At 40.8% G+C, this 121,896-nt stretch overlaps 7 protein-coding genes and 1 long non-coding RNA gene across 12 annotated transcripts; 3 read left to right on the top strand and 5 right to left on the bottom strand.

Moving 5' to 3' along the window:
• Nucleotides 1-375: 375 nt before the first annotated feature.
• LOC143164840 (CDC42 small effector protein 2-B-like) lies at nucleotides 376-8,053 on the bottom strand. Its single transcript, XM_076347832.1, has 4 exons — nucleotides 5,837-8,053; nucleotides 4,079-4,292; nucleotides 3,529-3,630; nucleotides 376-2,977 (listed from the first exon to the last, which is right to left on the bottom strand). Exons 2-4 carry the CDS (start codon nucleotides 4,130-4,132, stop codon nucleotides 2,903-2,905), a joined length of 231 nt encoding a protein of 76 aa, XP_076203947.1. The 5' UTR covers nucleotides 4,133-4,292; nucleotides 5,837-8,053; the 3' UTR covers nucleotides 376-2,902.
• Nucleotides 8,054-9,396: 1,343 nt separating this feature from the next.
• Nucleotides 9,397-12,578, top strand: LOC143164839 (nicotinamide riboside kinase 2-like). Its single transcript, XM_076347831.1, has 8 exons — nucleotides 9,397-9,681; nucleotides 9,959-10,049; nucleotides 10,527-10,572; nucleotides 10,712-10,898; nucleotides 11,141-11,212; nucleotides 11,864-11,970; nucleotides 12,193-12,284; nucleotides 12,391-12,578. The coding sequence occupies exons 1-8, from the start codon at nucleotides 9,656-9,658 to the stop codon at nucleotides 12,394-12,396; spliced, it is 627 nt and encodes a 208-aa protein (XP_076203946.1). The 5' UTR covers nucleotides 9,397-9,655; the 3' UTR covers nucleotides 12,397-12,578.
• A 301-nt stretch (nucleotides 12,579-12,879) lies between these two features.
• On the bottom strand, nucleotides 12,880-25,671 carry SQOR (sulfide quinone oxidoreductase). Of its 2 annotated transcripts, none has more exons than XM_076347829.1 (10): nucleotides 25,561-25,671; nucleotides 20,577-20,828; nucleotides 20,063-20,233; nucleotides 19,479-19,532; nucleotides 17,667-17,861; nucleotides 16,530-16,739; nucleotides 15,855-16,038; nucleotides 14,875-14,942; nucleotides 13,758-13,936; nucleotides 12,880-13,366 (listed from the first exon to the last, which is right to left on the bottom strand). In XM_076347829.1, the coding sequence occupies exons 2-10, from the start codon at nucleotides 20,808-20,810 to the stop codon at nucleotides 13,309-13,311; spliced, it is 1,353 nt and encodes a 450-aa protein (XP_076203944.1). In that variant the 5' UTR covers nucleotides 20,811-20,828; nucleotides 25,561-25,671; the 3' UTR covers nucleotides 12,880-13,308. The 2 variants fall into 2 exon arrangements, with proteins under 2 accessions (XP_076203944.1, XP_076203945.1); XM_076347830.1 differs by lacking the exon at nucleotides 25,561-25,671 and adding an exon at nucleotides 22,500-23,545.
• Nucleotides 25,672-31,400: 5,729 nt separating this feature from the next.
• BLOC1S6 (biogenesis of lysosomal organelles complex 1 subunit 6) lies at nucleotides 31,401-37,535 on the bottom strand. 2 transcript variants are annotated; one of them, XM_076347827.1, is made up of 5 exons: nucleotides 37,293-37,535; nucleotides 36,317-36,461; nucleotides 35,142-35,229; nucleotides 34,441-34,527; nucleotides 31,401-33,660 (listed from the first exon to the last, which is right to left on the bottom strand). In XM_076347827.1, exons 1-5 carry the CDS (start codon nucleotides 37,366-37,368, stop codon nucleotides 33,541-33,543), a joined length of 516 nt encoding a protein of 171 aa, XP_076203942.1. In that variant the 5' UTR covers nucleotides 37,369-37,535; the 3' UTR covers nucleotides 31,401-33,540. The 2 variants fall into 2 exon arrangements, with proteins under 2 accessions (XP_076203942.1, XP_076203943.1); XM_076347828.1 differs by lacking the exon at nucleotides 31,401-33,660 and adding an exon at nucleotides 34,916-35,039.
• Nucleotides 37,536-37,713: 178 nt separating this feature from the next.
• Nucleotides 37,714-38,976, top strand: LOC143164836 (uncharacterized). Its single transcript, XR_012996154.1, has 3 exons — nucleotides 37,714-37,787; nucleotides 38,438-38,547; nucleotides 38,658-38,976. It is a non-coding gene; the product is annotated as an uncharacterized LOC143164836 (long non-coding RNA).
• Nucleotides 38,977-42,784: 3,808 nt separating this feature from the next.
• On the top strand, nucleotides 42,785-60,475 carry SLC30A4 (solute carrier family 30 member 4). Of its 3 annotated transcripts, XM_076347824.1 has the most exons (7): nucleotides 42,790-43,464; nucleotides 48,442-48,588; nucleotides 53,949-54,102; nucleotides 54,367-54,580; nucleotides 54,883-54,988; nucleotides 57,288-57,422; nucleotides 58,126-60,475. In XM_076347824.1, exons 1-7 carry the CDS (start codon nucleotides 43,074-43,076, stop codon nucleotides 58,278-58,280), a joined length of 1,302 nt encoding a protein of 433 aa, XP_076203939.1. In that variant the 5' UTR covers nucleotides 42,790-43,073; the 3' UTR covers nucleotides 58,281-60,475. The 3 variants fall into 3 exon arrangements, 2 of the variants coding, with proteins under 2 accessions (XP_076203940.1, XP_076203939.1); XR_012996153.1 differs by lacking the exons at nucleotides 54,367-54,580; nucleotides 54,883-54,988; nucleotides 57,288-57,422; nucleotides 58,126-60,475 and adding an exon at nucleotides 52,035-52,223 and having other exon boundaries at nucleotides 42,785-43,464; nucleotides 53,949-54,019; XM_076347825.1 differs by lacking the exons at nucleotides 53,949-54,102; nucleotides 54,367-54,580; nucleotides 54,883-54,988; nucleotides 57,288-57,422; nucleotides 58,126-60,475 and adding an exon at nucleotides 50,981-51,331 and having other exon boundaries at nucleotides 42,785-43,464.
• A 13,299-nt stretch (nucleotides 60,476-73,774) lies between these two features.
• COXFA4L3 (cytochrome c oxidase associated subunit FA4L3) lies at nucleotides 73,775-77,794 on the bottom strand. Its single transcript, XM_076347823.1, has 5 exons — nucleotides 77,684-77,794; nucleotides 77,503-77,563; nucleotides 77,106-77,194; nucleotides 76,230-76,290; nucleotides 73,775-75,553 (listed from the first exon to the last, which is right to left on the bottom strand). Exons 2-5 carry the CDS (start codon nucleotides 77,542-77,544, stop codon nucleotides 75,485-75,487), a joined length of 261 nt encoding a protein of 86 aa, XP_076203938.1. The 5' UTR covers nucleotides 77,545-77,563; nucleotides 77,684-77,794; the 3' UTR covers nucleotides 73,775-75,484.
• A 1,910-nt stretch (nucleotides 77,795-79,704) lies between these two features.
• Nucleotides 79,705-88,439, bottom strand: AFG2B (AAA ATPase AFG2B). The gene is made up of 8 exons (XM_076347822.1): nucleotides 87,215-88,439; nucleotides 85,945-86,130; nucleotides 84,457-84,615; nucleotides 83,725-83,934; nucleotides 83,084-83,311; nucleotides 81,529-81,663; nucleotides 80,723-80,848; nucleotides 79,705-80,039 (listed from the first exon to the last, which is right to left on the bottom strand). The coding sequence occupies exons 1-8, from the start codon at nucleotides 88,289-88,291 to the stop codon at nucleotides 79,887-79,889; spliced, it is 2,274 nt and encodes a 757-aa protein (XP_076203937.1). The 5' UTR covers nucleotides 88,292-88,439; the 3' UTR covers nucleotides 79,705-79,886.
• Nucleotides 88,440-121,896: the final 33,457 nt, after the last annotated feature.

Raw genomic sequence — 121,896 nt, 5'->3', positions numbered from 1 at the left:
AGTCATTTTACTTCTGACTACAGAAAGAAACCATAAAATGCCATCAAGGTAGAGCAGTAATGTTTCATTGCCACATTGTATTGATACGAGGTCTTCACAGCCTACAGTGTAGATTAAAGAGTTTGATCCTTTGGTCTTATTTGCTGTATCTTATTCCAGTCAAGCTCAAAAGCCACCAAACAAACAAAAAAACCCCCACAATGGAGTGCTTGCATAAAGCAGACAGAAAAGACGATGTAAAATTGTGCTCTCTAGTGGAGAAATTTGATTTTGTGCAATAAAAGTTCAAGCCATTGTGACCCATCCACTTGACCAACAGGTTTTCAGTGGAGAGAAAGCATGAAGATTTTCCACAATATGAAAAGAGCGCAAATGCCTAGTTCAACAGATTTATTATAACCAAGATAGATTTATACTGCGTTACATGACAGATTACAGCTAGATAAAGTTTCTAAATATACAACAAAAAAATACCTAAGTCCTAAAGCATGCTTTTACATTTATTTAGATTTTAAAAGTAATGGCACCTATAACACAATAGCAAAACATTTCTTTTTAATGGTGTGACACTTTAATATGGTCCTATATAATACTATATAGTCTGATGAAAATAGGTTAGTTTTACACCAGACAGTGCTACTTCGCTTACATAATGAAAACTAGGATTTTTCTATAAATAAGGGTTTAATAAGATAATTCTCTGTTGATTTATTTTTAGAGAGAAGAACTGACATGATCACCAACTCCTTTATTTCTAGTTACACATACACCACTAATCTTAAACATACTGAATGGGTCTTCAGGAAATACTAACTCCTATTCAATTTGTTTTCTTACAGCGTTAACAAAATACAACCCATTTTCTTCATGACAGCTACCCTACCACTAATTTTTCTGGGCAGGTATGGACCAATGAATGCATGAACTCAATTTAATAGCAGACGAATTAGAATCTATTCTTTAAAACAACTTGGCCACTTTACGCTTCCTCAACAGTATACAGGATTTAGCTTCTTTGAACTCTGTATCTTAAGTAGGCTGTTGGAATAAATCTGAAGTTAGAAGACAGAAATATGAAAGACTTTAAAAAGCTAAATGTACAGCTAACTCATGCTAATTTTAAAATATATTAAAATTTGGCGTGTATTCTAATTCAAGAGTAAGGATCTAGCAAGTCATGGATATTACATTTCTCTTATGTCGTTGCAGAATGTTATGATCAGCTGTTGACTGTTACAGAAAGTAACATTCTCTCTTCCTCTTTGGCCCTTAAAGATGAAATATAGGAAGGGGGGGGAGGTTTTTTTTGAATGCATACAGAAACACAGGGCTACCTTTCATGTTTTAAGTTCCCTAGTATATTCAGAAAAGGCAGCCTAACAATTCAGCAAAGCCAGCAACCTAGATTTAAGAAGTATCACAATCCACAAACAGAATCATACAAGTTAAAAGATTTGCCAGCTAGATGGTTTTTTAAATAGAAAAAAGTTCATAACTGATCTTACGCCTAGAGCAAGAAGGAGGGAGTTCCACTGACTTCCAGCATAACTGGTGCTGATACGGCAGCAATTTTAACACTTGTATTTAGTTAATCCCATGACAGCAAGCAGATTTCCTAAGTTTCTGCACCGGTAGTCATTCAGAATTTTAGGCTGGGGAACAGTTGTCAGTGATTGGGTAAAAGAAAAACCTAGCTCTACTTCAGCAGTTTTGTCATGTCGCTTAATAGAAAGATGAATAACAACTGAGTGATAAACTGTAGTTTGGGTATGGCTAAACATCCGTATTTATGAAGTGCTGGAACTCTGCAAGACACTGTTTCCATTTAATATTCTCCTGCAAGTTTTCACAATATTCTTTAAGTTTCTGTCCTTCACATGGCTGTATCACTTAAACCATACTTCCTATTTAAACCACATGCAAGAAAAAATTTAGTTTATCTAAAAAACAAAACAAAAACCACCTCTCGAAATTAAGGAGCCAGAAAGACAAGTGAGATACCCCTTGAAGTCCTGTGTAGTTACTGTAACAGATAGGTAACAGAGAGAGTGACCTTAGATCTGTTTAGTTTAAAATTCAATAGTAGTCATGCAAAATTAACACACAGTTGTGAGCATACTGTAGCACCGCTCGAGGTTATCCGGTACATATTATTAGCTCTGTTGTAGTAATGCCTGTCAGTCACACTACTGCATGTATGGAAGGGAGGCAGCCCAGTAATTGAGAGAAATGTCTTGTTTTTCTAAGCCTCGTTCGAGAGCGGGTATGTTTGCAAAACCTCCATTTTTAGCTACAAAAGCATTATCACAGCAAGGCAGAAGTTTCACTGGGTTTTGCACACTCAGCTAACTATATTACGTTAGAGTTTGTTCACCACCAAAAGACATTAAAAAAAATACCAAAGTACAGCTCAGTAGATTTATGCATTAGGTTGCAAGCCATCTAAAAACCAGGTCTAAAGTTACATTACAGGCTACGAGATCCTACTTAGCAATTCAGTTTGGCCCACGTAAGAAGTGCAAACATGTGATATCTTCCAATTAAATCAACCTCTGCATTTCTTGACAGGAGAAAGAGACAGAGACCAAAACCCCAGAAAATTCATACCGACTTCCAATCCCATCCTACAAGACAACTTCGTGAGGTTTTTGGGACACAGCTAGGAAGTCATCCACAGTGACAAATTACAGTTGCTACTACAACACTATCATGACAGACCATTTTAAGGATAATTTGCAGTAACTCCTTCAGAAGCTATTGTGCAAAGAACACCAAAGCTTGCACTGACCTATTTATAATTCAAGTACTCTCCCTACTCCACGATAAAGAGGTTTTTGAGAATATGGAAGCTCAGTCCAGGGGGTCCTCATAAGACAGAGCAGATTTCAGCCTTCTCGGTTTCCTATATCTCGACAGTTGCAGAAGTGCCATTTGTATAGCCACCTTTAGACTTCATGTGGTCCTGAATTGATACAGCCTAGAAGAAAAGTTTATTAGAACACGCATCTTATAAAGTCTGGTTGCCAGAGCAATTATTAAAAGCATCAATTTGAAGAGGCAAGTGAGCCGTATGTTTACAGGGCTGGGTCCCAATGGTAGTAGGGAGAAATAACGACTAAACCCAGAATTGTTAAATACTACTTTAAGTCAGTGCACGAGATGGGTCTTGCTATCCAAAATCCACTTATTCTTACATCCCTCACCCTGGCACAGCTTTGACTTCAGGGTGATGTGTTATCTGGACCTAGTATCAAGTGCATCCACAGAATCCTTATCCAAAAGGTTCTCATCATACGTAAAGATACTGGGGAAATAAGCACTTCTTGCGGAATATATCTTCCACAGTATCTTATGTTTACAAACCAAAGGACAGTTCTGTTCTGATGCTATTCTATTGATAAAAAAAAAAAAAAAAAAAAAAGAGAGTCAGATTTCTCTCTCTCTCACAATCATCTAGTATTTTATTAGCTACCTGCCCTCCAGGTTACTGAGTGCAGATTTCTGCTTACGAAAGAGGTGCACACTTACTGAGGAATAGTCACTACTCATCTCTCTTGCCCCAACATGTGCAGTGTGTACAAAGTTCATTGGTTCTCCTATCATATTCCGGTCCAGTCTCCGACGCCTCTTCTGTAAGAAAGAAGATATCTTAGGTCTCTATTCAGAAAATGTGAGCAGCTTTCAGACAGAAACAAGCAGCTGAGTTTAAAAAAAAAAAAAAAAAAGACAGTCAGTACTGACCCCTAATGACTCCTCATGGCAACCGGGCTGGAGTTTCAGACTGTTTGCAGTAAGACAGGGTTAAAGTCACTTTTATTACTGTATTACTGCTAATTGAATTTTAGCAAAAACTTCCTTTAACATTGGAAAGTCATGGCCTGAGAACTGCAAACAGTCGTATGGGCAAAGTTTCTGGCAAAACACACATAGTTTAAACATAGTTTAACAGGTCTGTTTTTAGCTGTTGCGTTACTCAGCCCAAACTAATCAAAACAACATGACAATGAAAGTGTTTTCCACATAACTGAAAGACAAAATTTCAGATCTGATAAAGGGTGGCGGTTGTGCATCTACCTACCGGCTGGGGCTGTTCACCATTGCACCAATTAAAACAAACCAGGAATTCAGTCATTATATTTTTCAGTAGGTAATAAGTTCTTGTTAAGTGTAATTATTTCTCTGGGAGTTAAAGCAGTTCGAGGACCAAGATGCAGTTCCTAAAGCGTGTTTAGGAAGAAATTGCTTGTGCAGATTTGCTGGTAAAGATCACAGAAAGCATCTGATGAGTACACCTGCAAGGAGATTATTATTTAAGCTTATACTAAAATATATCAAAGTCTTGTAACAGTTATTGAGCAATAGACATTTCAGAAAACTAAAACAAGACTGTAAAATTCTTAAACGTACCTGGACAGAAGAGTAGCATCAATTTAAAATCAGTATGTTCATGTCAGAAAATCAGGGTTAAGAGCTCTGCACATTTACTCCCAGGCAGACAGTAGTATAAGTTCTGGTTTCTTTACAGAAGTGTAATAAAAGCAATGCTAGAATTAAGTCAGGTCTCGTTTAACAGTCTGTGATCCGATTGTAAGCAGAGCTAGCCAATGCTTACGAACTATTTAGTATTTCAAAAGAAAACAGCTTTGAAACACAACAGATTGGATGCTTAACATTTACAAACAGGTGCAAAAGAAAGTTTCCTTCTTATGTCTGATATAGTTACGCTTCTTAGACACAGAAAAGCTCAGAGTAAAGAGTATTCTACAACTCCAAAAAGCCCTTAAAAGAGAAAAAAAGAGCTTTGTATATCAGCAACAGAAAGCATTCATCAGACAGAGCCTAGAGCTTCCCAGAATGTATGAAACTATTAACACAGCACTCCTGAACTGGGGACACGACCAGGAAACTCACTGACTTTAAGTGCCCTGAAGCTATGATAATAAAACCAACTTTTTATGGTTACTTTTTTTTTCTTTAAATATCTTCCTTCAAATCGAACCCAAGACTATAGAGTAGCCTTTCATATCAACTTTTTCATACCCCAGATCATTAAAACAGTATTATAACATGTTAATTTATAGAGAAGGTGTTGGGGTTTTTTTAAAGCTTACAGGTCAACAGAAGTTACAACTTCATCAATTCGGCCTTTCTGAACCCCCACTGAAGTCTTCACAACCAAACAGCACAAGCTTCCCCCTTCACAGGCATTTCTTATGTTGTCCCACAATGATGTAATTAGCACATCCATTTCTTTCACCTTTGTGATTTTCTTACACTTCATCCCTTCTCACACTTCAAGCAGATCTTTTAAATTTCTGCCATTTATCTTTCAAAGCATTTGTTACGTTTGCCTCAGCTTTAGGTGGCCTATATGATACATTATTGCAGAATGTGTCATATATTATTCCATTTTATCCTGGGTGGTTTTAATACAACTCATTATCTGGCTCAATTATCATTTTTCACCTCACTTCATCCTCTCACAACGGTCTTTATCACCACTGATGCCTTGTTTGGCTGCAGCAAAGAGGGGACAGTGGCCCACACAACCATAAGAACACGCAGAAGCCGAAGCTTTTGCCTACGCTTCACATTAGCTGGAGATTTTTTGGGTTTATTTCATGTTAAGGAGACTGTATCAAAGCTAAGATTGCCTTAAAAATCATAAAGTGTGTCACTGTACACTAATAACCTATTTTGAAAGCAGATTGACTGAGGCGAGCATCAAATTAGATAGAGAAACATCCCCAGCCCAAAATAACAGTTGAACGCCCACTCTCCCCCCGCTGTACCCCCCAGCATTTGGCCATCTACCTCCGCGGGGCTCCGTGCGTACCTGGGTGTTACCTGCTGCTCCCAGGGAGTCCTGACGGGACGGTACGTCCTCATTCAAGCTCTGGCACACAGCCAGCTCCCGTCTTGGCAACTCCAGCGCGTTTACAGTTCATATTCCTGGGTTATAATTAATCCCGATTGCTAAGCAAGAAAGCTTCACTGTGATCCCATACCCTGCGACGGTTCTTTCGCTCTGTAAGGTGCTGCAGAAGTCTGTTGTGCGCTTCACGCTTACCTACAGGTGTCAGAAAAGCAGAACGGCAACCAAAAATAGCGCCCTAGTTTGGCGTCGGATTTGTGCAGCCGTGCAGTTTTCTCAGCACTATCCATACAGCCTGTGGCTCACTTCCACCCCTGCGGCAGCTCTGCAGGTGTCCTCCTGGCACACAGGAGCCCTGGACGCCTTCCTGTTGTGTGTTATACAACAGAACTCTTCTTTTCCTCTGCAGGAGTCAGAGTATCATCCTCCAGGACAGGAATGTCTGCACCAGGGCGTGGGACACCACCTTCCTCCCAGAGACTCAAGGTTTCCACACTAACTGGAAGAATTTAAAAAACATCTTCATGTGTTCAGGCTCGCCCAGGGCTAATAAAAGTCAACAAGAATCCCCAAATGGAGGAGAAAACAACATTTTGTCACTGTTGGCACACAGACCAGAACTGGACAATATCCTGTTGTTCTTTCTCTCTATTTTTCACCATAGCAGCAGTATCATCGAGGAGACAGAGACAAAGGGCCAGGGAAACGGCTAGCACACGCAGACACAGATGTTGAATGCGATGGGCAGGATGCACAGCCATTCTGGAGTCCGTAGCCTTAAAGCGCCTGAGAGCTTTATGAATGTTTAGATATACTTTACTGAGCATAACACTCAATTTGTTCTATCATTGCTGTGTATGAAAAAATGTCCAAAATATTCTTGTATTTTACTTACAAAATATCCATCCTAGATGAAGTGGAAAATGTTTGCCTGAATCTAAACAAAAGAATCCTCCCTTTCCATAGACAAGGGAGACGCACGGTAATCTTGATAAATAACACCCACTAAACATATCTGTTCTTCTCAATTGGCCTTTAGACTCAAGGTCTGATCATGACAAATCCTTGACTCTGAGCTGTTAGTGAAAGACAATGAGCGTAAAGCTAGCATATATTATCACATCAGACGCAGGCTACCATCACCCTGCCCCGACTGAGTTGTTAAATTGTGGTAACAGAATCCGAGTCCAGTAGTTGCCATTTTCATCCCAGCTCTGCCAGTACTGAATTTATGGGAGAGAAGCATATTTCAGCCTAACTGCCTTTCTAAAAACCGCTGTGCTTCTAATTTGTTCATTATCCTTACTTTGCTCATTTGATATTTACATCACGTTAAAATCCTGAAACGGTTGCACGTTTACATACTGGAATGGCAAGGTATGGTAAAAAACAGTGCAACTTGTACTTCTAGGTCAAAAAGTAGTTTTGAACACGAGACTTGAAGAGTGCATCTTGCTTGGTGAAAGGTGAAAAATAAAAAACCAATGAATTACCGAGACTTTGGAAGAACCTTGGAGCCAAACAGCTGAAATCCTGCTGTAGAGTGAGCCTGACTGCTTGGAAATAGCATCCTGATTTTACTAATATATGTACAGACTCCAAAATTTAGTTTGATGTAGTCCTCAAACTAAATAACACTATTATGTAGTATGATTGTATATTGGCCTTCTGCCGTCCTGAAGCTTCATAGAAAGCTGAGAATAGGGTTTTATCCGAGACCTCCATTAATCTAGGTGTGTTGGTATTGATAATCTAAGGAATTTGGGTGTAGTCTCTGAGAAGATTTGAAGCTTCTCCTTTTAAAAGCTAAGCAGACACACACATTAAATCAAACAGCAAGGCAGCTCCTCTATTTCTAAGTGGAAACGAGCTTAGTCACAAAATGAAAAAAAGGCATTTTTAACTAACTGTCCGTTCCCCCTCAAAAAAGAAGAAAAGCCAAGAGACCAAATTATGTGTTCTGTTTGGAAGTTAAAAATAACCGCGAGAAAAATCAACTGAGATTTGCCTGGAGTCTTACCAGAGGAAAATTAGTAAAACTCACAAAAAGATGGGAAGCAAGCTGAATGATTGGCAACACACCAACCACTGGTACTGTAAACATGTTGAACTGAGTTACTAGCTTGTAAATTATGGAATTTAATGTTACTAGGAATAAACTCAGATTAGATGGGGGGGGGGGGGGGGAGGAAAGGCTGTGACCGTAAGTTTTATTTCTTCATAGAAGGGAAGAAGTCTTAACAAGAAGAGGTGAAGTCCCTCAGGTGCAGCAGCTTCCAGTCCCGCGGTTTTGGGGGTTTGCAGGAGCCCAAGCAGCGGCAGCCCGCAGCCGAGGGACAAACGCAACTGCCAAGGCAACGTGCCCTCCTCCGGTCACGGGAGTAGGGAACCGCCCTTCTGCCGAGACCTGCGGATTACAGGAGGTGAAGTCTCCACACTAACCTTCCCAGTCAAATTTCTACACGCCCATTAGAAGTCCCCAATTTTATGGCCCGAGGACGGATTTTGACCTTGAACGCGGAAGATGCTTACACAACTGCTGGCGCATTTTACTCCGGAAAACTGCAGGGGTCACCCTGCCACCGAGCAGGGTTCCCTCCCAGCCCTCCCCCCCCCGAGCAGCCCTGCCTTACTGAGTCACGCCGCGGGGGAGGCGATGCCCGGATGGCCCGTCCCGGCGCCTTTCCCCGCTCTGCCGCGGCCCTTCGGGCAGCTGCAGGCCGCAGCACGGCGGCGGCGTTTGGCGGGCCGTCCCCCGCCAGCGGGGCGAGGCGCGGGGTGCGAGCGCAGCCCCTCACTACTGAAAACCGGGCCGGTATCTGGAGCGGGGCGCAAAGAGCCGCCTCAGGCCTTTCGGGTGGGGGCGTTAACGGCTCCCTAAGGCGAACAACCGCCTCGGCGTTACTGCTAACAAAGCTAAGCGCGCAGCCCGGCCGGGGCCGCCCGCCGCCAGGGGCCGCAGCCCGCCCCGCGTGGTTACTGCCGCCGCAGCCACTGTGACAGTCCGCGGGCGGGGCCGCGGAAGACAGCGCGGCCGGAGGAGGAGGCAGCGGAGCCGACGCCTGCTCCGCCCTCCTCAGGGCGCGGGGGTTCGGCCTCGCCCTCCTCAGGGCGCGCCCCCTCGCTACCACCGCGAAGGAGCCCAGCGCCACCGAGCCGCCCGCCGGGCCCCCAGCCGGGGCCGTCACTGGCGGCGGGGCCGAGCGCCCGCAGGCTCCCGCGGCGCCCACTCTCGCAGGGCCTGAGGAGAGCGCGCGGGCCCCGGCGCGACGCCCCCACACAGCGCTGCCGTCGCCCCCGAGGGCGCGACGCTCCTGCCCTTAGCGCAACTGCCCTCCCCCAGCGCGGCGGCCAATGAGCGCCGCCGAGCGGCCGCGCCGGAAACCCTACCGGGCGTGAGTGAACGCGCCCTACCCAATAGCCGCAAGGCGTCCGCGTCGCGCGCTCTCCATTGGCGGCGGCCGCCCAATGGGCGCGCAGCAGCGTGAGGGGAAGCCCCACGCAGCGGGTGCCGACCTCCCTTTGCGGAGCGCTCTGGTGCGGCGCGGACCAGCTCTGCTGCTGCTCCCTCCTCCTCCTCCGACCATGGCGTTGCCCGGCAGTTGACGTTGGGTTTCTCCCCCTTCTACCTTCTCCTCTTTCTCCAGCCCCTTTCTTCCCCGGGTCCCGGCTCAGGCACGTAGGCGGCCGGTACCGGAGACGCCGGGTCCCCCCCCCACCCCCCCCCCGCCCCTCAGGAACAGGCTGTAGGAGTCGGGCCGGGCGGCTGCCGGAGGCACCATGAACATCATCATCGGCATCGGCGGGTGAGAGCCGCGGGGCGGGCCGGGGGGAGGCGGCTCGGGGCGGGGGGGGGGGGGGCCGCCGGCGTGTTGGGCCCGGCCGAGGCGCGGCGCGGGCACGCTCTCCACACCCTCCCCCCCCCCCCCCCTCCCCGGCCCGGTCCCTCCTGGTGCCGCTGCCGCAGTGGCGCGAACGCGGCGGACGGGCCCGGGGAGGCGAGGGGGGGGGGGGAGAAGAGGAGGCGGTAGCGCGCGCACGTGGCCCGCGGCGCTTGCTGAGGGCCGGGCGCTCTCGCCGCAGGGTCACCAACGGAGGCAAGACCACCCTCACCCGCAAGCTGATGCAGGCCCTGCCCAGCTGCAGCGTGGTGCACCAGGATGACTTCTTCAAGGTGAGGCGGGCGCCCGCCAGCCCGGCCGCCCTCCGTAGGCCGGGGGAAGGCGAGGGGTGACCCCTGCGTGCTTCTGCCCTCTCTCCTTGGCGCCCGGCCTGCCTGCTGCGCTGCCCTGCCCGCGCTTTCCAGCTCCCGCAGGTTCCCCGTACCGTCCGCGGCGACTCCTCCGCAGTGCTTAGCTGGGTTGGCTGCGCGGCTGGTGGATGAGCCTGCGCTGCAATACATCCCGATGACTTTCCATTTTCTTGGGAGTGCTGTACGGTGTGCTTGTGTTGGTGGGAAGATAGAGGAGCAGGCTCCTTTATCGTAGCCTCGTTACTACTGCTTTTTATCTGCATGTAAAGAAAGCTGGTGGAGGGTTAAGATTCCTCTTTGTAGCTTCAGGGTTCGGATCTTGAATCTTGCTTTGAAATGGGTATCAAGCTTCCCAGTAGCTGTGCTGACCAAGCAGTTTTTTTCTTATCACTGTTTCAGCCCCAAGATGAAATAGAAGTTGAAGATGGGTTTAAACAGTATGATGGTAAGGCTTTGCTACAGTGTTATCAAAGCGTAACTCAAACTTTTGAGTATTTTGATCCTTCATGTACACTATATTTGTACTGACTATTACTTGATGATACTTAATTACTGCTTAATGATAGTTGCCTGTTTTGTCTTAGTGATTAGTGCATTAGATATGGAAGCTATGATGAGTACCATAAACGCTTGGATAAAAAACCCAGTCAAGTTCGAACGTTCTCATGGGATCAACAACACACTGGATGCCCAGATCTTACAGGATAAGGAGGGAAGAGATGAAACAATCCACATTCTTATTGTTGAAGGCTTCCTACTTTACACCTACAGGTAATCAAATGTGACTTCACACATTCTGATTTTCACATGATTTTACATGACAGACGAACCTCCAAGGGAATAAAAAGACCTGTTCTAAACCAAGAGTTAGCAGCTGGTATTGACTACTGCTGAGTTTAGGTGTCACAAGTCTGAAGATACCTCTAGATACAGGAAATGGATGTAGTTTTACCTTTCCATTTCTTGCTACTAATCAAACAGTCTAGCTGTAACCAAACATGTATCTCTTTCAGGCCGCTGATTGACGTATTCCACCATCGGTACTTTCTTTCCATTCCGTATGAAGAGTGTAAAAGGAGAAGAAGGTAAGTTTATCTTCCCAAGTTCCCTTGCTAGCCCAATAACATCTTACTCGGTTCAAGACTTTGTTTCTCTTAGATAAGAAAGGATAAACACTAATGTAGCTGCTGTGTTAGAAGACTAGCTTCCTTCACCAAACCAACCCAGAAGGTTTCTACCAAACTACTGTGTGAGGCAAATGCTCAATTTAAGCACAGATCTTTCAATAGTCTCCCTTTCTGGTTTTCCAATGAAATGGTTCCCAGGCCTTGAACTATCCTGGGGTTTTATATTTGGCTGTATTGTTGTACAGGTACACAGTTCCTAATGCAAATGAAACGAGTTAAACTTGAAAAAGTTACGTTTCAGAGGAGTAAGCAGACAGCTGTTTTACCCAAAGTTCTGCTAAAGCTTTAAGAGAAGGCTGTTCATCAATGTTAGGATGTCTTAGGAATCCTTTTTGCATCTTGAACACTTTGGACCCACATATCCAATTCCAACTTTTTGGGGGTATCTTTATGCTTGCAGCTCATGCTAAATACCGACTTTTGATAAGCTCAGAAACTACATTGGAGGCAACAGGCTCAGGCTAGTGTATAGAGAAACTGAATGAACCATCTGTCACTTCCCTAAACTGTCATTAGACTACTCTTGCATAACAATGTCTTAATTTATAGTTCAAGGAACTACACTGTACCAGATCCACCTGGACTGTTTGATGGCCATGTTTGGCCTATGTATGTAAAGCACAGGAAGATAATGGAAGATCTTGGAGTTGATGTGGGTAAGTCTTTAATGACAAAAGCACTTTTGAAAGATTGCTTTATGAGAGAGTGCTTTTCAAACCTGGGATATACATCCTGGTTAGATGCATGAGAGGCGTTGAAGCAGGTGGATGGAGTATATTTCTGTGATACCAGTCAAGTGCATGCTCTTGAAATTGGGATCTGGCAGGTTTACAGAAACATTCAATTATAGCACTCTCCTTTTACTTTCTTACTTTAAGTGCACTTAAATGGAACAAAATCAAAGGAGGAGCTGTTTAATGATGTGTATGGACAGATCCAGAATAAGATTGAAGAATTACTTAACATGCAGGTACATGTTCGTGCTTGTAATTACAACTCAGAGGCAACCCTTTTAAAGGCTATGTTGAAAAAGCATGAAGCTGTAACTTGAAGTATGTTCATGTATGTCTGTTTAGAAATAAGCTGCTGATTCTTGAGTGAAGATGATTCCTGTTTGCTCTGCGCTGTCTACCTGACTGCCAGTAAAGTTCCAGCTTCTGTGAAGACTCTCAACTCTTAAATTCAACTTTGTTCAATCTTCCCTTGAAACTGAGTTATATATGGTCATAATTAAAAAGCACTTCCCGCGTGTCTGTCATCTTAATTTGTGCACCAGCCTAGTATGTGGCCTCAGATGATCTCAGTCTTCTCCTAATCTCCAGTCTACTGGGAATTCTTTTCACTATGTATGTTCTTAACCTGTGGTAGTAAAACATTATAGTGGAACTGATGTGAAGTGGCACAACTATCCTACGAGAGTGGGTGTGTATATACATACACTGCTTTGAGGTCTTTCTGTTCAATAACCTGCATGCGTTTCTATAAGCCATCTAATTAGGCAGCAAGTATGCTTCTTGATGAAGAAATTAGGATTGATTTTGCTCTTCAAAAATGAGAGACCAATAGGAGGTTTTCAGGCCATTTTACTAGCATTGAATTATTCTCTTAAATCCAGTGCATGCATTGATCTTGGCTGCAGACAATTCAGTTTAGAGTCAGGGAAAAAATTTTACATATACAACAGCTTTAAAATTGATTGCTCTAGAAGATTGCAGTAGTGTACTGTAGCTTAAGGCAAGTCCACACTTAAGTTCAAACTCCTGTGTGTCTACAGAAGTAGTTTAAGGCCTTGGTTTACATAGAAGAGCAGTGAAAGAACATACGAAGGCTTAACCCCTAGTAGGGGGAAAAGTGAATTTAGGACAAAAGCTTGATTTAAAGAAAAAAAAAAACAGTCTACTAGGGGGTTGTCCAAGAGCAAAGATCTGTATTGATCCACTGTGAGACCAATCCTTTTTCTTCAAAAGAGTTTGACCAACACTGAGAACCAGCAGTTACTTCAAGCCCAGATGCATTAGCTTCCTGATAGGAGCCGGTCCTCCCCAGTATCCCCTGGAAATGGAGAAAGTTGTTTATCAAATTTTATGTATGTACTATCAAAGTAGGGTTTGAGGGGAGTGTTTTTGTTTTACTCCCATAAGATACCATACTTGCTGAGAGATGAGTGTTGGGGGTTTGTTTTGGAGAATCGTCTTTGCTTCAGTCAGGTTTTCACTTGGGCAAGGGGTGCCCTTCTGTGCAATTCAACCCTACTCTGCTTGAACAAACCCCTGTTAGGAGCAAAGCGCCCAGAATCCTCAGAAAGCTGAGGTCTTAGTCACGACTAAGGATGCACTTCACTTGCTTCTGTGCTACTAAGGAACTAAGCCGGAACAGGTATCTGTACCCGGCTTTTTTCTGAATGATCACAGCAGCTCTGCCTGCTCAGAATTGAAATACTTACTTAAGTAGTGCGTTCCAATAGAGAAAAGGCATCATATCGGCTTTCATATGGTACATGGTTACTCTCTCCTTACTCTGGTCAATGGGAAAGGTCTCCAAAGGCTGACCGTCGTAGTCAAATTCTGCTAGAATCACCTTGTTGTAGCCTGTTACTAGCGGGCAGGAAGTGTATCCATCATACTGCAATGAAGAATACCCCTTCTCATTAATCTGAGCAAAGTCTAAATGCTGAGGTATTACTGTCAACATTCATATTTCAAAATGAGTTACTAGGAGGTTTCCACATTTATAGCGTTAATACCAGTGAGTTTGGAAGGCTGCTAAGCCAATTATGGTTTAATAACCATAACACTAAGCCATTTTATCTCAAATGTAGATTGTTGGTTTGCTTAACAACATTGCTTAAATTAGAACTAACCTAGAACAATAGGGCTTTGTGTCATTAATTGCTGGTTATTACTGTAACCAGCAGAATAGGTGACCAGTAGATCAGGATGAGAGCTGGTGCTAGCTTTAATAAGACAGTATATAAACAGGATCTTGACTATAGCTGTAAGAATTTCCAGAGGATTGCAGGAGTATGGATGATGATACTCGGGTTAGTACCCCAAGGAATATTAATTTAGAAGCCGTATGTAAAATGAAAGCCAAGTCTCAAAGAGAAATTTCAACATCGTTATAGGCTTAACATCTTCTGTAGTACAAAACCTTCAATTCAACTCCTTAAAAGATCATGTTCTGTACAGAGGAGGCAAGTTTAACATAGTACAGATGTGTAAAGTTTGCAAGGGTTTTCTTGGAGTAGGGATTAGATTACGCTAGTCAACAGTTTTTTACTCTAAATAAATCGCCTGCATTGGTGAAGAACCCAGACTAATCAGCTTTTCAACTCAGAAGTCAAGGAATTAAATAGATAACGTTTTTAACGGCAGTATCAAGAATATGAATTGCGCAACTAAATTATGACATACAGTATTTAGCCATTTAGCACCCCAACTGCTGATGCAAAGCCCTTCCTGTCTTCTGGTTCACATGGTTTAGCTGTGTGCAAGACTTCCTGCATAAGAATGGAGAAAACATTCAAGATAACTTCTCCCGAAGACAAGATCTGTAGGTACCTTTTTAGTTGGCAACTGGTTCTTCATTACCAGGGAAATAGTTTTATCAAGCACTCCAGACTGGGCAGCTACATAAGAAGGAAGGAAAAAAGGGTATTAAGGCTTTGTTTCAGGCAGCAATTACTGTCATTACTAGAGCAAACACTACTAGCCAGGCATTTTGTTGGGACAATTCAGCTGTAATTGAACTTACATGTCAAGTCCGTTTGGGAAGTTTACGGTCCCAGATAAGGGGAAAAAAAAAAATTTGGACTAATGCTTTGGCCTCACTGTTTCCAACATGCTAAAGCTTTATGAAACTTGAGCTGCGTGTTTTTAACCTACGCCCATTCTCCTATGCTACATTATACTTGTTCAGTCTTCCCAAACACGAAGATTCTGACACACTGAAGTTTTGTTTCATTTTGAGTGCTGTAAGGGAAGTATTCTAGACCCATTTGCTGGAATAGTTGGCTAGACCATTCCTCACATTACACCAAACGTACTACGTAGCCTTTCTTTTTTTTGCACACCAATAACATACTGTATTGCCTTTCTTTTTTTCCACCTTCTTATCTGCATTTTTGTTAGTTGTGAGAGCATACGCCTGAAGTGTTTGTATATTGGACCCTGTGGCTGTATGGACAGAACACGTGATTCTTCAATAGTGACTTATCAGTTAGCTGACACATACGCATGAGCTGCTGAGATAAGAGCAGAAAGTTTTGTTACTGAATGATGACGGAATGCAAGAGTAGTACACTCATTTTATGCCATTCCGTGAACACAGAATATAGAATTGGTTCCTCCGTGAGGCATTTGGAACAAGAGAACTGTGGCTTAATGGCATCAGCATGGTCTGTAAGTAATTAGTTAGCCCAGGAGACTTCAGTCTTTTTGAAAGCTGGAAATAATTGAAGCCAAGACCTGAGGAGTAACAAACTAAACAAAAAGCTTACTGTGACTCCCACACTTTTCATTACACACACATGCAACTTTACCTACAGCTGCAGCAGTTTTTGATGTTGGAAGGTTGGTGCAGTCTCCAATACCAAATACATTAGGATACTTTTTATGTTGCAGAGTTTCCTTATCTACATCCACCCAGCCAATTTCATCCGAGACAGAACTGTTGATGAGTACATCGGGTGGCCCCATTGGGGGTGTGACATGAAGCATTTCATACTAGGCGGAAAGAAAAGGCACTCAATGGCTAGTTTATCAGAGCAAATCATATCTGTGTTGATACAAGGCAACAAGAGCAGTGTGGAGATGGTTTTCTTGGTTTGTTGTGTTGTTTGTTTTTTTTAAAAACACAAGTACATAGCATGAAAATTTGCTCTCAAATTTGAAGTGCATCCTTTTATTAACATGAACCTTATCGGGCAACTCCATTTAGACTGGCATAACAGCAATTTGCCTTCCTCCATATACATCTGAGACATTCCCAAGTTACACTAACCAGGCATACAAGACTCCAGGCATAGTTTATGAAATATTTTTTTCTTCTCTCCACCTTAGTTTCAAACTTTTTAATCTCCTAAAGTTAGAGATGGTACTCTTGGGAGGTAACAGCAGTATACAACGAAGCAGACATTATGTTATAGTGTGGCAGTTATGTTACGGTATACAAGGAGAAGAAATGGGACCAAACTAGAGGTCTGAAAGCTCCTGACCTGATGAACTTCAGTCACTCCGGGTTTGTCCAGGTTTTCAAACACAGCTTCCTGCTTGTCTGCTCGAACTTCTACAAGGTTGCGCTTATAGTTAACAGCAATATTCCTCTCCTTTATTATTTCGAGCAATGCATCAGCATACTTCTTAACACCAAAAATGACACCAAGTGAAGTGTTGAACATGATGTTTGCTTTGGAACGTTTTCCTGTCTGCACAGAGAGATCTAATTAGCCTTTTCTATTAAGAAACTGTGACAAGCTAGCAGAGACAAAAGAACTATGCTGCACTACTGAAAAGCTGATAGATCTATTAATGCAGTTCAATTATTAATGAAGTATTAACGTTAGAACTCTCGAGATACAGTTATTTCACACCATGTTAGAAGCTAGACAAGATAATCTTTGCCCTTTCTGAGTGAGGTACTGAAGACACCCCCCCCCCCAAATCGCTAGTGAGAAGAGGTGGATGCAATTCACTGAGGAACTGCTGCATGCAGGTGAAGCACTTGTAACAGCTTAGCATTATATAGCTTTCTGAAACCGTCAGTTCTATGCATTATTCAGATACTTGCCCAGTAGATAGCTCATGAAACTTAAACACATATGAAGCCTGACACTTCCACTTGAAGATGTCTTTTGTTTCCATTGTGCTTGCTTTAACAGCCTAGCTAAGACTCCTCCTGCTGCCGAGACAGTGCGCCACAAGGAGCAAGCATAGCCACTTTTCAGACTAGCAGAAAGACAAATGGCAACAGGTATTAGGTACTTAAAGCAACAAGAATTACTTATTCCAGCCAGCATTATTTTAGTGCACCACCTGAAGTTATAAGTCAGGCTGAGCACAGTTGTATATGTACCTCGCCAGAAGCAGGGTAAGCAGTTCTTTCCTTATGGATTCTGAATTCTACAAGTTTCTCCAGTATTAAATATATGCTAAGTATTTACGTACAATTCAGTTAGCTTCATTTATTATACATTAATAATAGAAAAAGCAACTCAGTCACTTTAATTTAATAATCCTGAGTCACACTCCTCTTGTGTGGTTTTTATTTGTTTTAAAGATCATATGAAACCCTTCGAACAAGCCTTCTTTCCAGCTGTGGGAACAAGCACTGGCAGAGAGAGCAAAATACTTACTTTCCTCCAGTAGGCCTCTGATAAATACATGATCTTCTGAGGAGCCCCTGCACACTTCACTGGAGTATTTGGAAAAGTGAAGATAGCATTTCCTTCCTTGAAATCTTGCAAAGCTTTCCACGTTTTCTCTACCGTATGAACTGAATAATTGGAACCTATTTTAGGGTGATGAAAACCCTCAGGCAAGCCTTTGATCTAAGAAAATGAAATTAAGGTTTAAAGTACAGATGGCAAAAATTTTGTCATCATTGTCAATTATTAAATGCAGACTTGAGAAATAGCTATTTAAGAAGCCTCCAGCAAAAAGAAAGCCCATACATACTTGCTAGTTGGAATTTTTGAAAATAAGCCTAGCGATCAGATATTTCCATTAGATGATTGATTTAGTAGATGTAACATTTACTGAAATGACTCTGGTCTGCAACATTTGTAGTGTAAGTGTTCAGTGCAGACCCAGACCCGAGTTTTTGTAGACTAGCGCGTGAAATTCAGAGTAAGAATATATAAAGTCACTGCCACATCATCATAAGTAAAAATGTTAAAAAAAAAAAAAAAGAGGCATTATGAAAATTTGTAAGGTGAGTGAACCTTTTCAGTAGTCAGCTGCAGATACCTGTATTTCCTAGGGTTGTTTTAACTCGACTGTCTCCAATAATTATTTCCCTACTACTCCTACTATGCCTGAGCATCCGCTTATGAGAAAGGGAGTTGTCCCCATTTCAAAATAACGGATTGCAGAAATTCTGTGAGAAAACTGAGTCATGTTACATGCACTGCAACGTGTTTGGGACATCACAGCTTACACCAGGAAGTATGCTGTTGGGAAGACAAATAAGAGAAACCATCCTTCTTTTTAAACTGGCCACTTTCGCTTTAAAGCCATATAAATCTGTTACTATGAATTTTATTCACTACAGAGCAATGGCGATTAACTGTATTACATGGCTTCTGCTACTGAATACTGAATTTAGTTTTCTCAGGTTGTACTGCAGACATACGAAGACTGAGAGGGTCGCTGAACACAGTGCAATTCCTCATTCCGCTGACCTAATCACCAGAATTTATCTGGTGTGACCGTAGTTAACTAAGACTAGCTCTTGGGTTATGTATGCCTTGAGTATCTCTTTGAATAGCTCCCAAGTATATACTATCGGGTACTACATCATGTTCAGGTCAAGTTAAAACCGCTGGAGCCAAATCGCTCAAACATCTTGCCTTTGTGTTTTCCTCCTCCTCCATATCGCTATGGTCATTCTTGTGCCATACGGCGGCATTAACATTTTCCTCTGAGTGCCACTGTATAAAGTGTACAGGAAACATAACAGATGGGAAGGGCCCCAGGGCCTATTTAACCACAAGCGTGGTAACTCAGCTGGTTCCTGAAGTGCATCCTTTAAGAAAGGTGAGGGTGGGTCAAATTAATTCTGCAGGACAGATTTTACTGACTGCTCTGTGTTCCCCACTTCTGTTTACATTAGAGATGCTTCAGACTACAGCCAGCATACCTCATTATCTCATTATTACAGGCTGCCTTTAAGTTCTGCATTTAACTTGCTGCCCCATCTGCTGATATTACCATAGAGATGCAACAAAGCTGTCTTAAAAGACCTTCCCAAGGGTAATTTGGGTTATTACACAGAGATCTGTGGAAGCAGTAAAGTCATTAGGCTGTCTTCTGGCTCTTTCATTTGTATTAGCGTTCAATACCGTGCAGTAAAAAAAGCGTACTGAAAAGCCATTTACTTTAGTGAATCATAAGGGTACGTGATGCCATTAAAACTAGTAAAAACATGATTACTGTAAAACAAATACCTTTTCGTAATGGAGACTAATCCCAAGGGCAATTATCAGATACTTGTAAGATATCTGTTGTGTAAGGGCAAAAAAAAAAAAAAAAAAAAAAGTATTTTAGACAAAAACCAAAACATTACCTCAAAGCAAATTTAAGTTATCTGACAGCAACAGAGTCATAAGGGAAGGAGATATAGGGAACATTAGTAAAGTAAATGTTAAGCTCTAAGAACAATTTATTGTTAAAATGTAACTGCATTACACATTATACACACAGCCTTTGCTGCACACAAAAGCGAGTGTTTGGAGCAAAATACTCTCTTTTGTGTTCAGTTTACTATAAACAGGGAAAAGACTTATGATAATGATATTTTAAGTTCATGTTATTCTAACCTAGTTATCTACAACAATTTTTACTAGAAACAGATTTTAGGATCAAGTACTTCTCATACGACTAAGTGGAATTTCCTGGCCTTCTAGATGCTGGAGGAAGGTCTTGCCCAATAGGCAGTTCCAAGGGGTTCTGCAGGAGGTGGACAGACAACTCATGACATTGAATAAGAGACTAAGAATAACGTGGGGTTTTTTTTTTTCCACATTATTACCTTGACATCGTTCTCCAGCCAGACGCAGTTCTTATCTGGATCCAATGCTGTAACTCGAGATTTGATCCACTCAACACCTTTAGGCATTACGCTTCCTGTTGGACGCGCAGAAGTTGCCAGCTGCTTTGCACCACCACCAACCAGGGTCCACAGTGGCTGATAGTAATGAGTCTGAAAGAAATGTTCAAATGGACATTTAAGAACTGTTTAAAGGGACTTTAAGATGAAGGCACATCACCTCAAATAGGAAGCAATGTGCTCTTAACATTGTATTATTCTTAACAAAAGAAGCTGTAAAAATAACCAAGAGTTTTGCATGACAAAGCTGGAGGGATGCGTGCATCTCTATCACGGAGCAACAAATTTAGAAGGCTTTGCATGAAAAGATGGCTAGTTGGCTTCTTCTCCACAGTTAAAAACATGTGAGGTTGAAGAAGGATGAGAATCAGACCAATCTGGCCAGATACGTAAAACGCTTATTCTTTTTGATGCTTTACGTCCGAGGAAGACTTACCTTACTTGGCTCAACAACAGCCACGTTTCCTGCCCCCACCTTCCTCTTCATCCGAGCACTCATGGCGATTCCACCAGTGCCTCCACCCAACACAAGTACTTCATAATAATCCTTGGCAGCGCACCTGGCTGCTGTATGTAAGCCGAAGGAGCTCATCTTCTGCATTCCTGGTTTCAGCAGCCATACGCCAGGACGGAGACAGGAACAGGAGGACACTACTCCAATTGCTGACATCCTTCAGTTAGCGGGAAGCTACAAGATAAGGAAAGGCACCAGTAACAATTACAGAAGGTAGAATTTATATTTATTTATATGCCTGGATGAGTCTTCAAGGCAAGAATTATACTACTAAACTTTTGTTGCAGCTAAACCACTAATTTGCAAATGGATTGTAATCACTTTGGGGAAGAAAAAAAGAAAAAAAAAAGTCAATCACGGCCTCTGCCAGGAAATTGAAGTTTCATACAAGCAAATGAATTCTAACAAAGCATAAGAACATTTTGTGGTTATCGTGGCAGGAAGGGGTATCTGATCCTATAGCACAGGCAGTGCACATGCTGTAACTCCAGCTGTAATATTACAATCCTGAAGAGATGAGTGCCGCAAAAAGGAACAAGAATTTGCTAGGTGTTGTAGATCACTGAAATATTGAACGAGGTAGTTGTGTGAACACACTGAGTGCCATTCCACTAACTGTCATATGTCAGCCAAACGCATCATTACGTTTGTATTTTAACGTTAGGATGTACCAGCATACGCACACATCAGACACACCCCTTCTCGCTGCCTCTCGGGGGTGCAAGCATGCCAAGTTCTATGGTGCTTTGAGCAAGGACATGTGTATTAGTGTATTCTCGCAGGAGAAGCAGCGAGCCCTAAGCTCGATAGGAAAATCAAGTTCAATGAAACAAGAGTTTACATCTTCCTAGATCTGGGATCTTTGAGTATACCCAAAATACTTAGTTCTCTACCCATGGTCACCTCTTAACTTTTATATCACCAAAGTAGCTGGAAACGAAGGTCAGAAACACGTACTTATCCTTGCTACAGCTGCACCCTGTCACCTGACAAATGGGAGCCAGAACCCTAAAGCACGATATATCTTGACAATTGCAGCACCAGATATGCAGTTGCGTTATCTAGAAGACAGTCAAGGTTATCGCACGTTCCCCTCCCTCTGCTAGAATGAACAAGAGCTTTTCCTGTTCTAAATCCATTGTTTGCACACGCTGAATATCAGTTTTTCGCTTTTCAGTGATAAAACAAGTATAAACTCATTTTAATTCAGTTCCTTATTGCCACATTGCCAATAAAGAATGAGTAAGCATTATAACCTGAAAAGCAACTTACGACAACACTTTCCTGTGTTCTATACCTGCTCCCCTTTGTTTAATTCCTTGAGTCATCAGGCAAGAGTTCCAGCTTTTTCACTTAAAAAGGGTAGAACTCATTTATGGTACTTACAGGCAGGTGTTTGAAAACTAAACTAGAAACCTCAAATATTTTAAAGAAAATCTTCCAAGGTCAGCTTCAAAAATTCTCCACCATGCTCGATGTAGTTGAGCAATTCATTCTGCACCTTCATGTGCTATCGTAACATCCCTCATCCCCGCGTACCCCGAATTCTTTATGAAGTCCCATTATTAACCCCTACAGTACAATTAATTTGGGACAGAGAGGGAAAATCTCAGAAGTGTCCACTGTAAAAACTATTTTAATAATTTTGTTTTACAGGAAGTTTCCAAGATGCAGACATTCTTCCCATCCCCCCCCTTCAAAAAGAAAAAAAACAACTGTAGAATAAGTTAGTTTCACTTTAGAAGGCTGTTTATCGTGTATCTAGTGCAGGCAGTGATTTAAAGATGCAGACAGACTGCTCGAGCAAGGGGAGGAAGTTGTTCTAACCCTAGAAATAAAAATTACCTGATGGAGATGTGTGCTGCTTTCTCCTAGTCGGAGAGAGATGAATAGTGAAGAGTAAGTTTTGCAACTTCCGTTGGCGAGATGGTTTTCAGAGGGACATCCTGTTTCTGCAAGCTCACGAACGCAGAGTTTTGCTTTGGGTTTTATTAAGCACGCAGAACAGGCACAGTGGCCAGCTGGTTGACAATACCAAGAGAACAAGACTTCATTTTTGTAGTGCGAACTAAGGAATAATTATCCTCTCTGACCAAACAGATTTTGAAGCGAGCATGCTTATAAGCACACACAACATACACCTTAACTAACAGCAGTCTAATTGATGAGAGTGCGGTACTGTGTTGCTGTTCAGCTGTTCCAGAGTATACAGAAACAAACAATCTGAAGTGTCATTTGTAGACAGCTGTTTTGAAAAGAACAGCAAAATCCTTCCTATTAAGCTCCCAAGTTAGACAGCAGCTGTACAACTGAGCCGGTCAACAACACATCAACCCTCTACTTTGGACACTGGAGATAAAGGAACGGGGGAATTATAGAACAAAAATGAAGGTAAAGGGGAAAATTCGTAGTTAGCCTCGTGAACTGAGCTGAAATTTTAAGCTTTTACGAGACCATTTTAACACACAGCACACTTATCAACTGTCATGTTTTATTGTGCATAGTTTAAAGGATGACGGATATTAGCCTTACATAGCATGAAGTCACATTTCTAGTGAAGATCCGTATACAAGTCCTGGAGCGCTGCCTAGAAGGATGAAGCCTGCAAATACTTCTCCACCTTAGTGAGGGCTCTGCTTGGCCTGAGACAGTTCTGCTGTTTAAAATTAGTTCTGTCACCAGGAGAGGTAAGTCTGTTCTACGAATGCTTTCAAGACACGATGGTTTGTTACAGCCTGGGCAGCTTGTGTAGCGCTACTGCAGCACAACTCACCTAGCACCACATAAAAATCAGGGCCACGTGACCCACAGTAAGTCCACAAAAAATATCATTTCTACCAGGAGAGCTAGCATTTCAAAACTTCCCCCCCCTCCATTTTTAAACACAGATTTTTTTTTTTTAAACAGACTTAGCTTGAAGATAGTCAGTGACTGTCACACCTCCATTCATAAATCTTTTCCCTTTTACTGTAAGGCTATTAGTTTGCATGCTTTTAGAGTAAGTCTGATTAATTAATACTGAAGAAAACGCACTTTAAAAAAAAAAAAATCACAGTTAAGACTGACCAGGAGAGCTCAGTATTATTTAGTGTTTGAATGCCGTTAAGCAGCTTAAGGTAGTACAAGCATAAAAATAGTGACTTTTCAGTTAAAGAAAAAAAAAATAGAAAACACTGTTTTCCAGAGTTAGTGGCTTATATCCCTTTAGGAGATTGAGAAAACAAACCATAAGGAACTACCTTCATCAAGCTGTTCTTAAAAAACAAGTGAATGACATTTCTACAAGCATCGTGGAGGAAATGTATTGGTTACCAACTTATTTAAACTTTTCTTTAAAGAAGAACTTTGCTGAAAATAGGCTTATTTTAATAATAAGTATTTATTAATAGGTAATGCATTACAATTTAATATTTTTGTGTATTTTAACCAATTCCAATCTCTATTCAAGAAAATAGCAGTTTCAAGAGAACAGGATAAGTGTTCCTCAGCCAGTTCTGTGCAGAACCCAAACCAGAGCAGCTAAAATCCACCTAACTGCACTCGTTACACCTTTTGCTATAACCTACCATCCAGCCCATAAACAAGCTCAAAGTGTAGAAGTTATCTGTGGCTACAGTTCTCCATGGCCACAAGTAAATAAAATCAACCTCTACGCAATAAAGACATGGACAACAAGTCAGAAATACAATGCTGGCAAAATCACAAGAGAAGTGGTTAATTACAAGCACTGAAATTCAATCTCTTCTCGCATGCGCTTCCTGGGTCCACGAGCTGATCTGACACGGAAGGCGCCTGGTCACTATTAATTCTGCAGTATTACCTACATAGAGGAGGTATCACAGAACAGGTACAACCTCAGGGCCGGGGGACACACGCAGAGTACCGAGTGCTACAAGCCATTCTCTTGTCAGGTCTATAGAGTCACAGCCAGTAAATAAGCCTTGAGAGACCAAACATTTAACTGAAGCATGACACCTCACACAGAGACACTCGGGACAACTACACTTTTTTCCTCTCTGGAGTATCTGTTGTATGCTTGGCTCCCAGATCGACAACTTCACTGGGCCAGTTTCTGAACCACCCACCGCAGGCAGTTAGAACAAACGAACTTAGAAAAGTCTTGCTAGCAAGAGTAAAGATCGTTGCAACCATCCTCTGAACAGTTGGCCACAGGTTAACGGTTTAAATACTCCACCCACGCACAAACACTCAGCAGCTCTTCACCCCGTCGCAGAGCCCGCGGGCCCCCGCATTTCCAGCTCTCAAGAGGGAAACCCTCGCCGGCCCCCGAGGCAGCCGCCCAGCGGGTCACGGCGCACAGGTCCTCCCGCCGCTGCGGCCGGCGCCCCAGTCGGACATCCCGAGGTACCGGGGCAAGCGCAGGCAGCCCTGGCAGGTGCCACCTTTCGGTAAAGCCAGCTCCACACCCAAGGCGACGTACGGCACGACGCGGCGCCGGCCGCTGCCGGGCACCCGGCAGTTCGGAAGAGCCACGGCTGTGGGCGCCGCAAAGGACGCGCGAGGCCGCTGCTGCACCCCGCTTCTCCTCACCCATCCCCCAGACACCCGCTCCCGCAGGGAGCCCCGCGCAAGCCCCAGAGCGGGGGTGCTTCCCCGGCCGCGCTCAGCGCGGCCCTCCCGCCCCCGGGCCGAGGGCCGCCTCCCCCCTCGGCCCCGCTCGCCAGGGCGAACCCGGGACCTCCGCTCCCTCCGGCAAAGCCGACCCCCTCGGCCCCGCTCGCCAGGGCGAACCCGGGACCTCCGCTCCCTCCGGCAAAGCCGACCCCCTCGGCCCCGCTCGCCAGGCCGGGTCCCCGTTCCCCCCCCCCCCCGCCGCCCCTCACGCCAGGGCGGGCCGCTCGGCCCCGAGCTGCGGGCCCCCGCGGTGGCGGTGCCCCGCACTTGCCTGCCTGTTGCGCCGACAGCCGAGCTCTGAGGAGGAGGAGGAGGAGGGCGGGGGGAAGGACCGCGCCGCCGCCCCGCGGGCGATAAGCGCCGGGTCCTGTCAGCGGGAGCGGCGGGGCGGAGCTCGGCGGCGCCAGCTGCTGCCGGGCAAAGGCCGGTGTCCGGCGGGCCCGGGCCGGTGTCCGGCGGGCCCGGGCCGGGCGGTGCGTGCGCAGCAGCCGGTGGTCGCGAAGCCGGTTGGGCGCGGCGCCTCCGCGAGGTGCCGGGGCGGCCGGGCAGCCCGTGCTGCTAGCTTTCAGTCAGACACCTGGTCTCGCTTAAAGGTCCAAAACCCGTCACCGTCGCTGCCAGCACTCAAAGGAAAGCTGAACGGATTTCAGCATCGCAGCAGCTGGGCCTGCGGGTTTGCGTCAATCTTTTTTCCCCTACATGTCCTTCCATCTTCAAACCTATCGCTCTTCCAGCTTGCCGTCTCAAAAATCAGACTTAAGCCTGGAATCCCGCCACGTTAAAAAAAAATACATGAAATATTAAGAAACAAAAATAAGTCGAACTGTTAGAGTCCTAACCTGAAATCAGGGTGTGGCTCACCTGGATGCATGGAGAAAGAGGATCCTTTCAGCTGAAGTACAAGCAGAGAGCAGGGCTGCCAGTCTCCTGTTTCTATGCAGCCAACTGCAGCCCACTGCTGAGCCAAGCCTTAAAACGTTTTCCCCTAAGACTTTATAGGGCCTTTGATTTATGGCATGGTGACAGCGTGAAGTAATAACAGCTATTAATCCACTAAGTCACGTTTGTCAAGCCAAAAAAAGTCACACGAAGATTAGCGCTGAAAGTAACGTACAAAGACAAAATTACTTATGCCAACTCATATGCATCAAGCAACCAATAGATCCAAACCACGTGTCAGGCCGTTTCCTTCTCAGGCTCAACCTTCCCCTCTCGGCACAAAGTTTCTGCACAGGTAAAACTGCTCAGCTGATACAGAGCCAATTGCGGAACGCTATAAAGAACGGGGGAAAGGAGTTAAATGGGAAGATACCGCAAGGCTGTTCCACTGTCAGCGTGCAACTGAGAAGCAGAAGGGAACGAGGCATTCTGCAGGGTGCCCATTTGCAGAGCAGTACGTGTGTCAGTCCCCTGGCGCATCCAGGCACACACCTTGCAATCGTATCCTGCGCTTCCGAACAAGAACGGTTTCTCTCCCAGCTCCACAGTTGTCATTCGTTCAGCACAAGTGCATCGCCACTCCTCACAGCCAGCCAGCGGCAAACGGGCTAATGCTCTCAGCGTGCTTGTGCCGCTCGCCTTGTGCTTTGTGTTACTTTGGACGTCTATGTGTAGAAAAGAAACTTTTCTCAACTTACGACTGAAGGCCAATAATCATAAAGTCAAGCCTGACAATTTACCTCTGTTCTCACAGACGTTCCCTGCCAGGTACAGAGGTTGTTGGAGATGGGGCCACAGCACTTAACATCTGAATTAGGATGACTCATTTTGCCTGCTTGGAAAAACCCACACTATCATTCCCAGTCAGCGGCTGTTCTCACAAAAATACACAAAATAAGTCCAAGGAGCAGGTTTAGCCAAAAGATATCATTAATTTTGACAGGGTACAAGTTAGCCTTTCAAAGGAACTTCTCGGTATGTAGTAGTTCCATACACGTATGCGAGGTTTCTGTAACGCTTTCCACAGCTACGTAGAACCAGCTACACCAGACTGAAATGTGTAAACATAATAAAAGAAAGCCCAAAGTTAAAAGGCCTCTGAAACAAACAGTTTTTTTTCCTGTTGCTTGCATAAGACTTGGCACATCTAACACTAGTTTCACAGAAGATCTGCACAACATTATTCTACACGAAAGCGCTGTCACATAAACAAACCCTCCCTCCCAATTTTAGTCTAATGCCTTCCCTTTTCTCACCTCTGAGCGCATCTGAAAACAAAACCCTAATACATGTACTTCTGTAAGTTTTGAAAGAAACTTTAACTCCAATCCTAAATCTGGACCCCGCCAAACCCTGATCTAAACCCAGCTGCATATTCGGCTGGCACCAGCCTAGAAGTCCCACCTAGATCCACTTAGCGTAGGTCCCTCACTTCAGGCTGACCTAAACCAAAGCCACGACCACGACAGTAGCTGTAAGCTAGTGACCACTGATACTCTGGTACCTGAACTTTATCAGGTTACCTGTAAGCAGCAGCCCTAATCCTTAATCTAGTGGTCCTTTTCTACAGACAGAAAAAATAGCAAAACAATTAAATATGAATTAATTTAGTTACCAATTTAAAAACCCAAAACACTTACTAGATCAATAATTATTAATAAATAAATGACCTCTGATGGCAGCGCGTTCCCATGTAGAGGCAAAGGCTCATTTTTCAAAGCTGCTGAACACCTACACTTTCATGGATTTTACTGGACAGAAAATGTACTGGGAGAAGACACAGTCAGTATCTTTAAAAACATGACATGGAGATTAGATGTCTTTGTTAATCCATCAATACAAGCGACTTCTCTGAAGAGAAAAAACCCCATGGTTTACAGTCACATCTTTTAAAACACCCAAACTTCCCATTTTTCTAATTTCTAAGAGCTTCCCGACTTCCTGCCGCCAGCTGCCCTGGTATAGTCAGAGTACGGCCTTTTTCCTCATCTCTGCCCATGAGAAAAGAAAGTTGTTTTGGTTTTGGGGTTTTTTTTAACATATATTTTATCGGATTGTCTTTAAATATTTTAATATCTTCTTTATGCTCCCACGCATATTTCCCCCACAGACTAATTACAGAGATGGTCTGCAATTTTAATAAAGAAATTACTTAAATGAATACCTTAACTTAGGAACAGAACGCCTAAACCAAACGTGAAGAAACTACTCACCTGTCGCACAGAGCCCTCCTGCAGCTGCAGGGAGTGCTGCCTAACCCTCCCACAGCAGCAAAGTCCAGGCAGGATGAGGGGGTGGAAGCTGCTGCGCGAGGGCTGGGCACGCACTGCCCGGCTGCGCCCTTCCTCAGGGCCACTGGCACCCCAGGGTGGCCGCGGGCTGGCCAGGCGGCTGGGCTTTCCTGGGAAGCCCTGTTCATCGTACTGACCCCTCCACACAACATCTACACCTCTGCCTGGGCTTAGACTGCGAGTTCTCCAGGACGGGGATTATTCTTCCGTGGAAAGTGCCTACCTGATAGCGAGCACAATCTCCAACCAATTCTAGTAACACTGGCTGATGGAGAAGAAAAGCAGTAATTCCCTCACATCACCTTTGATATTTTTTTTTTGGCGATATTCTTCTGCTGGCATACCTCTAAATCAGCATCTGTAAGGCTAACAAAAAAGCAGCAGTAGTAAAAGCAAAAAAAAAAAAAAAAGGTAGCAGCAGCAAAACAGAGTAAGAAATCCGTCCTCGTGCATAGTTTACCGACATGACTTCTACCCAATTGTAAAGACTGGAAAACCAGCAACTTCAGTGGAGCGCTGAGGGGCTGAAACACCGGCTTCAGGTAGCGGGGTGGCAGAGAGTTCACATTGACTGTTCTATTACTACTCTTGCAGGCTGTATTTACACAGGGGGATATTACTCCTCACAGGAGTCCCAAGTGACAGAAGAAAAGCGTTGCTCATCAGGGCAATAAAATATATTGCTAATTTACAGGTATAGTGTCTTGCTGACCAGTACGTGTACAGAGGATCTTGCTTTCACAGCAGTGCTGGGATGTATTTTCATTGCAAGACACGAAACAAACAGATCGGCCGTAACTTTTGTCTTACAACCCAGTGTGAATGACAGTGCAAAACTGATTACTTCTGTAAATTACTGCTTTAGAGACTATCGCCTTTGCATGCGTACAAATTTTGAAGTTATTCTTTATCAAGCTTTAAATTATTTGCTTCATTGAGTTGCAAGTTTGTAAAAGCTGAATACATTTGTTGCAACTTTTCCGTTTGCCAAGCAGGGCGTTTTATTTCCTTTCTTAAACCCCGTGGCTTGACATCGTGGAGATAAACGGATAGACAGGAGCAAAACCAAGAAGGAAATAAAAACCAAGAAGGAAATACTGAGTTATCAGGTATGGCCAGCATCTGTGCTTTAAAGCTACACGACACTTCATGAAGAACACATATTACGGACTTGAGCTAGTCATACCTCCCAGATCGTGGCCGCCAACAGTTACTGCCTGGAGGAAAACAGTTAAAATCCTCCACGCCAGCACTGTTGTGACACCGTCAGGTACCAATGGTAGAGAAGTTCTTCCCATCAGTTTTACTTTGATCATCTACATAGAGAGTATTTGAGAAAACTAAATTTGTCACATCGTAAGAGTTCTTGGCTGCGCTGGTATCACAAAGGACTGGTTCGAAGACATACAACGGCGGCGGAGGGGATGTGAACTGTCCAGTTTTGGTCCCTGTTTTCCTGCAAATCACTTTGCCAAGGACTGAGAAAAGTAAAGTACAAGTGTACTTCAAATTACTGGAAAGCAGTGATATTTGTGCCAAACCCAACTGTTTACTTCAACTTAAGCTTACACGTTGATTTAAAAATAAATCAAATCATCTTTGCTACTTTCACGTACTGCCTTACTAAGAAACTTAGGGCATACTGCCTATTTTGCCTAGCATGAATAGCCATATTAATATTTATGCTGCAGTAATTTGTATTCTTACAGATTTACATCACAAAGTCCAAGTCCTGCCGAATTTTTCACAGTAATTTAGTTATATTCACACAACTAGTCCAACAAAGAACCAGTCAGATTTAATGAGGTTAAAAAAAAAAAATTGACTCCTGCAAGGTGAGGCATTAAGGCGTCAAGCTCAGAATTAAAATAAAGAACAGCCAGCAGTGTTGCAAAGCAAGCAGCAGGTGGCAGAAAGCGTCTACTGAAGCATAATTCGGAATAAATCGGCCAGAGAACTCTCTCAGATGCTAGAATCCCAGCAGAACAGCTACAGAAACAAGCTTTACGTTACTATTTATGCTATTATCACTTAGGTCACAGCGCACAGAATAAAACCAGATAAAATATTCTGTAGCCATTTTCCAAGAAGAAACAAATATTTGTCTTATGAACATGGCAACGCTACCTCTATCAGTGAAAAAGCCAGATTTCACCAAATTAAAAATTGGCTCACTGTACAGCTATAGATGGGGGAACCCAAATTAAGCATCCAGGCTAACAATAGCAAAGCTAAAAGCATGGGAAACCAAGATTCCCCAGTTCGCAACGGTAATGCCTAAATTTGTAGAACCTTACAAAAGAAAAAATTCAAAGTTACTGCACAGTTAAGTGTCTTACTTCTGCTGCTATGACTTGATAGTTTAAAAACAAGTAAGTACACCGAGTATGAAACAAACAGTACAAGAGACTGTTTTAAAGCTGTCATTTTATCTGTTTCTAAGAAAGATGCAGCTAGCTGCGCCTCCCCATGTGGATGGAATAGAAAGTCAGTAAGAAAATGTCCAACGCTACCACATTTATCTCCTCGGTAAGTCACTTTTTATAAAAATCAAGCAAGACTAAACGTACACAGTAATAGAATGACTCACTCTAGCTGTGCATATCGATGCAAGCATACAAGTTTAGATGCCAGTATCGCTAAATTAATCCAATGTGGCATTTACTTTTTACGCGTTAAGACACAAGAGAAGCATTCAGAAGAACAATATCCTATGGAGGTAATGAATCGTAGTTTTGACTGAAATAATTTAAGAGCTCATTGATTAAAAAAAAAAAGTTATGTAAACTGACCAAACTTCCCCCTATATATGTTAATTCATTTTTTCCCCTTTATTACTGAAAGGTCATTTATTAAAATTAGTTCCTTATTCATACAAAACTCAGATTTTGCTACAGTTTTATGGGGAAAGTTATCAATTACATTTTTACGTATGCATACGATTCCTCAGGCAAGCACTGCAGGCTTTTATTCCTTTGATCAGAAATTATTCCAAAGAAACACTGAAATATGCAATCGCAAAAGCATCAATTTCTATGCTTAGAATTCTGTATTTTCAGCAAAAGTAGCCATGATTTTTGAAACAAAACAAAAAAACCCTTGCAGTTCTTTGGAAAAAACCCCACAGTTCTTCACAGAAAGAGACCACAGCTTGAAACACTAAACTGGATTCTACACGAGGGAACACAAATCAAGAAATACCACGGGAATTTAATCCCAATTTGGATACTGAGGCATCTGGTTTCATGTTACACTTTAATAAGAACTGTTTAAATTCCCAGAATCTAATGTTGAAATTACATTACAAAATAAAGTATTTAAACAATATTTAGTTATGTACATTCTGCTCCAAAAAAGGACTGTGGAAATTCTTTACATTTCTCTTAGAAATACATACAAACCACAGCACAGGGCAAGAATCCACTGGCAATTGATAGACACAAGTCACTTAAAGGAAAAATACCCGTGGAAAGTTTTAATCTATTACTGCTTCAGTAACAGCATTTCAGTGTCTCTTCAGACTACGTTAAGTAGTTTGTTCTCCCGGCCTCAAAAGATCACCCAGTTTACCTTGCATGTCGGATGACTACTCATTAGAGTACATCTTTCACAGAAAAAGATGACAAATATTAAGAACAGGAAATTAGGAGTTCAGAAGATTGTAATACAGGAGAGTCCAGGCAGGTGTACCCTGTGTAAATCATCTAAAACGGAAGAACAGGGAAAATTGACTGTGCCCCTCGGACACCTTACCATACGTATTTTATGGAAAACTTCACATAGCTTACCCTTCATCTTACTTCAAAACATGCCACTTACATCGCTACTCAAAAGATAACATAGATATAAAATAACGAGTTTGTTAGACTGCAGGAACAAATAGTTTAAAGCTCTTTTACCAGTCTAGACAACATACACCAAGTGCTGCAAGAACGCAATTACATTCAGAGAAATGGGTATCAACCTCCATTCCACATTTATCACCAGCGTACGCTAATCATCATCAATTTGGGTGAGGACAGCATAACAGAAATTCTCTTACATAGCCCCGAAGTGCAAATGAATAATTTGTTAAGGAAAAAAATTCCATGCAGTAGTTTTTCCTACAGGTAACTGAATTTCACGTGAAGTGGAAATTGTTTAGTTTTGGTTGCGTTTTATTTTGTCACACACAATGAAGAAACAACAACTTCTAATCCCACAGAAATCTGCTTAGACCACACAGTCTTCCTGTTGAACCATTACAGAAGCAACATTTCCCTGGTTTGACTCAAATGTTTGTGGAAGCACAAATTCATTTATCTTTGCATTGCGCACACATCAATTTTGAGAATCTTTAGTGTTCTGCTTCCTCCCCCCCACCAAGCAATTCAGCCGGGAAATTATTCAGAAGTTACTTTAAAGCTGTTCTTAAGTGACTTCCTGACAAAAAAATAAGACTGCTGCAACCAAGTGAGCTTTCAGGCAAATACGCTGGAAGTTTCTTCAGTTCATTAGAGACAGACCAAACTAAGGCTGCACAAAGAGTCAGTATTTATGAACCAGGGCATCGAAAAGAGATCCCAACTGCCCGAATCAAAGCAGTTTCAGTGAAACAGGCGGCCACTCAAGTCCGGGGATGAGAACCGAACTTTTAACTAGTATTCTGTATTTTGTCTGAAAGACATGTATGCCAGTCACCAAACACCTCTCAGAATTCTAAACACCAGAAGAACAGATGAAAAAAATGGATAGGTATTTAAAACTGTGATGCCTAAGTTCTCCTATATACATACATATAAAAAAAATTAACTTACATTATAATAATATCAAACTGCATAATATTACAAAAGAAGGCAACCTGAATGGCCGAAATGAAAAAAATTGAATGTTACCAACCCTATTGTCACCCTTCTGGAATTTATAATATCACAGAGTAGACTGTTGCTAGTAACAGCTATAGCCCGGTTTAAGCAAAGTCTGCCGTAGTTCCAGAGAACGCAGAAATGATTAATTTGGACAAGTTGTTGCATGCTCTGCTTTCACGTCCTCCTGGCAGGTTTTGCTGTTAACTGCTTCTCTCTTTCAAGTTCCTTCTCACGTTGCTGTTCTCGTTCTAGTTCTTCCTTCTGCCTCTTTTGTTGCAGTTTAAGTGCTCTTTTCTAAACAGAAAAGGCAAGAAAATAATTGTAAGTTTTATAGATGTATTTAAGCTGGAGCTACAAACAAAATCACTCGCATTCTCTTAACATTATCTCCTCCAATCCACCCTGCTTGTGATTGAGCGTTGCATAAACTGTCCACTACTTCTTCCTCCCTCCCACTTCCAACTTACCGTTCAGAAACGGTAAGTCTGTGATCTACACAGGGAAAACAGAACTGGATTCCCTTCAATCTCACTAAAAGTCATCCTTCGTCTATACCAGACAAGGTGTGTACTGTGCAATTTATTGCCTCCAAGACAAAATCCTTTTGTTGAACATACTGAAGGACTAATCTTGCTGGAACGTAACCAGAGATGGCCTATATAGCATGAAGTCAGTGAACTTATGCCACTGCTAATATTACATTAAATAGAAGGAGAAATTCTTACATTCATGACCATCTCGTTTTCATTAAAAAGGCACAGAAAGAGAAACAACAAAGAGAACTAGTTAGAATGGAGTAGATTAAGCGACAGAACAAAGCATGGTTCTTATACCACCTAAACATGATGACGACACTGAGATTTACTAGTTCAGATGCGTAAGTTGCTTGAGCACAGGTAGTGAAAGTTTAAAAACATACATGGTTTGGCGCTACTGGAAACACCCATTTAAGAAAAGGACTGAAGATTCTATTTTAATCAGAACTTTCAGCATGCATCCAAAATAAAAGTTAGATATTTAACTATGTATTAATTGACTTCTATGTTGGAAAAGAAAAATATTTATCCCACTCACTTTTAACTTTGATGTCTTCTCATGGAGCACCATCATTTCATTTCTAATATTCACTAACTTGTTGTGATAGTGTTTAGCTTCTGAAAACTTAAAAAAACATAACAGTTAAAGCAGTGACTGTCAAGTTGGAATAGTTGTTTTATAAAGCTACACAGCAAAACAGGAAATCAAAACCATAGGGGTTACCAGAACCGTTTGATAATGGATTAAACATGTTCAAGTTTATATATAAAGTTTACGTTACATGTATTAATATAGAAAACTACCATATCTCAACAGGTACACCCAGTAATCTACCGAATTAAGATTCATTAAACAGAATAAAAATATTACCATTTCATGCACCGTATATCAGTGTTTTGTGCACCCTTCCTGCTAGTCTGGGGAGGTGCACAGAGCTCATGTCGGAGCCTCAGTCCTACCGAAAAATGGCATACATTTCCTTCGCCTACTGGTTTTGAACAACTAGACTTACTACCACTGGCTGACTGAGCCTGCTCTTCCTTCCCAGTGCCCTTCCTATTTAAGGGAAATACGCTGGTTCCGCACCCTCTCCAGCAACAATTTGTCCCGAATATCTGAACTGGTTGGTTGTCTTCCTGTAGGCCATTAAGAAGAAGGAAAATATGCAAGTTGCTACTAATGCTTCAGCAAGAAAATCTACACTAGTAGAGATTTAAGAAAGCATTAACGGTACTTACCAAAGCATTGATATCGAGAATGGAGTTACACTCTTTGAATTTTGAAATTTCTTGTTCTAATGTTTCTAGTAATACCACTTGGTTCTGTCTGAAACAAAAAAAAAAAGATGCATAAAACCAAAGTAAAGCAGCACATATGCTTTTCAACCAGCCCTTTAAATAAATAACACTTTTGATCATAACAATACAAATACATGCTTCCCAATATCAGATTCCTCTCACGCATCGCTAGGTGATTTCAACAAAGACACAAGTAAACGGTTTTAGAAAAATCCCAGCTGAGTACACACAAATTCAGCTGGCATCATACAGCACGGTAAGATATCCAGGATGAATATCCGAAAACCCTGGACAGGCACCATGCAGGCTGCAGTGAGTAAACACCCCAGGTTGAATGAAGGGGAAAAACAATTAGCTCTTGACTTTCCACTCAGCTGCCTCTGCATCATGCTGCAGGACTAAGTTATTTCTGTACAGAACTTGTGCGGATCCCTGGTGCTTATTAAGGATCTTCCATCCCACACAAATCAGCTAAAGTCTTTCCAGACACAGGCTGTCCTTGGCAGCAGCATAACCACATCATGCATCGTGAAACCCAAACCAACGTACCCTGCAAAACCCGAGACGGCTCTGTGTAAAGCCCTTTCCAGTATCTTTGCACCCATGGCAGATCCAGTCTGCGCTTGAATATAAACTATTCTCAGTTACCAGTGAGATGCCAACGTACAAAGAATTCTTATCTTTTTAGCTCCTTAATTATATTTTCCAAGTACATCTTTTGCAACACAGTTTAGAGACTGGACAACGAACAATATACCACACTACAAGCTGCCCTGAGAATGAACTGCATCTCTGCAAACACCACGAATCTAGCTTTCAGCAGAATTTCCACTATAAAAGTGAACAAGTATTCGAGAAATCTGCATGTCTTCTGCTATACCTGGCTTCGGGTATTTGAATGTTCTAGCGTTATACACTCTTCAGTCAAAGTTCTGATAGGCTACGCTGCAGCTTATACACCCCCCAGTACTCCTGCAAACCACTTCGCTATTCAGGATGCTATAGTCAGAACACAGAAACGCTGCAATAAACTATATTCCAGTTAAGGGAAGCTAGAACATAACACTGAAAAAAGCAGCAAACAAAGTATGCGCAGGTTTTAAAAATTTGCTTACGTAAGTTCCTGTAGCGCTGATTTTGATCGCTGAAGATCAGGCAGATAATGAGAAATTAATCCTTCAGTTAGCTGCTCCACAGCTTTCTCATCTATTAAAGGCAGATCTTCTACTACTCCTTCATCTGGAGATGCATCACCAGGACCTACACCAAAGAACAGCAAGGTTGAGTGTGACAGGTCAGCACGCACTTCAAGTCTGCCTACAGCAACCACGTTCTCCTGTTTAAAAATCAAAAGCATTTCAACACTGAAGTTATAATTCTTTGCACTTCATCAACTAAACTGTGCTTCCTTTTTCCTCCCCGTCTTTACCCCTCCCTTATTCCCAGTCCTATATCGTAAGCTTCCCGGTGAACGGTTTTATCTGAACACCAGCAGAACAGAAAGAGGGAAACGGAGTATTCCAAAGACATCTTATAAAAAAACCCAAACAAACCTCCAAGTACTCCAGTCTACTGAGGAAAAAAAGGGCAATATCAGTTGTTGCGGCTATGAATCAAGAATACCTAACCATTAACGCCCACCCTTTGCTTTCAAAGTTAGGGAGTTAAACCTAGGTCTACCAAATAAAGGTCTTAGCCTTTCACCCAAAACATACCAAGACCTCCTTCATTAAAACACCACACGCTGAACTCCAAAAGTTTGCGGGAGTCGGTTAACAGTTACCGCGAATAAAAATAAAAATCTTTGATCTGCAGGCCACGCCGCGTGGGAGAAAGCGCCGACAGCGGCACGCGTCTCGCTTCCGAGCGAGCCCAGCCGTGAGGCCTTCGACCGCCCGCCCCGGGGGCAGGCGGTGGAGCCGAAGCCCGGCCTCGCGGCGGCGTGCCCCGCGGCCGGCCGCCGAGCGCTCCCCGCGGGCCCTCAGCTCGGGCCCCCGCCCGAGCGCCCCCCCGCCGCCTTCGGCTGCCCCGGCCCCCTCCTCGGGCCTCCCTGCACCCGCCCTCCGCCCGGGCCGGCCGCCCCTCGCGTACCCAGCGAGCGCCCGGTGCTGGCCGCGGCGGCCGCCGCCGCCGCCTCCTCCTCTTCAGGCCGCTCCGCGACGCTCATCGCTGCCGCTCCCCGCGACGCCCCTCTCGCGGGGCAGGAGGCCGCCCGGGCCGAGGCCGAGGCTGCGGGGGGGAGAAGGCGGGGGCGCAGGGCCCGGCCGGGCGGCGGCAGTCCGGCCGCCCTCACCGAGCGGGACGGCAGCGCGCCCCGCCGCAGAGCCCGCTCGAGGCGTACCCGGCTCGAAAGGCCGCCGCTCCGGTTGCGGAAATGACGTAGGGAGTGACGTTAAGAGCCCCGGCCGCTCGGCGTCACGGCGGCGGCGGCTGCCGCTCCGCTCCGCTCCGCTCCGCTCCGCTCCCCTCCCCTCCCCTCCCCTCCCCTCCCCTCCCCTCCCCTCCCCTCGGCGGGCTCAGGGCGAGGGTGCGAAAGGCGGCGAGGGCCCGGGAGGAGCCGCCGGTGCCGCGGCCCAAAAGACACAGGCAGGCAGCTGGGGGGAGAGCCGGCCCTCCGGTTGGAGGGAGGCGGGAGCCTCCGCAGGACCGACGGGCCGCGCGTCGCGGAGAAGGGAAAGCGCCGAGTGAGCGGGCGCCCGCGGTTTTCGTCTCTCCGCGGAGACCGGCTCCGCCGCTGCTTTGGTGCCGCGGGCCTGGCGGAGGGGCGACGCGGTCCGCGGGGGCCGAGCTGTTCCCGTTACCGGGGAGTAAGGGCTGCCGGGCGGGAGCACGCCCCGCGCGGTCCGGCGAGTTCTGCTTCCGCGGGAAAACCCGGCCAGCAGCGCTGCAGGGCGGTCTTCCTTCGGGACGTACCCCCTCTCCTGCGTTAAACAAACTCGTATTTCATTCTCCAAAATCACGCCGGTTATCCGCGACTTTTAGCTTTCGTTCCGTAGGAAGTAAAATTCCGAGGGCCGTTCTTCGCCTCTGCAACTCCCCCAGCAGTCTTACCACGGTCTCGCGCTCAAAGCGAGCAAAAAAAGTTCAGTTATTTATCAAAAGTTGAGTTTTTAGGAGGGTTGGAAACCTATTTATGAGCTTGAATCTAGACTGCGTGACATACCGCTATCAAAAAATCGAATACCGTAAGTTCCGCCTCTTGATGTTTTTTAAGTTCTGCTCTTCTGCTCTGCCAGTATGCACGTGAGGCGGCTGGATCTGCTCCCCGAAATCAACTGCCGCGGACGTTGAGACCTCTCCCTCGCTCCTTGAACGGAGATTTAAGGATTCAGACTCCCAACAGCCTGTAAGAGTAATAACAGCTTGCAAGTATATATTTTTTAAAATTTTTTGATGAAAAAGCACTTTTATATGGTGCGGTAGGGTTTATATTCTTTTTTTCTCTTTTATCTCTAGGGGCCTTTTCAGGAAAGGCGGGCACAGCTACGGAAAGAAACCAATGAAGGGACCACTCGGGAGGTGTTTGAATGCAGTATTTCCATAAACCCCCAAACCTTCAAGATTAAATTAAATCCAGGTAGTCCCACCAACGCTTTCCAGAAACAGACCGAGGCAAAAAATGGACTTTTGAGATGGTCTGTCATCCTTAAAATCGACGCTTTTAACAACAGGATTGTTGCAAATTCGTTTATATTTTTCTTCATATGTATATTCTAATTAACCATTGATCACAATTATGACACTATTCTGTCATCAGATTAAAAACTTACCCGTTTTTCTTTCTTTTGCTTTAAAAAAGAAGCATCAAAGGCCTGATCTGAAGCCAGACTGCAACAACAGGAACTTGTCCATTAACTTAAACAGACTCGAATCAAACTCTGAATTACAACTGGGTAGCAATTTTACCTAAAAGTTTCTTTCAGTGGGAAGAAAAGAAACTTTTTTTGAAAGCTTCACTGGGAAAGACTTCTCAGCTTCCAGATGGAATTTCTAGTAAGAACAAGTGAGAGAATCGCTCTGAAATAGTCTCACTTGAGATGTGGGCGTTTCAGATTTGTGCTCCTGCTTTGCCTGTTCCAGGCCCTCCCACGTCTTGCAGAAATAAGACTAAGGATTGGAATATAAAATTGGTATCTGTTTTTCTAGACAAGTTAAAATTTAACTATTTATCAACCCAAATGCTCCAAAAAAGAGATCGATGGGAAGCCTCTCTTGTCCCTTTTCCTCTACAAAATGTTCTCCGTTTCACGGTAGCTATTTCCCAAGTGCACTACCAAGTTCATTATCCTGTGAAGGATTAGGTAAGGTTTTATTCTAAGAGAAGAAGATGTTTGAAAAGGAAGTTAAGTGAACCCTGAAATAAGGAACATAAACATTTCGTTAAACTAACAAAAAGCACAGTTACCTGCTGGTCTAAATATTTAATTTCAAGGAGTTGTGCAAAATCAATACTAACATTACCATTGTTATCTAAAAACAAGATACTACGCAACAACAAACTCCATAACCCATGGAGCCGTACAATGAAACGGCTTCAGTTAATCAGAAAATCATGCCGAGGACATCTCTGTAGATGAGCTGAATTGGATTTATAGTCCCTACACAGCAACAGAGCTACCCAAAGGAGACTATGAAGAGCCTAGACTCTTTAGCTGATGGCTCTTCTACCCATCCCTGGGCAACAATGTTCGTGAATCTGCGTTTAATATCCTCGTACGCTTCCTTTCTTTCTCTCCTGTTCTCCTACAGTCCTCTGTTGTATTCCTGCACTTACTTGCTGCTCCTCATCCTACAGCAATTTGACACTTACTCTCTATCTCCAGATGCTTGCCCAGAGTTTGTACACAACTTTCTAGCTTTCTTGCTGAGGTCTTACCCTCCCAGCAAGATTGCAGGCTCACATGCTGGGAAGCTGTTAAATTTCAAACTACTGGCAAGACAAATGCCTATGTATGTTGCACTGTAACGGCAAATAATCACGTTTCCTTTTCATTTTATATTGTGGCAATTATGTTCAGAAACTTTTAATGCAACATTGTCACCTACACATTCTGGATTTTATTGTTGTAACTGATTTAAGCAGCTACATATATAGTAACCCCCCCCCCCCGCCCTAGAAATCTGAGTAAAGATAGACTAAGTTTGCTTGAATTGTATAGCAAGTAGTATGTTTTAAACCATCAGCTTTGAAAGTGCTGTATGACTTCAGGAATGACAGTATGAAAAGGAAATATTTCACATTAATAGGTAACTTTTTAAAGACTCTCTGTCCTTATTAAGTAAACAAGACTATAGAGGGAGTACAGCCTTGGCTGTCATAATAAAGAAGTGGAGTGTAACAGGCTGTTACAAAAGGCTGTGTTCAGCAGAGGTTCATCTTGACAACGTATGACTTGGTTCTTGATTTGACAAAACTTCAGACAATCTGGTCTTGGTTATTGAGCAAAAGCCAAACCAGCCAGCCTTGGTGCACTGGTTTAGGGCGTTAAGTCCCCCCGACTTACTACCCCTCGTCAGTGCTAAAAGTTTCTGTCCCTGTAGGAGGGGCAGCAGGATGGAGCACGAGCCTGTTCTTCAACCTCCCAACACAAAGCCCAACATTTTAAGAAGAGCTTTACAAGCAGCTGTTTTGGCAGCTCCTACCCGGCTAGTCGTTCATGCCTGTGTGCCCTGGCTCACTTCTGCTGGTACAAGTGTTGAAACTGGTGAAACACGAAGCGAGTTAAATCACCCAGAGAGGAGAACAAAACCACGAAGAATGGCTGAACCGGAACACAGCCGGGAGCGTTTCCCTAGGCAGCAAGGCTGGCTTAACGGGTTCCCAGCCTCGACTGCTCATCCTGACTCCCACACTGTTCGCTGCCCCCTCAGTTGTCAAATGGATGTCTAGGTGAGCTGTGATTACGGAAGCAGTTCTGCTTACACATACATATATATCCCAACCCCCTCCAGTATGTGTTTTTTGATTCTGGCCCATTTCAGGGACCCAATTCACCGTCTGGCCCCAAAACAATTGTGCTGATAACCCTGCTGGGGCAGCCATGATGTGGGTGAAAGGGCCGGGGATGGCACCTCTTTAGCCACCTGAGGGAGAATAACTTGAGATTACGTGCTCAGGACAGCAGCCACATTGTAAAGTGGCAAGGGAGCTCAGACAAAGCATAATACTGTTTATTTTTGGACATCATTATGGAGAACAACAATGAGCAATCTCCGCCCAAGGCCAGTTTACCGCGCACGACTCCCCTCCTGCAGGGCCTGTTCCAAGAAGGGGCTCCCTCCGTGTCCTGCCGCGCCGCCCCGGTGCGTGCCAGAATCTGCTATCGGCCCTTGACGGGAAAGGGAGTGCCTTTCTCCAAGATCTAGCAGTTCTGCCCAACTCTCTGGTCTTTACTCGGTAACTTCCTTCAACCAGGTCAAAAAACAGGGTATGTGCTTTCCCTCAGGTGGGCGTGTTTTTCCAGAAATGATTATGACTCGGGAAACTCACTGACGCAGTGACAAAATTTGGCCATGGGTACTAACTGGCCCTGAATAGTTGTAGGCTGGAAGTCAGAAGAGTATTTCTAGTAATCAGAGCAGCGAGGAGGGGGAATAACCTCTCAACGGGATTAATAAAGGCAAAAATCTAATTACTTTTAAGTTAGAGCAGAGTTATGGAAGGAATTCCACAACAGCAGGGCCTCTGAGGTTTGTTTCTCCCCACATCCTTTAAGGAATGTTCAGAAAGGCGCGTGTGACTCCCTACGACACTGCCCTAACGGGAGTTACCGGGAACGGCGTAAAGCACTGTGCCTTTGACGGGGAGAGAAAGGAAAAAATAGCCACACGCCGCGAACTTGTGACTTTTCGAAATTCGAAGCCAGAGCACGCAACTATGCAGTTCAGGCTTCCAGTGCACCTGAAAACAGCTGCTTGTCTATCAGCAGATCATATTTGGATTTTACGGCTCTCGCAGTTAAAAGTCTACCTCGCATGACGTTTATCCGCCGAACACAAACGCGCGTAGGTACGGGAACAGCCCGTCGGCCTACCACGAGGCAAGCGCGGGCGCTGCCGAGCGCCACCGCGCCGGGCGGCCCTCCGCCGAGCTCCGCGGCCGCGCCCGGCCCCGCGCAGCGCTGCGCGGCCCCGCCACCTCCCCCGTCAGTGCGGGGCGCGGCGAGGCGGCGGGAGCGGGGCTCGAACCCGTAGGCTTCCCGGGCGGGCGGCGCAGGCGCAGTGCCGCGCCGGCGGGGGCCGCGGCGGTCCGCGGGCGCGCAGGGGGCGTCGGCTCCCGCCTGCCGGCCCGGCCCCTCCGCGCCCGCTGCCGCCGTATCTTCCGCGGGGCTGGCCCGGGGCAGCGCCGGGCGCGGGAGCGCGCAGGGATTTCGGCCGAGGCGCGGTCCCCGCCCGCGGCGATGGCCGGAGCGCGGCGCTGAGGGATGTGACGCGCATGGCGGCGGCGGCGGCGGCGGCGGCGCCGCTCCCCCTGCGCCGGCAGGGAGGCGGCCCTGCGCCCGGCGCCGCCTGCCCGGCCGCGCCGTGACCGGGGCTGCGCCGGCCGAGCGCGGCGGGGAGACGGGCTCCGCGGGGTGGCGCGGCGCTCCGGGGTGACAGCGCCCGCGGCGCCTCACGGCTCGGTGCCGGGCGCGGAGGCGGGGTGCTGCGAGCGTCGGAGGCTGTGGTGTGGCTCGGAAGCTCCGGGGCGCTCCGCGGCTGAGCCCCGCGTCGCGTTCCGGCCGGCCTGCGCGGGGCCCGGCGGGGCGATGTAGGGGACATGCCCTGACGGGACGGCGAGCGGACGGGCGCCGCCTGCCAGGGGGAGCTGCGCCAGCGGAGCCGCCCGCGGCGGATCGGCCGCACTCGGCGAGGCCCCCGGGCGCCGCCGCTATGGCTGGGCCCGGCCTCTGGACGAGCATCAAGTCCCTGCTGCGGAGGAGCGAGGACCCCTTGTTCCTGAACGACTCCAGTGCCTTTGACTTCTCGGACGAGGTGGGGGACGAGGACTTCCCCCGGTTTAACAAGCTGCGAGTGGTGGTGTCGGACGAGGCCTCGGAGACGGCCCCGGAGGCGCCGGTGAACGGGGCGCCCCTGGGCCTGCCCTCCGACGACGACTCCCTGCTGGACCGGGACATCGCCCTGCGCAGCGCCCGGGCCGGCCGGCCGGACCTCTGCAGCAGCTGCAGCAGCCGGCGGGAGCGCTCCAAGCAGAGGAAGGTGAAGAAGCGGCTGACGCTGGCTGCCCTCCTCTACCTCCTCTTCATGACGGGGGAGCTCATAGGTGAGTCGGGGGCTTGCTTTGCCGTCTCGCCGGCCCGGGTGCCTCACAGCCCGTTAGCTGCTCCGGCCTCGTTTTTAAGTATTTACTAGGAGAAACCGTCAGTCATTTAGAGAGATCAGCTGCAAGTTCAGAGAGTGAGAAGGAGCAAAGTCCACCTGTGTTTTCCATGCAAGAAAAGAAAGAGGAATTTGCAGCTTCCCTTACCTGAATCTCATCAGTCCCCCCCAGTGGCATAAAATACACATTTTTTTGTATGTCTGATGGCTTTTTATTTCTCCTGGTTTGTAAGTTTGTAAGGTGTTTTTAGCAAGGGAGAAATTGCATTTTATTGCAGTCATAAACATAATAGGATGAATAATTCCATCCTCGGTATTTTTTAATTACTGCCATAAAATCTTGCTGTGTTTGCAACAAGAGAAGAGGGAAATACAGTTTCTAAGCACGATACACTCTGTTGCTTACAACTGAAAAGACAAATCCTGAGCCATCAATAACAAACCAGCGAAGAAGCCACTCTCTTGACAGCTTCCTGATGTCCGACTGTGCTCTGGACTAGCATACGCTCCATCCAGACGTAAATCTTACGAGCAAAGTCAATTAAAATAATAGGTATTTTAACACTTCCCATTACAACACATGAGAATACCAAGTAGTTTGATTAAACTCGTTGCGTTTTTTGTTTGTTAGTACTTGGCAGAAGTATGGTGGGTTTTTACCTGGAAATTTGTTCCTATAAAAGCATCCGATTGTTGTTGGTCAGAAGAATGAATCTGGTGCTCAAGTTCAGCTTTTATTGCTCCCTCATAAAGGCATGCTATCGTTTGCTGTTCAGCTTGAAGAGAACCTGTGCATTACACAGCTGTCTCTGCGGAATGACAACGCTTTATTTAATAGGCTACAGTGGCATAGGCTTGAAATAAAATTAAATTTGAAAGTCCCTTGGATGCATAGGTGAGCTGTTAAATGGCCGTCGCCATTATCTAATCAATTTTGCAAAGCAGAGTAGTTATCTTTTAATCTCTGTTCAGTTACCAATTTAATATCGGCGTCCTGTTGCCATCTGTCTTTGGGATACGTCCACGCCATTCAGGGCAAGTGTCTGCTTGGTGCTAGTCAGCCTCCTGAAGAATGCTTAAACCCTCTCATCCACTTTCCCCTGATTCGAAGTGGTGGGGAGCGTTACACAGTGCCAGTCCATCGATGCGTATGTTGAGCCAGGTCTCTCCGGCAACTCCAACAATTAATTGCTTTTAAATTGCTTTCATTTTAACATACAAGTCTAAATCAGAGCTAATCAGATGAATTATTGGCCATAATTCACCAGGGGAAAAAAAAATCAAGTTACAAAAACTTTCTGGAAGTAAAGAACAGAGATGCCTCAGGTATAGTAACACGGGACCTACATCCTCCTCCTCACCTACGCAAATTTGGTCAGTAATGACTGAAGATGTGATGTTTGCTTGCGTGAAGTGAGCTCGCGCTCTTGGATCGCTCGTCCTAGGACAGTTGTGAATTGTATCTTTAAGACAGAAACTCCTACAAGACGGACAGGGAGCAAAATAATTGCTGAGTATAAATAATACAGTTTGTCCCACATACGTAGAAAAAAATCCCTAGGAGAAATGGTCCGTTTTTCAGAGAGAGCCCAGAATACTGACTATATCTGCACCAGTTTTATTTGGGGCCTTATTTCAGGAACGTGGGTTAGTGGAAAAAAGTGGGTTTGTCCTTCAACACCTCTCAGTGTGTGGTTAGTCATTAACAGCACTGCCACAATACATCAGCTCATCACGGATAAGGCACTTCGCATCAAACCTGTTGCAGGGATCTGGCTGAATGCCTCCATTTGTCCCCTGGCTCCGTTTTTTTCTCTGGCTGAGGTTTTGGTTCAGCAGGAACTCGGGTAAATTTGATAAGCAACATAGTGTTATATCTCAGACGTAGACATCCTTTAACATGAGAGTGATTTTATTTGATTGTATTCATATCAGAGTTCCGATACATGCTGAATTTAGTTGATCTGAAGGGCCCCTTACTGAATAATATGTCTGAGCTGTTGGCAGCTTGGTGCTGAAGTCACTAAGAGTGTATCTGTTGGGGGCTTCGGATCCGATTCACGCTATTGTAGACCTCTCCATAGCTACTGCAGGGAGAGCTCTAGAAATAATAGGTGTTGAGTAAAAATACTCTCTCATCACTGTCACATCATCTGTTGCTTCTCCCTCACAGCCAGGACTTCCGCAAGCCGAGCTCAGGGTGGCTGATTTGTCTGTACAAAGTGTTGGTACTGTAGTGCGGACTCATCTTCCTCAGGTCTATGTATGCTATTACCAGCCCCATTTCGTTATTTGGGCACCGAGGCAGACAGCACTGAGGGCCAGACCCACCCGTAAAATATTCAGGCATCCAACTTCCACAGAGAGTAAACAGAGGACTTGGGTATCTCTGTACTTTTGTGGATCTTGACCTGAATGACTTGTCATAGGGCAAGTAATCAGCAGCAGAACGAGTAATTAAAGGTGGAGCCCTCAAGTCCTGGGTCAGTGCCCTACCTGTTTAAGTTATTTCACTCCAGCCCTGTATTGTGTTCTGTCTGGTTGGTTTCAAATTTTGGAACTTTTTGAATTGATCTGTAGCTCAGGTATTTGGGAAACTTTGATCATATAGGACATTTAACTGACTTCTTTCTAAGATCTTTGACAGATTTGAGTTTCTGAGGAAAAGGCAGAACACCCTATCAGACAATTAATTTGTTCAGTTAATTTCAGTAAAAATCTTTCTGCTGTCTTTTACCGATGTCAAGATGAAGGAAACCCTGTTTCAGTAGCTTTTTTGGGAAATCTTAATTGGCATATTTTTTCCAAAGTATAGCCAAGCTCATTACCCCAGCCCAGCTCAGTGTTTGTTGTTTAATTTGATGAACAGTCATTGTAAAAGTCGGATAACAACTTAGACTTTGTGGGAACCATTTTGCATCAAGAAATGAAAAACATACTGCAAGTCCTCATTAGCTTTTCTGACAGGGTTTTGATGTTTTCAGCTATGTTTAGAGATTTCTAATTGATCGTCCACGAGGAGGACTGCTGTCCTTCGCGGGTCACTGAAAACTGGTGAGCCATCAAGCTGTCTATCTGTAAAGGTTATAGAGGTCTTTTTTTTTTTTTCTCTCCAAGTTGCCAATCGTGTTTAAACAGCCCTTAGGCAGTACCTTTAACCAAGCAATGAACCGATATATTTGGAAACAAAAGAACCTTTGATTTCAGAATTTCATAAGTCTCAATTATGTTTTCTTAATCCACATGCTGCATTATGATTAGCTTCAACACCGGAATTCCTTCTTTATAATTTTATTTTTAAAGCCTTTAAAAGTGAGAGACTAGCTGAAATAGAATTGACTCACCTTGGACTGAAGTGATTCTCAAAATTAATACATGTGAATTAACATACATACTTCAAATGATCACACGTGTGAACTACTGAATTGAATGTCCTTAGATATAAATTATTGTTTCTTCTGTGTTGACTATAAAAGAGGCTGAGTTGCACATTTCTAAGTCATATTCTTTTAAATTATGTGAGAACACAATTCCGAAAGGAAAGGCATAACTCATTTTACTCAAAAAGCTGCTGAATTGCTAAATCTTAAAAACTCATTATTTTTGAGCGGTGATGACCTTCGGAAAATTTCAGCCTCAGAAGAATTTGACTTAGAAACTTAGGAACAACTGAAGAAGGGGGGATGGAGGAAAGGAACTGGTTGAAACGTGGTGTATTTGGTAGTTACCCACAGTACAAGCAATGCTGCAGTATCAGCCATGCTGCTTGTGTTTGGCTGGGGAGGAGAGCGTAGCTCTGTCTGCAGGTGTGTACATGCAAACACCCACAGCCACCCCCCCCCCCATTTTATGACTAGTCTTGAAAGCAATCAGCCAGTTGTGAATTGCCCTTTGCTATTTCCTCATGGTCAGCCTCTTCTCTAAGACAGTTTTAATTGTATACGAAGATATACAGTTATGTACACGAAGATACCTTTAACTCGAAATGTTAGTTGGAGCCTCAAGCCTGCCAAATGGCACACCAGCTGCATGCTTTGCTCAGTAGAATTTACAGGCTGAATGACAATCTCAAGGTAAGAAGAGAAACTAAATTATAGCTGAGCTGACATGAAAGATGTGATCTTTTCTGAGAAAATGGGCTTACCTTCGTGCATATGGAAGACACAACGCAGCCTGTCCTTGATTCCCCCTTGGATAAGGGATGCTTAAGAGAGAGGTGCATTGTTTAAATCTCTCACCTATCCAATAGTAGCATTAGCAATTGAGTTGGAACAAAGATATTAACCTTTGATCTGAGGTTATTTGTCTCAATGCAGCTCATAATTACGAGAAAAAATTATGGTAATAAATAACAAAGAAAAATGCTGTGCAAGTGAAAGTCATTGTCTGCAATATATATTGGCAGAACTTATACACCCCTGCCAGGACAGGGAATAATGAAGGTTAAAAGATAATGTAATAAAAATAAAAAGGGGGCAGGGTAAATTTCTTTGCCATTGAGTCACTGGATTTCTGTCCCTGTTCTGTAATGTCAAAATATTTAACAGATGTAGTTTAATGAAAGGATCAGCTGATTAAACACATCTGCAATAATACATAGAGAAAAGAGACAAAACTGTTTTGGGCCTGATCTTGCAAACGTTGTGATGCAAGTAGTCTCTGTGAGAATAACAGGAGTGAATCCTTTCTATGTTACTTTTAATGGAAAGCACACTTCACTGCACTTTTAACTGTGGTAGCTTTAAATTATAGCATGACGTTTTGACTGTAATGGCAAACCCCCCCTGTTTAGTGAGTATAAGAAGGGTTCTCATGCACTTAATGCACTGTTCTGAAAATAAGTAACTGTAAGCTGTGCCAAGAGGATATTATCTAGAATCATTAATGTCATATGTCCTGACTTCTCCAACTTTGTTTTCAGGTGGATATGTTGCTAACAGTCTAGCAATTATGACAGATGCACTTCATATGTTAACTGACCTTAGTGGTATTATTTTGACCCTGCTTGCTCTCTGGCTGTCTGCAAAATCTCCCACAAAGAGGTTCACTTTTGGATTTCATCGCTTAGGTATGTAGATAATCAGCTTTTGCTATTAACAGAGTATTTTAAGCAACAACTGTAAAGATCACCTAATTCTAGAAGAATAGGTAACTAGAAAGAAAGTAGCAACAAACCTGAAAGTTGCTTTATGTTTAACACCCTGACTCTAATGTCCTTTCATTGGCCATTGTGGATCCACTACGTAGGTTGTATTGCCACAAGGGAATAGATAATAAAATTTTAAATTTTAAACCTCAGCCAAAAGTGACGTTTGATGGCAGAGTTTCACTCACTGGGAGCAGGATGAGTCTCTCCATCTCTGTGGAACTAGGACTTAGCAGATTCAGAGTTGAATTCTGAATGCTTGATTCATCTTCCATCTTAAAGGGGAAGGTTGGGGAATTGGATACATGATGACATTGTAAATATGACTTCCTACAAATGAACCATGGCCTAAGAAGTTTAAAAAGGGTTCAGAGGAGAGAAGCTGTCCCCAGCAAGAACAAGGGTGGATATGCAGCTGTGTTTCACAGCCCATCCATAGTTACTGGGCTGTTGCATTAGGTGAGGCCCCCGTGCACCTTTGTGCTTTGGAACGGAGGCTGTTGAGCAAGGGAGGGACACATTCTTTGGTCACTCACTGCTGTACCACTGTTAGTGCTTGTGTGACACTCTGAGGAGCTTGTTGGTGCAGGAGCTGTACATGTCAGTCTTGTTCACAACAGATTATTGCCAGTGCCCAGGATTTACAAAGTCCCATTGACTTCAGTAGAATTATGATACGAGAAAAAGGTCCTATTCAATGTGAAAAATGACATCTTATTGCAGAACTAAAAAGTTCTGTAGAGCGTATTATCAGAGAGCTCTGCCCTGCCAGAAGCCACATAAATCAGTAGTATTCTTGCACTCCCCAAACCACACAAAGCAGAGGTCAAAATGTTCCGTGGTTTGCAATTCAGTAAGTTACTTAACCTCTGCCCATTTTAGGTGTCTGTAAAAAGAAGTATAAACAGAATGTTGTACTAAACCTTGGAAGGGTATTTTCAGGATTCATTACTTCATGTTTGGAAATGTAATGATGATAAAGGGTGTTTTCATGTGGTTGCTAACTGGATATAATAATTCATCATGTACAGCTGCAGGTCTTGTAGACATTTTACCAAAAGCTTCAACCTTTATTTTTCATGGAATAGATAATTTCTAGTGTCACAGTTTGCTGCCCCTGCTCTATACATTCTATAGCCTATATTTTTCAAGGAATTTCAAAGTCTTGTGTAGTCGTCATTTGCAATTCTTACTTTGGCTGCTAGAACAGCAGTAGAATTCAACAACTCCATCACTCCTAGTCATTTGTCATCAGTCACTAATGCATGAATGCATAACTCTGTACACCAGCAAAGATCTTTGGGGCTTAGCAAGAAAGCATTAACAATGCCAGCATTTCCCATTACAAACTTTTCTTTCAAGAAGTTTTCATTTTGCGATAGGAGCTCCCCTAATACTGAAACCTGACCTTGCAGGTATGCCCCTGGCATTTGCTCATACTCTCCAGAAGGATGTTTGCTAGCATTTATACATACTTTAACCCTATTTAAAAATAACTTGAGTAATTTATGTGTCTTTGTAACTTTTCTAAAACCAAATAGTACATACATTGAACTTGCCATGGCCTAGCTTAAAATAGGAGTTAATCTTAAGAAAAATAAAAGAAACTTATTTAACCATTAAAATCTTAGTTCTGTAAATTTTCACTGACTTTTCAATTAATTAATCTGAGGGCTCCACAGCACTTTGCAAACACAAATCCCTGAGGATTCCTGCCACCACGCTTTCTGTACTTTTTTTTTCTCCCCGTTTTACTGCCAAGAAAAACACTGGCCAGCCTGATCCAATGGTGGCCCATGGGCCAGATCTGCCCCATAGAGTTAGACCGTATCGCCCACCGTCTTCTCCCTGGGCACCATCTTCCTGCTACAGGGAACAGCTTCTCAGTTCTGCAACAATTACTCCTCCTTTTCTGCTGCCCCGTGCCAGTAGGTGGTCAAACACTAGAACAGGTAGTGGAGTCTCCACAGTTGGAAATACTCAAAACCCAACTGGACACAGCCCTGAGCAACCTGCTGTAGCTGACCCTGCTTTGAGCAGGGCTACACAGTTTCCAGGGGTTCCTTTCTACCTCAGCCATTCTGTCTGAGTAGCAGCAGTGCAGTTCTCTCTGTAGGAGGAGGACGACTAGAGCCTGGGGGTCGGGGGGGAGAGCTTCTGTGGCTGCAGTGAGGAAGGGGAAGTGGGTAAAGGCCCTGCAAGAGACCTCCAAACCTTGATCTAGGCTGTGCAAGTACAGGAGGTGGGATGGTTCAAAATTACTATACACAGTTTTTTAAAGTCACATTTGTGAAATTTATTTGCCTGATTTTAGGGACCCAATCTGAACGCCGTGGCCAGAGGACCCAGTTTCACACATCAGTGAATGCTGGCAATGGAACAAAGCTGCTTCCAGGGCATATCCTCACTGTAACACATTTTTCCAAATAACCTGTATGTAAGAAGCTTGTCAGCAAATAGTATGAGCTCAACAATAGCTTGAATTTCATGAGAGATGTTAAAACATGACAGAATGTTAAAAATAGGGTACAGACTGAGCATCTGTCACAGAAAAAATGTGGAGCATTTGTTTAAAGCTGGGAATATGTGCAAGCACTATCTCATCACTGACCTGCTTTGCATTAAGTTTTAAGATAATCTATACATACAGTAAGCATGAAAACATTCTAACGAACAATGTTTCTAGTACTCGTTATCACTTTTGTTTGCAGAACGATGAATTTTCAATCTCGTTCCCATAAACATTGCATTGTAAAGACAACAGACCTATTAGTTGTCTAGTCAAATTCCAGAAGGAAATTAGCACTAGTTTTTATTTATCTGAGTTCTCTTTGAATACATAATATGTATGCTCCATCTTCAGTTTTATTCCATTTTCAGTGGTGAAAAGGAAGCTGACAGGTTCAGGAATGGGTTAGAAAAGTGAAGACAAAATAATGGAAATTGCAGACATGTCTAAAAAGGATTATATTCTTGAAGCCAAAAATAGTTCTGTTTCACCACCAAGTGGAGATACCTCCTTCTCAGCAAGGCACTGAGCAGATTTAGGCATAGATATGAAACCTGGGATTTTTCCATTGCTGCAGAGACAATGTTAGTAATGACAGAATCAGTCAGTCCACTGAGACAGTGTATAGTTCATTTCACAAGAAGTGAAAGATCTCAGCACAATTCTACAGTGCTGACATGATGATGACTGTGAAAGAAACTGCAAGGAAAACACCGGTTTCCGTTGCAGAAAACATAGTTTTAGATTGTAAAACCACAATATGTTACTTCTCTGGTAAATGCTAATGTGCTATGGCTTCACAAATTTTTTAAAAAGCATTCTGGAAAACCTTCTAAGCAATGTATTATTTTTTTTTAAGGCTGTTGGCCTGAATAATCTGCCTGCTTTTTGAAGAACACTACCACTTGCATGGATATTTCCAGGATTTTCATGTTGCTCTGAAATCATCTGAGATTGTGACAGTTGCCTTTCAGAGCCTTGTTACTGCCTGGTAATGCTGGTAGTCGTCCAGGCATTGACACACTACCGAACAGCTGAATGCGTTGGTGTGAGTTTCTTCTCCCATAATGATGTTAAAAATTCGGTGTATGGATCAAGTGATTTTGGTGATATTAAAATGCTTATATAGCTGCATGTTTTTTACTGTAATATTGAATAAATAAAATTAAGGCAGTACTGTGTTAGAAATGACACCTTCTGCAGTAACCAAAGTTGTACTACACACTGACAGATTCAAAGCAAGAGGGAGAAGTGAGGTGAATCAATATTCTTAGAGCTATGGTACAGCCAAGAGCGGAATTTTGCCTTTACTGGGGAATAAATCAGGGCAACGTGTGGAACAAGGGGGAAGAACAACCATTGCAGTTCCAAGTAAATTAATTCCAGCTCTGATCTTTGAATTCACACAGGAAGGCTAAGATCCCAGTGATCCATCTGGCAAGTGACAGTAATGAGCATTATGCATAATGATTACAGATTACTCAGGCATGGCTGCGGATTTACATGCAATACAATGGAGCTAGCATTAAGGTTTTCCCAGTGCTTTTTGTAAAGCCCTGTATTAACTTGCTTGTAACTGAGACTGTCTTAACTGGGCCAGTGTTTTCTCTGTCAGGTATCTTGCTGCCGCCTTTTCTTTTTTCTTTCTTTTTTTTTTTTTTTAAAGTTTCAGCTGCAACAGGGCAATCATTTTCAGAATATGAAGCTAGAGGGTAAAAGTATGTTTATGTTAAAAATAATCTAGTGACCCATTTGGAAATACCTATATTCCTTATAGTAGGACCTTAAAACTGTAGTGTGGACTCATTCTTCTCAGGTTTATGTTCGCTCTTATCAGCCCAATTTAATGACTTGGGTACCGAGGCAGGCAGCACTAAGGTCCAGATCCATAAAATATTCAGGCCTGTTTACCTCACATCAGAACAGCAGGAACCTTGTAGAGAGCTGTAACCACTTTCCACAGATTTAAATGGCAGTGGAAGGTGCAGGACAATGAAATATTAGGAGTTTTTATTAACTTTCTAATTTTCTCTTTATTTAGATGTATGTGCCCTTTTGAAAGTCCCTACTGATCAGATAAAATTCCTACACCAAAGTGTTGGTCATAACACTCTTGTGAAATATGAGTATTTGGTAAACATTAGATAATGTTAAAACAGCATATTACAGCAATACAGAAACTTACATTAAGCAACCCTTCATAGCTGAAATCTGCAATAAATAACGTGTATGTACACATATGTCAAGCAGCTTAGGAGTAATACGTCTGACAAGTTTGTACCGTTCAGTTTCTTAATCTTTTTATAATTTTTTCTTCATCCTAAATACAAAAGGATATATAAAAGTCATTTCTAAACCCAGCTTAATACTGTGGACACTTGAAATCAAGCTCTCTCTTATTTGTAGGTGGGCTGGTGATGTTTGAGATCACCTATCTTCCCCTCCTCTGGACAGGGCCTTTGCCTGCGGCTTCTTGGGCAAAAGTTCTGGGTTGTCTGAAGAAGTCACAGTCATCGCCCATGCAGAAATTTTCAGAGAAAACATAATTTGAGGGATATACTGACAAGGAAGCGTGAAGGAGTTGACTAGAACAAACTCCATTTGTTAATCTTATTTTACGAGTTTTATTTACTACACAACTTGTTAGTTGTGCATTAGGGTTATAATATGCATAAAATAGTTAAAATAATTAAAGCTCTGTCCACGTTCTAATTTGGAAATAGAAATAGATCTGAGACTGACTTTTGTAATGTTGTTTCCTTTCTGTTTGCAGAAGTATTGTCAGCCATCATTAGTGTATTGCTGGTCTATATCCTTATGGCATTCCTCTTGTATGAAGCTGTTCAAAGAACTATCCATATGGACTATGAAATAAATGGCGATATCATGCTGATTACAGCAGCCGTTGGTGTTGCAGTTAACTTAATGTAAGATCTCCCTTTCTCTCCATTAACACTCATAAATGTATTTCTGAATAAGCTGCTAGTTCATTCATGGCCTGTAACTTTCTCATGGGATGTAATCTTGGTGGACCTCTTCATTTTCATAAATAAGACAAGAAATGATACTGAGTATTACTTTTTCAATTCTTTGGTTTAAAAGGAAGAAAAAGAAAAAAAAGCAACAAAAAAACCCCACCCACGAAACCCTAAAGCCTGTTTCTTGGAGTGTTTTTCTTCTTTCACTTTCAGAATGGGTTTTTTGCTGAATCAATCTGGCCACCTTCACTCCCACTCCCATTCCCACCCTCACTCTCACGTACCTCCGTCGAACTCTCCTAACACAGCCCACAGCAGTAGCCACGGGCACAGCAGCCTTGCCGTGAGAGCAGCGTTTGTACATGCCCTTGGGGACCTGGTACAAAGTATTGGCGTGCTCGTAGCTGCATACATCATACGCTTTAAGGTAAGGAATGGCTAGTCTTTGAGGCAGGGTGGAGTTTTTTTAATTTCAACTCCGGTGATTAAATTAAAAAGGGATTTGTTTTTGTAAGTTATTAAAAAAATACTTTGTGATATTCTATTATAAGCTTCATACATTCATGCAAAATAAGCAAAGACTATCTCTAGTGTGTATTTTGTAACTATTCAAACAAAAAGAAATATTCATGAAAGTTGAAGCTACAAGCAACTGCATTTTCTGAGTCACATTTTTATAAGTGAGCTTATTTTCATACATCCTTTAACACTTTGGAACTTCCCTTGCAGCCAGAATACAAGATTGCTGATCCTATATGTACATATGTATTCTCCATACTGGTGGTTTTGACAACAGTTCGAATTCTGTGTGACACAGGAGTTATTATTCTGGAAGGTAAGATCTGTGCACAGTCTGCAGTACTTTACATGTCAAATACCAGTGAGCATTGGCACTTTCTTCACATCACGATCACATTCGATCTAACGAAGTGGACCGTGACTGGAGACCTGTTTATGCTGCTGCTGCTTTAGTCTGTTGGTTCTTGATGGCTCATCTAAGTTGCAGCAGTCTTCAGGTGTCTTTGACCTCTGCCGTGACATGTACGGAACTTTCTTGTGTGTCTGCAGTGGCTATCAGCTAAACTAAGTGTACATTTGCCCAGGCTCAGTTCTACACTTTCACTTTAATTATTGTAAAGTTAAAGTGAATGTGAGTGCATTTAAAAGGAGGAAGCAAGCTTAGGCCAAATGCCTGGACAGGTGGTTCACGCCTGTCCTGTCTTCCCCTTTTCCACGCGTGCTGTGGTATTGCTTGTGTGCTTCTACTGTTACCATAGGGGAAGCTACAAGTAAAGAGTGGTGTAAAAAGGAAGAAGAAAAAAACTGGAAAGAAAAAGCTGAAGAATCTTATCTCATGTGGTGACTTAGAGGGAAAGATGCCAGCAACATTCTTTGCATTATTATAACTAACATGCCAACTATTGCTGCTTGATCTAGTACTTTTACCATATGAAAGTGAATATATTAGGGATGGGAGAAAAATCCTAGGTTTTAGCTGCACCTTCCTAGCTGTCTCATGTGAGCTATTATTGACTTCACTTTTACTATGTTACGAGGTTAAATCAAAGACCTCAAAATCTTCAATGTCAAGTGATTTTGTTGTCATTTAGGAGAGGAAAAAAAAAATGCAACAAAATGGAAGTTCACCGAGAAGGCAAAAATGGTAAAATTTGCTTAAGAAACCTCAATTAGCTCCAGGGCAATAGCTAAGATTTAGCTGAAGAAAACAGATAAGACAAACTAATGGTGTATTAGATTCCAGATGTTTGAGCTGTAGCTGTTTGCATAGGTATCTCAGTTGTCATAAAAATCTCCACATTAATGATGTTATTAAAAGTGATGATAGGTTGGCTTTATGTATGCTAGGGAATTTTTCCAACTCGGATTCAGGATCTCCAGAGAATGGACCTGCATTTATATTGGAGACTACTGCTACAACATCAGGGTCCTTGGAGTTGTATCAGCTTTCACTATTCATTTTAACTTAAGTTTCATCATTATACTAGGAATGCTAAATTAAAAATGTAAATGATTATCTAATACAAGCAATGAGATTCTAGCTTTTAATATAGATTTATAAGGCAGCGTGGAAGTCTATCAATAGCATGATGCGAGATATCAAAATTTAAGTTCATGTTTCCTGGGAAAAAGAAAGCTGTAGAAATAATACCAGGCAGTTAGCTAGTTATTTATCAGCTAAATAATTTTCTGTTAGTCTTCACTAGAAGGAAAATTTTGTTTAATATGAGAGAATCCTAGACACAGACCTTTGAAAAGAGATGGTACTGGAACTAACATAATTTAAAAAAAAGTAAGGCATCCAGTTCAGAGAGGAGTCATCCAAAACTTCTGAAGAAATTTGAGAAGAAGGTGGCTGAATTCCTCTCACAGTATATATAAAACTCCCTAAAACTGGAAAATAAGCAGTAAAAAGCTATGATAGCAACAAAACTATTCAGAAACAGAGTTATTCAGTATTTTTGTACTAGTTTTTGAGCCCATGTTGATCATCTAAAATTTTGATTCTGCCCTTCGTACAGGTGAAGGGTTGAGTAGGGAAACTATAGAGGTGCTGTAGCTGCTGAAAATACTACGTCCAGAAGGACTTGGTCAGTGCAGTCATTGATTTGCAAAGAAGCCACGCTATAAGACAAAAAAGTCATGTGTTAACCACTGCAGAGGGATTACTATGAGCATTTGAAAATGATACCAGTTACCTGAAGAGAGAAGTTTCAGGAGACAGCAGGAGGCAGGCCCTAGCATTTTTTTTTTTTAGATTCTGACCTTAGAGTCTGATCTAGGCAGTTACTAGGGGTTAGAAGCTGCAGTAAAGTTGTCTACACAAGTACATCGCTCCAAAGGATCTAACGCTGGCTATTGCCAGAGAGCGGATTCTGGACAGGACAAATTACATTTGAGACAACACTGCAATTCCTGTACAACATCTGTATCCATACTGGACTTAATATGCCAATTTGCATATTCTTCTCTATTGATAACTTGGAAGTTACTAATCACTTCCAACAGCACAAATTACAAAACTCTTTTGACACTAAGATCTGTCATGACATTTTAAAGGCCACTGAGAGTTTGCAGAAGACCGAATTAATTTTATCTCATGTTTGGTATCACAGGAGTTCCAAGGCATTTAAACGTGGATCGCATTAAGGAAGACTTGATGAAAATTGAAGATGTTTATTCTATAGAAGATTTAAATGTTTGGTCTCTCACTGCAGGAAAAACAACTGCCATAGTCCACTTGCAACTAGGTAAGCTGCTGTATAGCATAATTCTAAATTAAATCTAAGTGTAGAAAAAAAAAAACCCAAAACATTTTCTCTTCATATTGTTATTTAAATTGAACCAGGAAATATCATTCTGGGGAAAAAAATCTACTAACTATGGTTTTGTACAGCGAGGTACAGAACCCATTGGCCCAGAAAGACACAGTGTAAATGAAAATTGTGCAAAGAAAATATATTCATACTGAAACATCCAGTACAGAGTCTTTGTGGGGGGAGGCAGGGACGGGGAAGGATTTCTCCTCAGAAATTCCCTTATTTCGTCCAGGGAAAGGCAGGGTGAAGTTCTAATGTGGAACAGTCTGACATACGAAAAATAAATATGTTTTGCCAAAACGTGCTGATTTAGACATCTAACAGTACCATGTTAACAAATAATATTAATATAAATATATAATATTAATTCTTGGTAAGAAAGCTCAGGTTTTTTGGGGAGTGGTGTCTAATACAGACAGTTTTATCAAGATGTGATTCTAATTAGAGGACATAGACCTGAAGGTGTAAAATAATATCTAGAGAGTACATAGTGACCACAGAACAAAATTAAATTAATAAATGAGTGTGAACAAAGATTATTCTAGTTGGTAACACTGTGAAAAATCTGAGAACAGCTGGATTGTCCAGGTTTCTTGAGGAGTGAATTCTATTAATTATTTTCTTGATTTTCCAGTTCCTGGTAGTTCATCTAAATGGGAGGAAGTTCAGTTCAAGGCCCGACAACTGCTGCTGAACACATTTGGAATGTACAAGTGCTCTGTCCAGCTTCAGAGTTACAAACAGGAGATAAGCAAAACCTGTGCAAGTTGTCAGAGTTCCAGTGCCTAATTTCGTATGTTTTGGGAACTGCTGCCTTATTCTTTATCTTGTAGTCAAAGACTGAGAGCAATAAATGCAAAACGAAAATGATGAAATAGAAACCATTAATATGTGGATTTGTACCATGCAGCAGGGAGAACTGGTGCTGCAACAAGTGCAGTGGTTGCCCAACAGAACACGTATTTCACTCTCTCCCTTGTACTGGTTTATTCAATTTATTATGATTTTGAGACAAAGCTGTTTTCAGATTATTGTTTACAACCTGCAATGTGGCTCTGCAGATACCTCACAAATTACAGTCCAATATCGTCCTTTAATAACTATGTACCACAAAGTACCTGCACTCCAAATGGAGCATCAAGTATTCAGTATTTCAGTTAAAGTCTCTAATGCTGATCATGCCAGGGTTCCATAACGTGTCAGGATCCCTGAATTCATTACACAGTATTTTTGCAATAGTAATTTTCATACAGTATCTTAAACTATAATGTGTACAGTGCTAGTTGAATTGTTTTGGAAACTGTCTCTTTGGAGACACTGCAAAATACAGAATTTACTGTACCCAGACCAGAAAGTTAGCTTTAATCTGGGCATTCAGAGATCCAGACAGGAAGATCCTTGCCCAGACTTCTGATGTTTAACTAGAGACCCAACATTACTGGACCCAAAGTGTTTTAAGTGATTGGTTATCTTTAATGTATTTTAGAATAGGGTTTATACATTAGAAACAGCTTATTTATTTTACAAAGTTTTGACTTGTAAGATGAATTTATTATGAATAATCTTGAATGTCTAAACCAACATTTGATTCACATTAAAAGGCCAGCTGATTAGCATGCATTCTAATTATAATTAATGTCCTGTAATTGATCATTTTTCCATGATTGTTTTGTTTTAAAAGAAAAATCAAATGATAGACACTATGCTTGACATGGAGATACTCTCAAACACAATCTACAGACAGGCAAAACATGTATCTTCTAACAGGAAAGTGGGGAGCAGAAGTTTTAGATATGTAGTATTCCCTCAGTCACAGATCTCTGACCTTTTCATCTTTGCTTTGAGCACAGTATGGCAGTATTCTGACAGGAATGCCACTGCAATAGCAGTCCCTCGCTACTTAGCTTTATGAATAAAGCAAAATCCAAGCAAGCTCAGTAACCTAATGGTGTTGGACAACAAAATCATAACAACCTACAGAGATAGAAAGGCCATTTCTTATTTACAGAGGGATGAGGCAATTTTGAAAAGACTATTTATTCATCCTCAAAGTCCACAAAACTGAATTGCTTAGCCTCATGGTAGAATCACTGTACTTTGAATGTACACAGGATAATAAAACCTGACCCTAAGCTATCATACACCTCCAAGCTCAGATTTACACCTGCTTCTGAAGTCATTTGCATTGAAGAAGCTAAGGGCAACAGGAATATGACCTGCAAAGTTCAGAAGACAGTAAGAGCTTGGCTTCAAATATTTTTTTCTTATTCTGTACTTTGATCTTTATGCAGAACTTCCACTGACATCAAAAGTAGTTCTGTATGTGGATCAGAAAGGAAAATTTTTACCCAATAATGGATATTGTGATATTCAGCTGTGAATACTTAAGCTATTGTCTGTTTTGAAACTTGCTAGGGTTTCACATATTCATCAGGCTGATTTATACCTGCAATTGGTGGTAACAATCTTGGCTTCTTTTCTCCCCTTTTTTTGAGGTAGGGGTCACACGATGAATTTTTAGAGGTGAAAACTGACAGCACAGTATTAATTTGGGCAAAGTGCACCTAACACTGGATTATGTTTGTAGCTGTTCTGGCAAGAAATGGGAACACTTGAGTATAGCATGGGAGCACATACAGCTCAGAGGCGAAGTGGCACTGTACTTGGGAAGTTAATGCTTCAATACAAACACTATCATTAATTAAGCCATATCACAGTTCATGAAAAATGTGCATCCCATCCTTACAAACTTACTGGAAAAAAAAATAACACAAACAAACAACAGGTATTTTGCACACACTAATACTCAAATAGGTTTTAATTAAATCGGGGTTTACAGTTGCTGTAATTAGAAGTTGAAGTACAGTAGACGTATTGTATTTGGAGTTTTTTATTGTAATAATTTACACATTTGTTTAATTGAAGAAAAAAGCAGAAATGTGTTGTTTTATTGTGGGTTTTATTAAATCAATTATTAAACTTCACATTGTTGTCTTACATTTATTTGTATTGCTGTCTCTGTCATCATCTTGGATTCTTACAGCAGCTGTTTTTTGAAGTGTCTGAACACTCAAGCTTAACTCAGTTTGGAGATGCTATATATAGAATGATGTCTCCCTCTTTAGTCAGAAGAATTCCAGTCTTGTTATTTCCTGTGCAATAATTGCACTTTAGAAAACATAAGCTGACAAAGCATGGTGAAGGAGCAGCCACAAAACAACTGGCAAAACATTCTTGAAACCCTACATTCACCCTCGAGGGGCCCTTGTTATCAAGGCCTATAGACTGGAAGGAGTTCAGAGAAAAAGCAACAGAAGATGAAATGAGAACCAAAAATAAAAGAATGAATGCATTTATCTCAGGGAGACTCTGAAGTGTACATGCCCTGTTTTGAGGTCTAACTAAACTCACATGGAAATTTATATCTCTGCGGTCTACCTCTAATCCTTTTCTTACTCTTTATATTCAGGGCACAGGTTGTCTGGCACTGCTATGTTTAACATAAAAATCCAGTATTCTTCTGAATCTGCTATTAATCAACATCAAAAGGAATATGCATATTATCACTTATAATACTCCTAGTGATGGAATAAATGAGAACAACAGAACTATAAAAACAACCAAGTAGAAATAATTAGTACACTTACTTATAAGGATAGAGAAATACTCAGAAAATAACACTGATTTGCAAATAAACTACCAGGAATTTATGACCTAATACACGGTAACAGTACTCGGGAAGCACAAGTGCCTATAAAAGACGACAAGTTATTTTTATAGACATTGCAAGGTCATTTTCAGTACCAGCTTAGAGGAAAGTGGCCTTAGTATAAATAAGAATCGTCTCATGTCTTTCCAAGCAGCTCTCCAGCATATCCAGATTATTTCATTTACACACTCTTACACTACTCTTTTCCTTCTACAAAATCCTCTGTTGAAATTAAAATGCATTTACTTAACAGGATTTCTCTCTCACCAAGAGACTCATAAGATTTGAGCAAGTTTCCACAACTAGTGACCCCCCTTTCCAGAGCCGTGGTGCAATACTCTTGCTGACTGAACAGCTAAAATCCTGTGAAAATTCTGCCACCTCTAACAGTCTACGCTGGAAAAAGATTTTTCCTTTCCTAATCTGTGATTGTCAGCCATCCTTTTCTGAAGCATGGATACAGCTTTGATGACAACCTACTCATATGAGTCAATAAAGTGTTTTTATATCGAGCAGACTGCAAACCATCACATCCCACTCTTCTGTTCTGAAACGTTCTTATCCTAAGGAGAAAATTAACAGAAGCCTATTTTATTTCTGAATGTTTTCCTTGCTTAATTTTGTGAGTTTTTTTGTTTTGTTTTCTTAAATTGTGTTGACATTTAGTCTTTTCAATACCAGCAGCATTTCTTTCTACACCAGCAGAATTACCATTTAAAATACTATACCTGAATCTGGTCTTCAATTATTTTACTACTGTACATATCTGCTATTGAGTGGTTAAACATTAGAATAGGCTGCCCAGGGAAGTGGTTGAGTCCCCATCCCTGGAGGTATTTAAAAGACGTGTAGATGAGGCACTTAGGGACATGGTTTAGTGGGCATGCTGGTGTTGGGTTGACGGTTGGACTCGATCTTAGAGGTCTTTTCCAACCTTAATGATTCTATGATTTCTTGCAGAATCACTCCCAACTGGCAGAATGACTAAGAAAAGCAGCAGGCTGGCATTTAGAAGTAGCTTTCTGATGTAAAACCAAAAAACCCAAAAGACACCCACCAACTAATCAGTAGTAAGTCTTTTTGTTCAGGTATTTCAGCAGAATCTCATAAGGACGCTGCACTGATGCTGCATAGACCAGGGCTGTTGAGTATTATTTCTCTCTACAGATACTAGAAGAATATCGTAAATGAAGATAGGCTGTTGGGTAATTAAACAATATGTACTGCAGTAGCTTCCTAGACTCCAATAAGCTAGTCCACTGTCAGAGAAGTTCCCTTGAGATCTCAAGGGGAGGGGAAATCCACTGTAAACATCCAGCTCATTTCCCTCTATCCATCCACAATGGCATTGCCAAGATGTTTTTTCTTGTTGGTTGCCCCAAGCACATTCAGTTGTTCCAGGAGTTAGCACACCTAGCCCAAACATCATGTTTCATCAGCACTTTGCATTATGCCACCGCTCTCTGTTTCTCTCTTTGTTTTCTTGCAATACTCTACCCTCTCCACAGCTTCACTAATAATGTCCAGCTTGCACCCTGTGCACCTGCTGCTTACATGGTCGCTAGGAGCTTCTCATGCAGCATTGTGTGTGGAACACGCCCAAACGACTTGTAAGGCCTGTTCTATTCAAATACATGCTTGCCCAAAGTCCGTTTCCTCTTTGATCTCTAGATGAAAAAAAATCTTCTAACCACCAAGTTGCTAACTCACAAGGAAGACCTAATCTGAAAGCCTCTAGATTCTCTTTCTACCTTAAAAAAAGATAAAACAAATGTCCTCCACCTTCCCCACCCTTAATCCCCTTTCCAGCCTCATCCCATCCTCCCCCTCTTTGTACCAAATCATGCTGGGCACTAACCGACACTCTCTGTGCTCTGGAGCTGGCAAATCCCCTTCTGTTCTCCTCTTCTCATTCCATTTTCCACGGCTGAATGCTCTGCAAAGGACCATACATGCTCTTCCATTCTGTGAAATACCTGACACAACTTTGGAAGCTGCTAGAATAAATACCGATCCTTTCCATTTACTGCTATCCAGCTACCACAACAATCTGCTCTTAGAATGCATGCGTACCTGCCTCCTATGTTTACAGCTGTAAAATTTAATAATGATATTCAAATCAGTATTTTTTGCTTTTATCTCTATTTTCCTTTTCTCCATTGTGTTCTGCTTTTTCTTCTCAGTATCACACAGTTTGAAAACCACCAGTGCTAAATGTACAAGACAAAATAACTTAATTGCTTTTATTACAGTTATGAAGCATTTATACCTTTTATGGCATCAATTTCTGTAGAAAAAATAAGCCATTTCATAAACACAAGCATAATTTTATCCATATGGCGACTGCTTTATCATTTCCTTGCTATTATACCTGGTGAAAAGATAAGTTGTTTCTCCAGGATTGTGACCAGCCAGTACATGAGGGTACATGAAACCAGTCAATGCTGTCTGTCCAGAGTGTGTTTCACATTAATCTCAGTGCTGATATATACAGGGATTTTTGATTCAGCTGATGAATACATAAAAGCAACCAGATGGCAAGCAGACAAAAAATTTACTTTTGTCTCAGGTGCATTAAGAGCACCCAAGTCCCTGCAGTCTTCCTATTTCTTTTTCCCAAAACACAAACACAGAAATTATCTAATAAATCCCTAAATAAATTGATGAGATGTAAACATATAAAAATAGCTATTTAATTCTAGTAACTGGCCTTTTAAATTCAAACAGAATTTTTGAGAAAAACACCATAAACAAACATTTTCATAGTTAAGATGATGCTACATATTTGAACCTAGCATACGATTAGTTTTTTTTTTTTATAGATTTCGTGTGTTCCTTTTTCCAAGCCCACTGTAAGAACAAGTCTGACACAAAACTGTACGGAGAAATACTTTCCCCTCTGAACTGTCAACCTTCAAGGCCTTTCCCGAGTTTACCAGAAGATGGTGCACTAGTCCCAGCTTTAATAGAGTTGTGTACTGAGTGTAACTATTGAGACTTCTGTATGTCAAAGGAATACATTTTGTCGCAAATTTTTAAAATGTCTTATTAGTAAGTAAAAAAAAAAAAGTCTTAATTTTCCCTCAGGATAACACAGGGGATTTAACTTTATCATGGATGCAATAAGGAAAAGCACAAACCTAGCACAGATTTGCTAAACAATTACCAGGAAGGACTTAAGATACTTCTTAAAGGCATGTACAGGTAAATATCATAGAATCATAGAATCATAGAATCATTGAGGTTGGAAAAGACCTCTAAGATCATCGAGTCCAACCGTCAACCCAACACCACCATGTCCACTAAACCATGTCCCTAAGTGCCTCATCTACTTGTCTTTTAAATACCTCCAGGGATGGGGACTCCACCACTTCCCTGGGCAGCCTCTTCCAATGTTTCACCACTCTTTCAGTAAAGAAATTTTTCCTCACATCCAATCTAAACCTCCCCTGGCGCAACTTGAGGCCGTTTCCTCTCGTCCTATCGCTTGTTACTTGGGAGAAGAGACCGACACCCACCTCGCTACAACCTCCTTTCAGGTAGTTGTAGAGAGCGATGAGGTCTCCCCTCAGCCTCCTTTTCTCCAGGCTAAACAACCCCAGTTCCCTCAGCCGCTCCTCATCAGACTTGTTCTCCAGACCCCTCACCAGCCTCGTTGCCCTTCTCTGGACACGCTCCAGCACCTCAACGTCCTTCTTGTAGTGAGGGGCCCAAAACTGAACACAGTATTCGAGGTGCGGCCTCACCAGGGCCGAGTACAGGGGCACGATCACTGCCCTACTCCTGCTGGCCACACTATTTCTGATACAGGCCAGGATGCCATTGGCCTTCTTGGCCGCCTGGGCACACTGCCGGCTCATGTTCAGTCGGCTGTCAACCAGCACCCCCAGGTCCTTTTCCAACAGGCAGCTTTCCAGCCACTCTTCCCCAAGCCTGTAGCGCTGCATAGGGTTGTTGTGGCCAAAGTGCAGGACCCGGCACTTGGCCTTGTTGAACCTCATACAATTGGCCTGGGCCCATCAATCCAGCCTGTCCAGGTCCCTCTGCAGAGCCTTCCTACCCTCCAGCAGATCAACACTCCCACCCAACTTGGTGTCGTCTGCAAACTTATTGAGGGTGCACTCGATCCCCTCATCCAGATCATCGATAAAGATATTAAACAAGACTGGCCCCAAAACTGAGCCCTGGGGAACACCACTTGTGACCGGCCGCCAACTGGATGTAACTCCATTCACCACAACTCTCTGGGCCCGGCCGTCCAGCCAGTTTTTGACCCAGCGCAGAGTCCACCTGTCTAAGCTGTGAGCCGCCAGCTTCTCTAGGAGAATGCTGTGGGAAATGGTGTCAAAGGCCTTACTGAAGTCCAGGTAGAGCACATCCACAGCCTTTCCCTCATCCACTAGGCGGGTCACCTGGTCATAGAAGGAGATCAGGTTGGTCAAGCAGGACCTGCCTCCCATGAACCCGTGCTGGCTGGGCCTGATCCCCTGGTTGTCCCCCACATGCCTTGTGAGAAAGGAATGGAAAATGAAAAGGAAATCATGGAATACAACGCTCAAATGCCTCCCTCCAGTTCCAAGTATGTAATAAAAAATTATGAGTGGAGATTAGTTGTGGCTATAGGTATCTGAAATGCAATTAGAACAAATTATATTCATTAATGTAAACAATACAAGTTATCATGCAAGCCCTTTGTTTCTATGAAAATAAGTATTGCTTCTTTGGGGTGCTGAATTCATGTTTCCATGACAACATACACTTGCAGCTGAAACATCCTTGACTGTCTGCTTTTTTATAAAGGATCTGATTACACTTTCATTCAAAAACATGTACTGAGGGAAGCAATTTTGTTTCAAAATAGGCAGATACAATTATAAATGTAGACTATCATTGTGTTTACACTGTTGCAATTGCTAGTATGATGTTGTCTTTTGATCTAGTTGAACAGGCTTCACAGAGAGAAAATACAGATGGCAGAGGCTGAAGAACTCGGAACCACAACTTCCTTCCAGTAAAGTCTTCTTTCATTTCTTCAAGCTATTAAGCAATTCTGTATTTTCTAAGCTTCTGCAGAAGACACACACCTTCAATTGGAAACGGAAGTTGCCCAACCAATTACACACACTGGCTTCTTTCTGCTTAGATACTTGCTTTAAATATAACCTAGATGGAACAAATTACGATGGTTTTCAGGCAACCTAGCTGCTTGCACTTGCCACGGAGCAAAGGTCAAGTCATATCATAGAAAATGTAAAAGTAACTCTTTGCATATCAAAAGCTAAAGGGCCATGTGCAGTAAGCTGTAAATGAAGATATGTTTTAGATACACTCACTTGTAGATAGCTATGCAGGATGTCACATTATATTAGATCTATTAACTGTCTTTGTAAAGCAGCAGCGAAAGCAGAATATTATTCTTCCACACTCAGACTTACTACATTTGAAGTTTCTCTGGAGGAAGGATCAAAGGAGGAGGTAGTCCCTAATTTTAGCTGTCAGAGCTAGAAGAAGCAGCTCACAGAGCAGGAATAATAACAAAATTAAATTCTACTAATAGGCCCACCAACTGCTATGGCTAAGTAAGGGTATTCATACTGCAGTATTTTTTTTTTTTTAAGAGTTCATACTTTCTTGATGATACAAGGTGTGTTTGTGTACAAAAGAGGAAGGAGGGAAGAAAACAGATAAAGCCAGATCATGTGGGTACTGCAGATAGCAACTGAAAAACATTAGACTCCATTACATTACCGCGCAGGCAACTATGGAGCATACTAACATTTCTGGACCAAATTGTGGTGGTCACAAATGAAGTCAATACCAATTTTGTTTACAGATTGCAGCATTAGTTGATCTGTTGTACAGTTCAACCAGGACGTCTGAAGACTGATTTTACAGTATTTTTTCTCTTAAGCAAGGTATGTTTTACCCATCTAACCCACACTACACCCATTCATTAATGACACTAAGGAGGAAAAAAAAAAAAAAAAGATTGCAGCGTTGCCTCCATCTCTCTTTTGTTGGGTTGACATATTTTCTTTTATCTGTTTAGTGAAGAAGAAAAACGTCCAATAGGTAAAGAGGTTCTCTTAGCTTTCAATTTTCATAACTGATTACACATTGCTTCAACAAATGCTCATCTCTAGCTACATTAATACCTCTGTGCTTTAGTATTCCTTATTGAGGAATGTATGTTACATCTGTGGTACGGCCAGACAGACAACTGTGAGGATTTCTAAAAACAGATAAGAAGGTCAAACACTTTGGTTCTTTATTGAGTGAATCCATGTATGACTTCGGTGGCAGTTTTATTTAAAGCACTCACCCACAGAGGGTGAAAACTTTCGTCCTTTACACCTATCAAGAAGTGATACACTCAACACATACCTCAAACAGAACCTTCCATATATCACCCTGTTTTGCATACCACAAAAGCTTCCTCTTTGAACTAGTACACATACAGGAACTTGAGCAAAGACATGCCTGATTCTTAAATGTTTTTATTTCTCTTAAGAAGAGAGAGAATTTTTTAAAACACACATAGTAGTACATATACACAACCCCTACAAGTTTTGTTATATTAATTCCATGCCTCCCTGAAATCAGTATAAAAACATTCCCATAACTTCAAACTAATACTTTGTATGACATGGTATGGTACATTAAAATTATGACTAAGAGTTTGGCAATGAGGCAAAGAACAGAACTGCAAGTCATTGTGACTAGGATTTTGCTGTCTATTTCTGCTTTTGGGAGTAAGGTGGATACTGCAGTCTTTAAGCCAAATTCTGTTTTCTGACCATAGCATGTTTCATTCAAAGCACTTCACAAGAGGAAAAATAAACACAGTAAAGGCAGCATAATGTAAACATATCATTTAATAATGCTAACAGCATTGGCAGCATAATGCTAACAGTCATTTAAAAAAAATATTGTGGCTTTACTGAATTATAAAAGAAGTCATACAGCAGGAGGGAGAGATGCATCATTAAATGAAACATTCTTAACAGCTTTAATAGAAAAACAGCTTTCCCTTTGTTTTGATGTAGTGAATCAGTGACTTATTACCAGTAGATGACTTTGCTTTTCTTTGGCAAACTGATAAGATTTTCCTGTTACTACCAGGGATTACAACTAATCTGGATTTTCTGCATTTGCTTCCTTGTTCGTGCAGCAGCAAGTCTGGTAGAGGATGGTGTTTATTTGTTACCTACCTACTGCAAGTACCTTTATTTCAATTAAAGAAATGACACACAACAGGAAATAAAAAATGAGAAAGTTTTGCTGAAGCTGGAAGCTTAAACACATTTATTTACACTTAAGTTTTTCAAACTTGTGTGGCTTTCTGACCTCTCAGCTCATCTGTTTGTGTCCACAGCTACCCCCATTTGCCCTCTACACATCACACAATGTAATATTGTGTAGAAATAAACTGCATCTGTTAATGCATCATGTTGACCCTACATGAATTTTGCAATTAAAAATCCACATATTCTACAATACTGAAACAGGAAGATGAAGAACTCCAGCTTTTCACAAACATTGTGCTTTAACAATCCGCGTAATAATCTAGTGGGGTGATAAGGTGGGCGTTTCTCGCTTACACCTCACAACACACATCAGTCCTTTCCGAAGATGAAATACACTTCTATGCCAAAGCCCGACAAAGCACTCGAGCCCACAGTCACTAGCAGTCCACCTCCCGTCTACCAGAATGGATCGGTCTTGTGCCAAATACCATACAAAAGAGTAAAATGATAGAAAGTGGCTTGAAAACCAAAGAGTTCTAGAGAACAGCTGTAACCATAAAGCAGGATGGCAGGCAGCTCTGCCTTTTCATCGTTTAAGGTATGTTCCTTTAGACAATGCTGACTAGATTGCTACAGAGCTCTGGTCCTCACAGCCTATTTTTGGTGCTGTATCCTATTGACTTTTCCTTCTGAGTCTGTAGATTCTGTTTGCTACCGTCTGGTAACAACAGCATCTGTACAGAATTCCCACTCGCTTCAGCAGGGAATTCTGCTTTAAAAATCAATTGCTGTGATAAAGTCCCAAGTTTAAGAGCTATCATCTCCTGCCGCTGCTTCAGCAACATTTGGGGTCAGTGAAGTCAGCAAGTCTGGCTGAGTGAGGGCTAAGTGAGTTTGAACTTAAAGAAGTTATGTTTTCCAATTTACTCAAAAAGAAAACACACAAATGAAAAAAGCTGTTTCACAGCTGTTGCCTGGACTGCCACTATCATGGTCTGCAAGGCTACAGGAATCCCGACGATTCATAGTGCTTAGGACTAAAAACTGCCAGACCACTTCAAGTGGTTGTTACAGAAGATGAACAAGTTATTTTGCCATTTTCTTGTAAGGAAACAACCAGACGAATCAAATTTCAGTAAGAGAACAGCCCTTACTCAAAGCAAGAGATATTTTGATAGAAGTGGGTAAGGAACAGACAGTCTCCCATAATGTTATTAGCCTTTATATTTTTCTGCAGTAGCATGATTAAGAGAGAGCTTTCAGTGGAACAGACCCTACCTAACAACATAATGTTAATATGTTAACAAATTTAAAGAAAAACTGCAAATGTTTTTAGGTGAGTCTATTGAAAGACAATGCATGCTTATGTACATGACCTGAACTTCTATTTCATTTTTTTTCAAAATGGAAAGACAATTCTTAAGTATTTACTGTTGTTTACACATATACTGAAAATCTACAGACTTTTGCTTGAAAAGTTAACAAACTATACATCCTTACTGTTATTAGTAAGGCTCCTCTTTTTTTTTTTTTAAATCATCCCCATAGTGCATTTATTACAATACCATCAGCCTAAATAAAGCAAAGCAGAACAGGGGAGAGGGAGAAGGAAGACAAACTTTACAAGCAGGGCCATTTTTTCTTAATTTCTGAGTTTAAGTCACCAGCCTAATTATATTCTCATCTACTCATTTTACATGTGTAACTTTCTAGAACACAGTGCAGGTGTACTAATAGTATTAACAGTAGAAATAAATTAGGCCAAGAAAATTTTAAGTTTTTCTGATGTGTTTGTTTTGGTGGGTGAAACAGAAAGACAGAGATTTGGCAAGAAGAAAAGACACGTCAGCAAGGGAAAGAAGGAAGGAGTCTCAGTAGAAAATAGGGAGGAGGGTGCGAGAGACAGAAAGTGAGTAATACTGGCGTCTAGTATAGTCCAGATCAAATGTTTCAAGTTGAAGAGACTGGTTTTCTACTGCTTGACCACTAGTAAAACTGGAAGCACGTTTATCTGAATTTTAACAGAGGTGCACACGCACTTTTTAAACCTTATAGAAACAAGGTCACAAAGATGACTAGCTTGATCTTGAAAATACTGCATCATGAAGCCTACGTTATTTATACAGAACACTTTTTAGGGAACGTTACGCATATGGTGAAATCTTGGCCAAGAGCAGCAGACACGGTGTCATCACCCAGGACAGGCGCACACCTGCAAGCCCAGCACCAAGGCCCAGCTGTGGCAGGATGTCCAGCACCACACGCGGCCTGATTCTGGCCCTCGCTGTCACTGGCTGCTACGCAACCCGGCCGGTTCATAGGGAGCCACAAACCATACACGCACAACCCCAGGACACCTGACTGACGCATCCCAGAGACTACAGGCACGCAGCCTGAAGAGCAGAGGCCTGCTGTGAACGAGGGGGCATACAGCACCACCTGAACGGGAGGGCCACGTCCATGTCCCACAGCACCTGCGTGACGCATTGGGCCAAACCTTGGAAGTTTTAAATGAAGACTTAAAACCAAAACCAACCCAAAACTTCTGTGCATGCTCCCATTGCTAACAAATGAGGGGGTTTTGTTAAATTAATTTTCTAGACTGGCAGCATCAGCCAGTACATGAGCCATACCCTGAATTCCAGACAAATTATTTCTAGGACTCTCATTTGCTAACACAGCTCCAGACCAATTAAAGCTCTGCCATCCCCTAACACCTGAGTTACCACTTTCTTTCAACTCCCTCATTTGCCACACAGGCAAATCCTTTACTTTACACACTGCTGAATATCTAGGCAGCACACCACCACAGCAAGGGAACTCAACTCCTCTAACCACGCACCTGGAAATCGGACATGGACACAAAAGCCGGAGTGGGAGGTTTGCTTTGCTTGTACCTGTTTTTTTGACAAGAGAGAGGCCTTCTCCCCGCTGCAATCATCACCGCTGCTGAAGGCCTACGGGCTTTAGGCGGTCCCACAGGTGTCAGGCGGACCTGACAGCGATGCCCGGCGAGGCTCACCCTCCTCAGCTCCCGGGACGTGAGGGAGCAGCCTCCGCCGGGCTTTGCAGAAAAGCCCCCCGCCCCCGCGGGCGGCCCGGCGCCCCCTCCAATGAGAGACCGCGGATGGAGGCGGGAGACAGCAACGGCGGGAAAGCAGGGCGGCCGCCTCGGGCTCCCTCACAGCGCCGGGGGGTAGCGGGCGCGGTGGGTAACGGCTGCGGGGCGGCTTTTCACTCTTAACGGCTTCATTTGTCACAGGCCCCGGGGCTCTCCGTGTTGTATGAGGGGCCCTTACAGGGACTGCACGTCCCTTGTGAGCCCTGCAGAAGGACACTACATCCCCATTAACAGCTGTGGCCAGAACATACACGTAACAAGGTTATCTAAAAATAAAAGCTAATTAAACCAAAATCCTTTGGTCGTCAGGTCAAGGTACAGCATAAACAGGGTTGGTACAGGCTCCATGAAGCGTGCTGTAAAAGTGCGTGATCTTTGATCGGGGTGAGGCACCTCAGGAGAACATCTCGTTGGACTGGGCGTCTGCTCGCTCTTTGGACTTCCTTTGAAGGGTGCAATTAGCAGCGATGGCTGTTTCGTGATGGGAGATAGCTTTCAGCAAACAATGTACCTGCTCTCTATTCACATCAGCACCTGAAGGTCAGCAGTTACTTAGTCCAAGCGCTGTGCCCCGAGTCCATTTCCTCGCTAACGCTTTTTTATTTCCATTTCAGTTACACTTTTAGGTGATCTCGTTATCTTGTGCGCTCCCCATATGGCAGGGATGTGCTGTACTGCGAAGACTTCGCACAGCGAATTGAAACCGTGCTGAGTAGCATGGCCATGTTTGTTTAATCTGAAAGCTTTTTTGGGAAATGTCCAACACCAAACAGTGGCCAGATCCAGTGAATCGTTCCCCTTACTCGCGTTTGTTTTCTACAGCTAGCCCTAGGGACCATAACCCTCTGCACTGAGACAGACGACAACTGCAGGATGAACAATTTCCTTTAATGATTGCGTCAGGCCCCTCTGTAAATTACTATTTTCTACAGAAACAACACGCGCCAGCGAAGTAATAGGTATTACAGTACTATACTAATAGCATCTTGTGGTAGAGAAATGCAGGGAGGTAGGGGACATCAGACAGAGAAATGCTGACACTGGAGCATCAAACGCAAAGAAAGCCAAATGAAAAACTCAACACAGCTCTCGGATAACCGCAGATCTTGTATTGTTGTGGTTAAGGCCTTTAAGTACTATTGTAGTAACAAAAATTAGTAATTAATTAATAACGGCATGTATACTGCAGAAAGCAACCTTCTATTCTTCCAGAAAACTATTTACAAATAGACTACTTAAGTTATCAGCCACCTGCAGTTAGAAAAGCATGACCGTAGATTTTAATGATTCATTTCTAATGGTGATTAGCTCCACTAAAAAACATTTCTAGTGGTTTCTAATCTATATTTGAAAAATCTAACAAGCCAGTGAACATTTTAATTAAACTTTGTAATTAATATGAAAGTTGGAAGTGATATAGTTCCATGGAAAAGTACTAGACAGGGTGAGCAAAGACAGTGGTAGTTTAAAAAAAAAAACCAAACCAACCCAACAAAAAACCAACAAACCAAAACCAAGAACAGAATGGAGTAGGAGACAAAATGGAGAGAAGGAAGGAACTTGTTAAATTATTTCAATGGCCTCTAAATTGTCCATGGAATAAAAAGTCATGGGTTTGCATAACACAGGACATGGAAGTCAGTCTCATAAAAGTCAGCTCATAAAATTCAGCCAATTAAATCTTTACTGTCTTAACTGTGATGTTTGTAGAACAAGGAAATAAATTGTATATTGCTTTATAGGTTTATGTTGAGTGGTTGAGGGGGGAAGATACAGTAATTGCTCTTGATGTGCTCTACTTACAAGAAAAACACCCACTCATCTGTGCAGGAGACAGAATATTTTTAGGGACAGTCTGAGAACACACAGAACTGTCCCAAGAACTTTAAACAATACTCAATCTTTTTGAAGCACAGAAAAATATTTTGATTTCTCACATTATGTGAAAATCCTCCCCACTAATCTATATTCAAAGAAAAAAGAACAGCTAACAAAGCAAAACATTCTATTACCTTTGCTATTATGCTTCAGCACAGGATGAGAGAAGAAACAACCTGTGACTGAGGGCAGTCACACTGTTTAATGCACTACTGGAAGACACCACTGAAAAGTAGTTAAGTACAAAAATTACATAAAAATGACTTACACTTATTTCCCTAATGTTGACAGATACTTCGGTCATAGTATTTACAGACCATACAAGTGATTTACTGAAGAACAAACTCATTTAATTCATGAATCAACTCAGAGCACAGCACTTTTTGTTTTGTTTGACACAGTCCAGTAAAAATATGGAAATACAGAATAACTTACAGAAAATATTTTAAGATATTTCGCTATTAAAATACTTAAAATTTGTATTCCTCAGAGCACTGGATTTTTGTGGTTATATGCTATCAAATCATCTTGTAACGTCATTCCTTAAAATGAAAGCTATCACTCTTAAACATAAACGCTGCTGAGTCATCCTTACTTGATAAACAAGTATTTACGCTGCAGCTGCACACAAGTATGGGATAAAATAACATTATCTTTTTTTTTCCCTCAGCATCAATAAATCTGAAGAAAACATAAAACTTCTGAAGCCAAGCTACCTTAAAGTTCGGGAGACAGCTTTACTAACCTAAGTTTTGTCTTTGCTGCAGCAGAGTAACCTAAAGCACTTCACTATTACTCACTTACGGGGACTTCCTCCAACTAGCAGTTGTTTCACTTTTGCTTTCTTCCTCACAGAAAGTAATATGCATTCTGAACATTTATCGTAAAAGAAACTGTGTAATATATTGTGAAACTGCCTGGAAGGGGACACATACAGCAACACCCACAAAAGACTGTTCTACCATTGGATACATATATTGCCTCATTAATTTACTGGGGGGTCTACCCACTACATTCTCTCCCTGGCCAACCCATAAGAAAACACACAGATGCTTAAAAAGAAACTGTCTCTTCATAGAGTCATTCCTAATTTTAACCTGTTATTTTCTCTTTGTTAAAGCAGATGTCCCTAATAGCATGTATCTAGAAATGTTTAAAAATATTAACAACTGCGCAGTGCATTTGAGCTTGCACATGAACCACCTTGCACAAAAAGGAGGCATTAACATTATGTAATTAGTTTTGGATAATGTAAGTTTCCTAATTCTAGTAACTTTTTCTAAATTTAAACACGAAAAATATTTAAATACAACAGAAATCATCTTATTTCCAATTCCCTTTAGCCATGCTTAATTCTTATGTTCCAATCCTGCAGTCTCAAGTATACCCTTAAATAACCTATTGGACTCCTCAGCGGGTTAAGGTGAGCGCATGTGTAAGCTTTAGTATTAGCAGTAGAACATCAGTTTTGACTAAAATTGTCACCACATCTAACGTAGAAAATGAATGCAAGTATACTTGATAATCACGTATGTTGCCATACAAAGACATCCTCTGGCTATGATGACTATTTGGTCTGTATACAGCACCAAAATACAGTATAGAGCAGACCAGGAATCCCAATTTAGAAGGACTTCTGGGTAATCTCCATTTATGGAATTTACATGGAATGTTGTAAAAATTTAAAATATGTTTTATTAAAAATGTATAAAATTACAAAATTAATGCATTTTGAGAAAAACAAAAATTCTACAAAAAGTGTGAAGGCTTTTTCCATCTATAATTACCATCTGAATATTCAACATGTGACATCAAATGCCTACTGAAAATGAGTATTTGAGACAGATTTTTGGACTGTGTGGATGTTGTATGCCAACTTCTAAGGCAACATGAAACTCCTCATCCAGAGTCCAAAAAATGTAGGGAGACCCTAAAAACGTAGCAGAAGCATTTCCGCACACTGATTTCGGTAGTCAAGTTTGTGCAGAAGTGATTCCACTAGATTCATAGGGTACCTTTTTGAGGCAACAGAAACTTGTCACTTCGTAAGCTTTCTGACATTTTCCAGCTCTTCTACAGGTTTCCATTTCTGATTGATTGTTAATAGCTGGAAGAAATTCAAAGGAAACGTGAAAGAAATTAGCAAAATCCCAGTGAGCATTTACTCCGCCCCCACCCCTCCCCATATCATACATCAGCTTATCGGTGAAGAAGCATTTCTAGTAGCTTTACATTTTCCTTTCAGAAGTAAGCGAAAACAGCAATTGATGACACATTTAATAATTTGTTGAACAAAATCACTTGGATATTAAATAATAATGCCAAATAATTTTATTTTTCCTTATCCTAGATGCTCTACTAAACTAAGATTTTTTTTTTTCTTTTCTTTCCTTCAGGCTGCAGTACTCAAACATTCTTAGTCAATTTTGTAATTCAGGAACAAGGCAAGGGTAAACAGCATTTCCTCTATATTCCAAATTTCCACTGTTATTGATGGAATTGAGTAAATGGATGTTGGGTGGGGGAAAAACACCAACCAGAAGTACGCCATAAATTCAGGATCAGACCTAGAACGTAATAGCTGAATCCCTGTCATTAAGTAATACAGGGAAGATACTTTACGTAAAGTAATGAATTAAGCAGTTAGTTCCACTTTTAAATAGATATATGTCAGCTTTACATTTGTTTCCTCATTAATATTTTGCTAGTTCTCACACATTTAAATGAAGTTATTCGTCGTGTTGGAAATATATGCTATTTGTACTATTATTTGTACAAATTACCTTCTGAGGCTTGGTAGGATCGACAGTTTCCCACGGCTCTGGATTGCCACTCTTGTTAATGCTTTTAGAGAAGATAAAGCAAAACAGGTACTATGTTTTAGGGTGTGATCTTGCTCACATTTTTCTTATATGAGCAGTCTATTGTCAGTAGAACTATTCATCTAAGTAAGTAGTTCCCCAAAACACAAGTTTACAGGTTTGGGCATTTCTGTTTTAAATTCTGGGTAGAAATCAATGATGGCTTGCTTTATTTGCAGCTTCCAAAGCACCAAACAAGCCAACATTGTTCAAGTATAACGTGTTATCATAAGGGAAGCAAGCTGAAAAAAAATCAAAACTGAATGAAGACACAAAGAAAAAGTAAGGGGATTCTTACCCTGACAGCTAAAATGCCCATTCCAATCACTTTAAAGTAAATATAAAAATTCCCAAAAGCTTAAAGAGTACAGGACTTAGCTCCAATTATTAGACAAGCCATTAAAATATTACTTCTTGTAAGTTCACATTTGATAATGTGACTCGTATATAACTTGACTTGTATATAAAGTCAATAGCCTGGTTGCAACATATCTGCATGTCGTCTACCTATCTGATTATTTGAAATTCTTCATAAGAACACCTAAAGCCTATTACACCTAAAGCAAAGAAAAAATGTAATCTGTTAAATCAAAAGTTAGGAAATAATTTGGACTACACTCCAAATTAATTAATTTCTTCAGTATTTACAATCTGCAGATATCTTAGTTGTTACTAGTAGTCTGGAACATCGACATGGATTTTTTTTTTTCCCCCCTTTGGTGCAAAACGCGGTAGTCAAATACCTCTGTTGAACAAAGAAGGTTAGGGTAAACTCCAAGCAATAAGTATTTTGCTTACATCACATCGGATTTGCTGAATAGGGAATAGACAGAAAAGGAGAGCGCCCCAACTGCTGCAAAGGACACTACTCCAACCAGGGGAATGAGCTGAAAGACATAAAAATGGAGAAAAGAGTTTAAGACCTAGTGTCCTGGCTACAGAGCCATGGATGGGGGAGTGAGAGTTACAAGGAATTAAGGCGTGATTACCTGTTAAGGTGCATTACCTCTGTATTACTACTCACACCACCTCACTTTCAATGCATGAATTTCAACTTACACGCATCCCTTGCTATCGCGATATCCTCTATAAGGTGCTCATTATTAAATGGCAACCCCTGTGCACCTGCTCGAGCCAGCCGGCATCCCCTCGCCGAAGGGGGTTATCGCAGAACCAACGTCCCTGGCAAACTTACTTCTTTTTTTGCTTTTAGTATCTGGAAGAAGCTCGTGCTCATCCTCGCTGCGGCTGCGGACCTGGAACAAACGGCTCCCTGTTACCGCGCCCCGGGCCGGGACCTCCCCGGCTGCGGGACCCCCCCACCCCCAGGCTGCGAAAGCTCGGCCCCGGGAGAGAGGGCACGACGCCTCCGTTACCTGGCAGGGCGGAGGAGGACCGGCAGCGCTGCCGAAGGGCACCAGCGCCGGGGGAGCGTGCTCTCCGCCTTATATACGCCCAGCAACGCCCGCAAACGCTGGCTGCGCCCCAAGTCACGCAGGCGGGACGGCCGCCCGCCGCGCTGCGCCCCTCGGCCCGCGCCCCGCCGGCAGGGCGGGAGGGAGGGAGGGCGCCCCCCGGCGGCCGGCGCGGGGAGCCGCCCGCGGGCGAGCAGCGCCGCCCTCCGGCCCGCGGCGGGCAGGCGCAGAGGAGCGCGCCCAGGAGTTCCCGCTGTCGGAGCGGAGCTGCCGGGAGGCAGCGGGGGGATGCGGTGTGCGCGCCTCCCGCCTTCTTTCCGCAACTCCTCCTCTCTCTCTCCATGACTGCGTTACTCAAACCTTGCTTCTCCATTTCTCCTTTGTCGTCGTTTGTCCCGTTCTCCAGCCGGTTGCCGAAAGAACAGCGTATCTAGGCGAATGCACAGGCAAGACCTCGGCCTGCCTCTTCTGCGCTCAGCAAGGTGCATGTAGTGACCAAAACAGGAGCCCGATTTCACTCTCCCCTTTCGCTGCAACAAAAGCTTCACCCCGGCCCAGGTTCCCACCACTCTACTGTGTTACACAGCTCCAATCGCTTCCCAATACCCCTGAGAAAAACCTCCTACCAGGGGGAGGCTGGAGGGGCGCAGTGCCAGCAGACTCTGCCTGTAAGTCTGTTTCTCCCTTTCCCTCTCGCCCACCTAGAAGCAGCAAGAGGAAGGAGAGGTTGCCTTTGCTGCGTGCTCTGCTGGCTCCCTGTAGGAAGGAGGGGATGCGACAGGGCACAGTTAGCTCTGTTGGTCCTTCTGGGGAGCGAGTACCAACGTTAAGCAGCAGCATCTTCGAGATGAAGGAGCTGTCAGCATTTTGCTGTCCTAACAACTTCCAGGTCTGGCAAGCCTAAAGCAGCACTCTCAAACACTGGAAAGCAAAACAGAGGGAGTTACCTTGAAGGTTTTCATACTTTATCTCCAGCACTGCTACTATGAAACCTCTGGGTGTTTGGGAAATTCAGTGGCACTGGCCTACTTGTTGCCAGCAATAAAGCAGCAGGATGGCCCTTCCTTAGGAAGTGGTGATCAAAGCCACTGAGCTGTAGGACAGTCATTTATATCTGTTAGAAGCCAAGCTACAATGGCTTCTACTACTCCCCTTCACCCTCCGCAGTCGCTAACTGCCTTGGAACCTCCTTTCGTGATCCATCTCACTGTAAACCGCACTGCAGCGTGGTCCCTAGCGTCCCCGTTACGAGAAAGAAATTATTTGTTAATGGGTTTATAACTTAAGAACCTCAGCTGAAATAAGAAACTATCTTTGACAGTCGAGTATTTCATTGACAAGCATTTTCATGGGGAAAAGGAAAAAATAATTAAAAACTTCCTACCCTGGTCAGTTAAAATGCACACTTACATAGATGTAATAACAATTTCCTTTGATATACCTGTGTATTTTAGAAGACGACCTACAAAAACATATTGACGAAGAATGGTTGGGTGGGGAAAAGGATTCTGCAGAAACTGTCATAAAGCAAACTCCCTTCTCTAAAGAAGAAATTATTATACTTTGAATTGATTACAGACTTACTTAGTACCTGCTTACTCAATCCAAACATTTGTCCAGTAACGAGTAACTGATCTGAAATTATTCCAAAAAACCCAGGCTCCCAAACTTACAAGGTATTAAGCACTGACAACCTTTTCACTGGCACTATATTTTGGAATCTGCTTGTAAGCAAGCAAGCCTGTAGATACGCACATATAAAACGCCTTACATTTTATATAGTATGGGGCTTACTTCCTCCTATTTAACATTCTGAAAGCTTTTCTATTTCTTAAATATTCACTGTCCTTTGGAGACTTCACAACACAAATTAAATATTCTTATTATGCCAGGAAGTCTACAGAACACTAAGCTGTTCCACAGTGCTTTATCCAAGTATCTCAATTACTCGTCTCATCAGATGGAAACCTAGCCAAAGCAAACAAGATTTTAATTTATTCTCTATTATTGAAATCACAGATTTTTCACAAGTGAAATTTTACTGTATTTCATACACACTGAAAACTACAGTAAGTACAGTATTAAAAAGCAGGAAAGATGTAAACCATTGCAAAGTCTTTGTAATATATTTCAAAATACCTATGCCACATCAGTCCTTTTTGATTCAAGAGGTTAATTCTTGATTATAAAATTTTTCATAAAATTCCAAGTCTTTTATGTTTAGGGATGGTTTTACAATCCTCAATGATTTTACAAAATGCTCGTGTTTTACGACAGTTGCTTCAAGTCCATTCTCTTGCAATGCCAACAAAGCAGCCTTTAAAAGAAAAACAAACAAACAAACAACTTGAAGTGCTTATCATGTTTTAAGTTGCAAAGAACTTATTGTAAGTATTCTAAAATATTTTACATAAAATCAAATTTTAGGTAAAGCATCTGAAAACAGCATTGTATAATTAATGGTTATTTAACAATAGATACACATCAAATAAGATTACTTAACTTTTCCATTCACTTTTTTGTCTGAATTAGACAATATATCCTTGATCACTTACAGTTTTGGATTTTCTTCCTAGTCTTCTCTCTTAAATAACTTATCTCAAATACTTACGGATTTCTCTTCAGTTTTTTTTCTCTCTAGCCTTGACAGTACATGCTAATTTCAGCTAAAAATGCTGCAATTGCTTGTGGTCCACAGAATACAATTCATCTAGATGTGAGCTTGGATTAGAAAGGGCCATGTGAAACAAAGGGTAATACAGTTCCTTAACTTCTAGTAAATTGTCACAGAAAGCCTTTATTCTTATTTGGCTTTTTTATTTAAAGAATTAACCCTTGTTCAGTTCTTCTGTTTTACTCATTTGCTTTATATTTTCATTACCAACTGTGAAAGAATCTGTACTACAGATGGCTTGGTAACATCTATGAGTTAGCTCTCTTTTTTCATTGAAAGGTGTCATTTACAGTTTATTTCACAGATTAACCATGAGTATTTCTTACCTCCTTGCAGAGATTCTCAATATCAGCTCCAGAGAAGAGGTCTGTTAGGACTGCCACATCTTGTAATGCCACATCAGTATCTAATGGAATTTTTTCTGTGCAGATTTTCAAGATGGAAAGCCTTCCCTGTAAGTTGGTGCATATTATACAAGAAAACAAAAAACCCCAAACAAACCAATAATTAATCCCTCTCCAAAGCAGTTTCAAATTTGAAATTAGAACTAAGGAGAATCCAGAAGAGTACCAAAACTACGTGTTTTTGGTGGAAGAGTGAATAAAATGCTATTAATGCAGATAACCATAAGAGAAAGTATCATCTCATATTAAAGTCCGTTATTCACAGTTACTCATTACTTCATGAAAACACAGTATTTTAGACTGAAGAGTCTGTATTTGGCCTGCTTTGGGTCAACTCTTTTTTTTTTGGGGAAGCTCAGGACAAGCAGCTACACTACCCTTGGGAACAGGGCACAAGAATGATTTGAAGCAAGGACAGACAACTTGTTATGGTACTTCCTAAACTACAGCTTGATTTTGTAAACACAGAATTGTTCCAGATTTTGTCTATTTTCTATATGCAGTAGTATAACTACAAACACCAGTTAAAATGTTACTGTTGTTTAAATTACAAATGTAATTATTCCTTTTTAAACTTCTTCATTGTACCTTGACTTTGGTGACCGATCTTCAGTGAATCATCTATCGATTGTTAAATTTATTATAGGCATATGCCCCTTTGCTCTTATATTACGCTGGCAATTAATATCTCTCCATTTAAAGCCATGTATGGATTTGTAATACATCACCTTCAGATCTGGAGGTGGAATATAGATCACCTTGTCCAGCCTTCCAGGACGCAGTAAGGCATCATCCAACATATCTGGTCTATTTGTTGCAGCAACTACCATGAAATCTTTGTTCAAAGTTTCCTGAAACTCTAGCTGAGTAAGAGATGATAAAGAAATTAGTGCAACATGGTCAAGATAGATATTAGCTAAAGACATTAGTTAACTACTAATGAGAAAAGAGGAAGGGCAAAAAGGTGATGTTACATGTAGTTATTTTCCTTTCAATATTAATATTTTATTTTTCTTGAGGTAAAAAATGCCTTGGTGCAGGCCAGATTAGATGACAAGGAAGAAATATAGTCAGTATCTGCCTTGACAATAAATCAGACTTTTCTTTGGCCAGATTATAACAAAGACCTTTTACATAAAAAAATTCAGTATCCTACAATTCTGAAGCTGTTTTCAATTTTCCCCAGAAGTATCATAATATGAAGACAGAAATTTAAATACATAAAACCTAAATATTGCGTGTTGTGAACAATTCACCAAAGAGTCCACCTGCAACTTTTTGTTTAAATAAGTAACTGATCATAACTGTACTGGTTTTGTATAAGGTATGTATGAGAAAGCACTGCAAATGAAGTAGGGGAAATGCTTGTAAGAAGTAAGTTCAGGAAGGAACCTGTATAATAGTAAAAATAGCACAATTAGCCTAAAAAAGTTACCTTAGTGTCAAGCAAGAGGATTTTTGTGTGTGCTGGTTTTGGCTGGGATAGAGTTAATTTTCTTCACAGTAGCTGGTACGGGGCTGTGTTTTGGATTTGTGCTGGAAACAGTGTTGATAACCCAGGGATGTTTCCGTTATTGCTGAGCAGTGCTGACACAGAGTCAAGGGCTTTTCTGCCTCTCACCCCACCCCACCAGCGAGCAGGCTGGGGGGGGGGGGGGGCCCACAAGAATTTGGGAGGGGACACGGCCGGGACAGCTGACCCCAACTGACCCAAGGGATATTCCACACCATATGACGTCATGCTCAGCATAGAAAGCTGGGGGAAGAAGGAAGGGGGGGACGTTTGGAGCGACGGCATTTGTCTTCCGAAGTCACCGTTATGCATGATGGAGCCCTGCTTTCCTGGGGATGGCTGAACACCTGCCTGCCCATGGGAAGGAGTGAAGGAATTCCTTGTTTTGCTTTGCTTGCGTGTGCGGCTTTTGCTTTACCGCTGTTAAACTGTCTTTATCTCAGTCCATGAGTTTTCTCACTTTTACCCTTCTGATTCTCTCCCCCATCCCACCGGGGGGGTGGGGAGTGAGGGAGTGGCTGTGTGGGGCTTAGTTGCCGGCTGGGGTTAAACCACGACATTGTGACAGAAGATGAACACCAACTAGTACTGCTCATTAGCCTGTGTGGGTATTTCGTTCAAACAAACTAAGTCTCATTGAGGAACAGCGTATGCAAAAATAGTTAGCAGCCTATATATGGTATTTTCTAAAAACTAGAAAGTTATGACATTTTTGGCACAACTGGACAGCATTTATCATTCTTCCTATATAGAAAAGGGAACATAGATACCTTTCTTTCCTCGTCACTTTGTTCTTGACATTGACCCTCAAGCTGTAGCTTGCTTCCTCTTCTTTCTGTGACTTTCAGCCCAATACCATCCAACTCATTGAGAAGAACAGAAAGAATGCGCTCCGAGACACCATGGCCAGTTTTGCAGTGTGACCGAGATCCCAAGATAGAATCAATCTCATCTAGGAATATTATTGCTGGAGTATTTGCTCTTGCTTGGCGAAAAATCTTTTTTTTTTTTTAATATTAAAGTAAAACGTTAATGCATCTATTCGATCAGGTAAGGTGAAAACACCTATTTGCATATACTCTGTACTTTACTTAACTTTAAAGATACATTCATAAAGACTCACAAGACCTGTTCTGGCTTACATTTATTATAGGCAAATTCTGCTCCTTATTTAAATTCTTAAGTGAGCTGAAAATACAAGGGTAGAAATACTTTCAAAGTTTAAAACTGGTATCATTTTAGCGCTAGATTCTCAGTTTATATAAATGTGAATCTGTAAGCCATTTCTATTTAATAACCAGATGAGAGCTTTAACTATCGTCTTTTCAATAAGAAAATTTAGGCCTAACTAATACTTTACAAAAATCAAGTAAAAACAAACTATAGACCTTACACAAATTAAAAACCGTACCTGAGACAAAATCTTCTCTGAATCCCCAACATAAGGTGAGAAAAGGTCAGCACCACTTACAGAGAGAAAGGAACAGTGACAACTTGTGGCCACAGCCTTCACCAGTGTGGTTTTGGCACACCCTGATGGCCCATAGAGGAGAATACCCTTTGGATGAGACAGGCCCATCCGAGCAAACGCCTGAGGAAATTTCATAGGCCACTCAATGCTCTGTCAATACATAAAAAAGGGATGAAATTCTTAGCAATGAAACTAGAGGTCATAGGCAATCAATAAAATTGCTGAGCACATTATTTCCTCTCCTTGGTACAAACATTAATTTGAAATCAGAGAATACTAATTTGGTCTTCCTTCATATAATGCCCCCCTTCTTAACGTTTCCTCTCAAACAGAACAGAAGGCAATCCTTGAGAAAGGATATGCAAGAGCCATCTCTGGCCACAAATTCAGGAACAGACAAATTATCTGGCTGCAAATGAAGTGTTTTTCAGCTACTGGAAAACATGCTAATTATCCCATGATATTATGCTTGGTGGTGATATCTTTGACTGGAAGATTTCTAACTCACAAACATTGTAATAACTTAATGTAGCATTAAAACAATGTTTAAAATACAAGTTATAATCAGGTGATTTGCAAGAGAATTCATTTCTATAATGTAGCATACAGAATACCTCGGAGGACGTGGTTATTAGAAACTAGCTGTTTACCTAAATGTATTTTATACGTTACCTGTTTTAACTTTAATTTCACATCTTCGAGACCACCAATTTGCTCCCAAGTAACAGGTTTACACTCTGTTAGTCCAATCGCACTTCGAAAAGAGGATGGTTGAATTTTTTTAAAAGCTTCTTGGAAATCTGCAATGTTAATCACCATTTCAGCTGAGTCCTGGAGAAACCCAGATAAAGCATATTAACAGTATTTTTACATAACAACTTATAATGCTGCATTAATATGCCAAACATTTCACAAAAGACCAAGTGCAACTAATAAAGAAGCCAATTCCTGCCCTAACAAGCTTAAGCACTACAGACACAAAGATGTAACACAAAGTAGAATATAATCTCTTTAATGGCAAGTTTTTATACAGGAAAAAACAATTTTAGAAGAAATTAATGTTTTAGAGAATACTATTGTTCTTCCCTAAATTATTCCATTCCATCCTTCCCATTACACAGTGATCTGCAAAATTAAATGGTTGCTAGTTTCAGGGTTACTACGCACCAATTCCTCGATTCTCTTGAATACAGATAAAAACGTTCTAACATCCATTTTTACCACATACTGGAGAAAGTAGGCTAGAAAATACCATTATTAAACTACAGATGCAGTAACAGAACTAAGATGCATTTTACAAAGGAGCTTGCAGTTCTCAAGGCAAATAGGCCATCTAATTATTCATTATTTTCATTTGTCCATCTATTTCTTTCTGGGATACCAGGCTCAAATTATTTTGTTTATTATTTTCAATATTTGTAAGGTATCTGGAGGAGATGGACGTTGTAGAAATACAATGTTCGCTTCCTTCTACCCCCGAGTGAAGGCAGAGGGTTCTACCATTCTCTGTAGATGCTCTGACTCTGGAAATGTTGCAGATCTGGCTTTAAACTTCTGCTCAGCCATTCCAGATGAAAAACTACAGCAAAGATATACCTCACAATTCTTGTAAAAGTCAGGATAGATAGAAAGAATATTAAGAAATAGCAATTCTCTAATTCCATATCTAAAATATCTAAGAAGTTAAACACTGGGCAGTTTTATACTTTGTGTCTATAAGAACGTTATACCCAGCCATACAACCCAAATGATAATAGTTATTATCACTAGCAGTTATATATTTATGTGTCAACCTAACTTTAATTTGCAGTTATTATTAAGAAACAGAATTCTAAATCACTGATAGCTTCAAAAGAGAGCTTTGGTGGACATGACAGTTTAGTTTGCCAAAAAAGACTAAAATCTCTGCTTTGCACAATCCTAAAAAGATAAGGATAAAAAAACCTTTCAAAGCTTTTCATCCAGAAAGGAGAAAACAGTCTTTTCAGGTGAGAACTGAAAGGACTAGCAAAATAGCATTTTTACATTTATAACACACTTTGTGTTTTTAATTTGTGAGTTCTTCAACTTGTTGAGCTTTTCAAGTAAAGCCAAGTATTAATGAGGAAAGGGAGGTATATATTATTAATTACATTCTTCTTGACTAATTTGCAACCATACCAAAGAGCTGTGGAACACAGCCTGCATAGCAGCTTCTCTGCAGAGTGCTGTAAGGTCAGCTCCAACATACCCAGCTGTCATTTCTGCCAGTTTAACCAAATCAACGTCTGTAGAAATGGGCATACTAGATGTAAGCAACTGCAGGATAGATCTTCTTTGCGTAAGTGTTGGTGTCCCAATAATCACCTAAACCAAAGATAATAAACAAAAAATTTAAGTAGATATTTTGCTATATTCCTCTTATTGTATAGACCTAGGCAAGCAAGTTTGTCTCTGCTTTATACTGCTTACTGAAGATTTATATGTACTTATACTGCAACTAAAGAATTTTACATTAAACTTTTTAGCAGCACTATACAACTGACAAATGCTTAAAATACTCTTCATTTACACTTACTTTCCAAGTGAACAGTGTTTGTATAAATAGTTGTTCATAAGACACTGTCAGCTAGTGTCCATCAAGTCCTATTTTAAGGTAATTTCAACATAAGACATAACACCAGAATAGTAATTTCCTTGCACCACAAGGGCTGAATTAGATTCATCCGAAAGAATCAATTAGATAAACATTCATACATTATTAAGAACCTGGTAAAATACTGCCATAAAATATATCTCAATAATCTATAAATCCTGGAAAATAATGAAAATTATAATTGTGAAAGCATTAAAGAACTTGACCAAACTCGATGACCCAGGAGTGCATTTAGCCAGCAAAATAAACAATAAAAGCAAAAGCATTGTGCGTTGCACAACTGCACGTTCTTTCTTCTTTTGACCGTTAGGTTAGAAGTTTTCTAGAGTAGACCTAGCCTCTGTTACTGAAATCTGAATAGAATTTTTGACACAGCAGGTTACTAGTTCTCTGTCACAATAAACTTTTAAGGAAAGATGCACAAGTCTTCAATCTGAGATTTAAATGAGAAAAATCTAAGTCTGTAATGCTAAGCATCTGTAAGCAAAACAAAGCCTTCAAGAACAGGTCCATGACTTTATCATGAAGAAGCATCCTCTTTCCTATTTTCAAGTACTTGGAGCTCTGTTTCCTGAGTAAAACGTGCTCCCTACCTTACCCAAGCTGCAGCAATCTAAAGAAAGAAACAAGACACACATCTCAAGTCTGTAGAATCCCACTATTAAACATGACTAGTAGACATTAAAAAAAAAAATTTACTTTATTAACTGTAATAAAATTCCTGCTTTCCCCTTTCCCTGCTCCACCTGAAAAAGGAAAGAAAAAAAGAGTGTATGAATAACAGGGTTTGCTTACCTCTCTGTCAAACCTGCCAGGTCTTCTCAGTGCAGGGTCTAAGGCATCAGGCCTGTTCGTTGCTGCCATAATGACCATCTTACCCTCACTACCGACACCATCCAGTAGCGTTAGCAACTGAGCAACAATACGATCTTCAGGAGTGTTGTTTGCACTTCCTCGCTTTGGGCATAAAGAGTCAACTTCATCAATAAAGAGAATGGTTGGGCCTTCATATGACATTTCTCTGCCCTTTTCAAAGACTCTTCGCAAATTCTCTTCACTTTCTCCTGGTCTTGAACCATAGAGGGCTGGGCCACTGATGCAGAACAGATACGCACCCACTTCTTTTGCTACTGCCTTTACCATAAGACTTTTCCCTACACCTGGGGGCCCTATTAATAGCACCCCATTAGGGACAGAAAGCCCCAGCTTCTTGAAAGTTTTTGGAAAGCGGAAAGGCAGATCAACCATTTCTTTCAAAGACTTTCCCACATCATCTAGTCCTGCAATTGAAGTTTTTGCAGCGTCTTCTGATAAATGCCTGTACCATTCCAAAGTGACCACTTCCTTAATTTTTATGCTTGTTTGGGGGGTTATCAGTCCGGCTTCATCCATCAAAGGGTCTACAGACAGTATTTCAATATACACCACAGGATTTTCGAGATACGGGGCAACAGTAACAACGTAATGAAGTGAAACATAAACATTTCTTAGCAGTTCTCTGATCGTCTCCTGCAACACTGCTCTGGGAGTCGACTTTTTCAGTGCAGAGCTCTTAAGGACCACTTTCACGGTCGCCTTTCTCAACTGGCGATACGCCAGAAGCTTCAGCTGGCCGACAGTCAGCGTGAGGCCCTTTAGGTCCCTTGCAGTTACACCCGCGGTTCTGCAGGTCAGATCAACCTGCAGGTACCCGTCTGCCAAATCGTGCCTGGGCCACGCCGTGCACAAACAGCAGCCGGTAGGCAGAGAGATCCTCAGCGGGGCGCCGATCCTGGCTCCCAGGAAGGAGAGGGTGGCAGGTCCTATCCTGCACCTCTGGGTGCCTTCGTCTCCCGGGTCCAGGAGGAGCAGCTTTAAGGCTGCCGCCTCCATCGCGGACTTGCGCGGCGCTCCCTCCGCGAGAGAGGGCAACAACCCCCCTCCTCTGCGCGGCTCCGTCCAGCTCCTTACTCACCCCGCCTCGCCCTCCCGCGGGCCTCACGCTCCGCCAGCGCCAGGCCTGCCGCGGCCGCCCGCCGCTCCTGCCCCCGCGGCCCACCGGCCGGGAAGGCGCAGCTCCCGCGCAACGGCCGCGCCGCGCTGACAGGCGGCCGCGGCGCCCCCCGCGCATGCGCCACGGCAGAGCACGCGCACTGAGAGGGAGCGCGCTCAGCGGGGCGGAACGCCGCCTTCCCTCACGCTCCCGCCTCAGACCGGCGCTGAGGGCGTTCCTTTGAGAAGGGCCGTCAAACCGCTGCCTGTGAGGTGGGTGCCACCTCCCAGTGCCAGGCTGCTTGGCTGCAAGCCCTCTCTCGGCTTCTTATACCCTCTTCCCACAGACGAAATGGATTGCCGCCCTCCCCTCCTCGTTGCCACTCGCCTTGTTCTCCACAGAGCTGATCTTGGCGGGGCTCGCCCGCCTCCCTCAGTTCGTCTTCTCAGCGCCTCCGGCTTGTCGGGTTGGCGCTTCTTAAAATAGGTTCCCAAAAGTTGGGCTTCCCCTTTCCTGCCCCCTGTCAGCGCTTCCCTTGACGCGGGGTAGCACCTTTTTCACCAGCAGTTGGGGCTGAGTCAACTATAGGTACTGGTCAAGAAAAACAGGTGGGGAGCCGCACATTTGACTTGAGAAGCTGCTAATACGAGTAATTAGGACAGATATTTATTCAACAACTGGTCAAACTGTGGTAGTATGTTGCTCTGACAAATGCTCAGTCAGCATTTAAGAAAAATTATGTAACTTTTTGGTCCACCACCTTCTTAAATTGTGCCATGAATTGTGCAGTACTTTTATAAAAACCTTCCAGGACATCTGTCAGCATTGTGGGATACAAGATAAAATCATGATCTATAAGATTTAGTATGTGCATAATTTTATTCTTGCAAGTAGCTTCATTGTAAGTAAAGTTACACATGTACTGTATACATACAGACTTCATTTGAGACCACACACGTACAAGAATTGGGATCTGGCATAACACACCACCAGTCAGATGTAGTTACATTCACAGAAAATGCAGAGAAGTTGGTTTATAGCACGACTACGAACTGTCCAGCGTGTATTTTGAAGGCCTCTGGAGGGGAAGGATAAGGAAATCTTTCTGACGCTGTCCTGCTTAATCACATTCCTTACTGAACCAAGGGCTGTACACAAAGTATTTTAGTAAGCCATACGAAAAAAAGCAGGCAGTGTTAACAGAGTCCAGCTAATCTTAAATGCTGAGTAGGAACTCAGAAAAAAGGTGTGGGGCTGAGCAGTGTGAAAACCAGCAAGCCTTCTCTTATGCCTAATTAAGTGCAAAAAGGCCTATGTTCTATTTCCTTTTAACTTATGACCAAATTTTCCCCTTTCAGTGTTTATTTTCTGTTCCTTTTCTCCTGGATATCTACTTAATGTTTCTTTTCATCGCACGTTTTTGTACTGCATATGTATGCAAATGCTTATATGGAATATGCAGACGTATTAGGTATTTAATGTGGGACAGACTAATGCCTGTCCAGAGAATGTACAGACAAAAGATTTTAAGGAGCTTTCAATCCAAGAAGGAGAATGTATTTTCAAGCCAATGTCTTATAAACACATTCTCTTGTTTTATTTCTTTCCCTCAAAGGTTCTCGTAAACATGAGTGCCCTCGAGTACATACTCAATTAAACAAAAAACATACTCTGTTTAAAATGGCAGATTTGTGTTTCAGAGTTCCAAACTGTAGTGGTAAGTAAGTGGTAGACCCTCTGCTTGGCTTTAAAAAGTTGTGTTTAGGAAAGAAGAGTGTGGAAAAGTGCATATTTGAAATGAGCTCTGTGGTTTATATTCATATATAGTTGTTCTTTGTGACAGACTTATTGTAACATCTGGAAAATCTGATTTCTTATGACAAGGAAAACACCTGCAAATCTAATCTTGAGTGACAAAGAATTCCAAATAATAGTTGTTTGAATTATTGATTTGAGCTTCTGTTGGCTTTACTGAGGACAAGTTTAGGTCTTCTTGCTGCTTTTTTTAATGACAAATGCATGGAAGATGTGCTTTGCAGTAATCCATCTATTTTTCCAATCTAAAATTTACTTTGATGCAGATTTGCATAAATATAATTGGATAAGTAGCACAGCATCAGTCGCTTTTCCTTCCTGCCTTCTGTTTATCATAGTTCTGTGATCAGTTTAGACAGTAAAAGAGGGGGTTTCACCCTTTATCAGCTTCATTATATAATTCCTGTCCTTCCTTTTAATAAGAAAAGCATAGTATGGCAATGGTGATGAGCTTGTTTGGTGTAGTACTATTTTTTTTTTCTTGGTGAGTTAGTTACCTGGCACTAAATCTTGATTTTGTGCATTGCACTGCCATGCAAATGCTTGTGTCAGTACAAAGAATGGCTTGAAATGGGCAGCTGGAAGAGGAGGGAGGGCTGTGACCTCTTTTGGTGGCAGTTCTAGCTTGTGTCATCACATTGATTGTGGAAATGCAGGTGATGGTTTAGGAGAAAAACAAGACAAAGCCATCAGGCTGCTTGGCAGGCATCTACCAGTAATAATTTCTGAAATATGAACGGAATACTTCTTGTTTCACAAAAATGTGAAACAGGATTGAAGTACTAATTCATGAAACACAGTAGTCTTACATAAGAATAGTTCATTTGACAGTGTTAATGCACACTGCTAATAGTCTTGGTTTTATTCTAGTTATCTATAAATTAGTTACTAAGTGTAAAACATACATATAACAATAACATGCTTGGTGTCCAACATAAAAACTGTGATATTGTTGCTTGATGTGCACATCTCAGTCAGAGAATTTTAACTTAAAACTTCTTCAATTTTTAGCTGTAGTATATTGTTGTAATACTGAATATTTTACTTTAAGACACTGATAGTTCAGTTCTTTTTAGTATAATGAAGTGGACCCCCAAAAACACTAATACGACTTTTTGAAAGTGTGCAGGATTGGCTTTTTTTGAGCAAACTGTGGGATCAAGACCGTATTTATATATTTTAATAGAAAATATCGCTGACTGACACTGCTCTGCTTTGGAATACATACCTTTTAATAGCCAGGCTCCTGAATAATTTACAGACCCCAAAATTAACAGTGAAAAAACAGCAAAAAGGTATTCCACCAAGAATCTAGTTTAAACTGTCAAAAAAATAAAAATAATGTTTTAAACAGTTTGCTTACCATTCACTAGATGGCAGCTGATCTTCAAGAATGGCTGTGTTTGTCTTTTCAGATCTGATAATTTGAAGGGAGTAGTCATCATTTCTTGGAGAAATCAAATATTGTCCAGCATTGTCTTCACTCCATTTCTAATATGAAACTGAAAAACCAGCACCATGAGTGTTCAGATAATTTTCAGCTTCATTACTGTTTCAGCTTTTTTATGTTGGGTTTGTCACTGTTTATTTCTGAGGAAGAAGGTTCCTTTATTCTTTGCTTTTGTATTTAGTGGGCCAGATTAACTTCCTTTTAAGGAGAATGTACAATACTCTAACAATATTCTAAAAAGAAAGAATAATATTTCTGTTTTTCTTTTGTATATATGTATTGTTTTTTTGTAGAATAGAATGGTGTTCAAAATTCCCAATTATTATAACTCGCAAAATAAAAATAATTGTGTCTTGTTACAATAATTCCCTGCATACAAAGTAGAGAAGATATTAAGCTGATTATAATTTTGGTAAGTTTGACTATGTCTAGTATCAGAACTGAAATTTTTATTTAAAACTGTCAAATTAACAGTCTTTAACGTAGTCTTTTTTAATGGTGAATGGATTTGAAAATGTGCTGTGATTGTCTATTAATCAAATAAAGATAGCTCAAAGTGAGTAGATGGCATATATGTACTTTAGGGCAGGATTTTAGTGTTTGTGGAGGTTCTGTGACTAAGTATAAATGCTGTATTATACTTACGCTAGATATCGCACATTTCAAACACCAGGCTCTGTTACAACAAAGCTTCATAGATAAATTGTAAAGATGTGCTTAGGAAAGGAGTGTAAAGAGCTTTTGTATGTCTGCATGTCTTTATGGGAGGGCCACCCTCAATGTGTTTACTTGATTTTCTAGTGAACATCCGGTCTTGTATCTTTACACGGAAAAAGTTCCCACTGCAGTTAGTAGGAATTTTGGATGTGCAAGGCCTGTGAGGTTAGGCCCTGCATTTCTCAAAGAAGAGTGCGGAATACCTCTGCCTGCTGCCAGAAAGGTATGGTGAAGTTACTGCACCTTAGATGACATTCATGCTGCATCTCTGCTGGAAGTTATTGCCGTCACTGCAGATGCATCAGAAAAAAATGTGTGCCTGCACCTGAAGTCTTCCAATAGAAACTCAGTTGTCTTAGCTTAAGTTGCCAAGGAAATGATTTTATGCTAAGACACTACATTTTCTTGGGAGTCACTTGAGGCCCAACTGCACATTGCATTCTCTTGACACTTCTTTGGGGTGGTAGCCTTTCCAAGAGGGGAAAAATGGACAGCAGCAGATAATTTATCCATTTGTCAATATTTGTCTTTAGCACCTTTTGATTACTGCTTAGAGATGCTTGGTTATCTGTTTCAGCATAATATATAATCCAGTGGTTCACTAGATCTTATTTTGGATATGGAATAGTGAGATCCTTGTGTGGCGTTCAACATAGGAATGAGAGCAGGCTGTGGAGAATTACAGAAGGACCATACAAGACTGAGGGACTTAGCAGTAAAACGGCAGATGAAATTCAGTATACATAAATGTGAACTGAAGGGAAGAGCGATCAAAGGGAAGGGTGACTTCTGTAGCATCGGGATAGATGATTCCATTAAAATGTCAGCTCGGTGCTTGATGTGCAAAAAGCAAATCAAATGTTAGCATTAACTGAAAAAGGAACAGAGAACAGAACAAACACCATCTTGGCCCCACTGTTTAAGTTTGTGGTTCACCTGTACATTAGATACTGTGTGTACTTCTGATCTCCTCTCCCCAAAAATCTGTATTAGAACTGGGAAAGGTTCAGAGAAGGCAACAAGAATGATCAAAAGTATGAAATGGCTTCAGTGCAAGGAATGACTAAAAGTAGGCTGTGTCTCCTCAACACAGAAAGAAAACTTTGAGGTGCCTATGGAAGAGATTTGCAAAATTGTAATTTGGATAGGAAATGCCTGTTTTAAGGGTCTCTTCCAATGCCAGAACAACTGATGCTACTCAGATCTGTGTTCAAAACAAAGAAAAAGAGGTAATCCATCACACCGTGGGTAGTAGATCTGTAGAACTTCACTGAAGGATGCTGTAGATGCAAAATTGTGTGTATGTGCAAGGGGAGACTGGACAAGTCCTTAGAAAAGGATGCTGTTCACGAGAGTTCTCAGGATTGAGGACGTCTGCGTGAGAAGAGAGCTCATAGAGGATTGCTGGAGAGCCACACTCCTGTTGGCATCAGAAACTTCTGCAAGCTGAAATCATTGGAAACTGGGAGTGTATGAGAGAAGAAGTGTCATGCATGCTTATTCTGACTGTCTATTTCTGACCACTGTTCTCAGTTTTTTCTTTTTAAAAGCACGTTCTTAAAACATCACATGCTTGTTTCTATAGAAATAATTTCTATAAAAATAATTGGTTTCAGGCATACAAGATATTAGGTACGTGTTTTGTATTCACATTTTCCCTCTTAGAAGATCCCACATAACAGTTATACAGGTCAGTGTATAGTTTATATAGAATTGTCTTGTGGCTTTCTAGGGATTTTCCTAGTGCTTTCTAGGAATTTTCCTAAACGCTTTCAAGGAATCCCCTCTGTGCTTTCTAGAAAGTCTTTCCAGAAGAAGAATTTCTAGGAATTCTCTCTGTGCTTTGTAGGAACATTCCTACATTCCAGAAGTCTACCCAGAACCATCTAAGGATTCTCCCCAAGCTGTCCAGGAATCCTTGCCATGCCTGCTTTGAAGAGCTGGTTGAGGAGGAGCAAAACTTAAAGTACTTGGGTATGAAGCTAGTTGTTCAGCAGATCTGTTTTCCCACCCAGAACTTAGCTTGAAAAATGTTTAACACTTTTTTTAGACTTCCTTTCCTCCATGCAACAGCTATGTATTGTACTTTTTCCTCTCTCTTCTTTCCTCTGGTTCAGATAGATAGGTTTTCTTTTTTTCCTTTTTCAGGTTTTATGATAGGTCATATTGCTTTCCTCAGAACAACTATATCTCTTCTTCACACAATCATGGAGTATTCATGTCAGACTCTCATTTAGACTGATTTTTAAGGCAGGACTGTATATATCATTGAGCCTTAACTTGAAAACTTCAGATAAGATTATGTAATTTAAAATTTTTATTGATAGAGGATCAGTAAAAGACATTGATCTGCAAATATTGTAATATAGTGATAGCACAAAGACTAAGCACTGAATCAGAAGGTAATTAAAGTAATTAAAAATGACTTGTATGTGAAACACCTGTATTACCCTAGCTAGCATCACCTGCACTCAGATTGTCATTTTTTCAGGTACTTGCTTTACTTAATCCACTAGTCAGTATACCTCTGCCTCCTGATAATTGGTTTTTATATCTGGGTTCAGTGCTGTAAGGAAAACAATCTTTTGTCCTTATTTGAAGTATTTTTATGAAATTTGAAATCCGTTTTCTTTGGAGACAGTAGAATTACATAAATACATTAGCAATGAATCCAGTTGTGTTAGCATGGGAAACAACCTTCTTTTAGGAAGGGAAGCTCAGTGGTTAATTATGTTAGAAAGACTTTGGTGGGTTTGTTTTTTGTTTCCTTTTGTTTCCTTTGTTTTTGTTCCTAAAACCTGTCAGGGCTCAGAGTGCCCTCACAGGCCTTAATTACCTGGGGCCTCCACCCACACCTCTGCCCATGAGCCCAGGAGCTCTATTTAAGCCCAGGCCTGGGCCTTTACTCTGTGATGGTCTGAGCTGTGTTGTAGGTGTGCCTGGTCTTGGAGCTAGCTGTGGTATAGCTATGAACCTTGTTGTCTGGGACTGACTTCCTGGCTTGCCTATGGGCCTGTTGTGTTGCCACAGGTTTGTCTGATGGCCTGGACTCCTGGTTATTGTTCCTGGGCTTATGCTGCTTGGGTACTGTGGGCTTGGGCTTAGGCTTGTGAGGCTGTCCCTTGCTAGCCTTGTTATCAAGTTTGGCTACTGGTTTCCTGTCCTTTACAGAGCTGCTGGTCCTTGCTCTTCTCTGGCAAGACCTTTTTCACAGCATTGCTGACATATCAATGGTATGTAGCGTGCATTGGAATTATTCTTTATGGATGTGGACTTTCTTGTTTGGGAACTGTCTCAGTTACCTGTAAGGTTTCATATTTTACTTGCTTGTTATCCAAGTTCTCAATAAACAGCTGTGAGTTGGTATGGGTGTCTGCAACTACATTAGAGTTCTTGAGTAGATACCCCATGCTATCATCTCTTGTTACTTATTGTTGCAGTGTCCTGTTTGTATACCTTTATTCAAGCTTTTAAGAATTTCTTGTATTTGTACGTACCATGAAAGCCAGATCATAAGTGATTTTTCTGCTGTCTTTACGTGGCTGAATTATATAAGTTATGGTAATGCACAATGGTATATGCTGGTCTCTTTTTTTTTTTTTTTTGTGAACTCTGACTTGCTTGGTGTAAAATTGTGTCTATGGTGCTGGTTAAGTCTTACTTAAACAATTGGAGACAAAGAATCACATGTTGTACTCCTAGACTAGGACTGTGGAAACAGTATACTTGAGCCTTCTGGATGCTTTGTACTATAGGTGTTTAATAATAACTGTACGCTGCAACACTGGCTTCTCACTCACTAGTCTCATGTTTGCTGATCACTGCTGACCTTGGGACAGCTGTTTTGTCTCTTGACTTATTCATTTAATATAAAAAAGTTTTTTCCAAATTTTAAGTTGATTCTTTAAGTCTGTCTTCTATTTTTTGTCAGATGTTGATAGCTTTAGAAGTAGAAGTGTAAATGGAAGCTCTTTATCTGAGGATGATCCTTTTGAAGAATAACCATGAGCAACATTCCCTTAAAACTGGCTGAAAATCTGAAGAAAACTACACATTATGTGTGGCAATATTGACCATTAATAATGAGACTAAACAAAGCTTAAAGAAAATCTAAAAGCTGTTACAAATTATTGTCATTCTGTCTTTTGTCAAAAGATACTTAGACGAAGACCTGCAATGCACACATATTTATTAAAATATGTATAATATGAAAAACTGTTCAGCAAAGAAAAACAGAATTGTGAAGAGGGAGATAGTTGACACAATACAGAGAGAATATGAGAAAAATAATCTAATACAATTATGAACATCAGTTAAACTTCATTTGGATTGCTAAAGGCTGGTTCCTATAACTATTCTTTATCATTTTCCCCTTTTTGTTCGCTTTGCTTCTACATAAATAGCCTGTGAAGCTTCTCATCTTTCACTCCTATAAGGAGCAGGGGTGTGAACTGTAAGTTATCACTTTGGTTTTTTCTTTCAACTATCTGAAGAAGTACTTAATTAGTAAGCAACAGTTTCATGAGATGAGCTGTTCTGAGCTTAACAGCTTTCCATTGCTGAAGGGGAGGCAGTTGTGTTCCCATCTGGGTTCTCCCATGGCTTCCTTTGGTCAGCCTCGATACTTGTCTAACTCCTTTGTCACTTGATTCAACGTGCTAAACTGACAAGAGTTTTTCCTTAACTTTCTGTTTTTCTTGTGTGTGTGGTGCTGGTGGTGAATTGGCTCACTAAAGAACAAGGTCAGTGCATGGGGGAAAGCTGGGAGGTGAGAAAAGCATAATTGCTTCTTTTGGTAGCAGTGAGCTGTTGGACTGGCTTTAGCTACTCACTGGATGGTACCTGAGAGCCTGAATGGGTATCTCTTCTTGCCCGTTTTTTTCATTCCTTCCCTTTTCCCTTCTAATAGCTCAATATTTTGAGTGAGGGAAAGCAAGTGGAACTGACTGTGTGCTGAGTAGGTGAATAACAGCTCCATTTTGTGGCAACTTGTGAAGTTTAAAGGTAACACATAAAAAAAATTTCCACTTTCTTATAGGAGAATATTAAATTCAAAATTGCAGCTCAGAAAAGATAAGCACAAATTGTGGGCTCCTCTATTCCAGATGTTTACTGCCCAATATTCTGTGTGTCTCTTTCCCTTTTCTCTTGTTCTAAAACTGTCCCAGGAACAGTCTTGTGAAAATCTGTACTTTTCATGGAATACTTTCAATTCAGTAAATGTGTTTTTGTAGCAATGCCTGACCAGGTCTATAGAAGATTTATGTAGAAGAAGCTTTTTGATCTGGGGTTTTATTTTGGACGCTTGTCTAATTGGTGAATGTATTTATTTAAACTGTAATATTAATAGTGAGTCTTGTTACCACATTTTCATTGCATACTTGGGAAAGGTAGCCTCTCCAGTACTACTTAGATATTATTTTTGTAGTGCTTGTTAGAGAAACAGCTTTGGACAGCAAGGGGGTGGTAGTTTCTGCTTAAAAGTAATTGGTTTAATTATCTCATTGAATGGAATGTAGAATATTTTATTCCATTTTTAAAATAAGGAAACACTCTAAACACTACTTGTGACTAAAGGTTATTATTACTATTTTTGGAGATGTACTGAAACTTGTGTGATTTCCCTAATGTCCTGTGTCCTTACAAAGCATGTTAATATTGCCATAGCAATCATTTAGTGTTCTATTTATGCTTTTATACAAATGTTTAGGAAGAGTACAAGAAACAAAACATTAATATAATCATTCTTCTCTTGGAAGGGAGTGTTATTGTATGGACTTAAGGGGCTTAATCAGAAGTTGCATCTAGATCATAATTTTGATTAAACCCTGGATGAAACTATTCTTTACAAATTAGCCAATTCTCTTTTTGAACTGCTTTATTGTACTTTCGGCTTCTACCAGTTCTGGAACTTGGGCAAGTTCTATGCTCATGTGTGTAACTGTTTTACTTTTTGAATTTGACTGCATGTGAAGTTCTACAAAATTGTTTCCATTACTCTTTAAAGTTGCCTGTTGCCAAATAATTAATTTCTAATAAACTTTAGCAAGGGTAAAACATCAATTTAATAGTATTAAAATGATGATTCCATGTCCAAACATCATAGGTCAGTTGAATTTATAGTTCCTAATATAGTCTGAAGTGCTTTTCAGAATGTATTTTATTGTCTGAAATTCTGAAAGAGAAGAATGGTGTTATATTCCATTACTTAGAAAATTTTCTAAGGGCTCTGTTTTTCACTTACACAGGTTATCAGGGTCTGCTTCTGTGAAAACTAACTCGATGCAATAATGCCTTGTAGAGAAGAAATTTTTAGGTAAGTTCTTTCCCATGAGTGGTTTCTGTACAGGGTGAACAAATACTGTGTTTCCAGTTTCAATTACTGGATGGTAAGCAGTTAATCTTATTGCTGATATATATTTGCAAAAATGGATAAGCTGGTTTCTTTTATAAAACAATATGCTGGCTGAAAATGCTAATGTAGATTCTTTTTGGTTTCACAGAAATATACTGCTGGAAAAAATATTTATTCTGACACTGCCTGGAAAGTCAGTTATAAATGACTTCCCTCATTCTTGTTTTGGTGGTTCATACAGGAACATATCAAAACATTTGTTAGAACGGTTCTAAATTGAATAAGATGAAACAGAACTTTCTTCATATGCTTTCCACTTTTTTCTTGTAAAAGGAGGACAAGACTTCTAGGAGAGGTAATACTATGATTTAGTCCTATAAATGTTTGTTTTCGTATTTAGTATACTTGGTCACGAGCATAGTTGATTAAAGGTAGTTACATTAATTCACAGCTCGCAGTAGCCTATTATTGAAAGAGTTGAAAATGAGAATTTATTAAGCTGGCATTGCTGCCATGTATACTTATCATGGAAATGAGGCCTCAGGTGCTCACTGCAGGAAGAGAATTAAGCATGCTGTTTAGAAAGAAATACAAAACAAACCCAAGCAGCCTAATTGTGGGAGGTATATGAGCACCTTCAACTTCCTGGACAACTGAGGTCTTGGCGTTACCTAAGAAATGCTGATTATTTTGGAAAACCTGACTTCAGCTTAGTACCAGTAATTTGATACAGATACTCCACATGCGGTGGTAAATCTTGAATTTTGTTAAACTATTGTGTTCTGAACTGAGTACAATGTATTTGCATTTTCTGCTATACCAATTGTCTTTCAGGCATCAAATACACTACAGTATTAATAAAAGTAATCTGTGTTCCTAAGAGGAACAAATGACAGTCAAAGTAGAAAGGGACCAAGACAGCCAAGAAAGGTCAGGAATCTTGGAATGAGTTCCACAAGGGTAGTATAAAGTAGGAAAGACAATATGAAGGGAAAAGCAGGAGTTCTTTGAACAAAAAGCTGTAATTGTCCTTACAGTGATGCATGTATTATTTATGGGAGTGTGAATGATTCTACAGATATTATCAGGTTGTTATATATCAGAATAACTGTGTATGTTTTATCCACACTTATGCACATCTCTTGTGCTTTAGCTGAAGAGAAGTCTTTGAAACTCTTCGGAGAGACAGTCGATCCAACTGCTGGTAGGAGCAATTGTCTTTGAGTAGTATAATAGTTTTACCCTCTGCCTTTGGGAGGAGTCTTGTGCCTTCAGCATTCCTCTTTCCTAAAACAAAGATCTTGGAACATAATCATGCCCAAATATCAACATTTTTCCCTTGTCATCATCCCTTAAAATTAGATGAATTATTCTAGGATTGTATGAATTTTCATTTCTGTGTCTGCATTTTTGCTTTGTTTTCAAGCTGTGTTATTTTCACTTACTGCTGTTAAAATTTTTAATGCTTCTGCAGTAAGTCATCTTTTCTACTTCCCACCCCAACCTTTGATTACTGAGGTCACTGATGTGAGTCTGTTAGGACTTACAGAGGAAGTGGGAATGATTTCAACACTGTCAGAAGCGTTCCATACCTCAGAAAGTATTACAATGCAAAATATTTCAGAGAATGAAATAGTCTTTTAAAACATACTGACTTTCAAATGCTGGCTGTTAAGTAATGTCATCCAAGTGTTGTAATGAAGGAAGACCATAGCAAGGATTTTAAGTAGCTGACTTCCTTAGCTTCTGCTAGGCCTGACTATGGAAGTTGGGAGATCCATTTTTTTGAACAAGATGAGGTTGAAGATTCTCACAGAAATAATGACTAAGTCATATTTCTAGATTTCTGGGTGTGATGTGAAGTTCAGTAGACTGGGCCTGAATGGAAAGTGGTTAAACTATTGCTCATGCTGCTCCATCTTTAATGTCTGTTTCCATTTGTGCTTTTAGTACTTGCATCCAGCTGTATAGGTGGATGGATATATGCTGAAATTTTCCTTGATGAGAAGTATTTGCTTTTTCACATGAAAGTCAGATACCAAGTAGCAATAATTTGAATCTTTGTCATTTGCTTTTCCTACTGAAGTTGGCATAATCTGTGCTGGCTATGTTTCCTTAGTGTTTCACATGGGCATTATTGCTGGTCCATCACAAAATACACTTGCTGTAAAAGCTTTAAAGCATGAGTATTGGCAGATGCTGAAATAATCAGTGACTTAATTCAACTATTGTGAGCTATATGAAGTGGTTCATTATAGTGATGATTCCCAGGTATTCACTGCCTGAGGTGCACAGATCCATTATTGTCCAAATACCAGAAGTGGTTTCAAGTCTAAGATACCAAACTAAATAATAACCGAAACCTCAGGATATTCTCTCTGTAGTTTTGATTTGATCCAAAGCAAGAGATCACTTGAAAAATTCAGCATTAGATCTTGAGATGTCCAAAGCTAGGATTTGAATACTGTTATGAAGTCATAACATCGTTGTCTTGTCTAATAGAATTCCTCCTATTGAAAAATAAACCAATGTTCTCAATAGTTATAAACTTGGTATGGTTTTTCTTGTTTTAAAAATCCTTTGTATGGGCTCCAAGGGACTGAATCTCTGGCTGGGATATTATCTACAAAACAAGTTAAACTGAAAACTGAAAATCATGGTTTACAACTTTCCTACTGTTTAATGTCCCACTCTGGGGACATGATGCAGCATGTTCAAACAGTTATATAATCTCTTTGGTTGATATTTCAGAGAACATTGTTTTATGAAATGTTATGTTATTGTTTTATGTGTTGTTCAAACAGGGCACTGCAGAAAAATGATGAACCAGGTGAGATAAGTAAAGTCTATATACTTGCACTTCAAAAAATTGATTTGAATTGTCAGTCTGTTAATGAAAATTGGTCATGTTTGATTTCTCAAGCTGTGTGCTACATTTGTCTTGAATGTTCTGTTCTGATAAAAGCATCTGTTGCTTGCTTGGGGATGTGACAACAGAAATCTCTTCAAACATTGTTGCATCTAGCAAAAATCAACTAGTATATATGAGCTTGGTTGCTTAGAAGCAGCCTGGTATCAGTACTGGTTTGGAAAAAGGGTAGAACTGTATTTAAAGGATGAACTGGCAGTACCAGAAGAAATAAAATTCCCAAATCTACAGTAATTTTCTTTGCTAAAATTACCCTGTGAAAACTGAGAGGGCTAGGCAGATGCTTGTCAATGACAGGACAGCTTAAACCCTGTTATGGAAAAAAAGTCCAGATGCACTGGTCTGTTTTTCAAAATATAGCTATTAGCTAGACTTGTACATTACTTCTAGTTAAAATTGAGTGTTGCTTAGATGCACTTACAAAGAACAGAGTTATTTTTCTGAATGCAGAAGGAGTCTAAGATCTAGAGATGGCGTTCATAGCACCTATGCTTGGTATATAAGGGACAGAGCTTTTGGGTTTTTGAGGCCACACAAAGAATTCTTACTACTTAGTGATATCCCTCAAGAAACCTGGTAAACCATGTCTAATAGCAATCATTTGATTTCATGAGCAGCCTACTCTTGCCTTGATTTTAGGGTAGGGACAGGTACTTCAGCATCTTTTATTGTAACCTTAACTGAAAGGTAGCAGTGGGTGGGCCTCAGCCAAACCTAGTCCAGTCTAATCTAGGTTCAGCATAACCTTTCATTACCTTTCACAGTGAGTTAATGTCACCACGGTATTGTGAATAAAATGACATCTTTTTCTTTTAAAATGGCATTCTCTTCTCTGCATCCATAGTGCTCTAGTTCTGACAGCTGCAGGTATACAGTACGGTGTACAGCACATTAAAAGAAAGCATCTTGTTTATTCACATTATGTTGCCTTAAGGTGATAATTCAAACTGTTCCTTTGAAACAATATCTATGGCATAAAATAGTCTTTTCAAACTTAAAATAGTGGCATTACATATAATAAGACTATTATATCATCTGATATAATGTTCTTAGTTATTATTGAATTTCTAGGTATTGCATCAGTAGTAGATGTAACCAGATACCTAAGTGCATAATTTAGCAATGGCTGATACCCTTTAGAAGAGTATCGAGTCTGCCAGGTCCCCAATACTTGGGTATGTTGCTTAAAACTAGTTTCCTGTTTCTTTAGCTAGTGCTGTGGAAGCTGAATTGAATTTCATAGCTACCAAATAATGGAAACAGGTGTTTAAGTTTGTAAATCAACATCACTGGGTATAAGAAAGTATTTAAGGCTTTGGGAATAACCTGAAACTTGTCTGTATGTTCCTCTGGCCTTTGAGAGAGCAAATTTGAACTGAGACAGACATTTCTAAGAATAAAGGACCTACTGCCTGCATTAATAATTTAGAGAAGTTGATGTCTGTAGGGGATCAAGAATGCAATTACCTTGAATTTACATCAGCTTTCAGGTGTTACCAAGGCCACCCCTGTTCTTTTGTAAGTACTGTAGCTGTGTCTTATTTTGAAAAATTGCTGCCAGGATCTTTTTCCTAATAAAGGAGTGCTCTTTTTCTTTGATAACTTTTCCTGATGGAAGAATTATAAATTCATCCTGTCTATAATGAGATCAACTTAGTGCTATGATGCAGATGTCATAATTAGACTTTGATCTTAAGTTAAATAGCTTTTTCATTGAAGTAACTAAGCAACATTCTGCTGATAGCGTCTGTTTTGAGATCTTGCCTTGTGCTTTAAAGGTGCTTTAGGGAGTTAGCTAACTAAACCAGTACAGAAGATGATTTGATTCAGATACCTACTTTGTTATTTTGAAATTTCAGCCTAACTAGGTATTGAAGTAGGAATAGAGTTAGAACTAAAAAAGGGAAAGGCTAGAAGTATTTGCAATAGAAATACCTTTTCCTTCAAAGGTTTAGACCTCTGTCACTTCTTGTGCAATGAATAATCCCATTGAAATGGAAAGTCAGAAGCCTAAGAATACTTTCCAAATTCATGTTACATGGATGCATACTATAGCAGTCATTGGCAGTGAAAATAATATGTACTTCCTATGCTTTGGTTAGCACCCCAAAGAAAACAAAAATAGAGAAGGGGGACTGATTTTTTGTGTTTCAACCTATCAAGCTAACAACATGAACTTAGGGGTAGTTTATTACATCACCCAAATTGCTGTTGCAACTTGAAAAGCATCATGAAGGTCAGTAGCCTGAAGGAAATGTTGTATTTCCAGAATCTCTCCCAAAGGAGGTTCCTGTCAAGTATAGTTTCAATTGTAATTGAAAATGATGATTAAAGTTTGTGAAAGATTAAAGTGCATAATTAAAAAGTAATAAAGCAACTTGTCAAGTAGAATCTTGCTAATGGTAAACAGCTGTCTGTTATTGTGCTGAACTATGGTCTCTGAAGCAACATCAGTGAAATAATTAACCTATTGAGGTTGGTGGAGCTGCATCCAGTCACAGCAGATCTGATTAGGACTTCAAATGTCCTTGTTGTATTTGATCATTAGCAGAGTATGAATATATTCCTTTCTAGAATGCAATTGGTTAAAACTTGTAGTTCTTTATTTCATAAAGGTGTAGCATTAAAAGTAGAACTATTAAAAGTGTTGATGCATTAATAAAAACTTACTATCCTTGCTATCCATCTCTGTTCTCTCGAATAAGACAGGTTCTTTAGTTAGGAAGTTCTTGGCAGTCTCTGCCTTTCAAAGACAGAAACTGTACAACATCTAAATTAATCTCAAAGGAAACTTTAACTCTTTCCCCTCAGGGAATTCTACAAAATCAGAACTTCTTGGATAAATAACTTACAAATTAAACTTAGCTTTCACATGAGCCACAGTTCAGAGTCCAGAGCGGTAAGCTGGTGAAACAAGTTGGTATAATCACACATGGCTGAGTACACTGTTAATAGAGTAATTTTTAGTGAAAATGTCCAGAAAGAATCCTTAAAGCATGTTAGTTCATGTAAATCATGACTAGGGAGTTAACCTCATGAGACATAAGTGATGGCTCTCTCCCATAGATCGAAAAGACTGAAAAGACTGATTGAATAGATCTGAAGATTAATTCTTTTAGTTTGAATGTTCTAAGTAGATCTGGTTCTTGAACAAATGCTTTCATCAAACTAAAGATTCTGTTCTTATTTTTCCAATCTTTTATGAAATGAAGGATCTCAGAAATGCTTTTCCTTAAGACATGCAGTATGTGTTTTACCCACTTAATGCTTTGTTTCATCACTCTTTTGGCTTTATTTTTTCAGCCTCTTTCAAAGCTGTTAGAGGTTGTGCTATTCTTGCTATGATCTTCATTTTCACTTAACAAAACTAGGGATCACAGTCTGCCATACCCCTTCCAAGTTCTAAATTCATGTCATTGAACTCCAAAGCTGGATAAGCCATAGTTGCTTCCTACAAGTTTAATTAAAATAAGAGGCTGAGTCATAGCTTGCATGCATATCCAAACCAGCCATTGGCTATATTACCTTTACAACACCCAGCAAGAGGTTGAGAGTTAAGGTCCAAATTTGTAGAATTCTGTTTGCTCCATTGCTTATAGACGACTTTTTTACAGTAGAAGCAGCTGCTCAGTAGGGGATCAGTTATCTCCCAGAGAATTAATTTGAAGAATCCTACCAACTTTAGTGGGAGTTGGACAGAGCCCTGGCAGCCAATCGAGGAAAAATACCTACTTGGCACAGAACAGAATGTAACTGTTAAAAACCTATTTGCATGAAGCTTGTGGAGTCCTGCTGTGGAAGCACCTGTGGAAAATTACTATATGCATTTATTTCTCAAATTAATGTCTGCTGATCAAATTATTTTTCACTTTAAGAATGCATTTTTAACTATTTGCTCTGCTAAAGGCTCTGTTCTAGACTTTGAGACTTGAAAGGTCTAGCTAGAATACTTCCAGCTTGTGAAGTCACTAGTGGTCACGATTTTATTTTTCAATTCCTATAAATGTGTTGTCTTCCATTTGTTGTTTTAATTTTTTAATCTGGAATATTGCCTTTGTATTTACAAAAGGAAAAGGAAATAATGTTGAAAAAAGTGAAAACAGGGAGATTTAAGTGATTGACATATTTTCTTATACCTCTTTTTTTAAAGAGGAGCTGAGGACCTGCTCCATTAATCACGTGATATCTATCGATTAGAATGACATTGAATAGAGGAGAGAGGGAGTAAATAGCTAGCTGGTACAAACCTATTGCAAGAGTGCCTACCCAGAGTGTATGCCAATGTTTTTACTACATCCTGGGTTTGGTACAGAGAGAGTGCATACGTAGTCTCCCAGCTTCAGATCCCCCTATATCTCTTAATGATTGACTGAAAAATACACCTCTGCTAAATAAAATGAAACATATTTCAGAGTAATTTAGACACTTTTTTGCTTCCTCTTTGTATTATGCATTGCATTATCTGAGGCTAATTTAAAACAGATCTGTAGTAGCATCATTTTCTATAAAAATGAACATACAATAGAGATTAGAAAGCAATATTTAAAAAATGCCAACTATAGTTGACTTCTGGAAATAAATGTCTCCACAATGGGAGTACTCTGAAGTTTTAGAAGTCGCAGTATATTTCACCCATATTCTGATTTTCAGCAGCTTTTTGGATAAGCTGCTCTCCCATCAGATCATTTCTCTTCTTTATCCCTGTAAGGAAGTAAGGATCCTCTCATATGCTTTCTCCAGGGTTTTTTGTGGGGCCAGTATCTCTGCACATTTGATCAAAATGTTTGTGTACCTCTACTGTTTCTTTTAGCCTTAATGGTCAGCTGGAATAATGTTGCAGATAAGGAATCTAAATTTCCAGTAAGTATTTAATAATATACATGGATGAAGTTTAGCAACCAGGCAACATGCAAACTGTCCACTTTAATGAGGTATGCTTCAGCCTGTGCTAATAGTGTAATAAATGAGAACATCCAGTGGGGAGATCAAGTGGGTTCTGATGAAGAGCCTATAGTACTAGGGAAAGGTGTGGTGAAAACCATTGTTGCGGTGGTGGCTATCTCCTGCTGCACTGGAGAATGTCCCAGAGGGAGGATGGTTGTTTGTGAACTCCTATTGCTTCTCTTGCCAGCCGGCCCCCGGGGAGACTGCCGTGTTGTGTTGTCATGCCACCCCCGCTTCCTGTCCTGTAACTTCATGGCCAAGGTATGGTGTCAGTTCAGGGACTCTGCAAATAAACCTTTATGCATGTAAACCTACCTCAACAATCTTTATGCATCCTTTATGCAATAGACATGGAACAGAAAAATGTTTAAGGCATATGGAGTTTGGCAAAGGAAAGTTATCCATGAGAAAATGCTTGACAAAATATCATGATTTAGCAGCTCAGAACCAGGCACGTTCAAGTCTTCTGAACAAAGAATACGTAGGATCCAGTGTTACCCTTGGAGATGTGTGGCTGGTGCCTCACCAGGGGAGTGTAACAATTTGTTCAGGGCTTCTGTGTCTTGTTTCCTGTTTATAGTGATAGCTTGGATGATGCTTTTGCATGTTGTAACAGATGCACTTTTGCAAGAATTGGAAAAGAACAAATTTGAGATAAACTTTTGTATTGTTTATTTTGTCTCTAATACGCATTGTAAAAGGATTTATGAATAACTATTGAGATTTTTTTTATTTTTTATAGCTTAGACTTAAAAAGACTTTGGAAAAATATAAAATTATAGTAGTAAGAATAATGTGTAGTAGAATAATAAGAAAAATCAAATGTACATTCTAAAAGGAAATGGAAAAATTTTATTTTCAGGGATCTCATCCTTTCTTTCAAATTAGAATTTATAGCTGTTGTAGTAGTAAAGCTAAAGTTATCTTGTAAAAAGTTATACTGAATTTAAATGATCCACAAAGTCCCTTTATATGTGAGCTTGTGCTACACTTCACAATTCTTTCAACATATGTGCCTTCTCTGTACCTGCCTTGCAGTGACATCTGCTGGGAAAAACAGGAAGCCTTTGCTGTAATTGCAAGTTTGGAATGAAAGAGAGTTAATCTCAAATGAAGAGTGTAAATATCCTTTTTACAAGCATGTGTGTATTTCCCTCTGCTCAAATCTGGTGCTGATGATAAGATGTAGGTAATATGGAGCATTCCAATACTAATTTTTTAAATAAAACTCAAATCAGGTAGAATTGCAGTGGCTTCTTTCTTAGCTACAGTCATATATGTTGTTGACATATTAAGGAATAATTACAAAATACCTGTAATGCTAAACTTGTGACTTAAAATATTTTAAGTGCCATACTAATGTATATAATGTATATAAATGCTTATTTCTTATTTATTTTATTTCTTTTTTCCAATTTTACAGGTGATATAGAACTAATTTTTTTCTAAAATGCTTTTTGATATTCTTTCTGAACAAATTTTGATCTGTGTTTTATATCTATATGTCAGTTAACACAGTACCTTTAAGCAAAGAGAAATATTTCTGTGTTCAGGATAATTAGGCATTCAAAGGTAGCTTATACATGACAATACAGAGTGAGTCTTTCTGGTACGTGGTGGTACTTGTGCCAAGTTAACATTGAAAAGACTTGAAAAGTAGGGAAAAAAAAAATCTAAGTGATGTAGAGGAGAAACTGCATTTTATTTTAGGAGAATTTCAGAAGTGAAAAATGCCATGTTTGGTAGTCAGGCAGTCTGTGGAGATGGAGGCAGGACAAGAAGTTAAGAGTGGTCCCTGTCCGCAAGTAACCTGATGAAATGAAAGTGGTATTATAAATATTTAAAAAGAGTACTTTAAAGGGGGAAGTATTATGGAAGAGAATAAAGTAAATATTTTCAATAATGTTATGAAGTAACATTATGAAAATACTTTGAACATGCGTACTTTTATTCAAGGATATCAAAGAGCTTTGCAGATATTTTTCTAGCAGCTGATGAGAGATGGATAGTATATTTTATGGATGATAACTAAGAACTGTAGGTTTGAATTACTCGCTGGCTCAGGGCAGCCATGTTAGTCACATGATTTAGTCTCATTATTAGAGCTTCACTTGAACTGCTAGAAGGTTGTGTGTGGCTCAAGAACCACAAATTGGCCATGCCCACATTACATGACCATAATGGAGCTTTCTGAACTTTGTATAAACAGATAACTCTTAATTTGCTCTAACTTTTAAAAATGCTTGAAATATTTTTAACAACTGCCCTTGCTTTTCCCTTGTTTCTTCTTGAATGCCTCTGAAAACCAGTCAAATGTGTAACAAAACACAGCAAGATGTACAAAAAATCAAACACATAAGATATTGGGGGGGAAGAAAGTCTTGTGTCCATTCTACCATGTTTATGGAGAATTTGTGCTTTCTCTTCAGTGCGGGCAAATCTGTCGTGCCCATGGTGAGAGGCAAAGTCATTACTCTTGGCAGCAATACAAGTAGTTAGGAGTTGGTCTCAAAGGTGTAGTGTAAATTCAAGCTAGTTTTAATCTTAGACAAAATATGTAAAAGTAGCAGGCTGGCTGTGGCAACAATAGAGCTCTGTGGAGTGCATGAAATTAAACCCAAAACCAGTTCTCTGCTGTGCTTGTATCCTTACAGGCAGTGTAGATGCATGTGACTTTAATGAAAAACAAAATCTTATCTCCAAAGCCACAACTTATTTTAAAAGTTTATTGTTAATTATAGTAATTCAACTACCATAGCTACCTAAACAGAGCTCTACTCTGCCGGTGCCTACTACATAAGCACTATGTTGGCTCAGAGAACACAGTAATGTGACTTAGTTGACAGGACACTAGAATAAGCTCCCTCTCTTACAACTGCAATTGCTGTGGTATCAGAGTGCTATGTAGTCATTAGTGTATTTATCTCACGTTATGTAGGTCACTCTCATAGAGCTTAATGTGTATAACACAATTATTTCAGTGCAAAACTTAAATACTGAAGTAAATCTATAAAGTAGACTTCCCTTAGGACCTTTCAATATACATGGTGGGGTGCCATGGGTAAGTGGACGTAGCATTGTTTTTCATGCAGGAGGCAGGAAAAATATCCACATGAAAACTCTACAGTTGGTTATGTCTCTAGTATCTATGGAGATGCTGTGTAAGTGTTGCTAAACAACTACAAATGACAAACATCACTTCACAGAAAGAGCATTCTTCTGAGCTGACAGCCACAAGGCTAGATTCTGAGAGTAATAGTGCAGTAGTATTGCTGATCTTCTCGCTGCTGTGCTTGAACTGTCAAGTTTCCAGTTCAAGGCTTTGCTTGAAGTCACTAGTAAAATGTTATCATTCTAATAACTGCAAAGAAACATTATTTTTAGAATTATGTCAAAGACAGGTTTTCTGACACATCACATACAAAGTATTTGTGGGGAATTTGAGCCATTGATTTTGAAGGGAGACATTTAAATGAAAAAGCAATAAATTAAAGGAAGCCATTTTCTTTGTACAGTTTATGTAAAGGAAGACATCTGATTTGGGTTACTTTCAATTTTATTAATGTGTAACAGTAATGTAGAAAGATTGACAGTAATAGATCACTCTGGACAGGGGAAAAACTTGTTTTAGCAAATGGTTTCTCAAAAATAAGTTATTTTACATGTACCAGCTTCAAAGACAGTCATAAAAATGTAATGGTTATTGGATGTTGGGCTGAGAATGTTTTTTGTTTAATAAAATAAGTATTGACCATATGTGTGTTAGAAATGGAAAGAGCTTCCTGTAGCCAAAGAGTTCAAACCCAAGAATGCTGGACAAGGTTCTTCAAACTTAAATGGAGCAGTACATTTATTCAGAAAATAGGCTTAGGGCCTGAATAATTACAGGATTTAGCCCTTTAACCTGTATCTAGGCTGCTTATCAGTGGAAAATCACTTCTGAGAAATGTCAAGAGGTTTTTAAGTAATACTGGTAAACTGTAGTTTGGAAAATATGTAAAATAGGTATATTTTTCATAGAAAACTTAAGGTGTGTTCCAAATACTTTGTAAATTGGGGTCACGATTCAGAATATTATAAACATTGAAGAAAGTATAGACAATTGACTTCTACAGGTAATTAACATTTTCTAGTTGGAAACTAGATGAAGGACTGCAAACAATTTATTAACCCTAACTGGACATACATTGCATTGCTGGAAGCTGCAGCAGCACCTCTGAGACTGGTGGCAGACTTCCATGCTTTGAACAATAGCTTGGAGTGGTTTGTATGTTAATTCAAATCAGATATGCTTTTTAATGATCTGAAAAATGCTAAATAATTTTATAGAATACTTAATGCCATTAGGTTTACACTCAGAATGAACTCTTTTCATCTCAAAGGATGGGATTTTGTGGCAAGACAGTTTCTTTAATGAAAGTGCTATATATTCCTTAAATGTTTTGCAGATGCTGGTGCTCACTTACCTTCATGTTTAATGTTGCAGTCTTGCCATAACAGTGATAACCAGGTGAACAACTGACAATCTGAAGTGTTCATTGGTGACAAGTAAGAAAACAATATTGCAGTTGATGACTTGATTTTAACTATGAGATTATTTTACTGATGTCTAATAACTGTTTATTTGCATTTTATACTGTTGAGTATACATTTGAAATACCAAATGATATTTTCTCAGTTTCACTTTTGAACAAGTTTAGAGAAAAATTGTGCTGAGAACTAGCTTGATATGATTACAATTCAAGATCTTTTTAGTTTAATCAATTGTTTCTGTATGAGTACTACTATTGAACAGAGTGGTTAAGGCAATGCTCAATATCATTGTGTACTGATGTGGTCCTGTGAAGCTACTGTATTTTTCTGTGCTGTTTGTATTGCCCTACCTTATTCTCTTCTAAAAGGTAAAACCATCCTGATTTGTTCAGTCTATACAGCAACGTAGCTGTTAGTGCTTGGCTTTCGAAGTTCAATGCTCCTTCGATATAATTTTATTAGGCAATTAACGAATTCCTACAAAAATGAGAATTGCACAGATGTGTGTGATACAATGGCCACCTTAGCAAGTGTGTAATGTAGTGGTAAAAATAAAGAAATGAGATTGCATTTGGAGAGGTGTGAATTCTTATCTTGCCGCTTATGTGGCGGTCCTCATCTAACAAAGCATTTTAAAATATGTATCTGTGTGGGAATTTTATAAGAAGGGTGGCAAACTGTCCAATGATTAGCACTGTAACCTGGAAGCTGTAAGGCCTGGTTCAGTTTCCTGTTCTGCTACATGTTTTTCACAATGTCTGAGCAAGTTGATAAGTGGATGTTGATTGATATTATATCAAAATAACACAGGTTTTTCTGAATTAAAGACTACGTGGAGTTTTACACAAAGATAACTGGAACTGTGAACTGCAGCTAATTAATTTACTTTGTTACGAATTCCTGTATTGAAAATCCTTAAACTAAATTAAAACTAAAGGTCTGAGATTTCTGGAATCCATACAGAATACATTTTTTTTGTTAAAATTAAATCATCTGGTTAATTTCCTGGTTTTTTCTTTTTACATCAAGCTAGGTAAAAATGCAAGGAAATTCTTCTAGAAATGTGTAACTTTTACAGGATAAAACTGTGTTCTGCTTAAAAATAACAAGATAGCTGCTGCTAACCTCAAGAGTTCATATCTTTTCTTATGTAGAAAAATACAACCAGATAGTTCATATCTTTTCTATATAGAGAAAAGAAAATATTATCCCAAGCTGTTTGTAGCTGCTTTTTTATTTATGGGCCATTGATAATCTTCTTGATTATGACATTTTGTATCTTGTCATATGTAGAAAGCCATGCAGTAGAGGTACATAAACTTGGGTATTTCAGTGTGTTCTAAAGGGGGAACTCTTAGAAGCTGTGCAGCAAACCTGAAAGAGATCATATCCCCACTCCTTTTTCAGCTGTCCTTGATTCTTAGTGACTTACATGGGTAATAATGAGTGTTAGTGCTCTCTGAAAGATCTGGTAAGTAACATTGATATTAGCGGTCATATTTGTGTGTTTATATGTACATTTTTAAATAGAGGAGATTAATACTCACAGGATTACAGCCTTAATTACACAGTATTAAATTCATAGTCAGCAAAGTATTTATTTTTAGTCCTTAAGTCAAATATAAAAACAAAACAACACACCTATCTTATGTGATATTTAAGAAGCCTGAGCTTAAATATAAACTGAAACTCCTGCTTTTGTCTTGCTGTGTTTTAAGTGAAACAATGTATCCAAAGAGAATTTACAGAGGCCTTAAGTGTGTATTAGTAAGCAGAATTTGAAACTGCTTTTTAGATGATCCAGTTGCTGAAGCAGACTAAAATTCGGCCTCTTAGTTACTTGATAGTATCTGTTGTATGGCCAAAGCAGATGGACTGCTTGATGCTCAGTGTTTTTTTTTTTCCCTGTCCTCTCTGATGTCTTGCCCTTAATCTTTCACCACTTGTACACCACATGCACCAGATGAAACATCCATCAATGCGGTTAGTCATAACCAGATAAGTGAGATCAAAATTCCTGATTTCTGGTATCTTCAGCTCTACTCTATTTGCAAAATTTTTGCTTATAAACAGATGCTAGCACTTCTCATTCAAATCTTCTCTTAAAATGTCTTTGTATAGCACACTATATTAAAATCATGCTGCTGTTGTTATTGACACATGTAAGTCACACACAGAACAGTAATGAAAAGCAGCCCAGTCACTTTTGAATTTTGTATGCTGTCATAATTACGATTATATCCTTTGCATCATACAAGTGAAATTTGAATAAATAGCATCCTTACTGGGAAGAATATTATAGACAGTTTCTATTCTTGTACTTTCTTTTTGAGTGTTCCTCAAACATCTCTTCTAACAGATTTGACAAAAATGGCAACACATTCACTTTTTCATTAGCAACAGATTCTGTTATTAAATATTTTGAAAACTGAATAATACAGAGCTCAGATCCACTGTCCTTATAGAGTAAATGATGTGGGTAGTTCTCAATCTTCAAAAGCAGTTCTATATTTGAATGTGTCCATATGCATCTATGCTGTAAGTGCATCTGCCCAGACATTCAAGACAGAATTTCTGTCCATTAACTCTCTTCCTTCTCATTCAATGCATGAAGATAGTGGTACTGTCTCGTTTTATTTCTACTGTCCAGTACAGACAGATATTCTGTTGTTCAAATTTTTAAAAAATATAGCTGCTTTTCCTTTCATATTTTAGGCATGCAAACTCAGTAAGATTATAGAAGTGTCTGAGTGATCTCATGCATTTGATGGAGTTCTCTTTTTCCCATTCCTGTTATGACTGAGGATATATGCCTGATGCCAGCGTGATTCTCCTTAGCTGGGACTTTGCTGATTGTTTTTTCCTTCCAAACACAGAAGTATGGTGTTAAGGAGCTGCTGGGTCTTCAGTCAGTCTGTAATTTGTAAGATACTGGGGTGATCTCTGGAATGAGGTACCTTTCCAGTTGTGAAGACAGTTAAAATGTTGTATTTTTTAGGTTTTGTCTTAATTCTAATATTTAACACAGTTGCTATGTAGACAAGACCAGAACTTCGTAATTTGATTTATTTCATGTCTTCTAAGAAGTACTATCATTTTTGTTATTGTTCTACAAAATTTAACTGCTGGAAAACTGTGGGAGAGGCGAGTGTGTTTTATAATGGAAAAAAAATGACCACGTAACAGAGGGATGCTACTAGTGGGCTTCATACCCAGCAAAGATGATATACTGTAGGGACCTGAAACTTTGTGGAAATAAGCAACAGGAGTCAGTGCACAGACCAACTAGCTGTAACTATTGAAAAGGTAAGACCTTAACTTCTACTGTAACCTTATCAGTTACCTGCAGTAGTTCCCTTCAGCTGTTGAAGTGATTACATTTTATTTTATGAAAAAATGTTCAGTTTACATTGGCTCCTGACTCTTATTTTACCCATCAGGACAAGAAACCCTCCTTTAATAGTGAGCATTGTGGATTTGATGCTTGGTAGTTTTTGAGATGACTCTGTGCTCATTCATTTGAGGTACTTCCTCTATGGTAAGGATGTTCTCAGTGAGAGAACATCGTCAATTTCTTTGGATTTCTTCTGAATGGCACCCAGTCACTGCTGATGGAAGGGTGCTAAGTGGAGGTGTACATCTCTTCCACTTTCAGTGTGAGCAAATTTTACTCTATCCATACACAATGTTATTGGCAACAGACATCTATTTGATATGGATATAAACTTATGATCACACATGGATTAATTTTGATTCGCATCATCAGCTTGGTATCTATCCCAGGATTATGATGGATATGTGATAATCTGAGACTGAGGCTCCCTTTCTGGTCTGTCTTTCTCTTCCTGTGAGGAATGAGGTGGGTTACCATATCTGTGTGTTTGAAAGCTGAACTGATGCGTGGCTGTTATGACCAGAGATTCTTACAGCAGCTCTTCCTATGTTGTCCTGTCCCTCTGTATACTTTCACAGGGTTTGAACCAGTTTATACTTGGCAGTGTGTTTTTTGGTTCTACCTTTCCAAATCAAAGCAGAATTGCTGATGCTCTACATTGATGGTTCTCCAGTCTCTCAGCAGATGTTTTATGTAATGCCAAGAAGGTGACTGATCATGGACTTAGGGAAATAATGCCTCACTGTTGTGGTTTAACCCCAGCTGGCAACTAAGCCCCACACAGCCACTCCCTCACTCCCCACCCCCCTGGTGGGATGGGGGAGAGAATCAGAAGGGTAAAAGTGAGAACTCATGGGTTGAGATAAAGACAGTTTAATAGTGGTAAAGCAAAAGCTGTGCACGCAAGCAAAGCAAAACAAGGAATTCCTTCACTCCTTCCCCTGGGCAGGCAGGTGTTCAGCCATCCCCAGGGCTCCATCATGCATAATGGTGACTTGCGAAGACAAACGCCATCATGCCAAATGTCCCCCCTTTCCTTCTTCTTCCCCCAGCTTTATACGCTGAGCATGATGTCATATGGTGTGGGATATCCCTTGGGTCAGTTGGGGTCAGCTGTCCCAGCTGTGTCCCCTCCCAGCTTTTCATGCCCCCCCAGCCTGCTCGCTGGTGGGGTGGGGTGAGAGGCAGAAAAGGCCTTGACTCTGTGTCAGCACTGCTCAGCAGTAACAGAAACATCCCTGGGTTATCAACTGTTTCCAGCACAAATCCAAAACACAGCCCCGTACCAGCTCCTGTGAAGAAAATTAACTCTATCCCAGCCAAAACCAGCACACTCAATTTGCACAATTAAAGTTCAAAATTATGATTTTTTGGCTTCACAGAAAGGGAATGGATTTATAATTCCTGATTTTTCAGGATTCCTGTTTCTAGGTAATCTTTGGTTTTAAATCAAGATATCTTAGAGAAATTTTAATTTTACAATGGCCCAGAAACATTATCAGAACAAAGTACTCTCCTTGGAGAACTAAGATACTTTGTGGTTACTGAATTCAGTTCATTTGGACATTAGATTTCACATGAAACATCTAGAATTAGTATGAGATTGTCTGAACACAGTCCTGCAGCAGAAGGACTATCAGGCACCCTAAACACTGATGGTCTCAGTCTTTGTTTTATTCAACGATTGGATCAAAATCTGTCATAAGACCATGAGATCCTCTGATCGGAATGCAATCAAGTAAATAAAGCTATGTCACTGACAATACCAAAGAAAATGTGTGTGCTTTCTTGGCATCTGAAGAGCCTGCTGGAGCTCACGCACATTTTCATAAGGCATTGTAATGGCAGAGAAGCACAGAAATAGTTTTGTACTTGGAAAAGTGGTTCAGCAGTTTCTGTTCACATGGAGGACTTAATACCACCTAAAGTAATTTTGACAATGTGGGGGTTATTTCTTGGATGTCAGTCACAGTCTCTGTGTACAATAACTTAAAGATAAAAATGAAACTTACTAGTTACAGGAATCCTTTAAGATGATGTACATATGTATGCTCCACTTTCATTGTCCTTCAGAGGCTTTCAGAATCTTCCTCAGATCTTTTTGTTTCCAAATTTTTGCTTTGGAGAGAGACCTGAGGTGGTGCCTGGTTCACTTCACCCTAACATGCTCAATGTGGGGAAAGAATTCACGTGGGTAACTGAGCATAGCGTGTCTCTGAGAACCCTTGAATGGGGTAAGTGGTTCTCTCTTCATGATTATGTTGCAATTTGTGAATGCATTTGCTAGCATTTAAACTTATTTTTTTGTTCTTGGTAAGATTAGATTTTTTTTACAACCACAGCATAACTGAAAATTGTCACTCTTTATCACTCTATATTTGGATTAAAAGCTTTTCTCCAAAAGGTATTAACAGTTTTGAGTATATTTCTGTAATCATTTCCCATAGCTCTTCTGATATGCTATGAGTAATTTTATTTTAGAGTTATTTTGTCTTAAAACACAAATATTCCAAATATGTAGCTCATGCTTTTCTGACTATACAAGTATGCTCAAAAAAGGAAAGCTGAAGTAATGGCCTGTTGATGATCTCAAAGCCAGAAACCTTGTAGAATGCCTGTTAAAGGGCATCTGGCATTAAAGAGAAATGAGGAAAGGTGAGAGGATTCAGTCTGGAATTAATTGCTGAACTGGCAAAACTTAAATTGTGTTCTGAAGTATTTTATTCCACTGCTATTTTGTAATTCCTCTAGACTTTTTTTTGTCTCAAATGACCATTTGCAGACCTTTTGAGTGTTGCATTCTTTGGCACTTAGTGCATACAGAATAGGTTCTCTTGTACTAATACCAGATGCCAATACTTTCCTGACTTGTCCCGTTTCAAACTAAGAGGTCCAAGTTGTGAAGCTGCCTTTAAGTATTCCTGTTCTGCAAAAAAATATTGAATTCCTTGCTCTCGTATTACTAGGACCTGGATGCCTGGTAACACCAGTCCTGTTTTGGCTGGCATTTATATAGCGAGACATTTGATCTGGCATAAGTTGTTTTTGCATGGGTTGGAGTTTATTGCCATGTTTTTTTCTATATGACTGTAGGGAAGATAGCAGTTTGGGGAAAGACAGAATCATTGTACAAATCTGCTTGGTACGCAGGATGAAGTGTAGGGGACACATCTCCAGCTGAGGATCTGCTCATAGGAATCTTGATGATATACAGACAACTTTGCTGATACTTTTGGGTTCTCTTTGATCCAAATTCTTAGCTCATGAGACATCAACACTTATTTTTCATTTTCACATCAACTGTTATGTTTTCACTCCAACTCCCTGACAGCTTTAGACTGTCTGGTCATGCTATAGGAGGAATGAAAAGAACAGCTTTATCATGGACAGAATATCACTGGTACTGTCTCCTACTGCTTTTCCTGTTTCTTTTGGAATGGAAGACCTATTTTAATGGTTCGTAGGAGGTTGATGGGCTGCAGATATCTTTGGGGAATTAATAATAAACCACAGAAAACATAGCCTGTCTTGGAAGCTTAGGAGAAAACTGTTTTGTCTTATGAAGGTGATGCTTTCTCTTGTAAATTTGGATCCTGCCCTCTTGCTGTATTAGAGTAGGTTTGTTCAAAGCAATAGGAGGAATTGTATTTGTAATGTGAATGAAAATAGACCCATATAAAGTGCATGAAGCCTTTTAATTTTTTTACCAGAAAAGGAATAAAAGATCATTCTGCATCCTTTTAATTTTCTGGCTGTTTAGATACTGGAACATTATAATTTTATAAGCATTCATGAAGCTGTATTTTGCTTATTGCTACTTTTTAGTAGAATCTTGGCTGGAATAAATAGTAGTGTCATTTGGGCTATTAACAGATGAAAGACTTAGGAATTGGTCTGCTGCATATATTTAACATAAAATGCAGCTAGTTAAAAGCTATAAAACTATTGAATGTTCTATAACAAACACCTGATGCGTTCCAAGTTTAATTTATTTGAACATATTCTATAAGCACTGTGGACAGGGCAGTGCTTATAGTCAGTTGTTATTCCGTTCCATTTAGGAATGGAGCACAATGACAATTAAGACTCTCTTGGGTATAGTTACTGCCCCAGGATTATAACTACAAAGCAGTCAAAATATTATATGGTGCCAAAGGTTTGTCAAACTAATCAAGGAAATATTAGCTTTCCTGTGAACAAATGTCTTTAATAATCAGAAGTTCCAGTGTTTAGGTAGATTTCTAAAGGCTTGTTTAGAATTGCTCCATCTGTGATTGTCCAGCACATATACATATTTCATAATGATTTAAAGGAACATGGTTTAAAATAATGCTTACTGAAAACCAACTTGCTTAGAAAGAATTTTCAGTGGCAGGCGGTGTAAAGAAGCTTTTGAAGCTCTGAAAATCATACCAGATGAGGGAAATGAAACTTCAGATGCTGTGATGAGGGGTATCTGTACACAGCCCAGTGTGGACTGGCTAACCAGCCTGTGCAGGTAATTCCACTAATTTAACTTCAATGCTTCTAAATATGGGTCAGTGCATTAGCAGTTAAGATATCTCTACTTGGCACGGTATTGTGCTGTCCCTTAGCAAAAGTAATGAATGGTTTGTGTTGAGCTATGAATGTCTTATTCAAGAGCCTGTTAATTTCCTGTGTGGAAAAACTCAAAATATCTGGTATTTCGCATGTATAAATACCAATTTTCTGTTTACTTAAGCTGCTGTGTCTGACTCTATTCTCAGTCAGTGTGGATGCTTTAGTGATACAGTGCTTTCCAGGCAGACTTTTCTGTGAAGTTTTACGTTATAAAGGGAAAAGAAGATGTTATGAAATGGGTTTCATAATAAACTTTACACTTGGACTTTTCTATGTTGAAGTGACATGTTTACAGTTTCCTTATTAACAGAAATTTCATGTATGAATACCTGCTTGGTGTCTACCTTGCAATTCTCTCCCCATCTCTGCCAAACTTGCTGAAAATATTAGTTAGGTGACCTCTGACAAAAGTGTGTGTAGATGGGAAAAGCACAAAAGTGGTGGTCCAGGGAATGGATTACACTGAATGTGCCCAAGTCCAGGCTTGCTTGTTTCCAAATGAATATTTACAGCTTCAAAAGAAGAAAAGACTTCCAACAATGCTAGACACTTAGCTTTGTCAGCTAAAGAGACTGAATATGGGAAGTCCTACAGAATACTGTATTGAAGCATAGTGTTACAATGTAATGTTTGGTTTAGATATGTTTTGATATGTAAATTTATTTTTAAATTGATGCACAAATTAAATGAATATTTCCTGTATAAAGCAACTGTAGTTAACTTTTTAAATTTTATATGACTAAGATAAATGTACGAGCACCCAAACACATGAACAGGAGTACATACTTTTTAATATGAACTTAAGGTATGTGGTATTGCCACACAAAATACTCGCACATATAAAAATGTTTGTTTTATGGAAGTGAGTTTTACACTTTGAAATTTGTGGATTCAATGGGCAACACTTCCACATCATGAGAGGAGATTACTTGCTTCTTGAGTAAGCATGATCATTGTTTGCCTCATAGTTGTAACACCAAATTTGTGCATGTAAAGGTTTTATGTTGATTCCTTCTACTGTTGTTAGTTTAAAAGGCCTTGAAAGAGAAAGTTCTCTTTCATAGTTGGAAAGTCACAGTAAAAAAGTTCTAGTATTGTGTTTATTTACAGAAGTGTCAGACTGGTTTACTGTACCTTAACGTTTTTTTAAATCTTCCTCAAGCTAGACTCTTCAGAAATCAAAAGCAAGGCTTTGTAAATCACAATGATGTGTTACTGTTTGCAAATCATATTCACATGAAGCCAGACACTGTTTCTTTGCTTAAGAGCCGTCTCTCCTCTTCCATCCATAAGAAAATAATTTCAGTAGCAAATATGGAACCACAACTTTGACTATCTGACTCTATTTCACAGGATGTCATAGATATGTGTTGCTAGCGAGTAGCTGGGGTTTTTAGTAGTGCTTATTGGTTCCTTTTGAATGTTGCCTGTCAGGTTTCATGGTGACTTATTACTTCCAAGGAGGCAATCCACAATTCAGTATGTCTTCATACTGATTAACTGGAACAGGATTGCCTAATTTTTGTATTGAGCACAACTTGGTAGCCAAGCTCTTGTTGGGATTAGTACTCTTTAATAATTGATTTCATACTGAACAGGTGAACAGTAGACGGTCTAGGCAGTGGCATTTAGATATGAGTCAACTACAATATATAGCATTCATTTGGTCTACAAAACTGAAGACTGTGGATCTAAGATTCCATTTAGATTGCTAGTAAAGATTAAAACTTCCATCTTGATCAACTTCTATCTTGACCTAAGCTTTGTTCTGCAAATTATCTGGAGAAATAATACTGAAGATAATTGTTTTCTACAACTGTTTTCTTTAAAGATTATCCAAATGCATTAGTGCACCTGTAAAACTAAAATTAAGTTAAATATGCTGCAACTAATATACATTTCTCCACTTAAGATAAAGTACAGAAGACAATAGAAATGGAAAACTAGTGTATGCTGGCTCTAGATGAAAATGCTGCTATTGAACTCTTTCCAGAACAACATGTACTTGGATCAGTATTAAAGGGAAGTATTGTGCATGTCTAAGCCAAATGACCTAGTACATTGATAGTGCAGAGCATATTTCACAGTTACACAAATACCTAAACTGTTTTTTCAGTCCATAAAACAAGTAAATTAGAACTTAAGCTAAAAGCAAAGCAAACCTGTCTGCCTTAAGTATTTTTGCTCTGAAATTGACTCCAGTAGCTTAGTACTGTTATTTTACTGTTATGGAGAAGCACTCTAACTCTTAGTGATTTGACATTAAAGAACCCCTCAAAGCTGCACTGTTACCCACTGTGCTGATAGGTAAAAATGGCAATAGGCTTCCACTTTATTTCAGTTCTTCAAGTTAAAGTAATATTTATCAATGAACAGGGCTTTTTTCTCCGTTATAATAAATGCCAATATAGAAGATCATTGTAAATGCTGGCAACAGGAAATATTTTTCAAGGAAGTGAAAAGAGCCTATTGTCTCATTTCTGCTTTCATTTCATTTATCTATATCTTTCACATTACTTTGCTTGTTTTCGTTTCCTTTCTCTGTCAACCACTGTTTTTCCTTTCTACTCATGCATGCAGTGGTTTGTCAAAGACGGTTTTAGTCTGTATGAATCACTGAGGAATCTTGTGGAAAAAGTTAAATACGTCACCAATTAAAAAAAAAAAAAAGAAATTTCATACCTTCTTTTAAAGAAGGCTTGTTAATAAATGACACACTGTCAACTTCAGTAGGTGATCTTAAGCATCCATTTTGTATTTTAATGC

This window comes from Aptenodytes patagonicus, chromosome 10 (assembly GCF_965638725.1).
Source record: "Aptenodytes patagonicus chromosome 10, bAptPat1.pri.cur, whole genome shotgun sequence".
In the NCBI taxonomy this organism is placed as follows: domain Eukaryota; kingdom Metazoa; phylum Chordata; class Aves; order Sphenisciformes; family Spheniscidae; genus Aptenodytes; species Aptenodytes patagonicus.
This window is presented reverse-complemented; position numbering and strand designations above follow the sequence as displayed.

What these genes read in the sequence shown, in the direction of transcription:
- BLOC1S6 (XM_076347827.1), bottom strand. Translation starts at nt 37,368, where the DNA reads ATGAGCGTCGCGGAGCGGCCTGAAGAGGAGGAGGCGGCGGCGGCGGCC. An exon ending in CAGCACCGGGCGCTCGCTGG is followed by an intron (nt 36,462 to 37,292) that starts GTACGCGAGGGG and finishes TCTTTGGTGTAG; the next exon opens with GTCCTGGTGATGCATCTCCA. An exon ending in TTCTCGATATCAATGCTTTG is followed by an intron (nt 34,528 to 35,141) that starts GTAAGTACCGTT and finishes TGTTTTTTTAAG; the next exon opens with TTTTCAGAAGCTAAACACTA.
- AFG2B (XM_076347822.1), bottom strand. Translation starts at nt 88,291, where the DNA reads ATGGAGGCGGCAGCCTTAAAGCTGCTCCTCCTGGACCCGGGAGACGAA. An exon ending in CTGTGTTCCACAGCTCTTTG is followed by an intron (nt 84,616 to 85,944) that starts GTATGGTTGCAA and finishes GGGTTTCTCCAG; the next exon opens with GACTCAGCTGAAATGGTGAT. An exon ending in CAGAGAAGATTTTGTCTCAG is followed by an intron (nt 83,312 to 83,724) that starts GTACGGTTTTTA and finishes AAAAAAAAAAAG; the next exon opens with ATTTTTCGCCAAGCAAGAGC.
- SQOR (XM_076347829.1), bottom strand. Translation starts at nt 20,810, where the DNA reads ATGTCAGCAATTGGAGTAGTGTCCTCCTGTTCCTGTCTCCGTCCTGGC. An exon ending in GGCTGGAGAACGATGTCAAG is followed by an intron (nt 19,533 to 20,062) that starts GTAATAATGTGG and finishes CTTACACAACAG; the next exon opens with ATATCTTACAAGTATCTGAT. An exon ending in CAGAGGCCTACTGGAGGAAA is followed by an intron (nt 16,740 to 17,666) that starts GTAAGTATTTTG and finishes CTCTCTGTGCAG; the next exon opens with ACAGGAAAACGTTCCAAAGC.
- COXFA4L3 (XM_076347823.1), bottom strand. Translation starts at nt 77,544, where the DNA reads ATGAGCACGAGCTTCTTCCAGATACTAAAAGCAAAAAAAGAA. An exon ending in TACTAAAAGCAAAAAAAGAA is followed by an intron (nt 77,195 to 77,502) that starts GTAAGTTTGCCA and finishes TATGTCTTTCAG; the next exon opens with CTCATTCCCCTGGTTGGAGT. An exon ending in TTCAGCAAATCCGATGTGAT is followed by an intron (nt 76,291 to 77,105) that starts GTAAGCAAAATA and finishes CTTCTCTAAAAG; the next exon opens with CATTAACAAGAGTGGCAATC.
- LOC143164840 (XM_076347832.1), bottom strand. Translation starts at nt 4,132, where the DNA reads ATGACTGAATTCCTGGTTTGTTTTAATTGGTGCAATGGTGAACAGCCC. An exon ending in ATGGTGAACAGCCCCAGCCG is followed by an intron (nt 3,631 to 4,078) that starts GTAGGTAGATGC and finishes TCTTTCTTACAG; the next exon opens with AAGAGGCGTCGGAGACTGGA. An exon ending in TGAGTAGTGACTATTCCTCA is followed by an intron (nt 2,978 to 3,528) that starts GTAAGTGTGCAC and finishes CTTTTCTTCTAG; the next exon opens with GCTGTATCAATTCAGGACCA.
- LOC143164839 (XM_076347831.1), top strand. Translation starts at nt 9,656, where the DNA reads ATGAACATCATCATCGGCATCGGCGG. An exon ending in ACCAGGATGACTTCTTCAAG is followed by an intron (nt 10,050 to 10,526) that starts GTGAGGCGGGCG and finishes TCACTGTTTCAG; the next exon opens with CCCCAAGATGAAATAGAAGT. An exon ending in GAGTGTAAAAGGAGAAGAAG is followed by an intron (nt 11,213 to 11,863) that starts GTAAGTTTATCT and finishes CTTAATTTATAG; the next exon opens with TTCAAGGAACTACACTGTAC.
- SLC30A4 (XM_076347824.1), top strand. Translation starts at nt 43,074, where the DNA reads ATGGCTGGGCCCGGCCTCTGGACGAGCATCAAGTCCCTGCTGCGGAGG. An exon ending in TTTTGGATTTCATCGCTTAG is followed by an intron (nt 48,589 to 53,948) that starts GTATGTAGATAA and finishes TTCTGTTTGCAG; the next exon opens with AAGTATTGTCAGCCATCATT. An exon ending in AGGAGTTATTATTCTGGAAG is followed by an intron (nt 54,989 to 57,287) that starts GTAAGATCTGTG and finishes TTGGTATCACAG; the next exon opens with GAGTTCCAAGGCATTTAAAC.